This window comes from Equus quagga, chromosome 3 (assembly GCF_021613505.1).
Source record: "Equus quagga isolate Etosha38 chromosome 3, UCLA_HA_Equagga_1.0, whole genome shotgun sequence".
NCBI classification, from domain to species: Eukaryota; Metazoa; Chordata; class Mammalia; order Perissodactyla; family Equidae; genus Equus; species Equus quagga.
The window spans coordinates 67,319,449-67,463,627 of record NC_060269.1 but is presented as its reverse complement, the minus strand read 5'-3'; the positions used below and the strand labels follow the sequence as shown (position 1 = coordinate 67,463,627).

The following is a 144,179-nucleotide window of genomic DNA, read 5'->3' as shown; positions in this document are numbered from 1 at the left end:
CATTTACATTATGTATTTTCAATTTCCTGTCTATCTTCAAATAGTGTTACTCCAATTCACACGTAATTTGAGAACTTTGTAATAATATACTTTCATTCCGTCCATACTATTTTTGAATACAACTGATGTTTATAAGGAATACATATTTTTAAGGAATTTAGTAACTGAAAACAGTCATTTATATTTCCCACATATTTCTGAGACCCTTCATTCCTTTGTTTGGACACTATTAGAAAATAAAATGCAAGCCACAGACTGAATTAATTTATTTGCAATGTATAAATGTGACAAAGAAGTAGGATCCTTAATAGATAAAACTCTCATAAATTAATAATAATATTTAGAAAACAATAAAAATAGGCAAAATATTTGAATAGAAGCTTTACTAAAGAACTTGAATGAAGAAAAGTCTTGAATGGCTACATTGCATGTTGAAGGATGCTCAGCATATGTATTCACCAGGAAAATATCAAGATAAAACTATAATGAGCTACTACATACCCTCTAGAATGGCTATAACCAAAAAGACTAAAAATACCAAGTGTGGTTGAGTGTGCAGAAAAACTGTATCACTCATACATTGCGGGGGAAGTATGAAGTGGTAGTACTTGGAATACTTTCTGGGAATTTCTCATAAAATTAAATATTTTGAGAACAATCATAAAACTCAGCAATTTTACTGCTAGGTATTTACCCCAGATAAATAAAAGCGTGTGTCCATACTTGGTCTTGAACAGAAACGTTCACAGCAATTTTATCAATAATAGCTTCAAACTGAAAAGTCAAATATATATCAACAGGTAAATGGATAAACAAATTATGGCACATGCATACATTGCAATTCTACTTATCAATAAAAAAGGAATGATCTACAACACAGGCATTAACATGGATGAATATCAAAACATTCCACTAAGTGAAAAAAGACGGGCAGATACTATATACTGTGTGATTCCATTGATATGTTCTCTATCAAGCAAAACTGATCCATATCAACAGAAAGTAGATCACCAATTATCTAGATTGAGCTGGGGGGTTGCCTGTAAAGGGGCAGGGTGACTTCTTGGTGTAATGAAAACATTCTCTATCTTGATTGTGAGAGCGGCTACATGGGCATATACATCTTTCCAAACTCATTGATCTATTTGATTAAAGTAGTTATATTTTCTTAAATGTAAGTTATAACTCAATAATGTAGACCTGAAAAACAAAAAATGAAAGTTTGCTCTTTAAAGCATCACCAAGGGCTGATCATTTCTGGGAAGAGTGTGTTCTGACCACTTTTTAAATTTCTTCTTTGAAAATCAGTATGTTTCTATCTTCTCTGTCTTCTGGAGTCAGTTTGGGTATATTATGTATTTTTAAATTGCTTTCCATTTCATTCATATTTCGAATTCTCATAAAGAGCAAAGTTGTCTTCCATGTATCTATATTTTTCTCTTTTTTTGTGGTTGCTTTTCACCTTTTCTATTCTTCCTTGAGGCAATTTTGTGTTCTGCCTTTTTTCGCTACCACATTTAGATGGTTATTTATTTCCTTATGGAACCATTTTTTTTAATTCATTAATTTTACTCTGTCTTCTAGTTTATTTTTGCTGTTATCAATCAGCTTGATCTTTTGTTTTCCTGCAGCTGATTTTGTTTTTGCTTTGGTACTTCTGGATTTATATGTTTAATTCATTTATTTTCACTCTTTTCTTCTTTAGTGAGGCTATAGATTTTTTTTTCTGTGTTATACTTTAATTGCAGATTTTCATATATAATATCATCACATCATTATTGTTTGAAAATATGATTTTTTTATTTTATCATTGACCCACAAGTTATTTAAGATAGAAAAATTTCATTTCCAAGAGATAAGAGCTCTTTGTTTTCTGATTTTCTTAATAATTTCTAGTTTATTGCGAGGATTTTTTTTCCCTCTAGTATTTTTTGGAACAGAGTTTGCCATCTGCTTCTGGAAGAGGCTGGGGCAGTCTGTGGAAGCATGTTGAGAATGTCAGGGATGCTGCTAACGATATTCTGGCATTAATTTTAGGGTCCCATTTATTCTCATTCAGACTTTTTCAGAAAAAAAATAGGGCATGTGAAACTCATCATTTAAAAAATAAAATAATGTAAGGATCACTAAATGTAGTTACACAGGTTTTCCTTCTAAACTGGTTCTAAAGCCAATTAATTCCAAAAAATATTCTAAGATATTACCTAAGGCAATGAAGAATATCTTTAGAATAATTAAAGAAGATAACTTTTTTTAAAGGTGAATACTTTGAAGGTGATAACATTCACAAGGATTTGAAAACTGCATTGTTTTTAAAAAAATTATTCTCATTTTATCAGTTTAGTCTGGTTGAAAATATACCAAATTTGGAGTTGGGGAGCTGAGTTCACACCCTGCCTAGATTATTCACTAATTTGTGATCTTCAGCAAGTTCCATAACGTCACGGACACTCAGTTTTAAGCATATAACAACAATAAGGTCACTTAAAAGCATGATGTGAGGATCACAAATGAAATTAATTTGAAGAATAAAGCCTGCCACAATGAGGACATCCTCCAAATGGAGGTTATTTCTATTTTTACTGATTTCAAAAGTACCAAAGAGGAGAAATATAAGAATTCTCATCTCACTCCTATTATATTGTACTATTTTCAGTTTTGTGAATCGAAAGTTTGCAAGCTTTTCACGGAATAGGATTTATGCATATTCTGTAGAACCCAGATATACGATGAGTCTGGAAGGGTTATTCAATAAATTTGCTCATTCCCCACATTCTTATTGAGTTTACTATGCTCCTATAAACATAAAACTAAGAAACAATTTGGGAGTGCATAGATCTGTCCTGTCTTGGTGTTTCACAGAAAGATTTGATCACTAGGTGGCAGCAGTATATAAGGAAGGACACTGAAGCTGTGCCCTTTCTCAGAGGGTAGCTTTTCTACAGAAGCATGACTAGCTTGTGGGCTTCCAAGTTGCTGGTAAAGGCCTGAGTTACTTCCTAATTGTCAGCAGAAAACGCATTTCACAGCTGGTGCTAATGAAGCAAACCAGTGTTTCCCTCTTTAACCACCCCAACATGGTTCTCAGCATGATATTTGGGAATTTCAAATCTTTTTAGTGAAAAATATTACTGAATGAACATTATGTGTCAAAAGTGCTCCCGTTGTGCTTGGTGCTACCCTCTCTCTCAGCTCACATTGGCTTGTCCTCGACCTGTTTCTGTAGCTCTATCATGAGCCCCTGGCAAGGAGTTTTTTTTTTTTTACCTTTAGCATTTTTAAAATTTACATATTATCATCATTCTCCAAACTTAGTTATAATTATCTATAGAAGACATTTGTTTTAACCAATCAGAACACAGAGTGTAGAACTACCTAGAATTTTTTATTATTATTATTTTAAAAGTTTTTAGTTTGAAATAATTTCAGGTTTACAGAAAAGTTGTAAAGATAGTACAAAGAATTCCCATACACTCTCTTGGAATACGGGTTACCTCTCTTTGTAACCCTGATGGCCAGTACTGTTCTTCACACAGTCAAGAGAGTAAAGGATTCAATAATAATTACTGTAGGAAAGATATTACCTTCAAATGACAGTGTCGGGTGGTTTTAAGCATATACGGTGGTCCAAATGAAAGTTTCTGTGTCTAATCACTGTCCAGAGAAATCCAACATTTGAAGGTTTCTTTTGTTTGCATAAGGTTTTGAACCAAGTTGTTTCTTATCATCATTTCAAAATCCCTTTCATATCTGCTTATTTGCATTTTTATTCCCAATTCTCAAAGGATTTTCATATATTTACTATTTACTGTGATCTTTATAAATAGATGAAACAGGCATTATTTTGTCAATTTTACAGATTTTACAGATAATTAAGGTGACAATTAGAGAGATTAAGTAACTGCATGGGAACTAAATCAGGGTAGGAATTTATATCCGAAAAGTTTGACTCCTAGTTTGCCATTCTTTCTTCTTCTTTACCTGGTTCATTTTACCTCCATAGAAATATAATGGGTGTTCTCCTGAAAACACATTCTAATAAGAGGTGGGAATGAATCAGGCATTAAGGCTTTGAGCAGTGTTTAATCTGAAGGCCGGGGGCATCAGACAAGTTCTCCTACTTTATACTTTTGAGTAAAATGGCTCAAATTGTCCTCGAAGGGACTATCCCTTATAAATAACATTTTAGGGCTTAGAGATATAAAGAATTTGTTTTCATCCAACATTCATGCATACCCCTTGTAACAGTTAGGGCCCTTTGATCACAAATGGAAGAAAATCCAGCTCACCCTGTCTTATACATCAAAGGGATTATATTGATTTCTGAATAAAAGTACAAATGTGGATCTGGCTTCAGGAGAGACTTAAATCATGTTATTAAGAACTTGTTTTCTCTCTCTCTTTACCCTACTTTCTGCAGGGCCGCATCCTCCTAGGCCCCATGTTTCCTTACTCCTGTCCCATTCCACTTGCCCCAAGACAGCTCTAATCTCTTGCTTCATGGTAGAAAAATAGTTGCTGTGGTTCCAGATCCTAAACTTTGCACCACGCCATCTAAGGCTGGAGAAAGATTTTACTCTGGTAGATCCTGGAAGTCATCCACATCAAATCCTGGCACTCATCCTTTTACTTTGGCCTGAATAGGATATTATGACAATTCCTTAAACCACATAGAGCAGGAGATAGGATTTGCTGGCTGGCTTTAAGCCAGCTAGGGGCCATTCCTGCAGCTAGGAAGGAGCTGATCATTCCCAAGACCCCTGCAGGAGAAGGGTAGCAGGATGAATTCTCCAATGTCTTTTGGCAGAAGAAGAGGGAAATTGATATTGGGTGGCAATCAGCAAATTATACTCCCTTCTGTGCCCCTGTTTTTAGGCTTCTTCAACTTATTTTGTCAATTATTACTTCCTCATATTTACTCATAGTTTGTCTCCTCTCATTAAATTGGAATCTTTTGGGTGAGATTTATAATAACTGAGTTTTTATGTAGTATGAAGACCTTTTATCAGGAGTCATATCTGGTGTTGGCTCCTGGATACAACATTTACTAACCATGTGACTTAGCCATATCATAAATTCTGAGTCAGTTTCTTCAACAATAAAAATACTTAATTCCTGAGGGATTAAGATAGCAGAGGTTTAAGTACCTAGAAGAAAATTAATTCCTTTTTCTCTCATGAACTACCTGAATAGGCAGCTCAGATAGATATGGCTCAACTGGTCCCTCACCGACCTGAGTTCTAATAGGACTCGGTACTAATGTGACCAGGTAACCAGGCAAAGAAAGGGTTACTGAGGATCTAGTTGACCACTAACACAGTCTGCCAGTGGTTTTCAGTCATTAAGAAACTATGTGTTCTGTTTTGCAGAAATTGATGCCCCTGTTTTGCAGATGTTTCTGTTTTGCAGAGAAACTCACAGGTTTGCAGAAAGACCCCTGCAAATTGTTTCAGCACCAAGTCTCCTAAAGTTACCTTAACTCATTAGCATCTTACATTCTCCTCCTCAGGGAGGGTCCAAAGAGCCGTTTTTAGATCATGCAATGTATGTAATAACATGTTTATCTGCTATACATGTGCCCTAAAAAGAATACAGGCGTTACAAATTAACCTTGATCTTCCACTCTCTTGTGTACAAAGTCTCCACTGGCACTGAGCGTGGGGAGACACTGCTTTGGGAGCTATCCCTGGTGTTCTCCACTGCTTGTGTAAGCAGTAAACCTTTTCTTTACCTACTTCTGCCTTGGTTGTGCTTTTCCGCTCCGCAATTACCATGAGATGAACCCACTGAGTTTGGTTAACTAAAGTGTATTTTCCAGAAAGCTCTCTATCCACCTCAGCCATATGTCCCCAATAACTCTGTAAACTTGATATGGTCGTATCTGAGGTTATATTCTTCTCCACAGGAGCATTATGTAACTGGAGGGATGATGCCACAACCAACCGTCTCTCCAACAGACAGACCAGGAAGGAGGATGGCCTTTGGCTAAGAATTGAGTCCTAACAAGTGGTAATTTCAGTAGTTTCAATGTGCCTTTGTGTAGCTAAGAGAATTTCCACTAAAAGATTTTGGGTCTGTATTATATTTATTTCTTGTTATCTTTAAGCCTCAGGAGGGAAATTCTGAAAACTAGGATATGAAGAAAAATAACTGAAATTGCTATTCATAGTAAGGTAAGGTCTTAAACTAGAGCAGTGGTTCTCAATCAGGAACAAGTTCTCCCCTTAGAGACATTTGGCAAGGTTTGAAGTCATTTTTGATGGTCACAAATTGAGAGGGGCGGTGGTATTGGCATCTGGTGGTTAGAGCCAGAGGTGGTGCTAACCATACTGCAATGCCCCCGGAAGCCCTGGGCAACAAAGAATTCTCTATCTCTGTTCAAGAGCATCTTTGTAGATTATGGGACGGGGAAAAATATCTTCTCCCTTCTTAGTGATTCGTATTCTACAATCTGTGAGATTTGATGTGTGTCCTTCAGGCGGCGTGTGTGTGTCTGTGTCTGTGCTTGAGTGAACGCTTAACCTGCTGAATAATCAGGAGGATAAAGAGCTATGTATGTAAATCCCTGGGGCTGGATTTTGAAAGGATTTGAATTGGACTGTCACTGCCTTCCTGAGGCCCTTTTATAGAAAAAGTTGGAGATCTAAACCAACACTGACCCCGTGCTTTGCCACTCAAGAATTTCCAAATACAATTCAGACTATGAAAAATGTACTTCTTGAGAGAGGAACACATATTGTGGGTGAAACGTAATTCCCGAAATGAATGTGGAGAGTCACATAGCAGATTTGAGAGGAGGCAGTCGATTTCATGGGCAAGCTCAAACAGAAGGACGGTGGTTGAGAGGCCGTGCATCCCGGGTGCTCAGGAGAGTTCTGGCTACCCCTGTGTCCAGATAGCTATTAACAGCAGCCTCTTCCATCCTAACTATGGAGCAAGTTTAGACACCAGGTGAACACATATGGAGCCTGCTCAGGGGAGGGTTATATTCCTTGGGTGTTTTGTATTAGACTAAGATACAAGCACAATTTTAAGTGTTTATCTTTCTCGTATGTTGTAATTCTTTTTGTTTTCCCTAACCCTTCAGTAAAATCTGATATATTCACAAATCTGTGTCTGGAAAATAAAAAGATAGGCTTGCCTGTCTCACTTTCATTGGCAGCCAGCAGCTGAATTCAGAGTTCAGTGACAAAAGAGGTGGTCAGAGGCGGAGCTGGGCATACAGGCCAGTGGGGAGGAGCTACCTGGGCAAATAGGAAGGATTTAGTTCTGTTGATTGGAGACTTGAAAGCTAATTTAGTTATCAAAGATTTATTTGCACTTTTTTTTTTAGGAAGATTGGCCCTGAGCTAACATCTGTTGCCAATCTTCTTCTTTTTATTTTTTTTCTCCCCAAAGTCCCAGTACATAGTTGTATATCCCAGTTGTAAGTAATTCTTGGTCTTCTATGTGGGATGCTGCCATAGCATGGCTTGATGAGCAGTGCTAGGTCCATACCCAGGATCCGAACCAGCGAACCCAGGGCTGCCAAAGTGGATTGCACAAACTTAACCACTCGGGCCCTTCTTTGCACCTGAATCTCGTTCTCTGCACATTGCTTGGCTCTGTTTTCATTTGTTTAATTAATTAATTAATTTATTTATTCCCTGCAAAACTCCTATTTATGCCTGCCTGAGTATTGGATGCTATGCCTCTCCCCTCAGGTGGATATGACTTCTTTGTTCTTGCCTGTCTACCTAGCATTTCATCCACTCTACATAGTTCTTGACTTTGGTTTTGTTTCATGGCCTGCCATTCTAGATTATTCATCTAGTTACTGCTCAAGTTTCTTCTTGAGACATAGGGAAAAATAAGAGCAGAGTCCTGCTTGCCTTGTGTGCTTGGTATAAGAGAGAAAGTAATAATTGCATTTCTGAATTGGTCCACAGTCTGAAAAGTGGAGTTGAGGATGGAGTTGGCCAGGTGTTAGGCAAGAGGAAATAGCACATATTTAAGTCCAAAGAACAAATTTGGGGTGGAATAGCTTAAGGCAGTCTGCTCTCATGCCTGGCTGGTCATCACATCACCTGTAGAAGTTTATAAAATACAGATGCCATGGCCCCACCATAGACCTACTCACTGAAAATCATTCAGATTGAGATCCAAGAACCTGTATGTTTGAAAACCATCCCAGGTGATTTTGATGATCAATCAGGTTTAAGAAACTGGGCTCTGGGGATTTCTGGTGCACAGCTGGCTTGTAGGTGTGACTAGGGATATGGGCTCTGCACATCTGGGGAAAGGCTTACAGAGTTTGTGAGATGCAAGACATACTGTTGGCCCCTGAGTTCTGCTTGGGCCTGGGCGAATTTGTATCCATGTGCCCTCCTGTGCTCCAGTCTGGAGCCAGGTCCTCATTGCCTAAGTTCCTGGCTTTAGACAGAGTGCTGGTCTAACGTATAGATCCCATCAGCTTGGGTTGGACATGACTCTATTTCCCTTGGCTTATACTAGTGGTATAAAAAGAGAAGGGGTTAATCTTTTAAACTTGCTGCACTCCCACATATTTTTTTTTCCCATAAAATCTGCACCACAAGGAAGGAGTGGTTTCCAAGCCTGGGGAGCTTCTAACAGCCATGTGTGCTTTGGTGCTGAACACCTCTCCTGAGGGGCTGGCTCATCCCATCACTCACTGTGGGAGGTTGTGAAGCTACAAGATATTTGTGATCTGATTTTCAGGGAATTGGCACAATTATACACTATTGGACTTCTGTTTAAAAGGATTTGCGCCCAACCCGTATATAGTGTGTCTCCTCATCGTCCATTCATGGTTTCTTTTAAAAATTTAAACATCTTTGTTTTCTGTTCATCACACTTTCCTGTTTTTTAAAAACTTTCCTGTTATTAAGAACACTTTCCTGTTATTAAAAAATCAATTATTACAGTTATGTATAACTTAAAAGTACACTTTTCCCACAGTCCCTTCTGGTTTAGATGTAATCAGTATTTTTAACTTGGGACCCTGCTGTGTATTAAATATAGTGAGTATGTATATTTAAATATAAACACAGAGGCTCATAATTTGAAAAAGTGAGAATAACAACTAACCTGGTAAAAAGTAGGCTGGGAGTGTATATCTTAAGTGGATTTTGAGATGACACTCATCCACTAACTATATGAGTCAATGAGCAAAATAATTAGCTTACCCACAGCATCTCCAGATCATATATCTGGGGTTTGGTATAAAAGATTAAGACTACATGGGGTTACAATGACACTCCAGGGATTACAATAGTATTCTGTACCTGGCGAATTAATGCCTTCATAAAAGAGGTCCCAGGGAGCTTGCCTCCCCCTTCTGCCATGCGAGGATACAACAAGTCTGCGACCTGGAACAGGGCCCTCACCCGACTGTGCTGGCTACCTGATCTCAGATTTTCAGCCTCCAGAACCGTAGGAAATAAACTTCTGTTGTCTACAAGCCACTCAGTCTGTTATCTTGTTATAGTAGTGCAAATAGTGTAAGACACTTGGTGTAGTACTGGGTACCTGTTGAATGTATCATATTATGTCCTTGCTCTAGTGTCCTCTTCAAGTACTCTTTATCTATGGACAAAAATTTAAATTATTAGTTTGGTATTCTCAGTAACTTTCACGATCTGGCTATAATCAATCTTTCAAGCCTCATTTTCATCCAGTCTGCTCTATGAAGCTTCTGCTCTACCCAGACTACACGCCTTCTCACTCCCAAGGAAAATACCTTTGCTCAGGATTTTCCACTCTTCAGAAAGGGCACGCAAACCCTTCATCGTATGTCTGAGTCCTATTTATAATCTAACACCCAGTTTACGTTGGACTTGAACCAAAAAGACTTTCTTGACCCTCAAGACCAAAATGTTCTTTCCTAGAATTTCTACAGCATTGATGGCCCATTTCTTCTTTCCTGTCTTTAACATACACTGTCTGCATTGTCAGATACCTATATCTATGCTATCTTGTTGTCTCAGCTATGTTGAAAGTCCCTAAGTGTAGAAATTTGGAGGTTTCCAAATTTGTGTGGTTGTATTCTCCCATAGCACACAAACAGTGCTTCTCATACCACACTAAAATATGTATTTACTTGATTAGTATACCTAACAGAAGTAGATATACTGTATATACAATTAAGTTTCTAACTGCTTATTTGTAACAGTGATTTTTTTCATATGAAGAAAAACATGTTCCAGCCAATTATTTTTTTCATTTTCATAATATTTTTAGATAACATCTGAGTTTTTCTTTCAGTTGGTTTAAATCCCCAATTTAAATGTTCAAGCACAATTTTTAAAGATGTTGAGTGGTAATTCTGGGTAAACATAGCCTTCATTGAATGGCTCTGTTTTTGGACTAAACTTTGGAAGGAAGAAAATCAATGTTTTTCCTAGAGCTTCTTGTTAAAAGCACAATACGCACTTCCAGAATGGTGAAGAAGTTGTAGCTCAGCTCAGCTTGTTTGCCCAGGAGCCAAAAATCCAAAGGAACATATGTTTGGCAAGTTGGTGAAAGGTCAGATGGTGGGTTTAAATGATCACAGGATAAATCTGTTGCTAGTTTTTCAGGATTTGGAAGTTTCCAGATGAATGTGACTGGGATCAAGGGACTGAAGGAATGAACAGAGCCTGTAATTGTGGTCATTTATTCCACATTTCTTTAGACTTGTCATGACTGTGTGCTCTTCTCCCACAGCAAATGGACGTCTGCTCTGTAATAGTCCATTACCCAACTGGAAAGCAAAAAGCTACACACTTCCAGGATTGTCTAGTACCGAACCATATTAGAGCCAATCACCCCGGCGTGTTCTGCCTTCAGAGTCGATTACAACCAGGAGGCCATTACCTACGTCTCTAGCTTAAGCCCCTGACAATTACTGCAGTGGTATTTTCCGACTGTTTGTAATTTACCTAAATATCCTGAGAGAACCAGACAGAGAAAGGGGACTTGGCTTTCCCACTCAGTCTTCAGAGAGTAATTTGGAATTTATTTAAGTTATTTCACTCTAAGAATTCTATTCTTTAAAAACAGAAAAACCTGCAAGGTTTTAACTAAAAATGGAATACAGACTTAGATAATTTGGAAGTAAAAAAATAAAACGGACAGGAGAAAAGAGCAGTAAAGAAAAGAAAGCTTTCTCATATTTCCATCCATCTGTAAGATGCCATGATTAATATTTTGTTGCATTTCTAGATTTTTCTTGGAATTTGTAACATTTTTTATACAATTTCAATCACACAATACTATTTTATATATTTTCAAATTTTACATTACAATGTGAATATTATAGTATGTTATATATTGCGTGTCTTTTATAATGCTGTTTAAATATTTTTGTGTATTTCATTATCTTTCTATTCTACATTTAACTAATCTTTTAATAATGAATATTTATGCTTCCATTTGTAACTATTATAAATATTTCTGCAGCCAATATCTGTGCCTACTCTTTGCTACATTCATGGTAATTTCCCATTATATTCATATTGCATTAGATAGATAAATTCTTTGTTCCCCTTTACTGTTGTTCTGTGCACTTTTCTTCTGAATTCAGGAGAATTTCTCATGCTTGCTTGCCAATTCCATCTAGTATCCAATCTATTGCATCCTGCCTCCTGTGCATTTAGTGGAGACTATATTTTTTATCCCTAGAATTTTCCTTATTTGAGCTTTTTTCACCCCTGAAAGGCTGGGCCTAATTTCAGGATGTAATATTTTCTCAGCTAACTTGATGAACAAAAATTTAATATTTGCTAACATTTCTTCTGTCTCACAATATATCAGTTTGCTGATGCCTCAGCTCAACTCCTTTCTTTGACTTGCTCAGTCTTTTCATGTGCAGCTAACCCTCCTCCAGCCAATTATCTCGTGTAAGAAGCCGTATATTGAGACATGAGGCTGGGAAAAATATTTAAAAGGTATACTCTAAATGTTAGAATTTCTGGGGTTTCTGGAAGATGTGGTTTTTAGGATGGAGAGTGTCTATCAAATAGTATTCTGATATCAATGTTTTTCTTCAAAAGTGTACAGGATTGAAATTGATTTATAGATGAGATCACCGAGGTTAACAAGAATAATTGTTAGTGCGTTACGTCAGCAAATTTTGTGAAGTCTGTTATTAAACAGCTTATAAACACAATATCAAAAATGTTTGCCAAGAAGCAGAGACTCCTTACAGAAGAAAGCAAGAAATCTATTCTATCTTGTTAAGAGAATTTTTTGCCAGTTTCAGGTCTGTCTTATTTTAATCTCAAGACAGTTTCTTTTGTTTTTTTAATTCTAACTTTAGATATAGGGTAAAAAATATCTCTGTTAATAATCATTTCTTATTAGTTATAAATTTCTGAAGTTTTTTTTCTGTTTTGTGGGGAGAGGGGTCAGGAGTGTGTGTGTGTGTGTGTGTGTGTGTGTGTGTGCTTGCGCACACATAGGAGGGAGCAGGAGGGAGAGAGAGAAAGAGAGGCATATAGGGGTTGTAGGAGAAGCTCTAGCAGTGAGGATCAATAGAAGACATATTTTTATATTGAAATCATCAGGAATGGTAGCGTCTAAATAAAGTGAGAGAACAAGAAGTGCCTTGGCTAGCAATTGTAAAAACCAATGGAGCAGTGAATACTCACCAAATTACAACCTTCGGGGGAAGGCAGGTTTGACGCAGAAAACTGAAGAGGCTTGTTATGCTTAAGCACTAGATGGCTAGTAATAGTTTCAACAAAGCTTTTCTTTTTTACATTTATTAAAACTCATTCAAGAAAAACTTATCTTACTTCTCTATCTTACGGCAATATCATGATATAATAAGAAACATATATCTTGATCTTTGTCATCAGCCCTAGCCAGAGCTCCTAAAATCCTTGTAATCTCCTAAGTGATAAGAGTAAAAGAAGCATCTCTAATTATAGCAGTTGTTTCTTTTGTCTCCAGTTCCTGAAATAATTTTGGAGCTATAAAGGTGAACTGAGCATCTCTTATTCTTAACAAGCCCCTTTTGACCACACCTGAGTTTATGTTAATGGAGTGAATTTGGAAAGCCCCTCAGGATGGGGGGCTGGTTGCCAGGAGAATCAATAGCATGGTTAGAGAGCTGGAACTTTCAGCCCCACCCCCTTGGTCTCTGGGGAAGGGAGAAGGGCTGCACATTGAGTTAATCACTAATGGCCAAAAAAATGGGCAAAGAACTTGAATAGACACTGTTCAAGAGACGACATGTAAATGGCCAACGGGTACATGAAAAAGTTCTCAACATCACTAATCATCAGAGAAATGCAAATTAAATCACAATGAGATGTCATCTCACACCTATTAGAATGACTCTCAATAAAAAGATAAGAAATAGCAAGTATTGGTGAGGGTGTGGAGAAAAGGGAATCCTTATACGCTGTTGGAGGGGATGGTACAGCCACTATGGAAAACAGTATGGAGATTCCTCAAGAAACTGAAAGTGGAACTACTGCATGATCCAGCAATCCCACTTCTGGATATACATCCAAAGGAAATGAAATAATCATCTTGAAGAGATATCTGTACTTTCATGTTCATTGCAGCGTTATCCACAGTAGCCAAGGTATGGATACAATCTAAGTGATCCTCAATGGATGATAATGGAAAAAACGTTTAGTGTGTATGTATATATATAACCCTATAACCCTATATATATATATATATGTACACACTAAAAAAGAATGAAATCCTATCATTTGTGACAACATGGATGAACCTGGAGGGCATTATGCTAAGTGAAATAAGCCAGACACAGAAAGACAAATGATACCTAGTATCATCTATATGTGGAATCTAAACCAGAAACACATCGAACTCATTAAAACGAAGAGTAGAAAAGTGGTTGCCATGGGCTGGGGGATGGGGTAAATAGGGAGAGGTTGGTATAACGGTACAAACTTTCAGTTACAAGATGAATAAGGTCTGAGGATCTAATGTATAACATGGTGACTATAGTTGATAACACTGCATTGTATAATTGAAGTTTGCTGAGAGAGTAGAATATAAATGTTTTCACACAGACAAAATTAAGTATGTAAGGTGATGGATATGTTAATCAACAGGATGAGGGAAATCCTTTCTCAATGTATAAATATACCAAATCATCATATTGTATACTTTAAATATCTTAAAATTTTATTTGTCAATTATACCTCAATAAAGCTGGAAGAAACCCCGCTAATGACCAACAATATCAATCGTGCCAATGTAATGAAGCTTCCATAAAAATCCAACCAAAGGAGTCCAGAAAGCTTCTGCATTGGTGAACACATCAAGGTCCCAGAAGGGTGACACACCCAGAGAGGCTGTGGAAGCTCTGGGCTCTTTCCTCTGATCTTGCCCTATGCAACTTTTCCATTTGGCTGTTCCTGAATTGTATCCTTTATAATAAACTAATAATAGGGAGTAAAGCACTTTCTTGAGTTCTGTGAGCCATTCCAGAAAATTATTGAAGCCAAGGAGTGGTTTAACCAACTCTAATGTTATAGGTGGCAGATGAAAGGTATGGGAGGCCTGGACTTGTGATTGGCATCTGAAATTAGAGCAGTCCTGTGGGGCTGAGCCCTTAACATGCGAGGTCAGAAGCTAACGCCTGGTGGATAATATCAAAATTGAATTGAATTGTAGGACATCCAGCTAGTGTCAGAGAATTGGGCGAAAACCCCACACATGTGTGTTAGAAATATTGAGTAGTGGAGAAGCAGTTTTTTTCCCTTTGCTTACGTATTGCTACCAAAATGAAATGTATAAGAAGTTTTTTCAATCATTGGAAAATAGAGCACATGTCTTTTCTCAGCAACTGAGAGAATCACCAAATAAAAGTTGCTTTATCAACCACCTCTGAGTGAGGTATTCATTTATTTATTCACTTAGTGACGAGTTATTCAACACACTTTGCAATAAAGAGTAGATACTGAGTTCAGTTCACAGGGTTCAGTTATCATGAATATGGCCTATGGCAAATTAAATTTTAAGGAATTAAAATTATCAACTAAGACATTTTGTTGAGAGTATTGACAATATACTCTAATTGGAGTTTAGAAAATGTTCACTGAAGTGCCAGAAGAAATAGTTTAATTTTCCATCCAAAAGTCAATAATTTGCCCTTAGAACCAAAATACCAGTGCCAATTATTACATTGATCTTAAAGGCAGCAAGGTGGCAATCAACACAAACCTTACATGAGGTGTTTTGTTCCTGTTTTTTCTTTTTTTAAGATTTTCTTTCTTTCTTGTTTTTCCTTTTTCCCCCCAAAGCCCCTCAGTACATAGTTGTCTATTTTAGTTGTGGGTCCTTCTAGTTGTGGCATGTGGGATGCCACCTCAGCATGGCTTGATGAGCGGTGCCATGTCTGCATCCAGGATTGAAACCAGCAAAACCCTGGGCTGCCAAAGGGGAGCGCGCGAACTTAACTACTCGGCCACAGGGCGGGCCCCTGTTCTTGCTTTGATAATAACTTAACATTTCTTAAATTGTAGACTGTGTTTGACTTTCCACAGTGCTATAAAGTCTCTCTTTTCCTCTACTGTCTGTGGGACAGGTAAATAACATATCACTATGCCCATTGTACAAAGAAGAAATGGCATCAGAGACTGTGAGTGAGTTGTCCAAATCACCCAGCAAGTCAGTGGTAATTCCTGGACTGAAATACTGGTAGCTTGACTTCATAGCTAATGCTTGCTCCACCTTTGTCCACTTCTTCAACACACACACACACACAATCACAGCACCAGCTCTCTATTACGCTCAGTCCCATTGCTGCTCTGAATGACTTTGTGGGCTTTAAGCGCACTGCTTGTTTCTCAAAGTTCAGTTTAAAGGGTATCTGAATCTTTTGGTGGACGCTGTTTAACACATAAACCCTATACTTAGGACACACTTAAGGTTTTCTCCCAATGTATGATTACATCTCATGAGGTTTTTACATTTTAACACTATGCTCTTCCTATTTTGATTTTTCCTTCATTTTTCCTCTTTTAGGTCATTAAACCATTTTGAAAAGCTAAAAGGGGAGATGGGCCAGGCGCAGGCAGAGAAGAATTTGCATTTACAATATGTGTTAGGTTTAATTTGTAATAAAAGAAAGAATTTGTTTTATGTGATGTGATTTTCTAAATGTATATTTAGTTATTGGTAGAAGTTTAATTTTGTTTTTTGATCCTAAACTGATGACAGCTGACAGAGCAACAGCTATAGCACCGTAGATCAACAAGTCATTCTACTCTAAGCTATCTGTATTAACCAAGGATATGTTGTGTCATCTGCTTATTACCCTTTTGTGTGGGTCCAGGTATTCTAGCCAGAGTTCAAGGTATATAAAATTTTAAATGTTGTCGGATATGTTGATTATAACTGGACTTTGATGAGAGACTACCATTCTCTTTGTGGCTAAGCCTCTCAAAGGAGTGCTTCTTTTGCACTAAAAATCACGTTTTTAAAATAAGGCAAATGCCTTAATCCTTCCTGGGCCCCCAGAAGCTGACGCATATTAAGCTTGACATATATCAGCTCATTGAATTTTTACAAGAAACTAGTGAGACAGGAATTACTACTACATCCATGAGGAAATTGAGGCAAAGATAAATTGTATAACTAGAACTATACGTGGCAAAGCTGGAATCAGACACGTACATGGAAAGATCATTGATGTTTAAAAAACAAATTGCACTAAATGCTGAATTAGTGTTGGAGGCAGTAAGTACTACAGGAATTCATTAGAGGAAGAAATCAGAGTGGGCTGTGTATGCGTCCTGTTAAGTACAGGATGTTGACAGATAAAACAATGTTTTTTAAGTATACTGTGTACTGAGGCATAGTTGGTGAAAACAATGTCAAGTTCCATTATTTTTATCTAACCGCACACTTGTGGTGTGAGTTCAAAGACGTGAGGGGCGCCAAGGGCTCCTGGTCACTGACTGTACTTCCTACCCATTCTGCTTTTCTAGAGGCAATCTTATGTTCTGTGGTTTTGATGATTTCAAAGGAAATGTAAAACATTTTAAATAGAAAGCAAGGCAAAATAGATTAGGTTTGAATATGAGAAAATGGTTTATAAGAATCAATTGAGTTTTGTTTCCTTCATTCTCTAAGCCTCTAAATAAATCTGAAATAGCTTCATCTGTGTCTTCTCTGATTACCTGCGGTTTCTCCATAAAGTGCTTAAGTCCTCTTCGGAATGCACATCATAAATGCCAAAGAAATACTTACTGTCTAGTAGACTGAGCTGTAATATTGGATCGTGATGCTGCAGACATAAAGCTGTTGCTTGTATATGTTGACATAATTGACATACAGCATTATATGTTTCAAGTGTAAAAGATAATGATATATATGTATAAATTGTGAAATAATAATATAATCACAAGTTTAGTTAACATCCATCACCATACAGTTACAATGTTTTTTCTTATGATGAATACTTTTAAGATCTACTCTCTTAGCAACTTTCAAACATACAGTGTAGTATTATCAACTCTAGTACCCATAGGGGACTCCCCAGGAATTATTTAAATAAATCCCCAGGAATTATTTCTTTTTTAAGTGAAATTTTGTACCTTTTGACCACCTTCACCCATTCCACACACAACCCATCCTCTGCCTCTAACAACAAACTAGCTGTTCTCTGTATCTATGGGTTTCTGCTTCAGATTCCACATATAAGTGAGATAATGAGCATTTGTCTTTTTCTGTCTGACTTATTACACTTAGCATAACACCCTCAAGGTCCATCCATGTTGTTGCAAATGGCAAGAGTTCCTTCTTCTTATGATTGAATAATATTCCAGTGTGTGTGTGTGTGTGTGTGTGTGTGTGTGTGTGTATACGCACACCAGGTTTTCTTTATTTACCCTTCGATGGACACTTATGCTGTTTCCATGTCTTGGAAGTTATAAATAATGCTGTAACAAACATGGAGGTATAGATATCTTTTCGAGTTAGTGTTTTTGTTTCCTCCAGATAAATACCCAAAAGTGGAATTGCTAGATCATATGGTAGTTCTATTTTTCACTTTTTGAGGAACTTCCATAGTGGCTGCACCAATTAGTATTCCCAACAACAGTGCACAAGATTTCTTCTCCTCCCCACATTCTCGCCAACACTTGTTATTTCTTGTCTTTTTGATAATAGTCATTATAACAGGTGTAAGGTGATATATCATTGTGGTTTTGATTTGTATTTCTCTGATGATTAGTGATATTGAGAACCTCTGAATGTCTTCTTTGGAAAAATGTCTATTCAAACCCTCTGCTCATTTTTTAATCAGATTGTTTGTTGCTATTGAGTTATGTGAGTTCTTTATATATTCTAGATATTAATCCCTTATCAGATGCATGATTTGCAAATATTTTCTCCCATTTGGTAGATTGCCTTTTCATTCTGCTGATGGTTTCCTTTGCTGTGCAGAAGCTTTCTAGATTGATGTGATCTCACTTGTTTATTTTTGGTTTTGTTGCCTTTGCTTTTCATGTCGAGTCCAAAAAATCATCAAAAGACCATGTCAAGGAGCTTACTGCCTATGTTTTCTTCTAGGAATTTCATGGTGTCAGGTCTTACATTCAAGTCTTTAACAGGTTGTTCTTTATCTACTTTAAACCTGAAGTTCTTACATTTTGGCTTTGAATTTCCAGTGGGTGTGTTTCTTGGACAAACAAAGAATAGGCTTTTTTATTTCAACATTTATCAAAAATGAGTCACTTCCTATTATAACACTCTTCAGCAATACCCAGGAAAGGAGTCACAATGGCAAGATAGTGAAATGAGAACAATTTATTCAAGGAGAAGGGAAATTTTACAAAGGGAAGTCGATAAGCAGAGAAGTAAGCCAACCATCCAAAAGGAAACCTCCTCTTTCCTTTACCTTGCTTTTTAACCAAACAGATTTATGGACCAAAAGGCTGAGATCCGTGGTTCCCAAGCCCTGCTGAGCATTAGAATCATCTGGGGAGGTTTTAACAAACACCAAAGTCTGGGCTTCGTCCGTGGATGATGTCTGGACATTGGTGTGTTTTAATAGCTCTCCAGGTGATTCTAATGTGCAGCCGGGGTTGAGAACCACTGATCTAGAAATTGTCTCAACTGCCTATATAAAATATACAGATAACATAATCAGAAGTGCACTTTATTGGCACTTCTACTCAAAGTATGGAGCTTAATTGATCTTTAACTTCTTTCAGTTTCAGGAAGCATTGTAGTTAGAAATTAAACACACAGGCACAATAAAACACCAGACTGAGTCAGATCTTTAGAGTAACACAGAAGTATCGGCCTTAACATCGTCTTTCAATTCTATTGCTCAAAATCTCCAAGTGACAATAGCTGTCACAGTAATAATCACTGGTCTTTAATACAAATAGAATTGCACAGTTTGTGCTTCTAAGATGAAACATTAACCAAAGCTTTTGACTATAGCAACATAGACATGAATTGGCAAATTCTTTGAAGGATCCGTCCAGTGTTCTTTTATTCACTCCCTCTTGGAGGTTAAAGTGATGACACACGGAGAGTGAAAATAGGAACATGAGGTGGGGTGCAGCCCCCATCAAAATTTTCCTTCACACTGAGAAACTGGTATAGTTTGAAGTGGTTAGGCTGTGGTGCTTGGAGACCCCTGGTAGTATATCCATAAGCTCCACAGTTGAAGAGCAAATTGGTCGGTAGGAATAGAGCCAGTACGATGAGGAAGGAGGCAGGGTCTCCCTACTCAAAACATCCAAATATTTCTTTTATTAACTCTTTATTCTTACTTTATTAGTTTCCACTATTAATTGAACATACTTTCAGGGATTAACTGGAAGTCAGCGCTGAATGAAAATGAACATTGACTAGGAAGCAGAGTCCAGGCAAAGACACTGCTCCCATCAATACATCGGAAGCCTTGTGGAGACCTACATCCAATTCTTTCCACATAGCTTTCTATCCCCCAGAGATCAACATGAGTGGACTCCCCAACCTCTTACTCCGCAGATCTGTTATTGTCCCCCAAGCTCGCAATCCTTCCCTCCTTCTCTCTCTGTACTGAGTTCCTCTCAGCAATTGTCAGAGTGCTAGCAAAAATCCCATTAAAATTCTGTCTCATCTGATTAATACTTATCTGATCTTTGTCAACCTCAGCATGTAAAATGGGAAAGATATTACTTGTCCTATGGTTTTTATTAGAGCAAAAATTAGATTAACTTATAAGAAAGTATACTATAAACTTTTACTGCTGGACTCTCACCAACTAGGAAAATTCCCATTGCTTACTTTCTTTGTTCTTACTGCCAAACATCACTGTGGGAATTGTTGCAAATATGCTAATCCGATTGAAATATTCAGTACTTCATTGCTGTCCCATAATTCTTTTATTTAACTTTTGTGGTCTCCCTGTCACATAATCTGAAACAGCTGTTTCATACCTTATCCACTTCCCTCAAGTCTCTATACTGCCCCCACCCCCCTTCGGCACCTGTGAGTAGATGGCCTTCTCTCTGTTAACAACGATTGGGTCCATCCAATGGGAGGTCCCTTTAACTTTTCTACACTTCATCTGGATATTTTCCTGGAATTTCATCTCCCCTATTTCTCTTCGCTTCTGCCAAAAATCTCTCCTCAAGATTAACTTGACTGAATCCCATCTTTTCTTGCTCCTTTGAAACCTGCTAAGTCATTGTACCCTCTCTGCCAAGCCTCTTCCTTCTCTTCTTATTCATTGACTTGTTGCCTTCATACATATTCAGGTCTTACCATCCTACAAACTCTCCTTCACCCTGCTTCTACCTTATATTACCATGATATGTCCCTTTTTCCTGGATCCCAAATTTCTTAAGTGAATAGTATTTCCTCATCTCCCTTTCAATATTTAACCTCTCATTATTTCTCTTCACCTCCTATTCTCAACTCTCGTTTCCTGTGACTTCTCAGTTGCATTTCCCATAATTCAATATTGCTATCATTATGCCACAGCGCCTTCTTTGGTGGCTGTGGCAATGGCCCTCATTCTTGTCTTACATCTCACACTCTTTGACTGACTCTTTTTATCTCTTGTCTTCCAAGTACAGTTTTACAGTAAATCCATTCCACAATCATCTTCTCTTTTTACAGTTTCTCCCTTGAGATTATCATCCATTCTCACAAATTCTAATACATACATAACTCTCAGATTTGTTCAACACCAGTCCTATTCTTGAGTTCTATTCTTGCATTTTCAATTGTTTGATGGTCACTCCCACCAAACTCATATTTAGGTCTGAACTCATGTTTTCCTCAAGCATTTTTCCAGTAATTCTGATTTATATTAATGGGTATTATTAGCTGTGTAATATTGGTACTTCAATCTCACTCAACCACTGACTCAACTATATTTAGTCTAAATGTAATTAGAATCACATTTTAAAAAAACATTTAGTCAATCTAGTTCATGCAGTAAAAAGATCTCCAAAATAGACACACATATATGTTTTCTTTATTGTCATTTATTTTTGTGAATAATATGAACATTTTGTAAACATTATTAGTGTGAAATGGGTTACTAGGAATAGTCCAATTTGATGGCACAGTATTTATTGGAAGAAAGAAATGGATTTATAGTAATCTGACATGGCTAAAAATCCATGGCTGGTGGGACAATTGCTGATAACACAGTAGAGATATTGCAAAAAACAATCTTTGCTTACTTATACAGTTTTTTCCCTAGGCCCCGACATAGTGGTGCCATCTTCAGCAAGAAACAAGAAAATTAATGTAAGAGGTACATACAGTTCTACCCTGTACTACTACCATGGGTTTTTTACATTCTCTCTCTTTTTCTCTGTAATTGACAAACCCTACACATTTATATTTAGCTTAACTGTTCATTCTGGGAGTTCTTCCAGAAATGTCAGGAGATTAGCTCACTTATGAAACTTGAGCAGTTTTGCTACATGACTATTACTAGTCATGGTAACAATTAGTTAACAAAGAGGAACATTGAGTCAGGACCAGCAGAGCTCTGTGGAATCATTCTCCCTGTGAAATGTGATTGGAGGTGGTGCATGGAGTTGCAGAGTTTAGACATTTTAAAGCAGTCTGAGCCAAGAATTATGGAAATGTAAACCTTAGGGCAACTAACTTTCAACTTTATAAATTTCTTCATAAAGTTTCAGAGTTTTTTTTTAATTTTCATAAAAATCCAGCACTTTTCCTTTTATTTTGAAACTGGATTGTCTTAGAATTAAGCTACAGTTCTTGTCTGACATTTTCCGCTGGTTTCATACTGTCTTCTCATTAGTTTTGCTAGCTCTGGCTCTAGTGCCATGCCTAAAAATGTGGGCATGTCCAGAAAACTGAGTTTTTTGTTTTTATTGCCAACATATTATAGATGCCCTGACAGAATGCTTAGCGGGTAAATCAATAGTCTTCATTTATTTTGGCAGTAGGAATTATTTTTCAATACAGTCTTTGCTGAAAATGAATGTGCTGGTGTGGGCTGCTGCTTCCACCAGCAGTGTGTAAAATTGGAAACATGCTATAAGAAACCTTAGAATATGAAGACATGATTTAAATCTTGAAGAATTTTTGAATTGATAGTTTGATATTTGATTTCTTAGACTGACATATCATGTATGGAATATTTGCCAGGGAAGAAATAAGAAAGAAAAAAAAGGAAAAGAAAAAAGAAAACAAAGCAGACAAAGCAAAGTTCAGAATTCACCATCAAACATTCATCCCGTGAGCTTAAGTCAAATTAAATGAAGACCTGTTGGTAATGACGTTTTGTAAAATTATAAATAGCTAAATAATTGGAAGTATTATTATTATATTGCAATATCATTTAAAGTAGTATTAGACAATATGGCTCAGTTCTGGAAACGTTTGACTTCTGTGGGAAGCTCTTCAATGCCAGGGAAGACGTTTTGCTTCGTTTTTACATCTGTTGAGTAAGATGGCATGTTTTAAGTGAAGATATGGATGTGAGTATATTAATATACAATTTTATATTTCTATGTAAGTATATGTAAATATGTGACTATATGAATATATAATTTTAATGTTTCTATGTAAATATTAAAATATGTGTGAATATATTAATGCATAATTTACATATAATATAGTTACATATGTATATAACATATATGTATGACTTACAAAGAAGTAGCACCACCTTAAGTTTATTTTTCATCACCTTTTAATAGTCACAATTGTGTGTTTTTATTGTTCTGTGGAAACAGAGTTGAATTCAGAAAAGTAGGAGAAAACAGGAGCCCAGAATTCTCTAGTATGACACACCGGGAACATTCCCACAAAACAGAAATGTCTGGATTGATGCATCTTACCTGAGAATATGGGCCTACAAAGATGATAGGAGGAAGAAAACATCTTAGTGACTCACCTATTTTCAATTTATTTTCTACAATGTCTTATAAATGGAAGGCCTTCCTGCTCCAAAATAACACACCCGAACTCTCCAGATAAAGTGAACTTCGTATGTCTGTTTTCCTCATAGAACCTTCTAAGGCCAGCTCCTAACACACTTTGGAGACTTAGCACAGCTTCACTGAAAGTGTAGAATCAGCTTTCTCCCCTGTCGATTCTTCCCACGAGACCCTCCACACCAGGTGGAGTCTCACCCTCGCCTGGAGGCAGCCACAGTGCAGAAAGGAAAAGTAAAAATCAGCTTATCTGGCCGTATTATTTCACAGATGAGAAAACGGAGATGTAGGGAGGTTAAGCAAGTTGCCTAAGGGCACACAGTCTGCTGCTCTGAGGCCAGAGCCCAAATCCTCAAGCCAAAGTCTACTCTTCTTTCCTGGCTTCCTCACCATCCCTAGTGAAATTTCAGGCTTTGAAAATTACCAAATAAATGCAATTTAGGAAGATAGTGTCCTAGAAAATGGGAGAAGAATTCCAGGCCCAGCTTCCTGGTCTTCGTCAGGAAGTGGGCCTTCCTGACACCGAAAATAAAGTAGGTGGCTGGTTAGGGGCAAGGGCTCGCCCTGTCTTGGCTGGTTAGTTTGAGTGGGTGATGATGGCAATTACAGCAGGGCTGAACCACCTCCTTCCCCACGTTATTTTAGCTTACTTTTGATATCAGGAATCAGTCTATGCTCTAAAACACTGATTTTGAAACCAGATCTATAAAGGGACTTCAGGGGGTCTGTAACCCCCACAGAAAATCTATGCAGAATTTTGTTTATTTGTTTTTTCAGATTTCTTTGAATTTTCTAAAGGTTCTATGAACCAAAGAAAGGTTAAAAATCACTGACGTAGACTTTCATAGAAAGTAAATCGCGCTACAAAACTGCAAAGTTTATCCTTTATCTTTGGTATTTCCAGCCTCTGCTTTCTGTAGCATTTTGCCTTCATTAACAATACTGTTTCCATCCTCCTCTCCCATTTCAGGTACTCAGTGCTCTCATGTCTTTTGCTCCCTCTTCAAAGCTTATCTTCAAGAAACAAAGTCCTCAGAACTCTTTGCTCCCACCTGAGATGCAGATGACCGATAAGGCAATCATCCATGTGCTCTCTTCTGTTTGGTTGAGCTGGAGGTTGAAGGGGCTGACCGCTTCCTGCTCTGTAATGAGAGGATGTCCTCAGCGTTCCTCGGCTCTTTGCCATCCTCCCTTTCAGGCCAACTTTAATGATTACAGGTGGAACATAGTTCTCTGCCTGTGTTTATCAATTTAACCTTCTAGAGAACCTAGCTTTGTCGGTAGGAGCTAGGCAATATTTCTATTATCCTTCAGTTCTAAGAATTCCCCAATTTCCCTTAAGATTTGTGTTTGTTTGATCTTCAGGTATTTAGAAGTCTGTTCTTAAATTTCCAGTCATAAGACATATTTACTTTCTTATTTCCTTGTTGATATCTGAATTGATAGTGCTTTGATCCGAAAACAGGATCTATACAAAACTACATTTTTGAAAATTTTAAATTCTTACTTTATTTGAATACATGGTCAATTTTTGTTAATGTTTAGTATGTGCTTGAAAAGAATTTGAAACCATTTGTTTTTCATATGACTGCCCTATATAAGTACTTTAGATAATTTTTCTATTTTTTTCAGTTTAAGTAATTTTCATACATAGCAATTTTTGTCTACTTCTATCAATTACTAAGAAAAGCATGCTAAATCTAATACGACTATGAATTTGTCAATTTCTTCTTGTTTTTTCAATTTGGGCTCTTTATATTTTGAAGCTGTTATTAGGTACATAAAATTTAAAACTTTTATATAGTCCTGGTAGATTGAAACTTTTATCAATATGTAGGGAATTTACTTATCTCTAAAAACATGTTTTGCCTCCAAGACTATTTGCCTGCTGTTAAACAGTGTCATCATTTGGTTTTGCATGTGTCTCATCCTTCTCTAGTTTCAATTTTTGTATTATAAGTTTGCCTTTTGTAAATATCATGTAGTTGGATTTAAAAATATGTATTGATCATTTATGACTTCCATCCAGACAGTTTGTTGTTTTACATTTTTGTGATGATTGACACATTTGTATATATTTCCACCTTAGTGTCTGTGCTTCCTTATTTGTTGTTTTTTTTCTGTTTGTTTATCTCCTTTCTTGATTTACTTTTGATTAGTTATGGTTGTTTTTTTTCCTAATTTAACGATTTTTTCTCTGTTAATTTGAGATATACTCATTCTAATTATATTCTGGCATGGGGATATCCCTGAAATTTTAATATGTTTATTTATGTATGCATGTATGTATGTAAGTATGTATGTATTTATTTTTTAAAGATTGGCACCTGAGCTAACATCTGCTGCCAATTTTTTTTTTATTTCTCCCCAAAACCCCCGGTACATAATTCCCCAAGGGCAGAGTTGCATATTCTACTGGTAGATCCTTCTAGCTCTGCTACGTGGAACAATGCCTCAGCATGGCTTGATGAGCAGTGCTAGGTCCACACCCAGGATCTGAGCCGGTGAAACCGTGGACTGCAGAAGCGGAGTGTGTGAATTTAACCACTTGGCCATGGAGACAGCCCCTTAATATGTATATTGATATTAAATTATAAAATTAGTCAATATCTTTATTCACCTCCCAATAATATGTGGGCCTTAGAATAGTTTAACTCTATGTATCCCATCCTGGACTAGATGTTCTTGTTTTCTAGGTTTTAGCTTTAGATTATTTTTTGGCTCCACCATTGAGATATTATTGTCAAAATTAATGGTCAATGGTTATTAGATTTACCTGCACTTTTATGACTTTCTATTCTTACCATTTCTTCCTTCTCTAAGATCTTCCTTAGGTAATTTTCTTTCTTCCTGAAACACATCCTTTCAGCTCCTGAAAGGAACTAATGTTCTAATGTTGTTAGAAAATTATCTTTCTCATTTGTTTTCTGACTATACCTTTATTGTACTTTCCTTCTTGAAAGATCATGTTTTGTTTATTCAATTCCAGATTGACAGCTATTTTCTTCTCAGCAACCTGAAGATACCATTTCACAATTTTTAAGCTTCTACTGTTGTTCTCTTTTCATTTATTTTGTTTTGTTTTTTAACTTTATGTTTTTCCAGCTGTATTGAGATATAATTGACACGAAACATTGTGTACGTTTAAGGTGTACAACATGATGATTTGATACACCTGTATATTGTGAAATGATTAACACGATAAGGTTAGTTAACCCATCCATCATCTCACATAATCACAATTCTTTTCTTTTGTGGTGAGAATATTTAAGATCCACTCAGCAATTTTCGAGTTTATAATACAACATTTTTTTTTTAGGAAGACTAGCCCTGAGCTAACATCCATGCCCATCTTCCTCTACTTTATATGTGAGACACCTACCACAGCATGGCTTGCCAAGTGGTGCCATGTCCGCACCTGGGTTCTGAACCGGCGAACCCTGGGCTGCCAAAGCCGAACATGAGAACATAACCGCTGCACCGCCGGGCAGCCCCTACAGCATTGTTAAGTATAATTGCTATGCTGTATATTAGATCCCAGAACTTATTCATCTTATAACTGGAAGTTTGTACCCTTTGACCAGAATCTCCCCATTTCCCCCAACCCCCATCCCCTGGCAATGACAAGTCTACTTTCTGTTTTTATGAGTTCAGTTTTTTTAAATTCCACATATAAGTGTGATCATAGAGGATTTGTCTTTCTCTATATGACTAATTTAACTTAGTTTAATGCCCTCACGGTCCATCTATGTTGTCACAATGGCAGGATTTCCTTCTTTTTTTGTGGCTGAATAATGTTCATTATATTTTTCTTGATCCATTCATCCATCAGTGGACACTTAGATTGTTTCCATATCTTGGCTATTTTGAATAATGCTGCAATGAACATGGGTGTGCAGAGGTCTCTTCAAGGTAGTGATTATATCCTTCAGATATATACCAAGAAGTGAGGTTTCTGGATTATATGATAGTTCTGTTTTTAAGTTTTTGAGGAATCTCTGTACTGTTTTCCATAGTGGTCATACCAATCTACATTCTTACCACCCACAGCGCACAGGGGTTCTCTTTTCTCCACATTCTCACCAACACTTGTTATCTTTTGTTTTTGTGCAATAGCCACCCTAAGGTGTGTGAAGTAATATCTCACTGTGGTTTTGATCTGCATGTCCCTGATGATTCATGACGCAGAGCACCTTTTTGCATACTTATTGGCCATTTGTATGTCTTCTTTGAAACAATGTTTGCTCAGGTTCTCTGCTCGTTTTTAATTGATGGTTTTTGCAATTGAGTTGTATAAATTCATTACGTATTTTGGAAATTAACCCTTTATCTATTAGATAGTTTGCAAATGTTTTCTCCCATTCTGTAGGTTGCCTCTTCATTTTGTTGATTGTTTCTTATGCTATGTGTGCAGAAGCTTTTTAGTCTGATGTAATCGCACATGTTTATTTTTACTTTTGTAGCTTGTGCTTTTGGGGTCACATCCAAAAAATGTCAAATAACAAGAACGATATGAAAAAGCTTTTTCCTTATGTTTTCTTCTAGAAGTTTTATAGTTTCAGGTCTTACATGTAAGTCTTTAATCTATTTAGAGTTAATTTTTTGAGTGGCATAAGATAGGGTTACAATTTCATTCTTTTGCGTATGAATATCCAGGTTCCCAACGTCATTTATTGAAAAGACTATCTTTTCACCATTGAGTATTCTTGGTGCCCTTGTCAAATATTAGTTTTCTGCATATGCATGGGTTTATTTCTGGGCTCTCTATTCTGTTCCATTGGTCTATGTGTCTGTTTTTATGCCAATATCGTACTGTTTCATTACTATAGCTTTGTAATATAGTTTGAAATTAGGAAGTGTGATGACTCCAGTGTTGTCCTTCTTTCTTAAGATTGCTTTGGCTATTCAGAGTCTTTTGTGATTCTATACAATTGTTAAGATTTTTTTTTTCTATTTCTGTGAAAAATTCTATTGGAGTGTTGATAGGGATGGCATTGAATCTATAGATGGCTGTGGGGAGTATGGTTATTTTTATAATATTAATCCTTCCAATTTATGAACACAAGATGTCTCTCCATTTATTTGTGACTTCTTCAATTTCTTTCGTTCATGTCTTATAGTTCTCAGTGTACTGATCTTTCACTTCCTTGATTAAATTTGTTCCTAAGTATTTTATTGTTTTTGATGCTATTGCAAATGAGATTAGTTTCTATTTCTCTTTCAGATATTTTATTGTAAGTGTATGGAAATGCAATTGAGTTTTGTATGTTGATGTTGGGTCATGCAACTTTGCTGCATTCATATATTAATTCTAACAGTTTTTTGGTGTAATCTTTAGGGTTTTCTATATATAAGATCATGTTTTCTGCAAACAGAGACAATTTTACTTTTTTCTTTCCTATTGGAATGCCTTCTATTTCTTTTGCTAGACTACTTGCTGTGGCTGGGATTTCCAGTACTATGCTGAGTAGCAGTAGTGAGAATCGGCACTCTTGTTCCTAATTTTAGAGGAAAAGTTTTCAGCTTTTCACCATTGATTATGACGTTAGGTTTGTCATATGTGGGTGTTATTATGTTGAGGTATGTTCCATCTGTACCCAATTTATTGAAAATGTGTTGAATTTTGTTAAAAGGTTTATCTGCATCAGTTGAGAGGATCGTATGATTTTATCCTTCATTCTATTAATGTGTTCTATCATGTGTATTGACTTACACATGTTGAAACATTCTTGCACCCTAAGAATGAATCCCACTTAATCATGTTGTATCTTTTTTTTTTTTTTTTTTTTTTGGTCAGGAAGATTGTCCCTGAGCTAACATCTGTGCGAATCTTCCTCTATTTTGTATGTAGGATGCTGCCACATCATGGCCTGATGAGTGGTGTGTTTGTCCGTGCCTGGGATCTGAACCCATGAACCTGGGGCTCTCCTATTCCATCATGTTACTGATGTCATCTCCTGTCCATTTATTTCAGGTTATATAGCTTGTTGGTGTAAAATTGTTTATAGTATTCTCTATAATACTTTTTATTTCTGTAAGGTTGATAGTAATGTCCCCACTTTCATTTCTAATTTTTGTTATTTCCATATTCTCTGTTTTTCTTTTCAGCCTCTGTAAAGTTTTGTCAGTTTATTTTTTATCTTTTTAAACAATGAAATTTTGGTTTCATTGATTTTCTCTATTATGTTTCAATTCTCTATTTTATTTTTACTCTGCTCTATTTTTTATAATTTTCTTCCTTCTGCTAGCTTTTTATTTTGTTTGCTCTTCTTTTCCTAGTTCCTTAAGGTGTAAAGTTAGGTAACTGATTTGAGATTTGTCTTCATTTTTTGCCACGGGCATTTAGAGGTATAAATTTCCCTCTGAGCACTGCTTTAGCTGTATCCCATAAGTGTTGATATACAGTGTTTTCATGTTCATTAATCTGTAAATACTTTATAATTTTGATTTTTATTTCTTCTTTGATACATTGATTAAGAGTATGTTGCTTAATTCCACATACTTGTGAATTTTCCAGTTTTCTTTCTGTTATTGATATCTAACTTCATTCTGTTGTGGTTAGAAAAGATACTTTGCATGTTGTTAATCTTTTAAAATCTATTGAGGCTTGTTTTGTGGCCTAATATGTAATGTATCCTCAGATATGTTCCATGGGTGCTAGAGAAGAACATGTCCTCTGCTGTTGCTGGGTAAAGTGTTCTGTACATGCCTGTTAGGTCTAGTTGGTTTATTGTGTTGTTCAAGTCCTCTACTTGCTTTTGTCTGATTTTTCTACGTATTGTTGAAAGTAAGATGTTGAATTCTCCAACTATTATTGTAGAACTGCTTATTTCTCCCTTGAATTCTGTCAATTTTTGCTTCATGTATCTGATAGTCTGTTATTAGGTGTGCAAATGTTTATAATTGTATCCTCTTGCGGTATTGACCATTTTATCAATATTTGATGTTCTTCTTTGTCTCTTGTAATAGTTTTTGATTTAACTTTTATTTTTTCTGTTTTTAGTATAGCCATTCCAGCTCTCTTTTGGCTATAACTCATATGGAATATATTTTTTATCCTTTTGCTTTCAACCTATTTGTTTCTTTAGACTTAAAGTATGTCCTTTTTTAGACCTCATATAATTGGATTATGTTTTGTTCTTGTTGTTGTGCCGATCTCTGTCTTTTGGTTAGACAGTTTAATCCATTTCCAGTAAAAATAATAATTTGTAAGGAAGAACTTACTTCTGCTACTTTGCTATTTGTTTTCTATGTGCCTTATAGCTCTTTTTGTCCTCATTTCCTCCCTTACTGCCTTCTTTTGTGTTTATTTGTTTTTTGTATTGGTATATTTTGATTCTCTTTTCATTTCCTTTGAATAAATTAAATATATATTTTCTCTTAGGTTGCCATGGGGATTGCATTTAATATTTAAAATTACAATAATTTTGATTTGAATTTATACCAATTAACATCAATGATATTTAAGAATACTGCTCCTAAATGACTCCAACCCCTCATTTCCGTTACTGATGTCAATGTTACATCTTTACATGCTGTTGGAAAACAAAATTTAACTGAGTAATTTGAAGATCTAGTTGGCTTTATTAAGTGATTCATGAATCAGGCAGGCAGAGAGATACTAGGAGTGGTTACACAACATGGAGAGCTTTTAAAGAAACGAGGGTGGGACAAGAACAGGAAACATCAGTAAGCTAAACATGAAAGTTCATTGGAGGAAAGTAAAAGTTCAGGTGAGGATGGCTTCTCACTGGCTGAGCTGTAGCATTTCCCACTGGGGGCTTGTTGCCGGGCAAAGAGAAATCTTTCTCCTGCTAAAGCAGTAAAGTAGTTGCACTTTTTGTTTGGGAGTGCAAAGAGGGTCTTCCTGTTGGGGTCTTTAACTGATGCTGTAAATAACTAACATTGTAATTGATGTCTTTCTGTTTGAGTTAATTGATGTCTTCCTATTTGAGGTAATTGATGACAAGTGGTGGGATGTGAGAACTCCCTCCACAGGCCTTCCCCACTCCAATCTTAGTTGAGGTTTTCTTTGTTATTTTTCACAACGTTATGTGCCCAATAATAGAGATTAACAATCATTTTTAATGCATTTGTCTTTTAAATCATGTAGAAAATAAAAAGTGGAATCACAAACCAAAATTACAATAGTACTAGCATTTCTAATTGTCCCTTTAAATTGTCTAATTTAAAGTAAATTTCATTTACCTTTACCAGAGATCTTTATTTTTTTGTACCCTTTTGGGGTAATCTCTGCTATCCTTTCATTTCAACCCGAAGCTTATCTTGCAGGCCATGTCTAATGGCAACTAACTCTCAGCTTTTGTTTATCTTGGAATGTCTTAATTTTACCCTCGTTTTTGAAGGACACTTTGCCAGATACAGACTTCTCAGTTGACAGTTTTTCCTTTCAGCAATTTAAATTTGTCTCCCCTCTGCCTTCCAGCCTACAATGTTTCTGTTGAGAAATATACTGATAATCTTATTAAAGATCACTTGTAACTTGATAAGTCACTTCTCTTTTGCTGCTTTCAAGATTCTCTCTTTGTCATTTGAGAGTTTGATTATAATATGTCTCAGCATGTATTTCTTTGAGCGTATTACACTTGGAGTTTGTTGAGCTTCTTGGATTTGTGGATTCTTGTCTTTCATTATATTTGGCAAATGTTCGACCTTTATTTCTCCAAACGTTCTTTCTGTGCTTTCTCTCTCTCTTCTCCTTCAGGGAGTCCCACAGTGCATGTGTTGGGCCATTTGATGGTTTCTCACAGATATCTTAGGCTCTGTTCACTTTTATTCATTATTTTTTCCTGCTCTTCAGAATAGATAATTTCAATTGTCGTATCTTCAACATCACTGATTCTTTCTTCTGTCTGCTCAAATATGCTTTATAGCCCTCTAATGAATATTTCATTTGTTATTGTACTTTTCAGCTCCAGAATTCTCTTTAGTTTCTTTTTATAATTTGTACCTCTTTATTCATATTCTCATTCTGTTCATACATCATTTTCTTGTCTATGTCCGTGTCTTACTTTAATTTTTTGAGCATTTTTAATACAGTTGTTTTAAAGTCTTTGTCTAGTAAGACTGATGTCTGGGCTTCCTCAGGGAAAGTTACTCTTGTTTATTTTGTTCCTTTGAATGAGCTATAGTTTTTGATTTCTGTATGCTTGTGAGTTTTGTTTGTTGAAAATTGGACATTTGAATCTTATACTGTGGTAAACTTGGAAATAAGATCTTCCCCCATTTTCCAGGATTTGTTGGTTTTTTGATTGTTGAAGGCTGTCACTGTACCAGGGATCAGCCTGAGCTAAAAGCTTAAGGTTTTCTCAGGTCTGTTTTTAGCTCACGTCTTTTCCTAGGCATGTCCAATGAGTTTCCAAATTCCCTCATATATGCAGTTGCTTTTGAATGCCTTAATCCTTAAATATTTGGCTCCCCAAAGGAGAAAAGAAAGAACAAATAAAGAAGTAAATAAATAAATAAATACAGGTGTGGCTCATTTAAATCCCCCAGAAGCCACTTCTGCCAAAGGGAGTTGGAACAATGGCACCCAGCCTCTGTGTCCACACCCTAGCCATCAAAAGCAGCAATCAGCATTCACAAGACAGAATTCCAATATTTAAAGAACAAGATCCTTGCTAGCCACTCTGGCTCCAGCAAGGCAAATGAGTAACATGGGCACCATTACCCCCCATGGAGCTGGGGTGGGGGATGGATATTTGCCACTGTATCACAGGCTTATATTGACCAAAATTAATTGCAATTGTACCAGCCACATTTTCGTCTAGAAGCTGCAAGGATTCAAATAGATTCCAGAGTTCCAAAATAGCTACTTTAAAAGGTTTCTGTCACAACAATGGTTGTCTAGGTGGAAAGACAGATCCCTGGCTCTCCCTCCTCTGCCGTCTTCCCTGGAGTCATTCTTTCCTGCCTACAAGAGTTCTATTGGAACACAGTCACTCTCAACTGTTTACATATCTATGGTCTGTAGATGCTGTCATGGTACTATAGCATAGCTGGTGAGTTGCAACAGAGACTATATGGCCTGCAAAGTCTAAAATATTTAACATCTGATACTTTACAGGAAAACTTTGCTGACCATGATCTAAAACTATGAACAGAAATTATGTAATTAACAAATATCTACCTATCATGATGGATGGAATAACCATTAAAAATTCAGAGACAAGGCACATACATAAAAGAGGATAATATTTTATAACCATACGGCTGGGTTTCCCCAGGACAGCCTTGACTTCCCTTTGTTGTCCTGGCATAAATATTTATGGTCATACTCTTTATTATAAAAACTGTCCCTGTTTAAATGATAAATTATATGATTAACTCAAGTAACCTCTTCACAATGTCCTCCTTTCACCCCAAATACAGTTTAAAATAACATGAAAATAAATGTAATTTGGAGCAGCCTGCATATACTGCTTATCCTGGTCTGGGACTAAAAAAATCAAAGGTAGACATTCATGTGCTAGTGTGTACTCTTTTGCCTACGTGGAACTTAATTGCAGTTTAAAATCCTAGAAAGCACAATAAAAAGTGGTCCCCCTTTAGTGCCCCAAAGTCTTGGATATAGAAAGACTCTTCTTCTCTGTAATCAAATCCATGCCTCAGCTGTGTCTGATTACCAAAGCTGCCACGGGCTACATGTGTTTGTCAAGATCCACTTGCAGCCTGCAGCAAGGGACTAAAGCTAATGGATGTAAAGTCCGAAGTTAAGCTGGAGCAAACTGCACACTGAAGCTTGCATCTATTACTTGCCAAGTATAACCACTCACTATTGGCTTGACTCTCTGCAATAACTTTTTTTGTAAAGACAGCTGCACAACTAGATAAAAACAGCCACTTACCCTTTGACTGTCATATTCCATAACGATCTGCCAGACTAAGAAACCTATGATGCCTAGCAGCTAAAATCTAAGGTCAAACGCTGGTTTCTCAGGCAATACTAATTAAACTCAAATTCAAAATGATAAAATTCAGTTGCATGTCACTGTTTAAGCCCTTTCAAACTACCAAAGCCAAAACATCTTGGCCACAATAAAGGTCTAAATTTCTGAGAATTGATTAGTTTCCCCAATTTTATCACTCAATGTTCCTTGCCCAATGTACCAGATCCCTTGGAATTAAACTTACTCTGTTCATCATCTCATTTCTCTTTTCTTGGCTGTGCCACAGGCTGTAAAACTTAATAACATGAAGAAGAAAACCAGAATGTATTATGGATAGTGGAAAAAAGTGTAAGAATAGAATAAAAAATAAGAATAAAGCTATTGAAAAAACAAATTTATGGCCATGATGTTAAAACATTTGTATCTTATTTACATGTAGATATAATAATAAAATGTTTTCTAGTCATTTCAATTATTTGTGTGAGATTTGTGTAGTTAGGGGGTTTAACATATAGAAAAGAATCTAATATATTGGTCATATGATTTTAATTTAGTGCTTATTAGGATAATTTAAGTACATATAGAATTTAATGTTTGAAAGTGATGTACTTTGTTAAACTTCATGTTTTGGTTTGTGAGTTGTATTAGCAGAGTTTAAAGTTTGATGAGATATTTTGTATCAGTTTAGAAAATTACTGAACTGAGCATTAAACTGAGGGAGAAAATTGTGTATGTTTCTCTAGGTTCAAAAGTCTCTTAGATATTAGAAATTGATCAGCATAGTGTTATGACTTTAGTATGCAGGGCACCTGACATGCGCTTTTGTGTAGGGAACACGTTTGGAGTAATTGTAGTCCATATCCTCCACCACGTCGGACTATAAGGGGAAGAAAATTACAAGTAAAAACTGTTATAAAATAAGACATACCTCAATCCTGGGGACTTAAGACTACCCCTATTTACCCATTAATGGGGAAGAATTTAGATAATTATGAATTAGCCTTTTATAAAGAATTCTCAATTCATCTTGTACTTCGACATATCATTATAGCTAATGACCAATGAAACTTACTGTAAGTCTTATTATAAGACTATGCTGTAATAATTACAATGATATGAAGCTGATGAAAATTTTTAAAAGTATGTCAATACAACAGAGTATGGAGCTTGAAAACAAGCTCAAGCATCTACGAAATGTAATGGGAGAGGAGTCCCAATAAATCAGCAGTAGAAAAGATGGACCATTCAATAAATGTTTGTATAACTATGCATTCTGTATAAATCAAATGTTAGTATGTTAATAAAAAAGCATATCTCTAAACTACTTGAAGAAAATATAGGAAAAACTGTATATGACATGAAAGATAAACCCTGCAAAAAGCAATCATGAAGTTGAAGACTGATAAACTTGAAAACCAAATGAGAAACTTCTACAAAATAAAAGACATTAGAAAGAAAAAAAAGGGGGGGCTGGCCCGGTGGCACAGCAGTTAAGTTCGCACATTCCACTTCTGCAGCCTTGGGTTTGCTGGTTCAGAGACTGGGTGCAGTCATGGCACCACTTGACAGGCCATGCTGTGGTAGGCGTCCCACATATAAAGTGGAGGAAGATGGGCATGGATGTTAGCTCAGGGCCAGTCTTCCTCAGCAAAAAGAGGAGGATTGGCAGTAGATGTTAGCTCAGGGCTAATCTTCCTCAAAAAACAAAAAAGAAAAAAAATTGGGGGAGGAGTCCTGAGCTATATATTTGAGAGTCTATATATTTTTTAATTGAGTTATAATTGACATACAACATTATATTAGCTTCAGATGTGATTATTCATAATGATTTAATGTTTGTATGTATTGTGAAAGGATCACCACAATGTCTATATAACATCCTTCACCATACATAGTTCCAGAGTGTTTTTTCTTCTGATGAGAACTTTTAAGATTTACTTTCTTAGGAACTTTTAAATACACAATACAGTATTATCGACTATAGTCACCATACTGTGCATTACATTCCCATGACTTATTTATTTTAAAACTGAAAGGTTGTACTTTCTGACTCCCTTCACTCATTTTGCCCACCTGCTACCCCCTACATCTGGCAGCCACTAATATGTTCTCTGTATCTATGAGCTTGGTTTTTTTCCTTTTTCTTCTCCCTAAAGTGCCCCAGTACCTAGTCGTATATTCTAGTTGTAGGTCCTTCCGGTTGTGCTATGTGGGATGCCATCTTAGCATGGCTTTATGAGCAGTACTAGGTCCATGTCTAGGATGTGAACTGTCAAAACCCTGGGCAGCCAAATTGGAGTGTGCAAATTTAACCACTCAGCCATGGGGCCAGCCCCTATGAGCTTGGTTTTAGTTTGTTTGATTTAGATTCCATATAAGTTAGATCATAAAATATTTGTCTTTCTCTCTCTGACTTATTTCACTTAGTATAAGGCCTTCAGGGTCCATCCATGTTGTTGCAAATGGCAAGATTTCCTTCTCTTTTATGGCTGAATAACATTTCACTGTGTGTGTGTGTGTGTGTGTGTGTGTATATATATATATGTACATATAAAATTTATATATATATCTTATTTATATTATTTATTATATATAATATATATTATAATATGAATATAATATATATTATTTATTATTATCTCTTGTCTTTTTGATAATAGCCATTCCAACAGGTGTAAAGTGATATCTCATCTTCAGATGTAAGGACACATACAGATTGAAAGTGAAGGATGGAAAAAGATATTCCACGCAAACTGGAACCAAACAAAAGCTGGCACAGCTATACTTATAACAGAAAAAATAGACTTTAAAACAAAGACTGTAGTAAGAGACAAAGAAGGCATTGCATGATGATAAAGAAGTCAATTCAACAAGAGGATATAACATTTGTAAATATTTATGCACCAAACATAACAGCACCTAATTATAAATAGCAAATATTAACAGACCTAAAGGGAGAAATAGACAGCAACACAGTAATATTAAGGGATTTAATACCTCACTTACATCAATGGATAGATCATCCAGACAGAAAATCAATAAGACACATTGGCCTTAAATGAGATGTTAGAACAGATGGACTTAACAGATATACACAGAAGATTCTATCCAAAATGAACAGAATACACATTCTTCTCAATTGCACATGAAACATTCTCCAGGACAGATCATATGTTAGTCCACAAAACAAGTCTTAACAAATTTAAGAAGATTGAAATCATGCAAGCAGCTTTTTAGCAACAATGGTATGAAACTAGAAATCAATTAAAAGAAGAAAACAGGAAAATACATAAAAATGTGGAGATTAGAAAGCATGCTACTGAACAACCAATGGGTCAAAGAAGAAATAAAAAAATTTCTTGAGACAAATGAAAATGGAAGTACAAACTTGTGGGATACAGCAAAAGCAATCCTAAAAGGGATGTTCATGGTGATAAATGCCTATCTTAAGAAATAATAAAAATCTCAAATACAACCCAGCTTTACCCTCAAGAAACTAGAAAAAGAAGAACAAAGCCCAAAGTAAGTAGAAGGAAAGAAATAGCAAAATTAGAACAGAAATAAATGAAATAGACATGAGAAAGACAATAGAAAAGATCAATGAAACCAAGAGCTAGTTCTTTGAAAACAGACAAAGAACCAAGCTGGATTCACCAAGATGAAAAGAGAGAGAACTCAAATAAATAAAATCAGAAATGAAAGAGGAGACATTACAATTGATACCACAAAAATACAAAGGATAAGAGACTACTACTAACAATTATACTCCAAAGAATTGGACAACCTGGAAGAAATAGATAAATTCTTTGAAACAGGCAAGCTTCCAAAACTGAATCATGCAGAAATAGAAAATCTGAATAGATTTATTAGTCGTAAAGAGATTGAATCAGTAATCAAAAACCTCCCAACAAATGAAAAGTCCAAGACCAGATGGCTTCACTGCCAAACATTCAAAGAAAATTTAATGCCAATTCTTCTCAAACTCTTCCAAAAAGTCAAAGAGGAGGGAACATTTCCAAACTTATTTTACAAGGCCAACATTGTCCTGATACCAAAACCAGACAAGGACACCACAGAAAAAGAAAATTACAAGCCAATATTCCTGAAGAACATAGAAACAAAAGTCCTAGACAAAATATTAAGAAATCAAATTCAATAATACATTAAAATGATCATACACCATTATCAAGTGGGATTTATTCCATGGATGCAAGGATTGCTCAATATCCACAAACCAATCAACATAATATACCACATTAACAAAATGAAGAGCCAAATCTTACCATTGTCTTAATAGACACAGGAAAAGCATTTGATAAAATTAACCAGCACTTAAAAACTCAACAAAGTGGGTATAGAGGGAACGTTCGTCAACATAATAAAGGCCATATATGACAAGCCCACAGCTAACATCATGCTTAATGGTGAAAAGCTGAAAGCTTTTCCTCTAAGATCAGGAATATGACAAGGATGCCCACTCTCCCCACTTTTATTCAACATGGTATTGGAAGTAGCCAGTGTAACTAATCAAGAAAAAGAAATAAAAGCCATCCAAATTGAAAAAGAAGTAAAACTGTCAGTATTTGCAGATGACATGGTATTATATATAGAAGAGTCTATAGAAGAGTTCTATATTATATATAAAAGAGTCTCTAAAGACTGCACCAAAAAGCTATTAGGATTGATAAATCAATTCGGTAAAGGTACAGGATATGAAATCAATATACAAAAATCTGTTGCCTTTCTGTATACTAAAAATAAGTATCAGGAAAAGAAATAAAGAAAATAACCTCATTTACAATTGCGTCAAAAAGAATAAAATACCTGGGAATAAATTTAACCCAGGAGATGAAAGATCTATACACTGAAAACTGCAAGACATTGATGAAAGAACTCAAAGAAAACACAAATAGAAAGATATTCCATATTCATTTATTGGAAGAATTACTATTGTTAAAATGTCCATACTACATAAAGAAATCTACAGATTCAATACAATCTCTATAAAAATTCCAGTGACACTTTTCAGAGAAATAGAATAAACAATCCTAAAGTTTTTATAGAACCAAAAAAGGCCCCAAACAGCCAAAGCAATCTTGAGAAAGAAGAACAAAGCTGGAGGCAGCACGTTCACTCCCTAATTTCAAACTATATTACGAAACTACAGTAATCAAAAGAGTATGGTTTTGCATAAAAACAGACACATACATCAATGGAACAGAATAGAAATCCCAGAAACAAACACACATAAATATGTTCAACTAATTTATGACAAGGGAGTCAAGAACATATGATGGGGAAGGACAGTCTCTTCAATAAACTGTGCTGGAAAAACTGGACAGCCACATGCAAAAGGATGAAACTGGACGAGTATCTTACACCATACACAAAAATTAACTCAAAATGGATTGTAGACTTGAATTTAAGACCAGAAGCCATAAAACTCCCAGAAGAAAACATAGGCAGTAAGCGCATTGACATCAATTTTGGCAATAACTTTTTTGAATTTGACACCTAAAACAAAGGCAACAAAAGCAAAAATAAGCAAATGGGACCACATCAAACTAAAGAGCTTCTGCACAGCAAAGGAAATCATCAACAAAATGAAAGAAAAACCTATCAAATGGGAGGAACCATTTGCAAATCATTTATCTGATAAGGGGTTAATATCCAAAATATATAAAGTTCTCATATATCTCTATAGCAAAAAAAAAAAAAAAAAATCAAATAACCCAATTAAAAAATGGCCAAAGGATCTAAATAGCCATTTTTCCAAAGAAGACATGCAGAGGGCCCACAGGTACTTGAAAAGATGTTCAACATCACTAATCATCAGGGAAAGGCGAATCAAAACCACAATGAAAAACAAAACTGAAGTGTAAGTGATAGGCTGGAAGAAAATATCTGCAATTTATTAGCAATATCCAGAATATATAAAGAAATTCTACAAATTAATAAAAGTTCAAATAATCCAATAGAAAAATGGATTTGTAATTATACCACAACTTATTTATCAATTACCCTATTAATGTATGCTACAATAGGCATCTTTGTTCATATTCATTTGGGCACATGTCTGAGAGTTTCCCAAGGGTATATATTTGAGTGGAATTTCTGGATCATAGAACACGCACATCTTCAATTTTACTATATATTTTGTTAATTGTTCAGCACAGTGCTTGGACCAGTTGCATTCTTACCAGCAATGTGGGAGAATAGCTGATTCACTACTTCATCAACTTTTGTTATTGTCAGACTTTTTAATATTTACCAATTTGATGTGTGTAAAATGATATCTTGTCATTTTTTAGTTAGCATTTCTCTATTAATAGGATCAATCATCTTTTTAAACAGAGAAGTGTTAATGATATCAAAGAGCTACAATCTGGCAAGAGATATTGAACAAATGCCAAATTTTTAGATGTGGGTGGAGTGATATTAGAACTGGAAAATAATCTAAGTTTTTGCTAAACCAACTCAGTTTTAGGAGTAGTGAGAAAAAAATGGAGGTAAAATAAAGGGAAAAAGTAAAGTGGTAGTGCCTATATAGGTTTCCTGGAGGTTTTCATGAACTTTTTCTTAAATTTGATTGGTTCCCTCCATGTTACGTCTCTCAGATATTACTCAGATTTGGAGCATGATGATATGCTAATGCATTTAGTACTTATCCTTTTCATTTCAGTCAGAATTTCAGAGGGGAAACTAAACACTTTCGATCAGGTCCATACATGATATCTGAGAGAGATGTTTTATTGATAATGAAACAGGTTCAAAAAGGTCAATGATTTCCAAAGCTCATGCCAGTAGGCAAATGGTAAAGTTTGTTCTGAAATCCTGGGATAAGTGGAATGAACCAAATCCTATATTCCAGAAAACAGTATACATTCTTTGAATTGTTTTCAATCCCTATTCATTTGGTTTCCCATTCCACATTTGAAATATAGATATCAGATCGACATCTGAGACCAAGTATTTTGTTTCCCTTCTATTTTGATTCTTGTTAATTGCGTGTGACATCTTCTAATTATGGCTTCCATTAGCATGCAGGAGGGATGTGAATGTCTGAAGCTCACACTCAGTTAAACCTGACAACACCTTGATTTCAGACTTGTAGCCTCCAGAACTGTGAAAGAATACATTTCTACTATTTTAAGCCACAGAGTTTGTGGTACTTTGTTACAGCAGTGCTAGAAAATGAATACAGTGATTTTTTAAAATGTTTAAAATTCTCAAATACATAAAGGAGGGAAGAGAATCAATAAAAGAGAAATAAAAGGTAATTTTAACATAACCAGCAGCTATGAGAAGGAACTAGGATGTTTGAAATAACGTGATTATGAAAAAGAATCAGTTAGAAATCTTAGTTATAAAATAATATCTTTGGGGGAAATTTCTGGAAGATAGGATCAATGGCAGAATAACATCTTAAAAGAGAATTATTGCAAGTCCAGGCTCCAGAAATCTCCCAGGATGTAAACCACATAAAAGAAGAGATGGATAGTATAAAGCCAACATAAGAAACATAAAGGGTTAACAGGGTTAACAGAGATCTTCCATATACATCTGATAGGAGTTTTGGAAAGAGAGAACAGGAATTTGGGTGCAATTTGAAGTGATAATGGGTGAGAACTTAACAAGAAATATATTAAAAGATGATTTCTCAGGCTGAAATAGCCATCAAGACACATTAAATTCTCACACAAACTCACAGACACACCTCAAAACTTCATGGTGGATCCACACAATCTTACAGATAAAGAATAAAAACCCTAAATTCTGCCAGAGAAAAGACACACAAATATAAAACAAGATAATCAGACTGCAAGGTTTCTTATCAACCTGAACTTAGGATGGAAAACTATGACATACTATCTTCCCAGTAAATGTTGAAAGAAAATATTGAATCTAAAATTCAAAGTTCCTGTTCAATATTTTATTGAATCTCTTATTCAAGATTGAGTGTGAAAAAAATATTTTGAGACAAAAGACTAAAAAACTTGACTACTTATAAGTTCTCATTAAAAGAGAACTAAAGTAGATAATTCAGCAGGAATAAAAAGGAGCTTAGAGGGAAGTAGAGGACAAGCAAGAAAAGACAGTGAGTATTAAAATGGGCAAAGAAAGTTGATGAATGCAAATAAGTATCAATTGTAGAAAATAATTTGAGTGTTTAAAACCAAACGAATTCTAAGGTGTCAAAAAGTAATGACATAAAATTGGAATGATGGGTTGAGAATTGTTGCTGAAATATCTCATTAGGGACTAAATTTATGTATTTATGTGCATTGCTATCTTTCTAATTTTGCCAAAACAGATGCTATGCAACTGAATAAAAGCTTTTCTCCAAGCCATCGAATGTCCTTTCTGATCCAGTAAAGATCTTCATTTCAAGAATGGGTTTGATAGAATCCAAGAGTGGCAGCACAGATTGTTAGGCTGGAATGGAAGAAAACTCAGGTTTCTGGGTAGCCTGACCTCAAATTATCTACCTGGATGTCTCCTGAGTGTCAAATTCTCATATAGAAGACCACATTTGCTCAAAATGCTGTCTAAAGTTTACCTGAGGTAAACACTAACAGGGTGAACAAAGCAGAAGCAACAGTAGAGAGCACAAAACTGTGATAACATGCACGAAGGACTTTTGGAGAAGACAGTGAGTGACATACTACTCACTCTGAGAGCAACCTTTAACAAGAAGTGAAAAAGAGAAGTATAAATTTGTTATGACTCACTTTGTAATCTGGTACAAACCACATCGCCTTGTGTGCAAACATGGCAAACTCTGTCCCTCTTTCCCAACCAGAAATGGAGGAACAGATGGCTTTGGAGAAATTTGTTTCGTAAGATGAACTTCAGAATTGTCTAGCATGCTTTTTCACACGAGCCTTGCTTCCAAACACAAGGTCCCCAAATTCTTTATTTATCACACTGTTGGGAGATGCTGACTTCTCTTGGACTACACTGACAAATCTCTTGCCCTGGCCCTGGTCCACTTTTGCCTAAATTAACAAATGAGAAACGCAATAACTAGAGCAAAGTTTTGTAGGAAAAAAGGTACTTGATTGAGAGACAGGAGAACTGAGTTTGTTTCCTGCTTTGGCATTAACTTCTAGTGGGATTTTTTAAGAAGTAACTTGGCCTTGCTGACCTCAGCTTTCTTATTAGGAAAATAAGTGAGTTTGGCTAGAAGGCCCACTAAGGATTCTTCCCACCTTACTAGTTATTCTGTAGCTCAGATCTCTGGTACATTCAGCAGCATCTCTTTTGGAGGTTAATAACAATTTATTGTGGAAAGCAAGTTTGATTTTTACAGCTCCATCTTTTGCTCTCTGGTTCTGTCTTCTCCTAATATCAGTTAATTTTGCCTCAAATAGCATCTCCAGACTTCCTGTCCCTTCTATCTTTCATTAGTTCTAAATTCTAAATCCTCATTGGCTCCTCTCTCTCAGCCTTCAATCTTGTACCCAAGTCATTAACAATCATTAGAACTGTTCTCTTTGTGTCTTCAGCCTGCTTCTTCCTCTCTAAGCATAGTTTATTCTTACAGGAAGTCATTCTTTCCTGAACAGAAGGACTGAACACAACATGCCCAATGAAAACATTACCTCTTCCCTTCTGTCATCTCCCACGTGCACTGTGATGGGTACTCTTTTGTTTTGTGATGTTCAGCTGGCCTGTTCTTGATGATAAATTCTCAGAGAAGGAGAATGTATGTATATGCTTATGTGAACTATTAACTTAAAAGATTTTCACAACAAATTTTTAAACGAAAGGGAATGCTATAAAGTTTAATACCATGATCTCACTTTGGAAAAAATAATACACATATAGATGTGTAGAAAAAATTTTTAAAAGAATATACCCTGGCAGGGCCGGCCTCATGGCTGAGTGCTTAAGTTTGCATGCTCTGCTTGGCGGCCCAGGGTTTCACCAGTTCAGATCCTGGGCGCAGACCTAGCACTGCTCATCAAGCCATGCTGAGGGGGCCTCCCACATAGCACAACTAGAAGGACTCACAACTAAAAATGTACAACTATCTACCAGGGGGCTTCGGGGAGAAGAAGGAAAAATAAAATCTTTAAAAAAAAAAAAAAAAGAATATACCCTGCAATGATAACTTGTCTCAGGTTTGCAAAAGTTAGAACCTTTAAGAGGATTTTTTTTTCTTACTTGCTTTTGGTACTTTCTCTTTTTCCACACTCAATATGAGTTAACATTACAATAAGGAGAAAACACTTTTAAGGAGGGTATTTTGCCATTTATATCTTAAAGCTCAAGAATCATCATGCCCTTGACATGAGAAAACTTTTATGCTTTGGAATATAACCCAAGACAATGATTAGCAACGTATACAACATGTGCAAAATATTGAACAAATTTCCCCTTCCTCCAGCAGTGGTACCATTGACAATATTAAGCATTATAATTTTTAAAATCTTTGCCAGTTTGATGAGTGAAAAATGTGTTTATTTATATTCAGATTTTATGTATTAATCTTTAAGTAATCTGGAATTAGTATATTGGACAGGAATTCTGTGTTAATATTTTCCTTTTCTATATGGCTAATTACTAGACTTACTATTTAGCAAACCTATTAAATTAATAGGTATTTATTGAGTACTCTAAGCTGATATGAAATTATAAATTTATTATACACTAAAGTTTTAGATATATTTTGGTCCATTTCTGGACTTTCTATTCTGTCTCATTTATCTGTCTATTACTTACCATGCTTGTACAAAATTTTTAAATCTTGTACCTTCATGACTGATTTTAACATAATCTAGCGAAAATTTACCCCCACCTTGTTCTAACTTAAATAAGCATTGTTAGCTAAAATAAGTGGGGGAGTATTCATCAAGGACGTGAAGAACATGAATAAGACTGTTCTGGGGCCCTTTACTAAGTTTTGACAGGTGACTGATGAAGTACTTCTCTAGGTCCCTGGGTCAGTAATTTCATCACAACTTGTTTACATACACAGACACATTTCATCTGCGGATCAGTGTTTCTTCTAATCTGCTTTTCTGCTCTAAATTTCCTTACTCCCTGCCACCTAACTTATTTCCTAGGAGCAAGCAATAACAATGTAGAACCTTCTTATAGCTCCTCAGGTTCCGTGGTTCATGTTTTGTTCTGTTTATCCTACTGTTTTGGCTCTGTTCACAAGGTATTGCTGTTCCTGATAAACACCTTTCCTACAGTAATCACATTCTAAGGTGTGTACCCAATAACTATGGAATGCCAAGCCACTCTGGCAGTGACTCATTAGGAAGTGCATGCTTTAGGCATTTGAGATTGCTTCTGCAAGTTTCTGTGATCTATGAAGCTCAAGACAATATTCGTACATGAAAACTCCCATTTTCCATTTCTGCATTCTTCTTATTCTTCCACATATTTTCTCTTAGAACTGTACCTTTGTTTCTTTCCAGTCCTGCCATCCTTGGTCATCTTTTGAAATGGAAACTACTTTGGTTAATTTTCTCCATACTCTTCTCTCAAAATTTCTCTGTGCCTCCTATGCCAATTTGTCACCGTACCATTTCTCTCTCTTCCAGGCTTTCCATTGTGCCTTCCAGAATGACTGTTTCATTATTTGCAAAACCTGAGTCACTTTTGACATCACTCCATCTCCTTCAGCTATCCCAAGGATGACACGTATCTGTAGCTTTTTAGTAGACAATCCTCATTCTATCACCTGCTAAGAATGCAGGAAGCAGTGTTTAGTTTCCTAAGTTTCCACTGCCATTTGCAGCCTTTACTCTGGCACATGTACCAGCACCTCTGTTCCCATGAGGCCAGGCAGCCCTCTACATTTGCTCAGCCTCCAAGCTACTTCTCCATATTCACCAAAAATTTAGCACACATTTCACAGGTTTTCCTCTTTCAAACCCTAATTCCTGCCATCATCCCAAGTGATTATAATGTTCATGTAATCTGATAGAGAATCTGAGTTTATCTCTTAGTTGCTTGACATTCAGTTGCATTTATCATCTGTCTACTTATGCCATTCTCAAAAACAGCTTCATTCTTGACCTGTTCATCAGTCTAAAATTCTTCAGCTTCAAAACATATTTTAAAAAGTTTTAGATTTCTTATTTATTTCATAAAATTGGTAATGTTCATTTTAGAAAAATTTTAAGAAACCATAAATATATGAAGGACATACAAATCACCAGAAAGCTCATGATATTGGTAATTTTTACATTGTCTATCTATCTATCTATTGTCTACCACATGTGTTATCTGTCTATCGTGCTATTGCTTAGCTATCTAGCTATATTTCTCCCTCTCCATACCCACAGCCCCACATTAACACTAATATACTAATATAGAGGTATATATACATATTGTATTTTTTTCTATGTCTGTGCGAAGTGGCAACTGGAACCCATTCTGGCCCAACCTACTAGAAATGAACATGTGGTCTGGAAAAATGGCTATGTAGATGAATTTTCAAAGTTGCAATGCCGTGGGATCCAAGCGATTTGGACAACAAGCACACAGGTTCAGCCATATTACCTCTCATAGTCTAAATAGAAGACCTCTTAAACTGCCTATAGTTCTTGAATAATCATCAACAGTGTGCCCAGCAGCAGTGCAGCAACTGTCCTGCAGGACATCCAAGTTACACTGTGTTCTGTCTATCTCCAGGGGACTTGGAGTGTCTGCGCCAGAAAGATTAGATCCCTATGCTTGCATTGCCATCTTACACAAGTGTTCTTTTACATGCTTTTCTTATTACAGGCAGGTCTCTTTGCACATTTAAGTGTGTTTCCTCCTCATGGCTTTCTCCTCCTGGTATAAAGAGATTTGAAAAATATCATTCGGGGCAACATATCCCTCTTAAAATGCTTTATGTATCTTTCATAAAATTGTTTTAATAAGCATAATTTTTTTTGAAACTTGAGAGTAATGTTTCATTTCCTCAGTTCTTCATATATTTTCATAGTCTCCAAGTTGGTTATTTTAGTTATATTTAACTTGAACGGAAAGATATCTTTCTGATTCTGGTGTTTTCTAATATACGTGTTTTATGGATGCCACAGTCCAACCTCAAACCCCTCACCCAGTCCCTATCTCTCACTCTTCACCGCTTTGCCCTTATTTCATGAAAAAATACTTTCCATAGCACGTGTACTTCTTCACTAGCCCCCCATTTCTTTTCAGATGTTCCTATATCTGTAACCATTTATAATCCATACTCTAGGGTAATCCTTTTGTAAACCCTCGCACAGTCAAGTAATATTTAACAAAAGAGCCATGAGTACTCAATGGGGAAACGGCAGCTCTTCATTAAACGGTGTTGGGAAAACTGGATAATCACACACAAAAGAATAAAGGGGGACTCCTATCTTAAAATATACACAAAAATTAACTCAAAATGGATTAAAGGCTTAAATATAAGACTTGAAACCGTAAAACCCCTAGAAGAAAATATAGGAAAAAGTCTCCTTGACATAGGCCCTGGCAATGGTTTTTTGGATGTGTCCTACAAAGGATCACTTCCAGGGCCTTGTTAGATATGCAAATGTAGGGCTAGCAGGCACACATATTTCTTGGATTAGTGCATTAGTGTATAAGTTCTTTTTTTTTTTAATGATTAAAAAGTTGCAAAAGCACCCTTACATTTGGTGTGCAAAGAAGAGCCCTGTGGAGAAAGTGACAATTTAAATAAAAAGCCCTGAGTTTCCTGAAAGGAAAGAGTCAAATCTTAACCTATGTGCCCTGTGATGATTAATTTTCTGTGTCAACATGTCTAAGCCTCAGCGCCCAGATATTTGGTCAAACAACATTCTACTTATGTGAAGGTGCTTTTCAGATGAGATTAATGTTTAAATAACTAGACTTTAGTAAATCAGATTACCCACCATAATATGTGGGGCCTCATCCAACTAATTAAAGGCCTTAATAGAAAAAAGACTGATCTCCCCTGAGAAAGAGGAAATTCTGCCAGTAAATTGCCTTAACTTCAGCTCTTCTGGGTTTCCAGCCTGCTGGCATACCCTGCAGATTTCGGACTTGCCAGCCTCCATAATTGTGTGAGGCCATTCAGAGAATACTTCAGGGTATGATGAGCAAAGACACAGCAACATGTGGGAACTAGGTAATATATGGGTAAAGGGAATTTAAGCTGGAGAACTGGCTTTAGACAGGGCCTTAAGCTTGGTTGAGAAGAGTAGTTTTGGAGCAGTATACAAGTGTGACGTCCTTTAGATCTAGAGACCCTGGTATGAACAAGTCAATATAAATAATAGCTAACTAGGTCAATGTGAAGTAAGAACCCAGGGCCCTATTCAGTGCCCCATCACTGCCTAGGGTGGGTCCAGAGCCTGTAAAAATACTTCTGTGTTATGGACCAGTTTCTATCCAGTGACAAAACAATAGCAATAAGAGACCCATCAGAATGCATTTCTCACTCTGCTTAATATCTTGAAAAGGCATGACATCCTTTCAGCTAGGTGAATCTATAAGAGTTATTGAATGATTTTGGGAGTGGAAGGGTATATAAAGAGGAATATGATGAGTTTCCTGCTAATAGTGTCTTAGAAGGGCTCAAGTGGGTTACTAAACACTTTTTTAAAGTTAAAAATATATATCAGAATTCTATGTTAATAAATAAAAGAATTCTTGCTACAAAAATTTTTAAAAATCTTTTATTTACATTCACTTATTTAATGAATATTTATTGGGCACTTACTCTGGAACATGCGTAGTCCTAAATGCTAGAGATAACTTCTTGAACAATTGCTTGGACTCATGGAAATTACTTTCAAGCGGGCAAGAGGCTGACTATAAAAGTGAATAAATAAACTAACAAATACATAATATAGAACGCCAGTATGTGATAAGTGCAACAGAGAAAAATAAAAGAGAAAGGGGATATGTTGTGCTAGAGAAGAGAAAAATGGAAACTTTGCATCAGGGTACATCTCATTCAGAAGGCAATTTTAGACCAACTGCCTGAAATAGCTAATCATTTAGGTAGATATCTGAGAGAAGAGCATTTCAGGCAGAAGGAAGAGTCAAAGCAAATGCTGAGGAAAGCATATGCCTGACATATTCAGAGAATAAGGAGTAATCTAGTGTGGCTAGGTTAGAGTAAGCAAGAAGACGAGCTCAGAGATGAGAAGGGACTGAGGGGTGAGCACAGAGTATTCGAGTGTAGATCCTGTACAACCTTGAAGGTCGTTGTAATGGATGGAATTGAGTTTAATTGAGATGGTGGGGATTTTTCAGTCAGTCTGCATTTCATGTGTAGGCAGACCATGAGAGTAAACATAGGAAACCTCTCTCTACTCCTGATTATGAATAAGAGGAAGGAGATTTCCCTACGGAAGTTTAACTGTGAAATCAAAACATAATGAATCAAAGCAGATATAAACAGAGTGCCTCCCGATGCCAGTGACGTGTAACTGCTACTGGAGGTGTATGTGCTAGGGCATCTTATTTGCCTCCTATTTGTCTTGTTGGTGAGGGAGAGATTCCTGACCTAGTATTATGGGGGTGGCTGAACACACAACACTGATACTGGAGAGATGAGATAGACAACAGTTTATGTCACATGTACTCACAGGCCAGGGTTAGAGGATGCACATGCCATGTATGCCATCCCCAAACACACAAGGGCTGCACTTGGGAACAGAGTGGACAATCAGGGGCTTTGGGAAGTAGCCCTAGTAGTACCAGGGGGATAAGGTGCCCCCTGGTTCCCATGGGAATATGTGACTGGCTTGTTTGAGTAACTCTGTAGGTTGGCGGGGAACTTAAGCCCACTACTCAGAGATAAGAAGGAACTGTGCCTGGGCCGTATGATAAGGATTGGTCTTTGACTAGGGCACCTTACCCTTGGAAATAGAGTAGGGAGGGAAGCTTGTGGTTAGGCCAATCCATATCCTTTTGTTTTTCCTCAGATGTCAAGGCACACATAATATTGGATCTTAATTTTGTTCTTATACCAAATGAAGGGTAGGGGAGAGCGTAGGTCAACAATGGAGCACAGAAAAGTAGAAGAATCACAGATGTAAAGATGGACAATGTCTATCCTCGTTCTACCTGGAAGACAGTGTTCTGCCAGCCCTTGTCACATGTTAAGTACATCAGATTATGCAAATAGTGCATCAGTTTGATTGAACCCAATAAACCTCTGCTGATTACGTACTGCTTCTTAATTTAGATATTGTATGGTGAAAGGAAAGCTCCTTCATGTTACAGAGAACCTAATGGAATGTAGCATGTCTTAAATACATAGCTAGTAATTCATGGCCAGATGGGTTATTGGCTGATTATAATATTAAAATCTGAGCAAGAAAGTAGAATCTTTCGTAAATATAATACCTGAAAGATGGTAACAAAATCTCTTGGCTTTCTTATGTAAAAATGTATTTACTAACCTTAAAAGGAAATAGCTTTCTTTCCTTTGTGTCACACTATCTACTTACCATGGATGGGACCATGACAAATTAGAAGAGGAACTTCTAAGGCTTTAAATTGGTTTTGGTTTTATAAAACTAACAACTCTTTTTCCTCTAAGACTCATGGCTTGTGATTAAGAGGGTCTGCTTGTTTTTTGAGAGTGATCCTGAGGCAAGCCCATGGCCTAGTGGTTAAGTTTAGCATGCTCTGCTCTGATTTGGCAGGCTGGGTTCAGTTCCTGGGCATGGACCATGCTGTGGCGGCAACCCATACACAAAATAGAGGAAGATTGGCACAGATGTTACCTTAGGGCGACTCTTCCTCAGCAAAAAGAAAAAAAGTGATCCTCCTTCAATCATTGATTCAGTGTGTAAACATACTCAGTAGCTACTATTTCCTAAGTACTATGTTGGGGTCTTGGGAATGCAAGAATGACTAACGCATATCTTAAAGGAGAGTTCAGTTTAGGGGAGGGAAGTCCTATCAATAATTTTGGGACAGATCTCATCAAGATGGCAGCGTAAGCAAATTCTGAACTCATCTCCTCCCACAAACACAGCCAGGTTATAACTATTTTTGGAAAAATTACCCTGGATAGAAAACTGAAAATTAGATAAAAAGAACCTCCACAACAAGGGACAGTCCTGACTAAGACAGAAGAGGCAGAAATTCCTTCTGGAGAGAAAAAAAAGCCACCTTCAGGATCAGCAGAGTTTCTCAGCTAGTCAGGCGGGAGCCACCCTAAGGTATGCAGCCCTCCCAGGAGGAGTGAGGTCTGGAGTGGGTCCAATACTGCTGTAAGCATTCTTCAGATTCAGCACAACTGAGACCAGGGTCTTACTATTTGGCTTTGCTGGCTATTAACTTCAGAAAAGCTATTGGACAAAAGCCAAAAAGACCCAGGTCTTAAAGGGCCCATGCACAAACTCACCCATCTCAGCAAGCTAAAATCACCACAGAGAAGGCTGGCAGTCCTTTGGTGAAAAGAGACTCAACTGGTGAGCTCTGAGTGCATCTCAGTGAGAGGAGAGAGGTCTCCAGAGACTGAGGCATTGGTGGTGGTCATTGTTGTGACCTAGTCCAGGTGTGCTGACACAGACCCTGGCAGACACCATTGAAATTCTTCCCCTGGCCTGTTAGCCCAGGGATCTTCCACACTCACTAGAGCACAGATTTAATCCAGTTCAGCCAGGGCAGGCAGCCTGCCCTAGGGACCAGCCCCACCCAACAGCAGGCCCTCAGGCTACATGTCCACCTGCATTGACTGGGTACCTTGATCCTCTACAGGCAGGTGAGTGTGTCCACCTCTGTGGGGCGGGGCCTGTGTGAGGACAAGGTGAACTGTAGGGGGCATTTGTGGAGAGTTGGGGGCCTCTGCAGTTGGGTGTTGGAGTATGCTCAAAGGTGTTAGGAAGTGTGCACACACAAGACTGTGTTGACGGTGTGTGTGGTCCTCTGGGGGGTGAGGCTTATCGGCAGCAGAAGACCTGTGCTTCACAAATAGCCATAAAAAGGATCAGCCCCACCTTCCAAAACCTGAAAATATTCAGTGCTCCCATACCTAGGGCCAGCCCCACTCAGCTGCACTCCTAAGAGAACTGACAACAGAATTGAAGGCCTGAGGCCTATAGCAAGTGTAAGCCCCTGAACCTAGCAACCAGCTACACTGGGTACCTACACAATTAACAGGAAAACTGCAACAGGAGTGTGCTGTTAAACCTTGTAGCCCATGGTGCTGAGGCTCCCCAAACCAGATTTACAAACAGCTGGCCAGGGAAGGAAAGACTAGACTCCCTGGGCACCTGCATTAAGAGCAACCCTGCCACAGCAAAAGGACACAAGTAGCCCACAAAGGGGTCACTCCTGGATCATTTGGACTGGTGACAAGAGGGAAGCACACTGCTGGGCCTCAAAAAGCATTTCTTACATAAGGCCACTTCTCCAAAATCAGGAGACATAGCTGACTCACCTAATACATACACATAAGCACAGAGAAAGAGGCATAATGAGGAAACAAAGGAATACCTTACAAGCAAAAGAACAGGACAAAACCACAGAAAAAGGACTAAATGAAATAGAAATGTGACATACCCAACAAAGAGTTCAAACAAAAACTCATACAGATGCTCACAGATATTGGGAGAAGATTGGATGAACACAGCTCATCAAAAAGAACTAAAACATATGAAAAAAGAACCCATCAGAAATGAAGAATACAATACTGGAGATGAAAAATTCACTAGAGGGACTCAGTAGCAGAGTAGATGTTACAGAAGAATAGATCAATGCATTATATGAAAGACTAGAGGAAATCACTGAAGCTGAACAGAAAAATGAAAAAAGAATTAGACAGAATGAGAACAGTCTAAGGGAACTCTGGGACAATATCAAGTGCAGTAACATTCATATTATAGGTGTCCCAGAAGGAGAAGAGAGAGACAAAGGGACAGAAAATTTATCTGAAGAAATAATAGCTGAAAATTTTTGTAACCTGAGGAAGGAAATAGACATCCAAGTACAGGAAGCACAGAGAGCTCCAAACAAGATAAGCCCACACCACGACACACAATTAAAATGTCCAAAATTACAGATAAAGAGAGAAAACTAAGAGAAGCAAGAGAAAGGCAACAAGTGACATAAAAAGGAAAGCCCATAAGGCTATCAGCGGACTTCTCAGCCAAAACCCTACAGGCAAGAAGAGAATGGCATGATGTATTTAAAGTGCTAAAAGGAAAAAACCTATAGCCAAGAATACTCTATCCATCAAGGTTTTCATTCAGAATGAAAGGAGAGATAAAGAGCTTCCCAGACAAGGAAAAATTAAGGGAGTTTATCACCAAGAAGCCAGTTCTACAAGAAATGCTCAAGGGACTTATTTAGGTGGGAAAGTGATGACTACAAATCGGGATAAAAAATTTTCAAAAAAAACCCCAAAAAGCTAGGCAACAAAATCACTGGTAAAGGTAAAAATATAGTAAATGTAGCAGATCAACCACTTGTAAAGATAATACAAAGCTTAAAAGACAAAAGTATTAAAATTATCTATTTCAATGATAAGAGGGTAATGGATAGACACACACAAAACAAGAGATTAGACATTATTTCAAAAACAAAAAATGTGGGAAGAGGAGAGTGAAAAAGTAGAGCTTTTAGAAAGAGGTCAAGCTAAAGAGCCTATCAACTCAATATAGACTGTTATGTACATAGAATATTATATAATATCCTCATGGTAATCACAAATCAGAAACTTACAATAAGTAAGCCAAAAGAAATCAAACATATTACTAAAGAAAGCCATCAAACCACAAGGGAAGAGAGCAAGAGAAAAAGAAAGGAACAGAGAAGAACTACTAAAACACTCAGAAAAAAAGTAACAGAATGGCAATAAATACATATTTATCAATAGCAACTTTAAATGTCAGTGGACTAAATGCTCCAATCAAAAGGCATAGGGTGGTCAATTGGATAAAAATAACAAGACCCATATATATGCTGCATACAAGAGACACACTTCAGACCTATAGACACTGACAAAGTGGAAGTGAAAGGATTGAAAAAGACATTCCATGCACATGGGAAAGAAAAGAAAGTGGGGGTAGCAACACTTCTATCAGACAAAGTAGACTTTAAAACAAAAACTGTAACAGGAGACAGAGAAGGACACTATATAATGATAAAGGGAACAATCCAACAAGAAGATATAATGCTTGTAAATATCGATGCACCCAATATAAGAGCACCTAAATATATAACGCAATGATTAATAGACATAAAAGGAGAAATAGACAGTAACACAATAATAGTAGGGGACTTTAACACTCCACTTACACCAATGGATAGATCATCCAAACAGAAGATCAATAAGGAAACACTGGTCTTAAGCGACACATTTGACCAGAAGGACTTAGTGGATATATATAGAACATTCCATCCCAAAACCACAGAATATACATTCTTTTCAAATGCACATGGAACATTCTCCAAGATTGATCACATATTAGGCCACAAAAAAAGTCTCAATAAATTTAAGAAGATCAAAATAAGACCATACATCTTTTCTGACCACAAAGGTATGAAACTAGAAATCAACTACAGGAAGAAAACCAGAAAAGCTACAAAACTGTGGAGGTTAAACAAAATGCTACTGAACAACGATTGGGTCAATGAAGAAATCAAAGGAGAAATTAAAAATTCCTGGAGACAAATGAAAATGAAAATACGACATGCCAAAATCTATGGGATACAGCAAAAGTGGTTATAAGAGGGAAGTTTCTAGCAATTCAGGCCTACCTCAACAAAGAAGAAAAATCTCAAATAAATAAGCTAACATCACATTTAAAGGTACCGGAAAAAGAAGAACAAACAAAGCCCCAAATCAACAGAAGAAAGGAAATAACAAAAATCAGAGCAGAAATAAATGAAGTAAACACTAAAAAAACAGTAGAAAAAACTAATGAAACCAAGAGCTGGTTCTTTGAAAAGATAAACAAATGTGACAAACACTTAGCTAGATTCCCCAAGAAAAAAAAGAGAGAAGGCTCAAATAAATAAAATCAGAAATGAAAGAGGAGAAATTACAATTGACACCTCAAAAATACAAAGATAATAAGAGAATACTTTGAAAAGCTATACACCAACAAATTGGATAATCTAGAAGAAATGGATAAATTTTTAGAAACATACAACCGTCCAAAACTGGACCAAGAAGAAGTAGAGAATTTGAATAGACCAATCACCAGTAAGGAGATCGAAACAGCAATCAAAAACCTCCCAAAAAATAAAAGTTCAGGACCAGATGGCTTCCCTGGTGAATTCTGCCAAACATTCAAAGAAGACTTAATACCTATCCTTCTCAAACTCTTCCAAAAAATTGAAGAGGAGGGGAGGCTTCCTAACTCATTCTACAAACAACAATATCCTAATAACAAAACCAGACAAGGACAACACAAAAAAAGAAAATTACAGACCAATATCACTAATGAACATCGATGCAAAAATCCTCAACAAAATACTAGCAAATTGAATACAATACATTAAATGATCATACATCATGATCAAGTGGGTTTCATTCCAGGGATGCAGGGATGGTTCAACATCCACAGATCTATCAACATGATAAACTACATTAACAAAATGAAGAATAAAAATCACGTGATCATCTCAATAGATGCAGAGAAAGCATTTGACAAGATACAGCATCCATTTATGAGGACAACTCTAAATAAAATGGGTATAGAAGGAAAATACCTCAACATAATAAAGGCCATATATGACAAACCCACAGCTAATATCATTTCAGCAGACAAAAACTGAAAGCTATCCCTCTAAGAAAAGGAACTAGACAAGGATGCCCACTTTTACCACTCTTATTTAACATAGTATTTGAAGTCCTAGCCAGAGCAATCAGGCAAGAAAAAGAAATAAAAGGGCTCCATATTGGAAAAGAAGAAGTGAAACTGTCATTTTTTACAGATGACATGATTTTATATACAGACAACCCTAAAGAATCCACTAAAAAACTTTTAGGTATAATAAATGAATACAGTCAAATCTCAGGATACAAAATCAACATACAAAAATCAGTTGTGTTTCTATACACTAACCATGAAGTAGCAGAAAGAGAAATTAAGAGTATAATCCCATTTACAACTGCAACAAAAAGAATAAAATACGTAGGAATAAACTTAACCAAAGAGGCAAAGAGCCCAGAAATTAACCCACACGTTTATGGACCGCTAAGATTCAACAAGGGAGACAAGAGCATACAATGGAGAAAGGAGAGTCTCTTCAATAAATGGTGTTGGGAAAACTGGACAGCCACATTCAAAAGAATGAAAGCAGATGATTACCTTACACCACGCACAAAAATCAACTCAAAATGGATTAAAGACTTGAATGTAAGACCTGAAACCATGAAACTTCTAGAAGAAAACATAGGTGGTACGCTCTTTGACATTGGTCTAAGCAGCATATTTTCAAGTACCATGTCTGACTGGGCAAGGGAAACAAAAGAAAAAATGAACAAATGGGACTACATCAAACTGAAAATCTTCTGCACGGCAAAGGAAACCATCAACAAAGTGAAAAGACAACCTAACAATTGAGAGAAGATATTTGCAAACCACATATCAGATAAGGGGTTAATATCCAAAATATACAAAGAACTCATACATCTCAATGACAAAAAATCCAACAACCCAATTAAAAAATGGGCAAAAGATTCAAACAGAGATTTCTCCAAAGAAGATATACGGATGGCCAACAGGCATATGAAAAGATGTTCAACATCATTAGCTATCAGGGAAATGCAAATCAAAACTACAATGAGGTATCACCTCACTACGGTCAGAATGGCTATAATTAAGAAGACAGGAAACAACAAATGTTGGAGAGGATGTGGAGAGAAGGGAACCCTGGTACACTGCTGGTGGGAGTGCAAACTGGTACAGCCACTATGGAAAGCAGTATGGAGTATCCTCAGAAAATTAAGAATAGATATACCGTATGATCCAGCTATTCCACTGCTGAGTGTTTATCCAAAGAACATGAAAACACAAAGGCATAAAGATACATGCACCCTATGTTCATTGCAGCATTATTCACAATAGCCAAGACTTGGAAGCAACCTAGGTTTGAATGGATAGAGAAGGGACGAATGGATAAAGAAGATGTGGTATATATACACAATGGAACACTACTCAGCCATAAGAAATGATGAAATCTGGCCATTTGTGATAACATGGATGGACCTTGAGGGTATTATGCTGAGTGAAATAAGTCAGAGGGAGAAAGTCAAATACCCTATGATCTCACTCATAAGTAGAAGATAAAAACAACGACAAACAAACACATAGCAACAGAGATTGGATTGATGGTTAACACAGGGGAAGAGGGGAGGGGGGAGGGCAAAAGGGGTGATTAGGGTTACATGTGAGGTGACTATAATTAGTGATGGACAATAATTAGTTTTTGGGTGGTGAGCACGATGTAAACTACACAGAATTCAAAATATATTATGATGAGCATCTGAAAGCTATATAATGTTATAATCCAATGTTACTTTGCATCCCCTTGGCCTGAGGGGGTCATGTAGGTGGTGACTGAATTATCCTTTTCTCCCAGTTCCAGTGCTAACACCATTTGCCCTTCTTTCTACATGACATTCTTTGAAATAATCCAAATGGAAAGCAGAAAGAATAATGAGAATTCTTGGCTGAAAAGGGATTTTGTGCAGTTATTTTGAGGAAAGATGTAATCTTCCACATGTGCAATTCCTCTTCTGCCCTAGTGAATAGAGCCCCGGAGGAGAGCTATCGTGGCCCTGGGGTTGGGGGGAGGGGTTGTGAAACAGAGCTACACTGAGGTCCTCCTGATGCTTTAGCTTGGGAAGAGTTCAAGATATGATCTCTTATTTATATAATTTGATGGTTATATGTAATTATTTTTGAAGATATTTTGAAGCCCTTGAATGAAATAAATGTAAAGAGAACATAGTAGAATGACTATAGTTACTTAATCAGATCCAATCTATGAGCCATAGGAAATCACCCATAATTGGGTCCTCTTTCCCATCCTCTCACTCCCAAGTTTTAGGTCCATCCACTCCTAAGAAGGAGGGGGCTTCTACCATAAAGATAAACTGTGTTAAACCTTGAGAACCTCCCCTCCTCATTTATCTCTGTCTGTTTTTTCAGCAATTTTTCTTTTTTGAGGTGTGCACAAGGAAGGAAAGTAGAGAAGGAGGTATCATACCACACTACACATATGCTGCTCCAAGAAAAGCTTCCCAAAGCGCCAATAAAAAGATGGTGCTCAATCCTGAGAAACAAGAACAAGGCTCGTGATATTGCAATCCCTGACTTCAAAATATATGGCAAAGCTATAGTAATCAAAACAGCATGGTACTGGTACAAGAGCAGACACACAGATCAATGGAACAGAATTGAAAGCCCAGAAATAAAACCAGACATCTATGGACAGCTAATCTTCGACAAGGGAGCCAAGAACATACAATGGAGAAAGGGAAGTCTCTTCAATCAATGGTGCTGGGAAAACTGGACAGCCACCTGCAAAAGAATGAAAGTAGACCATTATCTTTCCCCATGCACAAAAGCAGACTTAAAATAGACCAAAGACTTGAAGGTAAGACCTGAAACCATAAAACTTCTGGAAGAAAATATAGGCAACACACTCTTTGACGTAAGACTTAAAAGGATATTTTCAAATACCATATCTACTCAGACAAGGGAAACAAAAGAAAAAATAAATAAGTGGGACTTCATCAGATAAAGAACTTCTGGAAGGCAAAGCAAACCAAGATCAAAATGAAAAAATAACTCACCAACTGGAAGAAAATACTTGCAAATCATATATACGATAAGAGGTTAATCTCCATAATATATAAAGAATTCACACAAATGAACTACAGAAAAACAAACAACCTAATCAAAAAGTGGGCAGAGGATATAAACAGACGTTTTTCCAAAGAAGGTATGCAGATGGCCAATAGCCACATGAAAGGCACATGAAAAGACATCACTAATCATCAGGGAAATGCAAATCAAAACTACACTTAGATATCATCTTACACCCGTTAGAATGGTTATAATCACCAAGACAAAAAACAACAAATGTTGGAGATGTTGTGGAGACAAAGGAACCCTCATCCACTGCTGGTGGGAATGCAAACTGGTGCAACCACTGTGGAAAACAGTATGGAGATTTCTCAAAAAATTAAAAACAGAAATTCCATATGACCCAGTTATCCCACTACTGGGTATTTACCCAAGGAACTTGAAATCAACGATTCAAAGAGATTTATGCACCCCTGTGTTCATTTGTTCATTGCAGCATTGTTCACAAAGGCTGAAATGTGGAAGCAACCCAAGTGCCCATCAACTGATGATTCAATAAAGAAGATGTGATGTATAAATAAATAAATAAATAAATGAATAAATAAATAAATACACAGTGGAATACTACTCAGCCATAAAAAAGATGAAAACGTCTCATTTGCAACCACATGGATGGACCTTGAGGGCATTATGTTAAGTGAAATAAGCCAGACAGAGAAAGACAAACACCATATGATTTCACTCATACGTGGAATATAAACAAACTTCTGGACAAAGAGAACAAATTAGTGGTTACCAGGGGAAGGGGGATGGAGGGTAGGTACAAGGGTGAAGGGGCACACTTATATGGTATATGACAAATAATAATGTACAACTGAAATTTGACTACGTTATAAGCTATTACAACCACAATAAAAAAGATAAAAAGAGACAGTGCTCAAGACGAGAAATTCCCCAGTATGGTAATCCTCATTATCCATCTCCTGCTTGGTGCTATAGGATCCTTTCATTATCAGTCTCTCCCCAGACAGCATACTAAAGAATTTTCTCTTTCTGACAATCATTCCCCAGTGAACTGTATCCCCAGAGGGTTGGAGCTGGGATTTGGGCAAACCCTGCTGGTGAATAAGCAATCCTTCATAATCTACACACTGCTGGAGTCCCTGAGACAACTCCCTTCATACTTCTGGGCATCAGTTTCCTCATATGTAACTTGGAGTTGACGATACCTACATTGAAAAGGTTTTATAAGAATTAGGGACACTGTATACAACAATGTACTTCAGATGGTATCAGGCATATATTAAAGGGAAGGGGCTTTCCCCAATATCTCATAAACTACAGTATGTGAGAACCACACAATTTGGAACACTGCCTCAAAGCAGCCATGCTCTTATCTGCATCTAGGTCACATTTCATCCTCTACTATTTTTAATCAGATGGTTAAAAGTGCATCATCTTGCTAGAATCTCTTTTTAGGTGATATTTAACTAAAAGAAGTTTGTGTAGAATAGAGACTAAAATATACATTTTTATAAATGCTTATCAAATAAATAGTATTGTTTGGTCCTTAAAACTCCAGTAAAGCAAAAGTTATTTATTATATGACTTTGGAACTTTATCCATGATCAGCTTTTAAGAGAAAATTGTATTCCCACTACGATATGGCAAGTGGCATAGTAAGGACTTGAACCTGTATTTTCCAACTCATGATCCTGTGCTCTTTCTCAGGATCCTACAGTTACATCTACTACTGTAATAGTCAGATTTTTGTAAGGAGTTCAATTGATCACATATTTAAAGCATTAGCCAGGTTTCTGGCAGTAGTAAGTGTTCAGAGAATTAGCTATTACCATTATTAGTGTTGTTGTTGTTAGTATTATTAAATGAGAAGGAATTAGCTATTACCATTATTAGTGTTGTTGTTGTTAGTATTATTAAATGAAAAGGTTTTCGTAGTGTAGTTCTCTAGTCTGATAACATCTTGAAATGTGAATTTGGAAAACCTAATTATTTTTCTGAACAAAACTACCCTATTATGCTATTAGAACAATGGTATTTCTGTGGATAGAAAATTAGGAATCCCTTGGAAGATGGCTGCAATCTTAATCTGGAGAATTGTTATAAATTCATGTGCACAGAGCAGTAACAATAAAGGAAGCTCTTTCTCTCTGAGTGTGGGGATAACACTATACTACCTGGCTCAATAGGAGTAAATGACCATGTCCCCAAATCACAGGCTGTGAGATATTCATGGTCCATGGAGTAGTTGCAGTGAGAGAATGTTTCATAAAAATAGATTAATAAAAATTCCTTAAGCATTTGGGATACAAGAGATTGTGGAGATCATAGCAAATACTGTAACGCGGTTGCTGATCCCAGAGATTTTAAAATCTAACTGGAGACGCTTTTTTATGAATAAAATAATAATACAAGATAGCACATATGTTTATTCATCCAAAGAAATTTATTGGAGATGAAGTTGTGCCAGGAATTTCTAAAGGCCCTGTAGAGACGGTGTGTAGGGGTCTAAATCTTGCTTCTTCGGCAGAATAACTGTATGATTTTACCTAACCTCTCTTTACCTCAGTATATTGTTCTTTAAAATGATGATAAAACTATTACCTAGTTCACAGGAATGTTGTGAGGATAAAGCCGTGTTAATTCACATATAAAAACTCAATACACGTTGGAAATAAATCTCTAGCCTGAGTTCCAGATCTATTTTTCTAGTTAATGAGCAGACATCCTGCCTATATGTAGCACATCCCAAACTAAACTTACATTTTATTCCTACCTGCTCTACTGCATGAGTCCACTCTCTCAGGCATCACTGCAATTGGATTGCCGTATAAAGATCAGGGAAGGCAAACCATTAGCATCTCTGCTTCCTAAACATGTCACTGAGCTGAGCTCCAACCTTGATTTTCACTGCCGCCACACTGGTCCTTTCTTTCTTAGGTAACGTGCCTCAGTAGCCTCCTAACTGGTCTTCTTCTGCTCCTGATCTCTTTCTGACTCTATTACTCTCTTTCTTGTGAGAATAATCTTTAGAAACATGAAACTATTTATTCTGCTCCCTGCTTAAGTTCCACCAAGGACGTCCCATTGCACTGCAATAAGATACTTAAAGGCCCAACATTACTTGGCCCTTTGCCCACATCCCCAACAGCCTCTTTTCTTCCCCTTCAGTTCCACCAGCCACTGCTTTTTGTTCTTGGCTTTGTCAAGTTTACTTCAACCTTAAACCTTTCACATTTTCTGTTCTCTCTGCCTGAAATACTCTTCCTTCACATTTTTCCATGTCTGCGTTCTCAACATTTAGAACCCAGCGTAAATGTTACCTCCTGATAGAGGCAGAAGTAACCCCAGCTCTACTCCCTTTCTTCATCTTTTGCTGGGCTTTAAAATAGATCAATCAAAAACATTCATCTTCCCCATCAGATCTCCGAGCCATCTGAGAAATAAGGCAAATTAAGGCAGTTAATGACTAAGGTAGCCTCTCTATAACTGGTAAAGCTGAGTGCAGGAAATGTAACTTATGACTGCGGGCAAGCGTGGTTGCTAACACTGATCCCAGAATGCAGTGGGCTCACCTGCCCGCCCCAGGAGGACCACAGGGCAGGCGTCCTCCGACCCATGTGAGGACAGGTCTCCACTGCCTCCCAGACACTGAAGGCCTGGAGAAGTAGAGCAGACATGTGCTCTCTCCCTGTGAACATCTAGCTCTCAAGAGAAGGGGGAGACGTGGGGGCCAGGCAGATGAGTCACTCCACTTCCCCTGGCAGAGCAAGGGAAGGGGCAGAAAGGGGCCACGAGGTTATGCTGCCAATATCCTTCCCAAAGAAGAAGCGTTAAGAGAGAGGAGTGGATGTCCCTTCAGAACTTATCACCTAGTTTTATTTTCTTCATAGCACCTATTTTGTCCACTCTCTCATTCCAACTAAACTCAGCTCCATGCATGTGTGAATTTTGGTCTCTTTTCACAGCTTAATCCCCAAAGCCTTAGTGCAGTAGTTGGCACGTAGTAGATACTAAATAAATATTTAATGAATAAATAAACCTTCTTAATTTGGGCACCCTTAAAAACTAAGTATTACTAGTAACTAATCAGTAACTAATTCTTGCCAATTCTGCTTCATAAATATTGCAAAATCTTCCCCCTTCTTTCTATCCCTATTGCTTCTGTTTAATCTTCTTTTGTTTTCACTTCCATCTGGTTCCTTTTCTCTGCTTTGACCTGGCTTCAACCATTCTCTCTATACCACTGCCAAACTAATTGTTCTAAAATTCAAATCCAGTTTTACACTATTGCACACTTCCCTTGTAACATTTACACCTTGTAATGTTATTTGTCTTTCTGAAGTAATATCCTAAGTGTGTGTATATATACAAATATAATATTATGTATGTACATATATGTACGTACAAACACATACATGTATATATGTACATATATGCTTAAATAATGTAATGAATAAATAATAATGATATGTGTATGTATACCTGTGTGTATGTAAGACACGTATATGTATGGATGTGTGTATATCTATATCTATATCTATATATCCTAAATATATATATCTCTACAGGTCATCATTGATAAATGTGTTTTATCACAGTCTGAGTGCTAGTTTATGCTTTTTCACATACTGCTGCAGTACTCTGTTTTACCATATTATGACATGTATCTTGTTTACTCATGTAGCTTTTCTTTCTGCTATTTATTTTCTGTTCTGACAGAGTTTGGCCAACGATAATGATAAAAGATATAAGTGATAACGCTGCACCTATCACAAAGAAACAATTTCTTTGGAAACAAAGAAACAAAATTAAGCTGGATGTCAAAATTAAACCTTTATGCTTGCTTGATATATCTTCAAAGAAATAACCAGAAAAGCAGAAAATAAAACTCACTTAGAGATTGGTATAAATTATTCGATATTAAAGGACGTTATAATATAACTCCAGGCTATGCAGACTGGCACAGACTTATGAGAATGAGAGCTAGAAGAAAATGTGGTTAAAGGCATAGCATGGCTACAGGAGATCCGAAGAGAAGTGAAGATCAATTGCCAATTTAAAATGCCACATTCATGGGCTGGCCCCACGGCCGAGTGGTTAAGTTCGCGCGCTCTGCTACAGGCAGCCCGATGTTTCGTTGGTTTGAATCCTGGGTGCGGACACAGCACTGCTCATCAAACCACGCTGAGGCAGCGTCCCACATGCTACAGCTAGGAGGATCCACAACGAAGAATATGCAACTATGTACCCGGGGGCCTTGGGGAGAAAAAGGAAAAAGTAAAACTTTTTTAGAAAAAGGTCAATACTCTAAAAAAATAAAAAGAAAAAAAATGCCACATTCACTGCTACGCAGACTGCGATTATTCCTCACTTCCAATGCACGTCCCACCCCAACAGGCAAGTGTGCACGTTACTGCCCTTATTGGAACCCATCAGTGGTGCCCATTCCCCACAGGGACAAAGCCAAACATGAACTTTTTTTATACTCAGTAGGATCTCTTCCTATTCCCTCAGGCACTTTTTGCTCCAACAGTACCAAAATACTACCAGCCATAAACTAGTGTGTTAAGATGTATCTTACTCATTTCTTCTTACAGTTAATTCTTCATTGACTTCATTGTTCCTGCCTCCAGGAAGCTTTCCTTGCCCTTCTAGGGGTAGCCTTTGACCTCTATACCTAAATCTATCATAGCACTAAACACAGAATATTACGAGATACAGGTAGGACTCACTTTGCACAACTTCATGGTAACTGTTCTTGCCTATCTCCCTCACCAGACTGTGGGCATCTCAAAGGAAATGACCGTATTTTCAACTGTGATCTCAGTGTCTTACATATAACATGTACTAATGAATGTATTAGAGTTAATGGAGGAACATCATGCAATAGTTTAAAAAGTGAATGTGTCCTTTCTGTTCCCTGAAAAAGACAAAACAGTAGAGCCTGGATTGAAGAAACAAGAAACCTGTGAGGTTCTCAATTCTGATGGATGAAATGCTCAATAATTAGATTCTAAAATTCTCTTCTGGTTGTTAGTCAATGCCTGTGTGTTCATTATAGAAATCTCTTTTCACTGAGATCATTCTATTATAAGAATGTGCTTCAGAATCCACAAAATGATGCATAATTTTAGTGGACCAGGAATAGGTTTTGTAGTAACAACCCCAGGGTTATTTCATAGGAATTATATGTATACATGTATATATATATATGTATGTATGTATACACACACATATATTGCATGTATATTTCTCAACTGAAAGAAGACTCAGTGTATAAATTAGCTATGTAAGTGGGAAGGATTAAAGGATGTGACTAGGAGCTCAGATAACACTGAGATTAAATTCCACTCCTGCCACTTTCTTGATAAGTGACTTTGGGCAAGCTGCTTAATCTTCTTATACTATAAAATGAGGACAACTGAGTGTTAATTTTTTGATTCTTTTATCTTTTTAAGCCTGGTTTTTTTCATCTACAAAGTGGGAGTAAGATGGTATCTATCACACCATAGTCGTAAGCGTCCTAAGAACTAGTATGATAATAAGTATAGAGGACCTGGAACTTGGTAAGCACTCAATTAATATTAGCTATTTTATTACTCATACAGTCTGATATTGGGACATGCCAAGTTAGCCTAACTACCGACCAGTGACAGCTCCTGAAGTTTCCTGGAAATTACATCCTTTGGGTTTTGAAGGTTTTCACCTCCTGCTGGTTGTTGGTGCTGATACAAATACCCTTGGGGATCTGAAAAACCTTGAGCTTGTATTATCATACATTCTTAGTTCAGGATACACAGTTCAAGCTCCCTGAGAGTACCATTGTGTGAGAGCAGAACACAAAATTATTGCAAAAGAGAAGTTTATGTAATAATGGGAGTGGATTAGAAATTATTCCACTGAACCACACATGTATGCAAGGGAAGAATAACATTCTCAATAAATTTTTGTCAACATAGCAAATATATACATTTATATTTATATACATTTATTATATACATAATAAAACATGTTTATCAAGGTACATTGAAACCGTTATCTCTTGGTAGCTTGTTGGGCTATAAGATATTGGAAATGTACTACTTTTGAGTGGGGAATGTGGAGAAGAAGGAAAGAGAAACAATAATCTATGATGAAGGAACCTTAGAGCCAGGAGGCAGCCAGAACTTCCGCCTGCTGTGCCATTGTCGCAGGACCAGGGCTTCAAGGTTGTGCAACACCTTTAGTAAACACTTCCTGAAGCAGAGACAAGAATGAACCTGGGAGTTTCATTCTGTCTCACTTGAGAGGAGGCAGGGACAGACAAAGCAGCGCACGTCTGTGGTCTGTTTGAGCAAGAAGGGTGGCGCCATGCTCCTGGGATCACCCAGCACGTTACAAGGGCTACTTCTGACGGCCGCTTTCCTCCTTTCTCCAGTTCCAGGTAGGTGTCTAACCTCCTTCAGGTTCTGTTAAATACATCAGTGAGCTGCTTGCTTTTCATCTTCTCCCAGTAGTTTTGTTCTTTTCTTTTTTTTTCAACCAATGTTACTAACCAGTTGGGCTGGTTTTGATCTGTTTTTGGGGGCTGTGGCTGATGTAAACACTCAGTGTAGGGAAAGGCAGGGAAACATCGTGAATCAGTATTTACATGTCTGATCTTAGAATAGATAAAAATCAAATGGAGGATTTAATACTGCATTATTTAAATAATCAATATGACCTTTGAGTCAAAAAGTTGAATTCATCAAACCTCACTTTGTCATTTTTCGAGCAGTAGAGATGCAGCTGATCTGACTGGTTATCGCTGGGTAAAATGCTTCGGGAAACAGCTGCCATTATTATTGGGACCAGCTCAGCTCATTCTCTTCCTTTAGAAGGTTCATTTTTATATTTAGTGCTTTTATTACTGGTGATAATAAATATAATTAATTGGAAGCAAATAATTGACCAATTTCACATTTATAAATCATTGTGGTATTACTTGACCAAAACAATGTTGTTATTGGCTTAAGTTGATAATTTACTTCCATTTTGCTGGTTATATCAAACATTTAGGAATTCAAAAGCAGAGGAACTCTACTTCCTAAACATAAATCCCATCTAGCATGTGACGTTTCTGGTAAATTCTCCAATTAGATTTTGGTTAAATTAGATCGGTTAACACATGTCCTTAGCTTATTTCTGTTTCTAGAGCTTATTTAAGTCAGCACGTTAGCTTCAGTGCCTGGGAATCCTTTCCTGGTAAACCTTTCCGTGGGTTTTAGAATGCTTGCTGGGTCTTAGGAAGGGGAGCAAGCTATCCACAAGAAGTACGGGGTTAGGGAGGGACAGATTCCCTTCCCTTGCACTCACTCAGTCCCTTGTCACTATAAATGATTTGCCTTGCTCCTGGTTTCTGATTTGTTTTCCAGACTTGTGAAAGTTTTACTTAATATCTTTAAGTATAGAACTGTGCTAGGCATTTAAGTTATTGATTTAAAATACCTATTCTTTGAGTCAAACTTAATATAAATCTTTTCTCCCTACATCCTTTAAAAATACCATCACCCAGACTCTTTGAGACCCTTCGCTTAGTTGAAACATAGGTTTGCTTGGGTACTTAGTTGCCATCCAACTAAGCTTGGGTACTGGCTTTATGCAATAGAGTGAAGATCAGGCTGGATCCATTAATAGAATCATGTAGCTAACACTGGAATCCACCCACATTACAGCCCTTTTAGTGAAACGGGGCATGCAAACTGATTCTGCTCCCCTCGTCTTTGCATTCACAACATGGCACCAAGAAATACAACTTCCTTGGAAGTCATGCCTAAAACTGTGACATCTCTAGGTACGTGGTGGTGGGAACAGAGGTTCTGAGGTGGCTCTTGTGAGAACGGAGGTGACAGACAGAAAGCTGCCATCCTTATCTTCCATCTTGAAGAAAGCTGCTCCCTCTTTCTATCTTCCATCTTGCATTTTCAAGTGTCTCCTTGGTCATTGAAATGCCCCTGATATTATTCCCACATGACTTTATTTCCGAGCCAGAACGTAAAAAGTAAAGCAATTTTCATTTTCCTATCCTTCCTTTTTTGTTTCTTTGCCCCCATCATCCAAAAAATAAATATGCACCCCTTGGAGCATGACTTTTACCCAGTCCCCATCTACCTGAAATAAAAGAATATGGTAAAATCAGGCCAACAGTTTGTAATAAGCCTCGCAATCCCCTGAGAAAAGTTTCTTAGGGGAGTTCATCATAGGAAAAGAAGAAAAATAAATATTAAAAGGATGCCACAGGTGTTCAGGGGTGAGGAAGTGAGTGCAGTGACAAAGGAGAAAGGTCTTAACAACGTTCCAGCAGAATATCCAGAGGGGGCAGTACTTTTTGAAATTATTTTATTTCAATTAGTAATTCTTACATGCCTTCGTAAGGTGAGCAGAAGACCCTAATAGTATATGTAATTTAATCTTAATAGTGAACATCATAGACTTAATTAGTCTGTGTTTTTTCCTCAGTATTTGTGCTTACTTTTACTACATGAAGTTTAAAATCTCCAGATAGTCTGAGGGGCAACAGAGAATCCCAGAAGTTAAGTCAGTGTTGTTGCATAAATTCTGATTCAGGGCTTACTGTCATGTGCCATGTGTTCAGTTTGGAAAGACCTTGCTTTAAATAGTTTTGAGAAGATTTGAGCAAAAATGAAAATGTCAATACTATCTAAAAACTTGCTAACCTCCAAAATGGCCCCAACACATTAAAAAATAAGCAGCAATCCGGGCCAGCGCCTGTTATATTAATCTTGTCAATGACCTTTTACTTTTCTAAAACTAACAAACAGTAAAAAAAAATGATCTAATCCAAACCAAAATAACAGTTTTCTTTTTCCGCATCCAGTTTTGCTGGTCAAAACTAATGCGACGTGAGTTCTGTGGCAGAGAGGAAACAGGGATTAAAATGAATGAGTGGAAACGTTGTGTCACAGCTCGCGTTTGGTAGCCCCACATGGCAGCTAGTTCAGTCTGTCCCACAGGCTTCAAAATAATTAGCCCGATGTTATTCAGCTGGGAGGAGGCTGCATCCTTTCCATCAAAATTAAGGATAAATGAGCCCAATAATATTTAGGTCTGCTGCATCTCTCTAACTGAGATTTGTTATAGCTCAAATCTCTTTCTTTCAGGGGACTTCTTGGTTTCAGAAAAATAAGGGCCATTAAGGGAAATTCTATCTGTTTTCCTTAGAGAATGTACTGTGTTGCAAGAGTTTGTGGAGCTGGAAATGCATTCTTTTCAAACTCAAGAAAGTGAGAGGTTGCCAGAGGCTTTAAAAAAAATATTCCAGTTTATTTTATTTATCGATTTCCTTTTGTTGCCATTTGGAAGTGCTTGGCCATCTAACAGAGAGTTGGAAATAAATTTCGTCAATAATTTACATATTTCAACTCCATATTTAAGAGTCAGTTGGTAACTTCCAATTTCATGAAACAGAATTCAGATCCTGAAGAGAGGAGTGGAGACAAGTGTGTCTATCAGAGAAAATTTATGTTGGATGCACTGGCCTGTTCCCTTCTCCCCACTTCTAAATGGGGTCTGTGTATGTATTTGTTATCACTTTCTGCTTTTATAAAAGGAGTCAGTTGGGTAGTTATTATTTTGTAACCTGAGGGCAGCCTGAAGGAATACTTCCTGTCAGAATAATGTGTGTTATGGATGCAAACCGTTCTTCAACAGCATTTTTGTAAGTTACTCTCGATGCCACCTTAATGCATGCAGGCCTCCTGTGCTCCATAAAAATGGGACTAATCGCACTGATTTGACATAATCCACCCCATGGCATGTGGGGCCTGGTGATTCGTTTGCTTGGAGTCACAGAGTTACAGGAGGCCTCAGGGAATTGTGTCAGTACCATCCGTTAATTTCCAGCAAGAGTAATTTCTTACATCTTGGCATCTTATTATTTTGAAATAATTACAATCATTATGAAAATGTTAACTTGATAGAAAACAATGATTGATTTAGTATTACTTTAGGCTTTTGAACTTATGTTATAAATTGTTCTATAACTAATGTTATTATTTTTCTTTACCAAAAATTAATTAAATAGAAATAAAAGATGCCCAACAATTATCTCTGTAACAGCTAGAAGTAACTGAGGGACCTGTAATGTAGTTCTTGAGATGTGACTACGTAATGGGACTTATTTAATCACAACTCATTAGAACTTTATCCAAATGATCACCCCCCTTTCAAAGAGGTTATGGGGAATTCTGCATTCGTTTGCAGAAAATTGTAAACCGCTTAAACTGGCCTTAGAGATCACTTAATCTGCTCCCTTTTTTCAAACAATTAAAAAGCTCAAACTAAACCCAAAGTTAAGGTATTCTAGTGTTGATGCCATGGCTTTAAGTGTTTTTGAAATGTTTTTTAAAAGTAAATGTCAAGCCACTGAAAGAAAAGTTGTTTTTTCATTTTAACACCTCATTTTTGACCCAATGAGTTTTTAGCCAATTCAGCCACTTTCTATTCTTCAAAGTTAGATGTAAATGGCTCTTGACCAGCCAAATGAATTAAAGCCATCTACAAAAATAAAAGAAAATTATCATCACCAACAATTTTCGAAAGTTTCTGCAGAAAACTTTTAAAAAAACAGTGTTTCGTTCTCTGGAGCATCATTGGGATGAGTGTACAGTCATCCAAAGCGACTAAGAAAAATTACTGCTTTTTTTGTTAAAAGATCAGGGGCTAGACTATGTGGACCAATAAAAAAGAAAATAGAAAATTCAGTATTTAGCTTTGGGAAAACTCTAAATTTGTCTCAGAAATAACTTCTAGAAGCAATGTTGGGATGAGAATTCAAAATGCAGATAAAAGGTTGGATGAGATAATTGTCCAGTTCTCTTTCAATATGACTACAGGTTCAAAAATTTCCCTTCCAGGCCAGTAATAAAATTCAAATTATCTGCTTCTCTAAGTTTTATTTTTTCCAGGCTTTGTATGCAAAGTGAAGGTTTACCTGTACGGCAAAAGCCAGCCCATTCTATACAGCTAGTATTGGAGCCTTGTCTTACTGTGTCTTAGTTTCTTGCATGAGTGTAAAACATTGCTATTGGAAAAATCCAAGAAAAATATATTAGAATCAGAAATGGCATACACTGGTTATTTCATTTTTTATAACACTGTAGTTTTCAGAGTGCTTTAATTCAATTATTCTGACACCGATAAGCTTCTTAGAGGATTAGTTTGGCCTCTGCCTTCCTGTTCCGGCTTTTACCTGTAGTGCTTGCTGTTCTGCAGGGGAGTCAAGATAGCAAAGAGAAGTCGGAAAATTCAAAAGAAATATTCTCACCAATTAAAGAGGCACTCGCAAACTTTCAGGGTGGAAATAAGTGAAGATATAGGTTAAAGTAAAGATTTGAGAGGAAGAGTAGGTTCCAGATTTTGTCACTCTCTCCTGGAATCTATACTTTAATAACTTTCTGGCATAACTCAGTTAAAGCCCCTGTGTGTGGCATCTCTCATCAGAATGCAATAAGGAGGATCATTACTGAACAGCCTGTAATAGTTCAGCTCAGCAAAATCTTCTGTTACTTTTTTTTCCTCAGTAAATGCAATAAAAGAACTCCCTGGAGAAAAGTATGAAGTGGTTTATCCCAGAAGACTTCATCCTCTACACAAAAGAGACGTCAAGGAGCCGGATCAACAGGTACAGCTTTGGATTTAACAAAGAATTTTGAAAATATATATATGTATGATATACATATAAATACATAACTCTATTTTATGTAGAAATATTTATACATATTTATATTTATACATATATACACACATTTGTGGTTGTTTTTTGACCTATCTTATCTTTATTAATCTTCACAATAACCGAACATTCTACTATTACCCTCATTTTGACGATTAAGCTTCTGACAGTTGAAATAAACTGTCCAAGGTCACACAGACAGTAAACTTTAATATTTTTATGGTAATTCATAATTTATTCTGTGTACTTCCAAGGAAATTTGATATAACTTATTTTATCTATGTGTGTATCTATCTAATCTGTCTACACATACACACATGCAAACAAAACCATTACCATTGAAACTGAAGTAGGAAATAAAATATTGTAGAGGAATGCATGCGTACCTGCATATTAAATCAGGATGGATTACTGTAATTGAACATGAAATCTACCTCTCTCTTTTCTAAATAGGCAGCTATTAAAGTTTATATAATTCTTACTACTTAATGAAACAACACATTCTCAATCAAAAGAGGAAAGCTAAAACATGAGGATTCATTCAATGACAATTTATTAATTACCCTCACCCAGAAGTCTTCTGCTGGGAGCCAGAAAAATACAGATAAATGAGATATAAATAACAGCTTACAGAAACCTTGTAAGAAGCAACTCACTGGGAGCACATATGTTCCTGCTGAATAAGGTTCCACATGGATTATTTCTTCTAATACAAACACATTTGTAACAGTAGAATCTGTAATGGACTCTGTTTCCCAAAATAATTACCATTCAACAAAACGTTTCTGCTAAATTTAAATGGGATCCAAACGCATTGGATTCCCCAACTATAGGCTTGCCTCAAATGCTTTAGTAGCTGGCAGTCTCTTGAAAATGCCAGTTACCTTTTTTCACTGAATATTTTCAGGAAAATTTGAATACAGGTCCAGTGTTTTTAATCACAATTATGCAGCGATTTCATCACAACTGTAAAAATAAATTTAAGCTTTTGAATAATTTATTTTTATGAAAATCCACACAGTAGTTACTAGTTCATACTAGATGATCAGCCTTAATTACTGGAATGATTGAGTAGCTGGATGCAGTTGATACAATGTGCTTGATATTATAGCAAATACATTATTTATCACTACTCGGTTAACTGGCTGGTATGATCCTTGTGTTTTCCTGATCCACAGTCAAAGTGTAAAGGATCTGAATTCAGGGAGCTTGTTTGTATTGACATCTTAGCTTTGTTAATTCTCCCTGTGTAAATTTAGATGCACATAAACTTCAAATTCTGTCTTAAAATTGAGATAATAGTTGTAATGCTTATCTTAATTGGCTGTTTTGAGATAACTTATGTGAAAAGCAATGCAGGATGCAATTACTAACTCACTGTTCAAATTTACGCTACAACACTATCCTATATAACCCATCATGTTCCTCTTCTCACAACTAACTTTCCAGGCTCTTCGTGCTTAACATGATGGTTTATTAAGCCGTTCTGTTTTCTTTCTGTTTCTCAGCATAACCTCCTTTTTGGTCAGCCTTAGTATTCTCAAATCCTTTCTTAATAATAAGCTTGTTTCTCCCTCGATGTCCTTTCTTCTGGATCTCTTGCTACTTAAAAAGTTCTCTTTGTATGCAACACCCAGCCTGTCTTACATTCTTTGTGACACCAAGTCAGAATATTCGTATATGTACTGGTAGATCCTTTTCCTGAAGTCGTGCTTCAGTCACGGTCAGTGTTACACTGTTTGGCTCTTGATATATATGTATTTTTTGAATATTGATTTTACCATAGTGATGTTGTGTATACGTGGGTGTGTATGTGTGTGTGTGTCTATAGGAGTGAATATAATCTTCTCTTCTGGCTTGAAACTCCCAGGATGAATAAAGAAAGTGTTTTCTAAGTCTTAAACATGTCTCTGCCATTCCTTCACCCTCATCTCTCAACCCCTGTCCTGTGGAAGGCGTTCCATGAATTCTCATCGATTCAAAGGAATCCTTGCAAAACTCATCAATTTTATCTTTTAAAGGAAATGAAAACATTAAACCAAATCCCACAGAGGATTAAAGAAAAATTTGCCTAAATAATTTGGTTATTTTAATGCTTTTTTATATGATGAATCTTATTCTTATTTTTGTGGTTTTATCTAGTGTATTTGCAAGTTTCCCATTGCTCCCTTTAGCTGTGGAGGGTAGACGATAACATGTTATTGGGCGTGATAAGTAATACGAGATGAGCACTGAATGCTTCCACATTGTCTCACAAGCACATATAGTTCAATCATGTTTACTTTTTTAGCATTCAAGTGACTTTGATGTCCTCTGGTGCTGGCTGTTTCCTTTGAAGTAGCCCATAGCAAATATGAGATTGAACCGTTAGAAGTAACTCCTGGCTAAAGAGACGTTCTGAAAGAATTCATCTGTTTTTCCCAGCTTGTGGTTCCCATGCTGTGCTATCTCAGAATCTCACCTCCTTTCTCGAGTCATTGATGCCTAGTTTCCATCCTTTCTTGTATCTCATGGACTCTACCGTATGTAGAATATCCAGATTTAGCAAATAAAAATACAAGGTACCCACTTAAATTTGAATGTCAGGTGAACGGTGAATGTTTTTTAGTATAGGTATTCTCAAATATTGTATGGGACATGCTTATATTTAAAAAATTGTTCCTTGTTTATAGGACTCCTAATTTAACTGGTGTTCTGTACTTTATCAGGCTATCCCACTATGTGGCTTTTTGTTGTCTCCCTGTGAGCATCTCAAATTCCAGCCCTTGGCCCATCTACACGTATAAGGCCCCATGCTGCTGCATATCTGATATTTCCGTCCTGCCCTGTCAGGGTTACTGAGTTCTGCCATATGACACTTGTCCTACAAGCATAGACTAGAAAAGCTAGTGACATGCTTGTCTGCCACGCAGCAGGCACATTCTTTCTCCTAATATGGAGTCTTCTCTTTGGGCTCAGGCACAGCTTATGACGAACAAGAACGCTGTCTTATAGGTATCAGCCAAGTTCTTAGAAGTTATCCTTGTGGTTTCTCTGTTGAGTCTATTGTTCTTCCTTGTGCTAATAACTGATTAGCAATTACTTGAAACACCAGAATTTATAATGTGGGTGACCAAGGGGATCTCTGTATCTCCATAGGCCTCAGTCTAGATTAATCATTTCTCAAGGTGAGGACGAGAAGGAGGACTCTTGTACTCATCATTATGCAACTGTGCCCTCTACTGGACCAGAGAACTGAGGCAATGGCATTACCTGGCAGCTGTGCCAGGAGCACGGCCACATCTTTTGACTTCATCGTGCCTAGCCACATTACATAAGATTTAAACTGGAATAAAATAACTCTTTGAAAAATTTTCTGGAGGGGGCACTAAAAGCTAGGGTAGAACCTTGAATGTTTTATTCTTGATTGTATTCCTAATTGTATTTTATATGCATGGCATAAAGGGAACTGAATAAATGTTTGTTGAATAAGTGAGCAAATGAAGAAGTGAACAAATTGACAAATGCATGAATGAATATAATTGGAGTACATTACCCATATATCTGCATAAATATGTCTTCAACTAATACTTAATCAAGGTCTCCATGTTGGGAGCTTATGTTCTAGAGGCAGTCACTATTCTTCCTAGGATTTGGCCTCAAGATCACTCACTTCCTTAGAGGCCAAAACTGTCCTGCTCTTGGCCCATGCCATAAGATACAACATCTGGCAGCACGATGCCTCCCCTACATTGGGAGCAATTTCAGGCCTTAGCTAGGTCCACCAGGATTTCTAGAGGCTTCAGATTACTCTATATTATGGTAACAGTTCTACTACTATAATCGAGAACCTCCCTGGGACTTCTAGGGTATCCTTTGCTATTTCCTGTGTGCCCATGAGCATCATCTTTACTTTACAGATCTGATCCCTTCATAAGACCATCTGGAACTGTGGCCTTCCCAATTCACCCACTAAACCTTTACCCGTGGTGCTTTTTTCTGGAGGAAAATTTTATTTATATATCCCTGTGACCAGACAATCTTATTCAATGGACTCCAAATCATTTCTTTCTAATGGATAGTCTCCAAAGCAAGGTGTATCTTTCCTCTGCTAACCCAGAGTTCAGAACACAAATAGAGTACAAATAGTGCACACTTCTTCTTAGTAGGCATTGCTCTCTTGAGCAGTACTTGAGCAGTACAGTTATAACATCACCCAGTGCACTATCTTTCATAGAGACTCTGGTTTTCTTCCTCGCTGTTTCCTTTCATCCGTAACCTCTATGCTAGGGTCAGCTAAATCTCCCCCTCCAAAAACAAAGATCTTTTCTAAAATAACCTCCAAACAATGTTTTAGGTGAAGATCCACTGAAAATCCATTGCTGACAGGAAACAGATGACTGGAAGTCTCTTCTGGTTAGAAGGTCCTATCTAGTATCCTCCTCACATTTCCATTCTGTCTGGCCTTTCTTAAATCTGAACAAGAAGTGGTTACAGTGATTCCCTGTGACTTTATTGTCAACCCTCAAGGTTTTTGCAGCTCTGTTATTCGTGACAATGAGCTGAATTGCAGCAGCCTCTCCTCATGTAAGCCATAGTATAGGATATTTAGAGCCTGGGATTTTTGACACCATAGAAAACTCCAATAACTGATAAGTTAAAGAGAAATGGACCAAAATGACTGACCTTGGAGATGGCAAGTCCCTGAACAATGCCTGTGACTCAGTGACTCAAACTTGCTGTTGTCCTTCAATGAGCTCAGGTACTGTTCTGGCCAGGGGAGGGAGGAGAGATGGAAAGTTTGGCCTTAGGTGCAACACAGCAGAGGAAAGAGCACTCAGTCCATGAGATGTGGGTCTCACTCACGTTTGTTTTGCTATCTTCAGATCTCTTTAGTAACAACATCTGGCACTTCCCAGTGAATTTCTGGATGTTGGGTATAATCATGGCTAACAACATTGTTTTCTAGAACAGGTCAGAACTCAGTGCCCAGTAACATCCTCTTTAAAGTACTTCTGTGTAGTCCTCTCTATCTCTTCCTGTATATGTAAATGTAAACTTTAAATGGTTGGTTCTCCTTTTCCACGTGGTTTACTTCAAGTGATATTTTCTCTTTCTGAACACCTGAGACTATGTTTTCTTCCTGATGACTGCTCCCTGCCTTAGGGTACATATTTCTGTTATTTTTCTCATATTCTGATCTCCTCTTAGACTTGAGAAGAACTCCAGACCAAAAACCATCAAGTGAGAGTTTCAGAGGCCTTTGAATTTGTGAGCATACTAATCCTTCTTCTCAAACAACTTCCCCACCCAGCTTCACCTGGCTATTCATACTTTAGCTTACACATTACTTCCTCAAGAAAGCCTTTCATGTCCTTAAGATGTCAGAAATCCTATATTGCTTCCATCTTTATATCCTTTATCATACAATATAACTAACTTTTACTGTCTTTCCGCAAGATTGTAAGCGTTCTGACAACAGGTACCATTTTTTCTTGCTTAGATTCAAATTTCTAGAACCAAGTGCTGTCTTGCATATAACCAGCACTCAGATAATACTAGTAGAATGTATGTGTGTATGGATGGCTAGAAAGGTCTCAGATAATTTGTCTATTCAGTTGGCAGAGTTGTCTAATTTGTTAAAAGTGGTGGAAACAGACATTTGGTATTGTGCAAACTATTGTTAAAGAAAAACAAGCATTACTTGCTAGTGATTAAACAGATCTACATAGCCAACTGAATATTTGTGTGTGTGTTTTTAATTATCAGTAAATGTGCATTTTTGCAGGGAAAATTTGAAACTGAATTGAAGTATGAAATGACAGTTAATGGAAAAATCGCAGTGCTTTATTTGAAAAAGAACAAGTAAGTGTCTTTACTTCTGATTTTATCCTCATCAACAGCTAGTTAGCATGTGGAAAGTGGGCTAACTGAGTATGTTACTACTTGTGGCTCTCACAAACCTTGGTTAATCAGCTTTTGCTCTCAAGTGACCCATGGGGTTGAGCTAAAATCTGTTTTCTACTGACGTAGTAGAAACACATGGGATAAAACAACAGTTTACTAGTGTTTGGATACTTCTAGGAATAAAACACAGTGATTGAGGTGCACGCAGATGTACATTTTATCAAATTCTATGAAATAGCAGGTAGATTTTTAAATCTTCCCCCACATTGTTGTATTTTATTATTCTAACACTGAAAGATTAGATTTTAAAACAATTTGCAACTATGCCCATCAGATAAAAACCAGACATATATAGGTTAAATAAACCCTAGAACCAAAGAACAGGGCAGTGGTAAAAGCAGAATTGGGTTCTCCTGATTCAACACCACTGCTTTTTACCCAGCTATCCACTAACCTGTCCGTTTTTCTCATACGTTACACTGTCCTCTTATTCCTTCATTCTCTTTGTTCAGCTCGTCTAAATTCAACATTTCTTTTCAGATTTCACTGCCTCAGCTCTCTCAGGTCTTGATCATCCCATATCTAGACTACTTCAAAAGCAGTTTGTCCTAAGTCCGTGCTTTCAAGCTCTTTCAATCCCTGAATCATTCTATACCGGACAGTAGGATTTGTTTCACTCAAATAGACTATCACCTTTGTGAAAATTCACAATTAGCTGGAGTGTGGAAACAGTGTGCCTTAGTGGAAATCGTAAAGGCTTTGGATTCAGGCAGACCAAGATATGATTCTTTACCACTTGAACTATTTAATCTCATGTGAAAAAATAAGGAGAGTAATATTTACCTTGTAGGATTGTTGAAAGGATTAAATTAAATGATTCATGTTACATGTCTAACCCAGGCTAAAATAGAGATGGCATTTAATACATATTAGCGATTTCCTTTCTCGTTGCCCTGCCTCTTTTAAAAGCATACTCAGATTCCTATATTTCTAGTAGGTAATTGAAAGAATTTTAAGAGCTCAGTGAAAATGCTGAAGGACCCTAACTACCAAATGCAAGTCAATTGCATTTGACTGCTATGGTTGTTAACAGTCACTGGTAACTGAAAAGTACTAGGTGCAAATGCAGTTACCCTAAACTGGTGAGGAGCATTGCTCTTTCAAGTCATTTTTATCAACTTTGACCTTCTCAGTTCCATTTCTTCCTCAAATCTCTCCTTAGACGAGTATGAAAGCCTGATGACAAAGCAGACATTGTTCCACGCTACTCAAGAATGTCCCTGCCCCTCCCAGTGTTTCCATTTTAAACATCCGTTTCACGCTTGGACTTGTCTTGAGAGGTTAGCAGGAGGCGCTCAGGAGTTAAAACTTTTCTGCATCCCCAGTGCAAGCTCTCCCTTTGATCACTGGACTTTGCCATTAGCATGAATAACCATGATATTTTTTTTCCCCAGGGATCTCCTTGCACCAGGCTACACTGAAACACATTATAATTCCACTGGAAAGGAGGTCACCACAAGCCCACAGATCATGGTAAAACAGAGTATCCTAGACTCGTTAATTAAGGGGTGACTCACGCACCCAAACGCCGTGTCATTGCCAGACAAATAGTGAAAGTAAAAGAGCATTTTTGGCATTGGCACTTTTTTCAGCCGGAGTAATTTCTTAATTGATCCTCCAACATTCTTGCAATTTGACGAGAACAAAGGCTTTTCTTGGCAACTGTGGTCACACTTTCCAGGCTTTAAGGGCTCCCTATAGGAGAGTGGTTAGAAAGAGCTTTTTATTTTCATAAGAAAAGTGAAGAATTAAATAGTCTTAGTCATTGCTTATCAATTCTTATGTAGTCTCTCAAACTCAAGACTATTTCATCAATGGTAGAATTGTAGAATGCGATGTTTTCCTTAAGTAATTTCCATTCAAGTTTTATTCAGAGAAGGTGACAGTGTGAAGTAGCACGAGAGGTATTTTCTCTTTGCCGTCTTTTATGAGCTCTATTTTCTATTGGAAGGCCTTCTTTCACGACACAGAGATTTACATGGGCCAATACCTCATCTGTCCCAAAGTAGAAAACTGCGCTTGACTGAAGTACATCCACATGGAAAAGCATTAGGATTGAGCATTTTGCTCCAAGTGGAGGCAGGGATGTTGTACTAATGCTGTTGGTCTGGTGGAACTCTTTGGATAAATCAAACAATAACAACACACTCTGAATAACCCATTCATTGGAAAGAGCTTGTAGATGGTAGAAAAAAATTAATAAGCAGTCAGTCAAGGGAAAGAATGCATGTCTGATGTTTTGGGGGCTCAAGTTTTAAACTTACACATGTAAGCATGTTTCTTCCACATTGTTTTCACCCCTGTTCTCCTTCTGCAACACCAACATTTGCACCAACATTTAGCTGACACTCTTTAAGCCTTTGGGATCATTAACCAGATATTGAAGATTTTAACCCTAAAAAGCTTCTTTAAAATTCTTTTTTTTACATCTCTAAGTTGACTGTTATTCAACATAAAATCATTTAAAAACATTATAGATCCTGTTTCAAGATTTCAAATTCAAATTTAGCAGTGAGTCCAAGAAACATACATACTTTCCTTTACAAAACCCCTTTACCCTTTTCTTTAGGATGACTGTTATTACCAAGGACGCATCATGAGTGAAAAAGTTTCTGATGCTAGCATCAGCACATGTAGGGGTCTAAGGTAAGACTCGATGAATGGTTTGGATATACCTATAATGATGGGGTATGTGTGTGCGTTTTAATAAACCTGAAGAATCTCAAATATAATTAATTGTACTATAGTAGAATACGAATCCTAAGGGCTCAAAATTTTTGAAATTTGAAGGAAACATGGCTTCTCTTCATAGTGGTTGATAAATTGCACATGTGAATTCCTTGAAGAATTATTTTCTTTGGTTCGCTTACTTTCAAACTATAGGTTTTTGAGTCCCAATTTTAGGGCAAGGATCTTTAGGGACTGGAAGCTCCCCTCCACCTTCTTTCTCCACTCTAAACTCCCTCTCTAGCTTGTCTTATCCTTGCCTATGACATCCCTTCCTTTCTGTTTGTTAATGACTACCCATGCATCTATCTACAGTAAAATATCTCTTCTGATGCCCAGACTTGATTGTCTAATTTTCTCTTGCATGTCTCCATATCTCTTCTGTATCTGGATATCTTAATGAAATCTCAGTCTTTATATGCCCCACATCAAACTAATGATATTCTCTCAAATTTATTGTTTTTCTGGCACTCCCTATCTTAATAAATGATATAATCAACCAACCACTTGCCAAATCCAGAAACCTAGATTCCTTCATGACTTCTTGTCTCTCAATTACTCATTTTCAATCCATGATCAAGTTCTATTGCTCTTATGTTCTACATAACATTTCCTGAGATTATTCACTACGTTCTCTCTCTTCTGCAACATCTTAGTCCAAACCATCCTAATACTTCATGCAGACCGTTTCAATAAACCACCTGAGTTATCTTCTCACATCCATCCTTGCTGTCTTCTAATTCTATGTATACTTAATCCAGCCTCCCTATTATATGCTCTTGTTTTTTTCTTCCTAGCAATTATCTGTTGTGATTGTTTATTATGAATATGTTATACAATTTTATATATTTGTGAATCAAATGTGATTATTTGATCCAAATCCATCTTCCCCATTTTAATACAAGCTCCATGAGAGGAGAGATCATGATTCTTTTCTTTTTTACTGTCTGCCCTTAGTCCAAAGCCTAATGAATAATGGGTGCTCCCTAAATATTCATTTAATGAATCTCAGTTCAGAGCTGCAGCAGAGAGAATTGAGAAGAAATTGATAATATTCACTGATCATGTGCTTTACATATTATCTTCTTCAATCTTTACAACCATCCTATTAGATAGGTATTATTATTCCTATTTTATAGATGGAGAAACTGAGGCCAGGTTTATTTAATAATTTTAATAGTTTAATTATTTTAAATATTTTAAAATAATTTTCCCATGGTATTAGAGCTAATAGGTGAGAGACTCAGAATTTTAACCCTTATCTCTAAGACTCTGAAGTTTCTTTCATTTTCAGTCTACCTTCAGAGCATACCTGGCATGGAAATTGGAAGAACCCTGAATGGAGAGTCAGGAAACTTCCATTCTAGTGCCAACTCTGACATAGTTTAACTACATGATATTACAGTCCTCACTTCTCCCCAGTAGCTCCCATTTCCTCATAGAGAAAATAAATTCAGGTAATCCCTAAGAGTGTCTTCAGCTATAACGTTACACTATATTGCACCGCAGTGAGTGGCATGTTTCGGCATTGGTACCGTTTTGGAGTCTGTAGGTCTACAGAACTAAAATGCTGGAACATTTTTAAGCCTGAATCCTCATGTTTTTCAGGGGCTACTTCAGTCAGGGAGATCAAGGTTACTTCATTGAACCTTTAGGCCCCACAAATCAGGATGAACAGGAGCATGCACTCTTCAAGCATGATCCCCACGAAAAGAAAGCTAATAGTACCTGTGAGATGGATGACATATTGTGGGCACGTGGATCTCGGCAGAATATGGCCCCACCTGCACGCCGGCTGGTTGTATTCATATCTTTACTTTTTATTTGCAATGCTCTCATGTATCCTACTGTGGTTGCCCTGGATTCGTCTTAGCAGCTGTGGTTGACTGAAGCTTTATACTAACTGTTGAAATTAGTAGGCTATCAAGTCACTAAAACCTTGTTGTACATTGATGATTGTTTAATAAGTACTTATAGATCAACTATTATCAACAGCAATGTGTAAAGTTAAAAAAAGAAGTAGAAGATATAATACTTGCTCTCTAGGAGCTGGCAACTTTCACAGTACTATAACATATGACAAAGGTATTATTATTATTTTGAGATAAAATATTCTGCTGTCATGATGAATAAACTCATTCAAGAAATCTTTCTTAGGGGCCAGCCTGGTGGCGCAGCAGTAAAGTTCGCATGTTCCACTTCGGTGGCCTGGTGTTGGTGGATTCAAATCCCAGGTGCAGACCTCTGCACCACTTGTCAAGCCATGCTGTTGCAGGTGTCCCACATAAAATAGAGGAAGATGGGCATGGATCTTAGCTCAGGGCCAGTCTTCCTCAGAAAAAAGAGGAGGATTGGCCACAGATGTCAGCTCAGGGCTAATCTTTCTAGAAAAAAAAATCTTAAAATCTTAAAATCTTGCCAAAAGTACTGGAAATGTAGCAGTGAGCAAAAAATGTATAGGATATGCCCATGGAAACTTGGGATATTCTTTCATATATGGAATTTGACTTCCAGTCGCAGAAGAAAAACGAATATGGCTTGTGCTGAAACTGTAAAGTGTATATGAAAATATCTTTGTCATTATTACTCCCATTTCCTTCAGAATCCACTTCATATCAAATCATCTCTTCTAAATGTTCTCAGAATCCGCAAGCACTGGGCAGAATTGATCTGAATGAAATCTCTGGTGTGTTCAATTTGTTGTGGGTTTAAATTCTACCAGTGCTATGTTTTCTAAGAACCCAGAAGAACCACTTAGCTATATGTCCCTGTGGGTGTTGACCTCTTGGTTTAGCTTGGTACAGGCCTCTTGTTCCTGTCTCAACTCCTTGGCAGCCATGTGTGAATAGCCTCGCTTTCATGACATCCCGTTGTTTTGGTTTTCCTCCTACCTCGCTAGTGCTCCTTCTCAGTTCCTCTCACTCTTATCCCTGCCCTGGTTGACCACTAAGTCTTAGAGGCCTTCTTATAGCTCAATACTGGGTGCCATTATCTACACATTCTTCCCAGGCAACCTCACCCTGTGCCTTACGTAAATAGGAACCGTGCACTAATTACTATCCAATGTAATCTCCAGCCTTGGCCTCCCCACCAAAGGCCAGACTGTTATGACAACTACCTACTTCATGAATCCATTCACTGTCTAATATCACAAAGTTAACGTGGCCAAAATAGAACCACTGATTTCCAGACCCCAAACAAAACCTGCTTCTCCCTCAGTCTCTCCCATCTGAGTTAACAGTACCACCATTCCTCATTTGCTCAGACCCAAATCTAGAAATTATCCTTGATTCCACTTTCCTGCATTCCTCCTCATATGGTACTGGTCAGCAAGTGCCTCCACACATGCCAGACCACACAGTACCATCCATCTCACAATAATTATCACAGCAGCCTCTACCTGACTTGACTTTTCCACTCTCATTCCTGTCCCTGCCTCAGTAGAATCTGCTCTCCATACAACATGTGGAATGATTCTTTTATTGTAAATCACATCATATCATTTTTCTGTTTAATACTGTCTAATGCCTTCTCACTACGTTTAATACAAAATCTAAAATATTGACCATGGGTTACAAATCTCTGTATGATTGGCCCCCATCTACTTCTCTAATATCCTCCTATCTTCCACTCCTCACTTACTGATGACTTACGCTATTATGTTCTGACAAACAGAAACTTTTTTCTGTGCTTTAAACATGCCAATATCAATTCGCCTGAGAATCTTTTTGCTCATTTTTTTCTTTGCTAGAATTATCTTCCAATTTATCTCCCTTGCCTGGCTTCTCATTTTCATTAATATGTCTGCTTCAGGGCCAAACTCTTTAGCACTTTCCCTAACCATCTATTCTGAAATAACTACCTTGTCACTCAATATCACATCTCTCCATTTAACCCTCTGCATAGCACTAATTACCGCCTGATGTATCTATGTTTGGTTGTCTCTCGTGAGCTCCTTAAGCACATGGATCATGTCTATTTTACTGCTGTACCCAGGTACCCAGAGCACTGCTGGTATAGATTAAGTGCTAGTAAAGGTGTTGCTCTTGTGGAGGGTGAGAGGTAATTACACATCTCATTAGATGACATCTGAAAGTCCACCTTCAGTAATTTGCTCCTGTTAGTGGAAGCTTATTCACCTGTCAAAAGACAAGCACTTCCAAAAATACAACATCATAAACTCTGGTGGCTTATTATTTAGTACAAATAATGTGTCTGCTATTTTTCAATGGGACAATCCACGATGAAATGTGAAGTGTTTTTGATTTTGTTTGGAAACAAAGGAACAGAAAATAGGAAGCTTGGAATGTGGGAAAGAGATCCAGCTCTGCCTGAGGAGAAGAGAGCAGACAAGGTGCCACGGTGGCTGGTTGTTGTGCCATTTGTAAAGGGGGATATTCGCTGGGATAGGAACAAAAGGTTACTTAAAAAACACTGGAACAGTGCTGAAGGGAGTTTCTCTGTTTCATGGCAGGCTAGTGAGGAAAGGCCACTGCTCCAGAAATGTGAAGACTTCAGTTTTAGTTGCAGCATTTCTGTTAATTAGTTGTGCAATTATTTAAACTCTTCAGTAATTCGAAGCAGTCACACTGGAATATTACAGATGACTCCTCCAGCTCTAACATTCTGAGTCTTGTCTACAGATAATCCTGGCTGATTAGTCGGAGTTAAAATGGTAATATTGTTTTCTTTTATTTCCAGATATCAACCAATCTCTTATAAAATCACAAGTTTCGCATGAAGGATGCCTCTTGCAGAGAAAGATGCTGTCTTAGTAATTTTGCTTTTTATATTTGTTACAGAAATTGAAAGACCAGAAGGCTTGGGAACGTAAGAAATATATAGAATATTATTTGGTCGTGGATAATGGTGAGGTAATTATATCAGACAAATGTGTCTTTTAAAATCCCTTCTACCTAAATTCATTAATTACGTAAGATATTAAAAATATGGTTCAGTTTTGAAAAATCATGAATACGAGAAATTTTTTTAAACAAGTTTTTCTGAACCTAGGAAATCTGACATATAATTAGACTGAGATGATTTCTCCTTTCCAGGAATGTGCACCTGATATGATATTCACAAACCAAATTTTTGGCACTATAACACTCCTTTCTTATTGTCTTAAGAGCTCTAAACCTAGTTTACAACTAAATTCCTTTGTCATTTTTCTTCTATTAAGTAGTTAAATCATTGGAAAATTAGAACTTGTGCTCATTGGGAAGTGGTAAATAAAAAAGTCTAATGAATGGAATCTTCTGAAAAAGGCAACTCTTTTTGGTAATATTCATTGTTTATCTTCTTTTATGAGAATGCATTTTTATATATTGGGTGTTTCAAGCCTGAGGTCCGTATATATAATCTCAAAAGGAAAACTTTTGCACTTTGATAATATGAGTAAATTAATTAGTTCAGGCCCTAAAGCTATGGCCTCCCTTATTATAATAAGTTCACTTATTGTTCATATATTTTTTTAATGAATAAGCTACCCCTTGCATTGATTCTGTACGGCTTAGGAAACCATGGTATTTAACTGAAAATACATGTGGAATGACTCCTTAGGGCTTTACATAGAGCAAGTACTTCAGGGGACAAAACCTCGTCTCTACTCCCACGTTGCTTTAATTCAGCTAAAGAAATAAGGAAGCAATTTTTTTCTAACTTTTAAGTGTTAACTTTTATAACCGATTCTTAATTATAACCACTGATACACAATATAAACTGAGGTTACCTTTTTTACCTTCCAGTTATACTAATTTCTGTTAATGCTTATATTTTGTCTCGGTTGTTTTTTAGTTTAAAAAGTACAATCAAGATCCAGAGGAAATAAGGAAGAGGGTGTTTGAGATGACCAACTACATCAACATGGTATGAGACATTTTGTTAAATGTAGTTTTAAGCACTTGCTATGGGGTGTCCTTGGGTGTTTCTATGAATGCTCACGAAGCAGGGAAGGGGGGTCAGTGCTCCTGAGACTAGTGTTGCTGACCGGTTCTTGAAAGGTGACCACGGCTTTTGCCATTTAATTGAATATTAACATTACATGATAAAGACTTTTCTCACTTACTTGCCACACTGTTTTCAGGTCTATGAAGATATAAAAAGTGGTTTTGTTTGAATGGTTTTTGTTTTTCTAAAGTCCAGCAAGGAAATACTGAAAAAAAAATACCAGTGGAAAGCCAATCGTGGAAGAAAACTGAAAAAAAAAAGAACAAAATCCTCACACAAAATAAGCTAAGTTCCGGCACAATGACATCTTTCATATACATTATCTCATTTCATCTTCAAAACAGCCCTAAGATATTAGTAAGCCTAATTTGTAGTTAAGGAATTAGATGCTGAGAAGTGAGTTAACTTGCTTAAGATCACAAAGTTATCAAATGGTGAAGATAAGATTTAAACTTAGGTCTGTCAGATTTCAAAGTCCATTTTGATGGCACAACTGTTGGATTTATTCTTTGAACATGATTTTATCATCTAATTTCCAAAATCTTTTCTAAAAATGATTTCTTTATTCCTCCTAATTAAATCGTAATTGTTAGTGTTTTGGTACATAGTTAGCATACTTAGCTGAAATGGGAGAGTCACTTTGTGGTGTCCTGCAAATCCTACAGGATAGAAAGAAAATGAGGGTGGATTCCATGACCAAGGTCATAGCTTGTCTTCTCATCACAAAAATCACACCACTCCTCTTCAGGAATCCCAAGAACTGGCCATATTTATTGAGCATCTACTTCGTGCCAAGTGCTTTTCTAGATTACAGAAATGAAGAGGGAAATCAAACTGGGAAATATTTCTTACTTCAAGAAGTTATCCTTTCCTTCGAGGAGTTTACATTCTTGTTCAGAGAGCCAAATGTAAACAAATCAAATAAATATGTAAGATGGTGATAAATGCTATAAAGAAAAATAAAGCAGGGTAAAAAAGTTTTAAAACAGAGAGAGAGAGAGAGGTTCATCTTGGATGCTATGATAAATAGGGAAGACCTCTCCAACAGGATGACATTTGAGCAGAGACTTGAAGGAAGGGAGAGAAGTGTCTGACTCTAGGGGAGGGTATGAAGGCAGAGCAAAGGACCTGAGGGCAGAACCTAGACTGTCATGTTTGAGGAACACTAAGGAGACCATCGTGCCTGGAATGTAGGAAGCCAGGGCAAGGATGGGAGGAGATGACATCTCACAGGGAGCAGTGGCTGGAACCTGAAGGCCCTCGTGGGCCTGTGTTAGGACTTTGTTATTCTTCCTGAGTGAGGAAGACAGTGGAGAACCTGAACTGAGGGGTGACGTGTTCAAATGTGTATTCTTAAGAGATTATCTTGGCCATTATGTTGAAAATAAACTGGAGGAAAGCACGGGCAGAAACAAGATGAGATAGGGAAATTGCACCATAAATCAGGGCAAGAAATGGTGATGGCTTGGAAAAGCAGTGATAGTAGATCTATTGAGAATAGCTGATCTTTGGAGAGAGTCAACAGTTTACGAGGTGAGTAGGAGAAGAAAAGTATAAGAAAACGAGAAGAGTAGGGTAACATCAAGAGTTTCGACCTGAGCAACTTCAAGAACGGGGAATAGGGGCTGGCCTGGTGGCATAGTGGTTAAGTTTGTGCACTCTGCTTCTGCTGTCCAGGGTTCACAGGTTTGGATCCCAGGCACAGACCTGCACACCGCTCATCAAGTCATGCTGAGGTGGCATCCCACATACAAAATAGAGAAAGATGGGCACAGACATTAGCCCAGTGACAATATTCCTCAAGCAAAAAGAGGAGGACTGGCAATGGATGTTAGCTCAGGGCCAATCTTCCTTACCAAAAAGAAAAAAGAAGAAGAAGAATGGTGAACAATGATGGGGGATGGTGACTCAGAGGAAAGATCAGAATCTCCTGTTTTGATATATTAACTTTGACATATCTTTTTATATAAAGATTCCCAGGTAGAAATGCTAGATATACAAGATTGGAGTTCAGGAGCAAGGTCTATAAATCTAGGTCTTCGGTACATATAGATGGCAGAAGACATGACTCAGCAAACTGTAGCCTGTGGGCCAACTCTGGCTTGCTGCCTTTCTGTACAATAAAGTTTTATTGAAGCACAGGCCCTACCATTTGTTCACACATTGCCTATGACTGCTTTCCTGCCACAATGCCAGAGGTGGTGAGTAGTTGCAACCGAGACCACAGGGCTTCAAACCCTAAAATATTTTCTATCTGGATATTTACAGAAAAGTTTGCCAACCCTGGTGTAAGATCACAATGGGAGTGGGTGTAGATAAGCAGAGAAGAGATCCAAGGACAGATCCTTGAAGTACTTCTTTGAGGAGAGGTCAGACTGGAGGAGAAACTGACAAAGACACCAAGAAGGAGTAGACAGTGAGGGAGGAAGAAAACCAGGGGAGACTCTTGCTCTAGAAGCTACTTGAAACAAAAATCTATCAAGGGAAAGAATGATCAATGATGTTAAATGCTTTTGAGCCCTGGGAATTGGCCGCTGGATTTAACAAAGCAGAAGTTGTTGGACATGTGGATGAAGCCAGTTTCTGTGGAGTGTAGGAGTGAAAGCATGATTAGAGTGAGTCCAAGAGAAAATGAGAGAAGTGGAGTTGGAGACAGCTAATTCAGAAAATTCCTTCCAGAAGTGTTTCTATAAATGGGAGCAGGGAAATGGGGTATAAGTTAGAGGGGGAAGGGTCATAAAGAGAAATTCATCCCTCACCATGGTGGGTCATCCTTTTTATTCTCATGGGAACAATTCCATAGAAGAGTAAGCATTGACGATGCAAAGAATATGGAAGAATTGCTGGAATACTCTCCTCGATCTGGGGAGAGATGAGAGATCTAGGGTGTAAATGGAGAAGTTGGCCTTCAGCCCACAGACCATTCATTCGTATAGTAATGAAGGGGAGCTCAGGGTTTGAACAGGTGTAGCCCATTGGGTAGGCTGGTGGTGGGAGCTCATGGAAGTTCTCTTCTTATTGCTTCTATATTCCTGGCGAATTTGGAAGGGGGGGCAACTGCTCAAAGTGAGAATTTAAAAGAAAGTGTCAGAATTTCTAAGAAAGAAAAGTGAGTGTGAAAAAAATGTGCAGAAGGCTATGAGGGTGAATGGATCTTGGAAATGCAGCAGGTTTGCTGGAGAGTTGTTAAGACCACTTGAGGTTAGCAATCACGGCTTCAAAGTGCAAGCAGTCAGTATGGTGTGCTTTCCCCGTCCGTCTTCCAGGGAGTGGTGCAGGAGAGGCAGAGTGGGGCAGTTAGTCTTACCGGGACTGGAGTTTTGTCAGGTGAGTAAAATAAAGCAGGAAAGCAGAGGGAATTATCAAGGGGAAGATTTTAGTCTGGTTAGATTTTACTTCTCTTTTGATGATAACTGCATTCCTCAATGCTTTTATTATTTTCCAAACTACTTTCAAAAAAAAAATTTCTTCAGGTTTCTCAATAGACAGTTGCCCCATGAGAAAGCCTGTCACTGTGCAGTTTTTTCCCCAGGTTTATTGGGATATAATTAGCATATAACATCGTATAAGTTTACAGTGTTCAGTGTGTCGATTTGATACACTTATATATTGCAAAATGGTTACCACCATAGGTTAACTAACACTTTCGACCTGTCACATAATTACCATTTCTCTTTTGTGGTGAGGACACTTAAGATCTACTCTCTTAGCAATTTTCAAGTATATAATACAGTGTTATTAATTATAATCACCATGCTGTACATTAGGTCCCAGAACTTATTCATCTTATAGCTGGAAATGTGTACTCTTTGACCAATACTGTGCAGTTTTATAAACTATAGTAGCAACTTAACCTTTTATCTTTAAAGGAAGTGTATTGTCTCATAAACTTAACATGTTATTTCTAAATGTGATCTTGTATGCATTGTAGATTATTTGGTTCAGTCCAGGTTTTAGAATTAGAGGAACACTTAGTTTATTGTGACTCCCAGGTGCAGAACTTGTTCATGTAGCAGGTTCCTTTCCTAGTGTCCAAACCAGCACTGAGTCAACCTGGTTAATTCTGAAATATTATGACTCTGAGAATGCTACAAAGCATTGAGTAAATACACTTGAAGTAAAGTTGTAGAAATGAACTACTAACAGACAATTAGATTTCTTGAGCTTGCAAGCAGAAAAAGTTTGTTTCAATAGGATCTTTGCTCCCAAAAAAGGAGTTCACAGACCTGAAATATCTGAGGCTGTCTGCCTTGCCTAAGAATGAAGATGCTGGCCTATGCAAAAAGGGATGGTAACTTCCATTTCACAAGTATGTTTGGAAAGAAGGTTTTTACAGTGCTATTATAAATAAGTGTGAAAATCTAAAGTATCTGAAAATGATAAAAGATAATATCACCATTATGAATTGTCACTTTGCCATTTATTCTCTTTGGGCAGCTTTATAGAAAGCTCAATACTCACGTGGCCTTAGTTGGGATAGAAATCTGGAATGATGAGGATAAGATAAAGATAACCCCAAATGCAAGCTCTACCTTGGAAAATTTTTCTAACTGGAGGGGGAGTGTCCTCCCAAGGAGAAAGCATCACGATGTTGCTCAGTTAATCACGTATGTACAGATTTTCTCCTTTGTATGTTGAGTGGTTTTTAACATAGAAACTTTTCAGAGTCTTGGCAAAGCAAGTGGTATTTTGGGGTATAGGGTAAGAGGAAGTGGTTTATACATAGGGGGATTAAAAGTTTAAAAAGTACTCATTTGGATCTTATGTTGAATATGCTCTTACTTTTGATTCAAGTTTTTCTTTTTTTTTTTTAAAGAGAAGCTGATAATTAGCAGTGAGGCATAAGAAGTTTGTCTGTTTTGATTGGGTATACAGGAAGGAAAGACAGGTTTAGGTAACGGCAAGAGGAATTTAGATTCAATATTTTAAAAGAACTAATTAGCTTTAAGGGCTAGTCGGGACAAAATTCAAGGATAGAAGGAAAATGGATTACTATATTCTAATCTCACACCTCTACCACGCTGCTGACATGACTAATTAAAAAGAAAAAACCATGGAAAATAAATCAAAGCACTGTACATTCCACAAGACTGCTGAGCGTATACCCCAAAGGAATCGGGAAAATTCTGCCAGATAGTTTGCAGCTGGAATCAGATGGAAGGAAGCAGCTACTTGAGTTTCACTCAATAAGTGGACTACGTCCTGCCAGAATTAATTAATACTCGGTGCTGGTTGTCCATTACCGCAGAACACATCAGCCAACAACTTACTGGCTTAAAATAAGTCTTCTTCACTTATATGTCTGGTGCCTTGCCTGGTTTGACTAGAGCAGGGGGTCTGGTTGGTCATCTCTCTGTATATACAGCTTTTCATGCAGCTAACATGAACTTCCTCCAACATGGCAGTCTCAGGGTTTTGGACATCTTACAAGATGACTAGCTTTCCCCAGAAAAGCATTCTAAAAAGCTCAGGAGAAAGCTTCAAGGCTTGTTATGACCCAACCTCCAAAATCACAGTGTCACTTCTGATATATTCTGTTGCTCAAGAGCAAGTCATAGATCTAACCAGATTCAAGGGAAGGCACTACACAGGATGTGAATACCGCAAGGCTCATTGGAGGTTATCTTTGAACAGTAGCAGCCAAGGTTCCTTAATTTGGAAAGGTGAGTTCCAGACTCAAGGGCCCACCACAGAACAGAGCTCATTTTTTGGAGAGATTTAGTGATTTTCCAAGGTCTCACAGCTAGCAAGAAGTAAGGGAATTCAACTCTTACCAAACTGGCTCCAGAGCCATGCGCAAATTGCAGTGTATTCCCGTATTGTGAAGTAAGAGGGTAGAGGCATAACAATCATAGACAAGATGACAGATGTATAGATAAAAAATGGCAATCCAATATCAAGAGTAGAGTTCCTGAACAGATCAGAATAAGCGGGTACAAGCACTAAAAAGATCTGATGGAAGGAAATAATTGTGCTTTCACTTGTAAACTGAAAGTCTTACCATTTACCTGACAAACATGGACAAAAGATTCCTATACATAGACACACCAAGGTAGGAAACTTTGAGTCCAAATATTCTCTCTCTGCTAAGAAAAGGAACCAAAAAAGACAGCTCCACGGGGAGGGGGGAGATTGTATTCTTTATAAATGAGCTAGTATTCAGTATTGAACCCACGCAAATGTAGACTCGGGTATAAGTAATTTTACAATGCATGTTTAAAAGAGAATATAAATGCCATACATTTTCAAAATATCACATATGATGCAAAATGTCATTTCAAGATAGCAGGTATCTGAAAACTCCACAGGAAGTGGAAAGTAGAAGGAAGTTCTTTAATTTCCTGATTTTGCACGACAAAATCAACACTCTCCATTCTTGATGATGATAAGTGGGAAAAAGATAGGTTCAACTTTTTATGTCAAAGCATCTACTAAGGAAGTTTTAAAAATGATGCCTACTTTGCAAATTTCTAGAGACAAACCAGGGCCAGGATATTGAACAGATAGCAGAAGAATAATAAAGAAAGTACATGGAATCATTACAAATTGAAAGAATAACAAAATGAAACAGAACTCAAAAAAGGAAATTAAAATTGCTAAAGACCAAACATATCATCTATGTAAATAAATGCAAGTGGGTCGAATCCCTCTTCAAGTAGGACAACTCCTTCAATAATATAAATGCCTTAATAACACACATACTCTCAGAATGGGCCCAAACTCCAGATACTACAATAACTAAAGCCGTGCTAAGGGAAAACAAAAGTAAATGGATATAAAAATATATGAGGAAAATATTAATTAAAACAAAGCCTATGTGACAATACTAATATCAAAATAAGTATATATATAACAAAAATATTTATTAGGACAAAAACATTCCCCTTTATTTTCTGACAAGAAATGAATTCCACAATAAAAAGTGTAATAACTACGAATGAGAGATAAAATATTACAAGTGATTACATCCAGGTGCTCAGATTTAGGTGATATGACAATCACTGTATAAAAAAACAATGGCTTTATGCAAATTCAAAAATTGAAGAAAATCTTTAAGAGTGATGATTCACACTGTGAGTTTCTCTGTTAATCATTTAGATTCTGGGTGAATTGTCTATAGAAGATGTAGGTTAGAATCGTAGTTGTTATGTCAATTTATTTCTTTCTTGCAGGGCAACAGAACTTTCTGGAACAACTGTGGGCCTTGCTTTCATGTCTACAATGTGCTCTCCATATCATTCTGTTGGCATTGTTCAGGTTTGTTTGAAGATAAACAATTCGTTCTATAGTTCGTCTGTCAAATGCTGTTTTTTCTCTATCTGTTGAGAAGATCATGTAGTTTTTCTCCTTTAGTCTGTCGGCATGGTAATAACATTGACTGAATTTCAAATGTTGAATCAGTCTTGTATATCCAGTAGAAACCCAGCATGGTCATAATGTATTACGTTTTTCATAGATTGCTGGATTCACCATGCTAGCATGTCTTGAGGATTTTTGCATCTGTATTCATGAGGATTATTAGCCTGCAGTTGTTTTTCCTATAAGGCGTTTTTCAGATTTGGTTATTAGGGCAAATGTCAGGGTAAACTTGGCCACATAAAATGATGTGTGAGTGTATTGCAATAATTTCTGTTATTGATATTTCAGTCGAATTCTGTTATGTGTGTGTGTGTGTTTGCTAGGGCAGCCATAACAAAATACCACAGGCTGTGTGGTTGAAACAAAAGAAATTTATTTTCTCACAGTTCTGGAGGCTGGAAACCCAAGATCAAAGTGTCTGTAGGTTTAGATTCTCCTGAGGCCTCTCTCCTTGGCTTGAAGATGACTACCTTTTAAAAACAATTTTATTGAGGTCACAATGGTTTATAACATTATATAAATTTCAGGTGTACGTCATTATGTTTCGACTTCTGTAGACTGCATCATGTTCACCAACGAAAGCCTAGTTTTGTCACCATACACATGTGCCCTTTTACTCCCTTTGCCCTCCCCCTGCCCCCTTCCCCTTTGGTAACCACCAGTCTGTTCTCTGAATCTATGTGTTTGTTTGTTTATCTTCCACAAATGAGTGAAGTCATATGGTAATTGTCTTTCTCTGTCTGACTTATTTTGCTTAGCATAGTACCCTCAAGGTCCATCCATGTTGTCACCAATTGCACGATTTCATCTTTTTTATGGCTGAGTAGTATTCCATTGTATTCCACATCTTTTTTATCCATTTATCCATTGATGGGCACTTAGGGTGTTTCCAAGTCTTGGCTATTGTGAATAATGCTGCAATGAACATAGGGATGCATATATCTTTTCGAATTAGTGTTTTCATGTCCTTTGGATAAACACGCAGAAGTAGAATAGCTGGATCCTATGATAGCTCTACTTTTAATTTTTTAAGAAATCTCCATACTGTTTTCCAGGGTGGCTGCACCAGTTTGCATTCACACCAGCAGTATATGAGGGTTTCCTTTTCTCCACATTCTCTCTAACACTTGCTATTTCTTGTCTTTTTAATCATAGCCATGCTAACAGATGTGAGGTGATATCTCACTGTAGTTTTGATGTACATTTCCCTAATAATTAGTGATGCTGAACATCTTTTTTGTGTGCCTGTTGGCCCTTTGTGTATCTTCTTTGGAAAAATGTCTGTTCATACCCTCTGCCCATTTTTTGATTGGGTTGTTTGTTTCTTTGTTGTTGAGTTATATGAGTTCTTTATGTATTCTGTACATTAACCTCTTATCAGATATATGATTTGCAAAAGTTTTCTCCCAGGTGGGTCGTCTTTTTGTTTTGTTTCCTTTGCCATGCAGAAGTTTTTTAGTCTGATGTAGCCCCATTTGTTTATTTTTTCTTTTGTTTCTCTTGCCTAAGGAGACATGGTATTCAGAAAGATACTCCTAAGAGCCCACTGTCTTTGTTTACTTCTAGGATTTTTATGATTTCAGGTCTTACATTGAACTCTTTAATACGTTTTAATTTTTGTGTATGATCTAAGATAATGGTCTACTTTCATTTTTTTGCACATAGCTGTCCAGTTTTCCCAGCGCTGTTTACTGAAGAGTTTTCCTGTCTCCATTGTATATTCTTGGTTCCTTTGTTGAAAATTAGCTGTCCACAAATGTGTGGGTTTATTTCCTGGATCTCCAATCTGTTCCATTGATCTTTGTGTCTGTTTTTCTGTCAGTACCATGCTGTTTTAATTACAATAGCTTTTGAGTATATTTTGAAATCAGGGAGTGTGATACTTCCAGCTTTGTTCTTTTTTTTCTCAGGATTCCTTTGGTTATTTGGGGTCTTTTGTAGTTCCATACAAATTTTAGGATACTTTGTTTTATTTCTGTGAAAAATGTTGTTGAAATTCTGATTGGAATGGCACTGCATCTGTAGATTGCTTTAAATAATATGGACATTGTAACTATGTTTATTCTTCCAATCCAAGAGCATGAAATATCTTTCCATTTCTTTATATCTTCTTTAATTTCTTTCAAAAAATGTCTTATAATTTGGGGCCAGCCAGGTGGCACAGCAGTTAAGTTCGCACGTTCCACTTTGGCAGCCCAGGGTGCGCCAATTCAGATCCCATGTGTGGACGTAGCACGGCTCATCAAGCTGTGCTGTGGCAGGCGTCCCACATATAAAATAAAGGAAGATGGGCATGGATGTTAGCTCAGGGCTAATCTTCCTCAAAAAGAAAAAGAGAAAAAAATATCTTATAGTTTTCAGGTACAATGTACCTGTACACTGAATTAAATTTATTCCTAGATATTTTATTCTTTTTGTTGCTATTGTAAATGGGATTGCATTCTTGATTTCTCTTTCTGCTTGCTTGCTGTTAGTGTATAGAAAAGCAACTGATTTTTGAATGTTGATGTTGTACCCTACAACTTTTATGCATTCATTAATTATTTCTAATAGTTTTTTGGTGGATTCTTTAGGATTTTCTATATATGGAATTATGTCATCCACAAATAGTGACAGTTTTACTTCTTCCTTTCCAGTTTGGATCCCTTTTATTTCTTTTTCTTACATGATTGCTCTGCTTATGACTTCCAATACTATGTTGAATAAGAGTGGTGAGAGTGGGCATCCTAGTCTTGTTCCCATTCTTAGAGGGATAGCTTGCAATCTTTCACCATTGAGTATGATTTTGGCTGTGGATTTGTCATATATAGCCTTTATTATATATAGGTACTTTTATTCTATATCCGTTTCATTCAGAGTTTTTATCATAAATCAGTGTTGAATCTTGTCAAATGCTTTTTCTGCATCTACTGAGGTGATCCTGTGATTTTTATTCTTCATTTTGTTAATGTAGTGTATCACATTGATGGATTTGCAGATGTTGAATCATCCCTGCATCCCTGGAATAAATCCCACTTGATTGTGATGTATGATCCTTATTGTTGTATTCGATTTGCTAATATTTTCTTGAAGACTTTTGCATCTATATTCACCAGCAATGTAGTAATTTTCCTTCTCTGTGTTGTCCTATTCCAGTTTTGGTATTAGGCTGATGCCGGCCTTGTAAAACAAGCTGGGAAGCATTCTGTCCTCTTCAGCGTTTTGGAAGAGTTTGAGAAGGATAGGTATTAAATACTTGAATATTTGGCAGAACTTACCAGAGAAGCCGTCTGCTCCTGGACTTTTGTTTTTGGGAGTCTTTTTGATTACTGTTCTAATCTTGTTACTTGTGAATGGTCTATTCAGAGTCTCTATTTCTTCTTGATTCAGTTTTGGGAGGTTGTATAATTCTAAGACTTTATTGATTTCTTCTAGGTTATCCAGTTTGTTGGCATATAGCTTTCCATAACATTCTCTTACAATCCTTCATATATCTGTAGTATCTTTTGTAATTTCTCCTCCTTCATTTCTGATTTTATTTGAGCTTTCTTTTTTTTTCTTATTTAGTCTAGCTAAAGATTTGTCAATTTTGTTTACCTTTTCAAAGAACCAGCTCTTAGTTTCATTGATCCTTTCTATTCTCTTTTAATCTCTATTTCATTTATTTCCACTCTCTTTTTTATTATTTCTTTCCTTTTATTGACTTTGGGCTTCACTTGGTCTTCTTTTTCTAGTTCTTTTAGGTATAGTGTTGTATTGTTCATTTTAGATTTTCTTGCTTTCTGAGGTAAGCATGTATTGCTATATACTTTCCTCTTAATACTGCTTTTGCTGCATCCTGTAAGTTTTCATATGTTGTGTTTTCATTTTCATTTGTCTGTAGGTAGTTTTCTATTTCTCCTTAGATTTTTTTCATTCTTCTAATAGTTTTTCAGAAGCATGTTGTTTAGTCTGCACATATTTGTGACTTTTCTAGCTTTCTGCTTGTTGTTTACTTCTAGTTTCATACCATTGTGGACAGAAAATATGCTTCTGAGGATTTCAGTCTTCTTAAATTTATTGAGACTTGTTTTGTTTCCCAGCATATGGTCTGTCTTTGAGAAAGTCCCATGTGCACTTGAAAAGAATCCACATTCCAGTGCTTTTGGGTGGACTGTTCTATATATATCTATTAAATCCATCAGGTCCAGTGTTTTATTTAAGGTCAATGTTTCCTTGTTGACTCTGTCTAAATGATCTATCCACTGATGTTAGTGGAGTAGTAAAGTTCCCTACTGTTATTTTATTTCTGTCAATTTCTCCCTTTAGGTCTATTAGTAGTTGCTTTGGGCTTCTATGTTAGGTGCATATGTGTTATGCATAAGTGTTATGTCTTCTTTGTGGAATGTCCCTTTTATCATTATATAATCTCCATCTTTGTTATCTTTTTTGGTTTGAAGTCCATTTTGTCTAATATAAGTATATCCACACCCACTTTCTTTTGGTTGCAATTTGCTTGGAATATCATCTTCCATCCCTTCAGTCTGAGCCCACATTTGTCTTTAGAGCTGAGATGGGTCTCACGGTGGCTGCATATTGTTGGGTCTTATTTTTTAATCCCTATAGCCACTCTGTGTTTTTTGATTGGTGAACTCATTCCATTTACTTTCAGAGTGATTATTGATATTTGAAAGCTTAATACTTCCATTTTATCTTTTGTTTTCTGGTTGTTCTATGTTTCCATTGTTTCTTTTTCCTAGTATTTCTGTCTGCCATTTCAGTTTGATAGGTTCTGTGATGTTTTTCACAATTTCCTCTTTTTTTATGTTTCACAACTTTGCTCTGAATTTTTACTTTGTGGTTACCACAAGGTTTGTATAAAAGATCTCATGGATGTGATAGTCCTTTTTCTGCTGATAGTTTCTTATCTCCATTAGCCTATGCAAGTTCCATCCTTTTCCTCTTCCCCTTCTCTGTTTTTGTTGTCACAGATTATCCTTTTTTGTATTGTGAGTTTGTTACCAATTTGATGAGTTTATAGTGATTTTTTATGCTTTCTTTCCCTTTAGCCTTTATGTTATAATTAAGCATTTGCTAACCTATTCTGATCTAAAGCTGCAATTTTCTGATTCTGTCTATTTATCACCTTGCTCAAAGCTTTGTAAGCCTGTGCCTTTTTGTTTCAGGTACGAGGGCTCCTTTCAACATTTCTTGTAAGACAGGGCTAGTGATGATGAACTCCTTCAGCTTTTGTTTGTCTGGGAAAGCCTTTATGTCTCCATCATATCTGAAGGATAACTTAACTGGATAGAGTATTCTTGTTTTTGTCTTTCAATACCTTGAATGTATTGTTCTGCTCTCTCTTAGCCTGTAGAGTTTTTGCTGAGAAATCTTCGGACTGTCTCACGGGGTTCCTTTGTAAGTTATTTTCCTCTCTGTGGCTTCCCTTAATATTCTTTCTGTTATTGACTTTTGACAGTTTTAATATAATGCGCCTTGGAGGTGGTCATTTTGCATTGAGACAATTAGGAGTTCTGTTAGCTTCAGGTACTTGTATATCCAGTTCCTTACCCAGGTTTGGGAAGTTCCCAGTTATTATTTCCTTCACAAGCTCTCTGCTCCTTTCTCCCTTCTCTTTTCCTTCTGGGATATCCATTATCCTTAAGTTATTTTTCCTGATTGAGTCAGATATTTCTCATATAATTTATTTATTTTTAAAAAAATCTTAGTTCTCTCTCCTCTTCCACCTGAATCATTTCTAGATTTCTATCTTCAAGCTTGCTAATTCTCTCTTCCATATGGTCTGCTCTATTTCCAATGCTTTCTACTTTATTTTTTTTTGTCTCATTAATTTTGTTCTTCATTTCCAGAATTTCTGTTTGTTTTTTTTTCTTAGAGTTTCAGTCTCTTTGTTGAAGTGCTCCTTTACTCATTAATTTTATTCTTGAGCTCATTGAACTGTCTTTCTGAGTTTTCTTGTAACTCACTGAGTTTCTTCATGAGAGCTTTTTTGAATTCTCTGTTAGATCACAACCTTCTGTGACTTCAAGTTTGGTTTCTGGAGAGCTGTCACTTTTCTTTCTATTCTACCATGTTACCGTAGTTCTTCATGGTGCTTGATCAGTTATTCCTCTGGCAGCACATCTGTGGTAGCAAACACCTTTCTCCCTTGGGTAAGGCTTTCGTTACTTTGATTCTGAGCTATTTCTGGTTGTATTGGACAGCCTGCACTTTCCACCCTTCACTGCTTCTGTCAGAGGTGTCATTAGTGCCCTCCTTGTGCTAGTTGTGCCTCCAAGGTTGCTGGTGCCTTGCTACTTATGATGTCACTGCAGTCTCAGGTGTCACTACCAGGGCCACCAAGCTGTGAGCACTTCTGCTGCTTCCAGGGTTGTCTGGGTCTCATGTTCCCCCACTGGCTTTCCATGGCATCTAGTGATGCTACATTGCTGCTTTTGGGTTATCTGGGGGTGCTAGCAGCACTAATCCTGGGGGCATTAGGTTCATGAGTGTTGTGGCCACTGCTAGGGGCCAGGGGCTTGTATGCAGCCCCCACTGCTGTTAGGACAGATGTCAGGGGTGCCACCACTAGGGACTGGGTCATGGTACTGCTGTGGGTCCTAAAATCTCATGTCCCAAGTGCACTTGCCCCTGCTGGGGGAGGTGTAGGGACTGAGCTGTGAACACCATTGTTGCTCTTGTAGCCTCTGGTCTCCAGCTGCAATGCACTTTTTGAAACTTCAGGTGAGGGCACCACTACCACTGCCAGGGTATCTGCCTTTGGATCACCTCTACTGGAGGAGTGTGAGGGTGCTGCTCCACTGGTTCCACTGCCTCCTGGATGTCCTGTCTGCACATGTTCAGATGTGTAGACGTATGAGTCTCTCAGGTGTTCTGGTGTGCTGCACAGGGAGTCCTTTGTTGGAGGATAACCACCTTTTTTGCCTCACATGGCCTCTCATGACCTTTTTTCTGTGCATACCTATTCCTAGTGACACTTCCTCTTCTCATAAGGACACCAGTCTTATTGGATTAGGGCCTCACTTCTTGAACTCATTTAACCCCAAATACCCCTTTAGAGGCCCTGTCTCCAAATACAGTCACATTGGGGGTTAGGGCTTCAACATATGAAGGGAGGGTGGCACAATTCAGTTCACAACAGTCTGTGAACATACTTTGTAGAATTTTGATATTTTTAATTTCTTTGAGGTTTATTCTTGATCAGTACTCTATTTGAACTTGAAAAGGAATGTCTCCTGCTGTTGTTGAATGGAGTGTTCCGTAATGTCAATTATGTCAAGTTGACTTACAAAGTTGTTCAGTTCTTTTGAATCATTTATGGAGAGAGTTTAAGTATCAAGTGTAATGGCACATTTGTCTTTCTTCTTTCCATTCTATAAGTTTTCGCTTCACATGTTTTGAAACTCCGTTGCTGGGCAAATACACAAATAAAGTTGTTTTGTCTTCTTGGAGAATTGATCCATTTACCATCTCATGTTCCTTTTTCTCCTTGAAATGTTCCTGCTCTGAAGTCTAGTTAGTCTGATATCGATATAGTTACTCCAACATTTTGAGGCTAAAATTTGATTGATGCAACTTTTTCCTTATTTTCATTTCTAGCATATGTATCTCTTTACATTTAAATAAGGTTTCTGGTAGACAGTATGTACTTGAGTTTTACTTTTTATCCAATATGACAGTCTCTGTCTTTTTTTGGTATATTTAAATCATGTGTATGTCATATAATTATTGATATTGTGGGACTAAAATCTACCATCTTGCTGGAATTGTCTATTCCATCTATTTTATTTCTTTCTGCCTTCTTTAGGATTAATTATTTTAAAAAATAATTTCATTTATCTCCATTTTTAGCTTTTTATTGATATCTCTGTTTGTGGGTTTATTTTATTTTTTTGCTGAGGAAGATTAGCCCTTAGCTAAATCTGCCACGAATCTTCTTCTTTCTGTACATGAGTTGCTGCCACAGCATATCCACTGACAGACAAGTGGTATAGGTCTGCACCCAGGAATAGAACTCAGACTGCTGAAGCAGAGCACACCTAAAGATTGTTGCTAATTTTTCTTTAGACAGTCCTCTTTCAGTGCAATATAAATAAGAAAAAATTAGTTTTATGTTTATCTTATCCTTCCCTTTGCTTACTTTTACTGTGTTCCCAACATTCTCCATTTTTTTTCCTATAGATACAAGTTTCTGTTTGGTCTAATATTTTTTTCTTCCAGAGGAATTTTTTTTAACATTTCTTATAATACAGGTCTTCTGTCAATGAAATTCAGGTTTCTTTTTTTCAGAAAATGACTTGGTCTCTCTTTCACTTTTGTATATATTTTCACTGGGTTTATAATTCTGAGTTGACAGTGTGTTTCTTTCAACATTTTTAATAATTTCACTCCATTATCTGCTGGTTTGCCAAGTTCCCTGATGAGAAGTCAGCTGTAAACTTCATCTTTGTTCTTCTGTAATGAGCCTTTTTTTCCTACTTCAAGATTTTCCCTTTGTCTTTAATTTTTCTCGCTTTTATTATAATGGTATAATGATGTGATTTTTTAAGTGAGGGGTAATTTATCCTGCTTAGTGTTCCTTGAGCTTCTTGGGCTTGGACTTGTTATCTCTGATTAATTTTGGAAAATTCTGAGCCACTATTTTTGTTCCTATTTCTTCTATTCCATTCTCTTTCTGGGATTCCAGTTACACATATGTATGACCATTCTATACTGCCCTAAAAACTTGTATGCTCTGTTCTGTTTGTTTGAGCTTTTTTTATTTTTATCTATTTTTCATTTATGTTTCCATTTGGATACTTTCTGTTGAACTATTAAGTCCACTGATTCTTCTCAGACATTCTGGATTTACTGTTAAGCCTGTTGAAGGCATTATTCATCTGTTACTGTCTTTTTCATTTCTAGCATTTCCATTTGATTGTCTATTATGATGTCCAGCTCTCTGCTGAAATTTCCCATCCAGCCTTGCATGCTAGTCATGTTTTCCACTGAAGCTTTTAATGTCTTAATAGTAGTTATTATACATCACCTGTCTGATAATTCTGACATCTGTGTCATATATGAGCCTGATTCTGTTGATTGGCAAGGCATTATTTTCCCTCTCCTTTTGGACGCCTCATTGTTTTTTGAAAGCCAGACATCTTGTGAAAGATAGAAGTCTGAGATAATTTTTTTTTCTTTCCTGGAAATGCTCACTTCTTTCCCTCTACTGGGCCTTTAGTGTGAAGGTTTGAGTCAATCTAGCAGGAGTTTATGGTTGGATTTAGGATATTTTTGTTGTTGCTATGGCTACCCTCAGTACATCACAGGTTTTAAATTTCTCTCCCATTATTTTGTGTTTAGGGTGAAGCTTGGTTTGCCAGAGAGTTCTCAATGTGTGCTCCACACTCATGTTTAGGTCTTTACTGCACCTCACAGAAAGTCTCTTTATACCCTTCTGCTTCTTCCACCAATAGGTTGTTACTTTTTACTGGATTATTGTTAGACTTTTGGGTGGAGGAGAGCATTCTCTTTTGTTCTCATTAAGCCTCAGTCTTAGGCAAGGCCAGTGTCCTTTAGTGTCTGGGGTCCTTCTGGTGATCCTGCTCCACTACCAGATGGTAGAGACCTCTAATGATGTGGCCCAGCATGGGTTCCTGTCCTTCCTGGAGGAGGTCCCTGGAGAAGGGCCTGTGAGTGTGTGCAAAGCACGCTTGTTTCTGAGGTCCTGTGGATTCCAGACTCTTGCACTGACCTATAAGAAGTTAACTGAATTACTCTTCCCCACCTGCAGGATTCCTGGCACCTCCTCCTCCACACTCTGCCATAGGTAAGCCAGTGCTCATGTCCCACCTGGCCTTGGGAGGGCCTGTCTCTTCTGATTTTTCAGGTTCTTTTGATGTCCTGCAACCCCAACTGACTTATGAATTTAAAAAAATTATAATTTTTCAAGTTAAACTGGCTTTTCCTTATTGTTAGTGCAAGAATAATGCTCTTTCCACCTTTCTACATCCTAGGTAAAAGTAGAATGATTTATATAATACATTTATATCTGATGTGTCTTATGAGTCTGGGTTTGTGATAAGTTTCATGGGATGAACAAAAGAAGTAAAATGTATATTTTCTACCTTGAAAGAACTTACCATAAAATTGGAAGAACAACTTGCTTACTTAAAGCAATACTTAATATTAATAGCTAATAATATAAGAAAATCATAGTTAAAATATAAAAGAAGAGCGAATGGAGGTCATTCCAGGGGAAAAAAACATTTAAGTTAGGAAAATAGTTATTTAAAGGAAGATACCCTAAATTTGAAGGAATCTCAGATAAGGCAATCTGGAAAATCTCTATTTAAACACATTTCCATTTTTCTGAAATTTTTTAGTTTGTTTTTGTCCTCGTTTGAAGAACTCCATCTTACTAGGTAGCAAGATTTATGAGGTTCATCTTAAAAGGATGAAACAATATCATGAATGGTAGGTACTGACTTCCCATCTTACACAGGTGTTTCTTGTTTGCCAGTCTTACACTATTCCTTATGGAACTCTTTATTTGGTTCTTTGAAATGAAGTGGATAAGGGAATCTAGCATCTGTGGATGGGTGTTATCGGCAGATTTCTGTTTCCCCAGTGGGAAATTACAACCAACACATATTCTCTTACATTGTTTCATTGCTCCTGGGACACTCGGAGCCCCCAGTCCAGCACCTCTAGTCAGAAACAGTCTGCTAATGAAGTTGGCTGCTGGCTGGACCTCATGCAAGGGGGCAAGTCTAGAATTGACCAATGTTTAGTCTTAGCAGTAATGGAATTGAAAAAGATACCAATGGTACTAAAGTTCTAGGTTAATAAGCACTTTAGATCTCTATTAGGTAAACACATCAAAGACCTCCAATTAAATTAGAAGGCATTGAAAAGCAAGCCATGGGGGAGGGAGGTAAATCAGTTTAAAAAAAATCTGATTCCTTATCATTGTTGAAGAAAGTTTGCCATTATCTCTAATGACAATAAACCACAAAAATTTTCCTCATTATAGGGATCCATTCACAATAACAAAGAGCAGGCAATATGCCCTGTGATGGTCATTCAATACCAAAAGGGGTGTGTATGTGTGTGTGAGAGAGAGAGAGAGAGAGACAAGACAGACAGACAGAGAAAGGCAGGGGAGAGGAAGGGGGAAAGGGTAGGATAAGAAGGCTGAAACTAAAATCAGTCTCTACTCCACTTGACTGAAGTAAAAATATTTAATTACACCCTGAGTGATAATTCAGTTTGCAAATCAGAGGCTCTGTTTCCCTATTCTCATCCTTAGGACCACAGTAACAACGTGCTTAGAGTTGCAGGCACAATGGCACATGAAATGGGCCATAACCTTGGAATGTTCCATGACTCCTACGTTTGCAAGTGCCCTTCTACAGTATGTGTGATGGACAAAGCACTAAGGTGAGGCTTCCTGAGAAGATGCTATTTATCCCTGTTTTTGGTTCACTCTGGGGTGTGCTACTCTACTTTATATCATTTTGTACTTATCTTTTCTACACAAGGCCTGGTTTCAGAAAATCATTAGCATTTATCAAATTTTCAATGAATTCAGATTGGCTCGTGGTAGGGAAAAAGTTCTAGGAGAAAAATCTAATTAAAGAAGAAAGTTCTCACAGAAGCATGAAGAGAGAGTCTGTGAAAAGAGATTATACATTCCCGCCTTGCCTTAGGCAAAATTGCCAGGGAATTTTATCTTTAAAAACTCCACAATCCTTTTTATAGATTCATTTCCTCTTTTCTATTTCTCTCTCCCAGCTCACTCAAGCTGGGGTTAGTCTCCCATGCCCTTCCACAAATAGCATATGGCTGCGCGCCAGTCACATATCTTACGTCACCTCTCCCTGGTATTACTGCAGTTTTAAACCTCATCGTTGTTTGTAGAATTAAGAAATTCTGTCAATAGGAATTCCTCTGCAGGAAAATTAATTCTTAGGCGTATGAATAAATATGATTTTATTGCCTTTAGGACATTACAATCAAAATGACCTAAGGCTGACAAAGATGATCTGGATAAATCAGGAACATTCTGTTTCATTAACAGCAGCCTGCACACTTCACTTTGAGATGCGACTGTATTTGCACGTTAAGCTGGAGGTGTTTGTGTCCGCTCACACAGGCTGATCCAAGCACACACTCGAGCTCAGAATTCAGCAGTTGCTCAGTGGAGTGGATTTGATCCTTGGGCTCAGGGTTTGGGTGTGTGCCTGATATCGCCCCTACGTGCTCAGCGTAACTGTGTTCCATTTTCTTTTTTCTTATCTTTCCAGTTTCCACATACCGACAGACTTTAGTTCCTGCAGCCGTGTCAGCTACGACAAGTTCTTCCAAGATAAATTATCCAAGTGCCTCTTTAACACTCCATTGCCCACAGATATCATATCCAGCCCGATCTGTGGGAACCAGTTGGTGGAGACGGGAGAGGACTGTGACTGTGGGAGCCCCGAGGTACTACATGTCCTTTCTAAAATGACCTAGTCTGTTTTTCAATTGCTAAGAAGATAAACCATTAAACTACACAGTGCGCTTTACTATAAAATTGCATGTTTGTTGTAACTTTGTATATGTTCATTTGTAGAGATTTGTCAGGCCAGCCTTTCTAACAACAAACACTACATTTTTTAACAGACGAGCCTGATTTCCTTCTTGGGGTTGCTTCCTCACTCCCTGTTTGTTGAGTGCCATTCACCAGCTTGGGCTTTCTTTCCTCATCTTTTCTTTCTGGCAGAAATACTTCAGGTTTCTTATGTGCCTATGACATTAAGCAGTCACTCAGGCACAGCGCTGTGATAGTGCTCAGGGCATAAGTAGCTTGCCCAAGGTCACCACGCTGATATGGAGGAGCCAAGCTGCGGGTTCAGTTGTGTTTGTTTCAGGGATCCCAGACCCATCCTGCACCATCTTTGCGACTCAGGAGTCGTTACTATCGGAAGTGTCTGCCCTGATCCCACCGGTTCACAGGGCAGCCAGGATTCTGAGTGAGACCTTTGCCTCCCTCCTAGTAACACTAAATATAAGTATTACCTCAAGCTCTCAGAGGGTCAGCTTTTCAGTAACTTCAAAATAGGATTATGAAGTTATTCATTCCCTGAGAAAGAGTAATCTTTCCCAAATGATGTTTATACTTGAGATAAGGGCAAGAGTTTTAACCATAAAAAGTTGTAACTTCAAATATATCATTCCTTTAGGAATCTAGCCAGCTGAGGGGGAAGCTTCTGAGGGAGGGAACTGTCCACGGCCTGGGCCAGTGGCTGATTTCTCAGAAAGAAGGCGGAGAGAACAAGACAAAGTGTACTGCTTTACACGGAGCTGAATTAAATGTCAAAATTAGATAAATTATTATATTTTGAGATTTTCATTACATGTTCTAGAGATTAAAATTATTGCTGAATGGGTTCAAACCTGATGAGTTGAAGTAATTACATTCTTTAACTATTTAGATGAATTTTATTTCTTTAAAAAACTATTCTTTTGCTTTTTTTCTCTTCTATTTTTACCAAAAAGAGATAATTCTCCTTATTGCTATACGTGACTGGGGAAATTAGAAAAGATATTTAAATTAAAAAAAATGTAAGTAGAATTCAGATAACCAGTAAACCACCAGGTGCTCCAAAATCTTCATTTTTCTGGTGTTACGCTTTGTTATCATTTATTTTTTTGAAAGTTACTTTCAGACTGTACCAAAGCACAGTCTATGTGATGAATGAATTGTATTACGAATTGTGCTGAAATAGGATCAAAAGTCATCCAACCTCTGCGTTTGTTTGTGCTGTTTCTTAGGAATGTGCCAACATTTGCTGCGATGCTAAAACGTGTAAAATCAAAGCAAGTTCTCAATGTGCATTAGGCGAATGCTGTGAAAAATGTCAGGTGAGATTGTTATTTTGTTCTATATTAATAATTATGATTACTCTTTATTTTTTCTATGTTAAAATATCAGGGATTACGTTAAATGAAATAAGCAAAGTAATATTTTTCTGTCTATGAAATAATGTTACCTACCATTTAGGAAGGCCTCTTTACAAACATGGGTTATTTGATCCTCCAACAACCCTAAGAAGTAGATATTACTATCTCATTTTGCTTTTGAGGGAGCTCAGAAGAGACAATGTGCAAAATAACAGAGCCGCTGTAGGCAAACTGCAGACACGCCAGGCTCCAGAGCCGGTGCTGGTTGCTTCTGTCTGCTGCTGCTTCAGATGCCACACGGCGTTCTTGGACCAAATCTCATAGCTGTTTGCATACTTCTTTAACCATGGGTTTGGTGGAAAAGCTTTTATTTTAAATAACGTGAGGGCTTCCCTATCATCAACCTTTGAAGTCACTTAGGGTGAAATTCTTAGAAAAAAGACATAAAATGAGACTGCCGTGTCATTTCCTCTGTAGGGCTCTTTTGCGTTCCCCTTCAAGTTAGAATTCAGCATTTTACATTCTCTTGTTGCATAGAGTTCTACATTGTGATTGTTTATTTTTGTGTCTGTCTCCTTAGATTGACATCTAAGGGCAGGGCACTGATTCATCCTCACCTAGCACAGAATGTCCTACATTTTAAATAGTCAATAACCATTTGTAGAATGAACTTGTGGATTATTTACCAGGTTAAAGGTAGTGTTTGGAATAGATTTTTTTTCTTAATGTCACAGGGAGAATAAAGAAATAAAGGAGGCCAAAAGGAAGAAAATTTGAGAACTTAGGTAGTATTCAATAAGTGTTGCAAGTGCTATTTGCTAGAGATTATGGGAGATAAAAAGAAAGGAGACTTGACATCAAAGAACTTTCGATTTCCTTAGGGCAGTGATATGCACACCTGAAACAGATGCAAATATAATGCATAATTAAAAGCCCAGGTAGATATTATAATGATATATGCCCTTTGTGCAATACTTTCCACATATATTTTTACTTAATTTTCATAATGACCTTGTAAAGTAGATATTACATGGATAAATGGATTTTCAGAGAGATTAAATCTATTTTCTATGCTTACACATCCAGCCACAGGTAGAGCCAAGATGCAGACCCATATCTTCCAAATGTGAATTCGGAGATCTTTCCCCACCACAGGTGGAAAACAGGATCAGCGACTTGCACTGAAGAAGCCAGAGGAGGCTTTGCGGAAGTTGAGGCTCTCCCAGTCTAGAGAGTAATGTGTGGATTTTAGATAAGCAGACAGAAAGAGAAAGCTTTTCCCAATGAGGAGGCTGACAGAAAGAACAGACAGAACAGAAGGTATAATAAGCATGTTTCGTGTGACAGCTGGAAAGAAAGCTAGTCTGGCTGGAGCAGTAGGGGTTGAATTTGGAGGGTCTCATATGCCCCAATTAAAATTAGGACTGTATTCTGTTGCCAGCATTAAGATAGTGAAAGTTTTTTGATGATATGAGAGCATACTTGCTCACTTCAACTAGGAAAATATATGCTTCCAGTGTCCACACAGGCCTCTTTAGATTCACGTGAATGGCAGAATTCGTTTTAGTAAGGTTTCTCTGAGGTAGTAAGAGCAAGATTTACAGTAAAAGATTGCAATGGAATTAATGCATCTAGTAAATATTTTGCTATTTCTCCCTCATAGATAGATCAATCCATAACAAGAAGTGAGTTGAAAAGAAATATCTGAAAGTACACTAAAAGGAATTAAGGATTAGGAAATGTGATGCCTGGGAAAGCCTCAGAGCATGCTGCTTTTGTGCTTGTGCACTTCTTCTTTATACACAAGACTCACTTCACCAGCAAATCTCCGAAGTAGAAGATTTAAATCTCCTTGAAAATCTTGACAAAGAAGCATTCAACAAAGGGCGAAATAACTTCCTTCTTTGCATTCTAAGACGTTGCTTGTTTTCTTCTGTAGTCTTCTTTTTGATATTTCTACAATGTTTGCACTACAAATTCAGAAATATTATTTACTTAAAGACTTAGGGCATTGGTCAAACTCAATAGCAGTAATATAATAGGAGATGGCTTTAGCTTATAAAATGCAAACGTAGACTAGAATAGAATGATGCCTGTAACTACCGTGCCAGAAGAAAGCCAAAGGAAAAATGAATTTTGCATTAATTTGAGATATTAGGATAAGTCAGGTGGAAAAAAGCCTTCTCTCCATTTTTATTTTCCTACAGTTTAAAAAGGCTGGCGTAGTGTGCAGACCAGCAAAAGATGAGTGTGACCTGCCGGAAATGTGTGACGGCAAATCTGGTACTTGCCCTGATGATAGATTCCGAGTCAATGGCTTCCCTTGTCAAAATGGGAAGGGCTACTGCTTGATGGGCATGTGCCCCACACTGCAGGAGCAGTGCACCGATCTGTGGGGACCAGGTAGGAGACACACCCCAGTGTTGCTTGCCTTCCTGCCTCTCTATGCACTTGCACAGAAGAATCATATTATTCCATGTGACAGTTTAATAATGACCAAAGTAGCACTCTGTCCTATTCCTTTTTCTTAGAAACTGTGCTGCTGCTCAAAATCCTGGATAAGTACATTTTAGGACTTAAAATCAATTTGGTGGCTGCTAGATACAGCCAATAAAAATGAGGATGGCCTAGTTAAATTTTAATTTCAGATTGATAGCTTTTTTTAGTATCAGTATGTGTCATGCAATATTTGAGGTAGACTTGTACTAAACAACTTTTTGTTTATCTGAAATTCAAATGTGACTGGGTGTCCTGTACCTTATCTGGCAACTAACCAAGATCCTATTCAGATAAGTAAACCCTTGGAAGTCTGTGTGTGTGTGTGTGTGTGTGTGTGTGTGTGTAGGGGTGGCAGGGGTGGCAGGGGTGACAGGGATGCTGGGAGTTAGGCAGAGAGCAAGGTACACCATAAAAAAAGAAATTAAAAATGAAATCATAACTTAAAAATCTCCAAAAACTTTAAGCCAAAATCTAAATTGTGCTAAATAGCTTAATCAGAAAGGTGATTTTAAAAATATCAAGTCTTTGCCTTCCTGGATATAATGTTTATTGTGTACATGTGATTAATTTTCATATTCTTTTCTGCCGCACTTCCAGATTCCCACTTAAAAGGCTGAAGGAATATTTTTTTTCAATAGGGAAAATACATATTCCTAGGAGTAGTTGAAGAGGGTTATCACATGCCAGAAACTTTTCATTATTCCTGAAAATACGCATAAAACAAGATTAGAGAAAGCCCCCAAAATCACTGATTCACAACACAGCCAGAGAAAAGAAACCTAGCAAACAAATGGACAAGAACCCAGAAAGATTCCTGAATAAAACCATTTGTGTCATCCAAGGGTGGACCGAGACACAGTGTGAGGAGCTAGCTTGACACATCAGAGCGTGAGGAAGTGCCCTGTCTCCCTGGGAGCGGTCTCAGCCTTCCTGCTGACTGTGGAAGTCTAGGGATGGACACACTGAGTTACAGTTGGAGACAAAGATGGCTCTGCCGGTAAAGAGCCCCTGCCTCCTTGGTCAACCTCAGAATAGGGCAGAGCCCTGGGAAAAGGAATCTTCAGCATAGGGGCGAAGCTCTGAGCATCCCCTCTATTATTTGGTAATAAATCACTGCAATAAATACTATTCCCTTCTCCTTGTGCCTGACCCTTCAATATCTGACTCCCTGACAAACCTGTAAATCTCCTAGCACCTAGAAACTGTCTGCTTTGTTCACAGTTGTATTCCCAGTGCGTCCTAGCACAGTGTCTGACTTTGGTAAAATTATCTATTGAATTAATGTTGAACATATCCATCTGATATTAAAATAGGGAAGCCCTTTTAAATCATACATTTAAAGGAAGCCCTTATAAAGGCCAAAGAAATAGGTTTGCCTAAAAAACTTCCAATTTTTACAATTCATAAGGGATCACATATTTAAATTAACCTTCAAAGCATGAAAAGTCTTATATATAAGGGGGAAAAATCACTTTCTTTAACATCAAATCATTTCTTTAATCAATTGGAATTCCAAATATTGAAAAATGTGACCAAGGCATGAACAGGCAATTCATCATAAACAAAAAGAACAATGTCTAATAGACTTTGCAAGCATTGTAACTCAAGAGCAGGATGTGCGAAATACCAGTAACGCATCAGGAGTGTGACATAGAGGAAGAAAGATGAATGAAAGTTAATCTTCTATGCTTGTTAAATTGGCAAAGCTTTGTTACAATTCCTGCTCGGAGTCAGTGCAGATGTGAAGAAACACTTAGTTGCACACACGCTGGTAAGAATATAAATTAGCATGTTCTTTTCAGGGAGAATTTGGAAAAATGTATGTACAATCTAAAAAGAAAATGTACTGCTTTCCCTAGCAATTGTAGCCAGGAATATTTATTTATAAAGAATTTTCAGCCAACATTTTTTTAAATGGTAGTGGATAATTAGGAAACATCTCAAAGTCTAGGAATAAGAATTAGTCAAATAAATTATAGTGTATCTATCCAATGCAAGTATTACAGCTATGATATTGTAGAGTATTTAATGCCTGGGGAAAGGACAGGTATATTGTTAACAGAGAAAAATGTTCATGCCGTCTGAAGCAGCGTGATACCTGGCACATGAAGGATACTTCAATATTACACAATATTAGCAGCAATAACTCTGAAGTTTGGGATTATGAATATGCTTTTTCCTAATTATTCAGCTAATTATTCAAGTTTTCGATGAAGATCTTTTATTATAATGATAAAGAAATTATAAATGTTAGTGAGATCAAATAATCAAGAAAATATGGTAATAAAACTCATTTTATCATCTTGGGCATTGAAACATGGAATTCATTTAAAATGGTTTGAGTTTATAAATCACCATTATAGGTTTAGTAATTTTTCTTGAAACCAGTGCAGTATCTTCATAGGTTTGTGATTATTTTTAACCAAGTTGTTGTTTTTTCAAAGACTGTATTCAAATTTTCCTGGTCTTGTTTATTGATCTTTAAGGGGACATCCCAGGACAGAGAAGGAGCATACGTCTTAGAGTCACATAGAACTGGGGGTGAAGTCTGGTTTTTCATCTCTTTCTGTGACTTTAATCGATGTGATCCTTCATTTCCTTGTTGATAAAATGAGAAGGATAACAAGAATAGCTAATATGTATTAACGATGTACTACTAACCAGGCACCATTCCCAGTGACTCACATCTTTTACCTCTTTTAATGCTCACCACAACCCTATGAGGTAGGTACTATTATACAGATCCTCATTTTACAGCAGAGCAAAAGGAGAGGTAAGTCACTTGCCCAACGTCACACAGGTGCTCAGTCTTACTGAACGCCTGAGCTCTTCAACACTTTGTTCTGTTGCCCATCTGGTGGGGATCTGAGGAAACGTACATGAGAAATTAAATATATGATGCTTATCACTGTCCTGGTACAGAGTAGAAGTTTGACTAAGCATAGCCTGGAATTGCCTCCATAGCACATATCAGCAGAATAGCTTTCCGATATCTGCCCATGGGCTGGTAACATGATGACTGTGGCTTTCCTGGCTAAGTCTTCATATTTAGATGAATTTTTTTAACCTTCAGCAAATCATCCACATGTTTCCAAATATTTAGATAGCCGTTATTCAAAAGTAGAATATTTAAAGACTATTTGTAATTCCAGCCAGCTCTCTTGATATCAAATTGTTGCAGTTTATATTTCTGAGAATGATCAATGAGATTATGCTAAAATACTACTTCTCATGCTATGTATTTCATTAATTTTATATTTCATTAATCCTTTGTAGCATTGAACTTCTTCTCTCTTTTCAAATATGTCGCTGCTGATCGTGCCCGGTCCCAGAAACCAAGGTTGCAGATGAGTCGTGTTACAGCAGGAATGAAGGTGGCTCAAAGTACGGGTACTGTCACAAAGTGGACGACAAACACATTCCTTGTAAAGCAGAGTAAGTGGCATTGTGGTTTGAACCTTCCTGCTCCAAACCCTAGGGAAATTGCTCACTTCCAGGCACACCTTCTGACTTATTTCATGTAAAGAGGAAGTGAATTTGGACATCGTTCACTTGATAAACATTCATGGAGTGACTGTTATGTGACGTGTTTTAGGCTAGGCACTGAGTTAAAAGACAAATAAGAAATGAGCACTTTTTTCTAGTCCCTTATGGATGCTTCAGCTGACACCAAGTACAGTCATTGTTCAATAGAATAAATATTTGAGATGGAACGTGCAACGGTGAATGGGCCTGGTTGGAAATTTGTACACGGATTTTCTAGGATACTTTAGGTGCTTTTCCATCTAGTGTCTTTCATTACGATTCTAGGGGTAGAAATATTTATCTACTCAGAGGAATAATCAATACAATTTTTGTACAGTTTTCTTTAAACTTACCATGGCATTACATAAAGAAAAAAATACAGTAGTAAGAGGAAAGATTGACAATTCACCTAAAGAATTTGTTTTATTTTTTGTATTGATATTTGGGAAAAAATTATAGATGATCATCAGTGAACTTGAGATTTTTCTATAAGGTTTTTGATTCTACAATTTTAAGATGACTTTTAAAATTCAAATTATAATGGATTAAACTTTGTACCTGCTTCAAATTTTACACATACAAAGTAATATATAAGAAGAGATTGAACAAGATCAGCATTTTCGAAGCTTTTTCAATGAATAATAATTTTTCAAGATGATAGATATTACCAAACAAACTATATTTTAGGCATAGGGTCATCTCTTGGGGAGTCTGGGCCTAAAAGACAATCATATCCTGTGGTCTCTCCATTACAGGAAATCAGGGCAGATTCAAAAGGGAAAAAACTATGTAAAAAGCAATGTGTGTGTGTTACGGGGAGGGGGTTTTGTAGTTTGAGATAGAGTGAGCGGGGAAAGAGAGAAGAGTAGCTTCGGCCTTCCTCTGTAGCATATGCACATACCGTTGTCCTGTATAACTGTTTGTATGAGTGCTGGATAATTTCTGTGACTGGAGGCACAAACGTTTCATTCTTCTCACAGGCTGACTTCCCAGTCACTTCTCAATAGTCATTGGCTACAATAGAGAGAAAGCCTGTCATTTCCTGTGCCCTAGAGCCTTCCTTATAAAGCTCTACCTAATGATTTTAAGAAACGCCCTCAAGTTTAGAAGAATGCATGCCTTTCTCCACTCCTCCATCATATTTTCTAATAGCCACCAGAGACATCATAAGAATCTGATTCCATCTCTCCCAGAATAGTTTTTCACAGCCCTCCTCTGAATTCTGTATAAAGCTCCAATTTTATTGGCATTGGTTTTATTCACCTTGGCAGTAAATGAATGGCTTTATTGAGTCCTGAGCAGTTTGATCTGTGTTTGCAGGGAGATAGTCTTCTTTCCATAACCCTGCGTGTGTCTTGGAGTGTCAACCAGGGCTCACTCAGCCTTATATTAACAGAACTATGGTTGAATTATTCTCCTGCAATTCATGAAAATAAATAAGTAAGCTTAGCTAAAATAAGAAAGAAACTGATTTCCAAGGGGTTTTACAGGATGTGAGAATTCCATCTTCCTTATATCTTCTAGCTCCATCCTGCATATGACCCCATTCCCAGGTGTTTCTCTTGGTCTATGGTGGCTTCTCCAGCTCCAGCCATCACATTCCAACAAGCAAAAGGGGAAAAAAATTAAGGAGTAGGACATACTCCCTCCCATAAGGCCACCTTCAAGAATTTGCATTTAAGATTCTGCTTTCTTCCCATTGATCAGAACTTAGACAATTGACCAAAATTAGCTGCACAGGAATCTGGGAAATGCGGGTTTTTTTGAGCAAGGATGTGCCTTGTTACAGCTAATATTCAAGGGTTCTATTACTGAAGAATAAAGGGAAAATTGATATAAAGGAGAAGTAGCAGTCTCTTCTATACGGAGAAATACCATTAGTTAAATATTGATAGGGAGCTGATTTACATTTGTATAAAACAGCAGTTTGGATCCTGGTATTTCAACTGCAGCAAATTCTGGCTTTTTCTCAGTGATGCCATGTGTGGGAAGTTGTTCTGTCAAGGTGGCTCAGATAATTTGCCCTGGAAAGGACGTATAATAACTTTCCTGACATGCAAAACATTTGAACCTGAAGACTTCAGTGAAGAAATAGGCATGGTAGCCAATGGAACTAAGTGTGGAAACAAGAAGGTAAGTTGAAATTGTAGTTTTTACTCAAATGTCCTTTTTTTTTTAATTTTGTTTGTTTGCTTCTCAAGGCCTCCTTGTGTTTCACGGAGCACACTTTTCAAAGCAATGCTTATGCCATTCATTTATGCATGCCTGCATTCACTCCTTCAATATTATTTAATATGTGCTTAGCACTAGTTTGTTAAACTTAGGTAGATTTTATTGACCCCAAATCAGTAGGTTCTCAATAAATGATAGCAACTCTGATAATTATAAAGAGAATAATATCAATACTATTTATTCTTAAATAAATGATTATTTTAATATTGCAGATGATGGGATAGTAGCGTGTTTTCCATAATATTTTTTGGAATGGGTAACTTGTCTCATGTGCAATGCTTAGTTCAGTGGTAAATGTCAGTCTTAAGAGTTGGACTGACGAGGAGGAGTAAGAGAATGACCCGGGAAGAATGAAGTGAAGTTAGAGAATCTTCTTTAAAAGAGGACTTTCTAAATATTTTATTATAAAAATTATCCAGAGCCCATCTTCCTATGTTCAAAAGAGTGCTGTGATTTCTCTAATAAAAAGGTAAGTTTGATAACAATCGTGATGACTAATAATGCAAGACTGAATTCCAAAGAGTCACCAATTTGCAGAGCTGAAGCCGCTGGGCACTGATGTCAGCCTGGTGTTTTTCACATCCCTTTCAGGTCTGCATCAATGCAGAATGTGTGCACATTGAAAGAGCCTACAAAGCCACCAATTGCTCCTCTAAGTGCAAAGGACACGCTGTAAGTTTTGAAAATGTTTTCCCAAGCTTGCTGAATCAATGTAATATTAGGTCAGTTTTGATGGTGTTAAAGTAATGTTTCAGCATTAAATGATTAAAATTAGTAATTTTGTCTAACCTCTCAGTAGTTTGGTTCCATGAGAACTTTCTTCTAAGAACCTGGGACTGAAATTCCAGTTGTGGACTCGTACATTCTGTAGCCAGGTGCCAGGCTGCAGAGCAGGTTGTTTCTTCTTCAGAACTGACTTCAGCACTGATGAATAGGCACTTGGGGTTGGTGGCCAGCCTGTGTGGAAACTAACAGGGTCACTGCTCCCCTAGGTGTGTGACCACGAGCTCCAGTGTCAGTGTAAAGAAGGATGGGCGCCCCCTGACTGCGATGACTCCTCGGTGGTCTTCCGTAGGTTACATTACATGTCTAACCTGATAAAATTGCTTTCCTCCTTCAAGCTTTTATTTCGTATTACACAACATTTCATTGCCTTTTTCCTCTCCTCTTGGAATTCCTGTTCTGTAGATATTGAATCCACAATATTAATCTTCGAAGTCTTTTTAACAACTTTTTAATCATGTTTTCCACATCCTTACGTTTTTACTCTACATACAAAAAGATTTCCTCAAATTTTATATTTGTAATCTTATTTTAATTTCCCAAATTTTCTCGCTTTATGATCGTTCCATTTTCATAGCAGCCTTTATTTAATGTGTAGCTATAAGATCCTCATAAAACTTTTTAAGAATATGACTTAGATTTTTAATTATTTTTTTAATCTTCAACTATTATTTTATTTTCTGTTCTTAATTGTGGTAACAGTTGTTTATAACATTTTACAAATTTCAGGTATGCATCATTATATGTTTCTATTTCTGTGTAGATTACATGTTCACCACCCAAAGACTGATTACAATCCATCACCACACACATGAGCCTAATCACCCCTTTTGCCCTCCTCCCTTCCCCCTTCCCCTCTGGTAACTACCAATCCACTTAGATTATTATTATTATTATTATTATTTAAGATTTTATTTTTTCCTTTTTCTCCCCAAAGCCCCCCAGTACATAGTTGTATATTCTTCGTTGTGGGTCCTTCCAGTTGTGGCATGTAGGACGCTGCCTCAGTGTGGTTTGATGAGCAGTGCCATGTCCGCACCCAGGACTCGAACCAACGAAACACTGGGCCGCCTGTAGCGGAGCGCGTGAACTTAACCACTCGGCCAAGGGGCCAGCCCCAATCCACTTAGATTATTTTTAAGTTCATTTCTGTTCCCTGAATCATCTCTACCTCTTTTGGGTTTGATTGTTTTTCTTTTTTCAGCCTGTCTCGTATTTCCTTGTGTTTTTTCCATCAGGATATGTGATGCTTAGTTCAACGTGGAATTAGATTGACTTGAATTAGCTCACATGGGTTTTCTTTACATGTTTCTGTGCTTGTTGTACCTACCGATACCTCTCCTGATGGAAGATCTAGCTATGAGCTGTATCAGTAGATAACAGATCTTCCTACAGGCCACCAAGGTGAGAAGTAGGAAGTGTGGGGATCCTCACCTCTAATCGCCATGGTGAGGAGTGCTTTGCTCTGAGGAGAGAGTTCATTCCATTTACCTACTGGGAGAGCTGCTTTTCTTCAGTGCTCTCTCCTTTATTCCCCCTTCTCTGTCTCTGATATAGTATGGGTATGTACAGTTAGCCTCTGTTCTGCTTCTCAGGCTCTTGCATCCCCCATTGCTTCTGGAGAGAGATTCTCAGGGCGTTCTCCTGAAGCATGAACCACTCTTGCTCTATGTACACAAGGGATGTGGGTGGGGATACAGATGAGGATGGGTTTGAATGAACCATCTGTCCCAAATTCAGATTCTCTGTTGACTTTCCCCCTCAAAATAACATCTACTTCTGATGTTTGGGTTATTTTGTTAAATTTTTTTTCATTTTCTTTGTTAGACTTCCCAAGAAAGAATAACATTTAATTCTGATGTTTAGAGCTATAATTTATTATTTCTGCCCACCTAAATTCCTTTACTTCCGATCTTTCTGCAATTTCCAAAAATTCTTTACTATTTTTTCTACTGTTGTATGATTTTATTAAATAAACATATACATACACACATATGCATATACAACCACTATCAAGCATTTGTCATCTAGGATTTGGATAGGGTAGGGGGATAGATGGAGGAACATAATCAACTACTTTAATTAGAAAGCTCTTTGTTTCAATACTTACTAAAAATCCTTTTATAGTTTGACTTCCCTCTTCTTGAACTCTTAATTTTGACTCATCTATTGAAATCATCTCCATGAGTAATTTCTTCTTTCTTTCTACATTGAACTTTCTAAGTTGCATTTATGAGAATTTATTTCTGTGGCTAAATAGAAAACGTGAAGAGCAGGTAGGATTGGATTGGATTTTTTGAATCACAGCTTTAATTTCATGACTCTCTTGAAGCAGATACTGATGTGTAATGTTAAACAACTGAGGCTACACTGATTTTGTCGTTGTTAAATAACCACTTTAAAAATCATTAGCTTTATTTTTTTAATGCTTTTAGAATTGCTACTTAATGAAAACTAATCACCATGCTATGGCTGAGCGTTGCCCTCTTTCCATTATCTTGATTGTTAGCCAGCGAGGCCTCTCAAATTGAGGATGTGGTTCTTTCTTCAGTTCAAGGAATGTTTCTATTATTACAAGTTTTAAAATTGATTCTGTTCCACTTCTCTGGTTTCTAATTCAGAAACATAAATTATTTGTATGACATATCTCTACTGTGTGGCTTCATGTCATCTTTTTTCTCATTGTCCTTTTCTGCTTGTTCTGGAAAGTCTTTCAAGATGGTTCTCTATAACGCAGAGTGAATTTTTGAAAATGTTAACACCTCTATTTGTTATAGTGACATTTAATAATATTCAGTGGCATTTTTGTGTTTCCTTGAAATGTTTTCATTCCAGCCTATTGTTTTCTCTTATTTCATATCTTTTTTAAAAAAATAATGTTTTAATTTTATTGAGAGTACCAAGTAGATGCCATCATAAATTTACTTTGAATCTTTTATAATTTTTTCTAAAATATATATTTTAATATATGTTCTGTTTCTACTTATTATTTTACATCTAATCTTTTCATACTTTTTATGATTTTCTTCTCCATAATTACTTATCCAATAAAGTAGAATCAATTCTGACACACACTGTTAAAGTATTTCCTAAAAATGTTCACTTGGGAGGACTGGAGATGCATTCTATTACATTAAATTTATGTCCTTAGGGCTTCAGGGAGGCAGCTGGAGTGTTTCACAGAATAAGTGGGGGAGGTTTTTCTCTGAATAGTTCATTCTGTTTGTTGAAACTATTGTTTCGACAGGATTCAACTTTATCCCTCAGGTTTTCTTTTTGTTTTGGGGCACTGTATTGCTGAATTTGGTTCCATTTCTGGTGCTACTTCTGATCTAAACACCAAGGAAAGCCTCCACCAACTGAGGAAAGTCCCTAGTTCATCAAACTGTCTTGTCACCAAAAGGACGGATCCCTGAGGCTAGTTTTCACAATAGCCTGGTTTCTAAATCTAAACTTGAATGAGAAAAATTACATCTCTATTTACATTCGATTCTAACTAAAATTTAGAATTTTCTGCAATTACAGGAATGTAAGGCAGCGAACCACAGAAGTAACAGCAATATTAGTAGTTCTCATGACTTTGTAATGATCATGACTTTCTCATGATTTGTAATAGGAATTACAAATATTTTTACATCACATTGCAGTTGCTACATATGTCTCCAAATATCATACATGCGTATCTCTGGTTTGAAATTATGGTAGTGATTAATTCATTAGTAGATTTGATAACTTAAGGGGTTAATAAAGAAGCACATATTTAACTATATCCCAAATTGTTTTATAGTATTTGACGACTGTATTCCAACGTAACTAGCTTTATTTTTAATCCTATGCATTTTATTAACAAATTTAAAAACATTCAGAGAAGGAATTTATAGGCTTTATCAGATTTCCAAAGTGATCTGTGCCACAAAAAATGGTCAAAATTCCTGCTCCACAGCATGGCCGTGCACAGCCATGGGCTTTCAAGCTTATTTATTTTAATTAAAACCAGTTTTTGTGAGATATAACATATACAGAAAAACATATAAATACACATAATATAGCATGTGTTATTATTTATACATATTTATAATATGTAGCATACGTTCATTTATATGTAAATATAAATGAAATATAAATTTTATAAAATGAGCATTCATACAATACACTGTGGGCGGAGGAACAGAACATTGCCCGGCATCCTCTCCCGCAGCCTCGTCCCAGTGCTGGTGTCCTCTCTCCCTCTAAAGGGTAATCATTAACTTGTCTTTTATTATGAACATTTTCTTACTTTCTTCATAGTCTTCCTTCCTAAATACATATTCCTAAACAATGTATTCTGTTTTTTGCTGTTTCTCAAGTTCATATTTATGTCATTATTGGTACTCATGGTCTTCTTTCCTCTACATTATGTTTTCATAATCCATGTTCTTAACAGGTCGCCCGAGTGAATTCATTTTTGCCGTTGTGCATAATATGACAATATTGTCATGTTTTGGTGTAAATATCATATAGATATATGACAGTTTCTTTCCCTTTTTTACTGCTTTTATGGATATTTCAGGGCTGTGATGAAAAAAAGTTCCTACAAATGCTATCATTCAAATCTATTTAACTTCACTAGATCACATCAAACTGTGTCCACAGTGGTTGCACAAATTCACACTCCTAGCAGCAGAGAATAAAAGTTCCTATTGTTCTACAGCCTTTAAGCCATTTGGCATCAGCAGAATTATTAAATTTTAGCCATTCTGGTGGGTTAGTAGTAACAGCATATCGGGCTTTTAATTTGCTTTCTATAGTTATAATTTTCTTTCTATATAACTAACAATAAGAAAAAAAGGAACTTTTCTTATTTTTCGGGTATTTGTATTTCCTCTTTTGTGAAGTATTTCTTCAAACCTCTTGGTTCATTTTTCTTTTGGGTTGTCTCCTCTGGCTGCTTTATTAGCTTGTGTAAGTTTTAATGTATTCTTGATATAATCTATTTTTCAGTTATACATGTTGTAAATAACTTCCCTCATTCTGTGTTTTCTCACTCTTAGTGGTGTCATGTGATTAACAGAAGTTTTTAATTGTAATGTAGTCAATCTGTTAATTACTTCATTGATGGTTAGGTTTTTTTCTTTGTGTGTCCTTTTTAAGAAAATTTTCCCTATCCTGGAGATATGAATATATATCCATATATTACATTCTAAAAAAGATTATTGTATTGCCTTTTCAAATTTAACTCTATAATCTATCTGGAATTGTTTGTGTATGATGCATGTATTCAATTTCATTTTTATCTTGAATGGATGCCCAGTTGTCACTGCATCAATCACATAATAGGTCGTCTTTCATTAATGCTCTATAGGGCCACCTCTCTAATAAAGCACGTGTACATAGATGTGTGTCTTTCTGGGATATCTATTCTTTTCTGGTGGTCCTATTTGTGTGCCAGTATAACACTCTTTTATTATTGTATCTTTAAGATAATTTTGATATCTTTTAAGTGGTCCTTTATCTTTGTTCTTTAAGAATGTCTTGGGGGGTGAGGTGGTGCTGGCCCCATGGCCTAGTGGTCAAAATTTGGCGTGCTCCACTTTGGTGTCTCGGGTTCGCAGGCCCAGACCCCAGGTGCAGACCTACACCACTCATCAAGCCATGCTATGGTGTCGACCCACATACAAAATAGAGGAAGACTGGTACAGATGTTAGCTCAGGGCAAATCTTCCTCAGCAAAAAAAAAAGAAAGAAAGAATGTCTTGGCTATTGGCTATTTGTACTTTCATATATGTTTTACAATCAGGTTCTCAAGTTACACACACAATTCCCACTGGGATTTTCATTTAGTGTATACCACATCTATAGAACTACTTGGGGGAATGAATTTTCATCTTTTGATAAAAGCATTTTTCAATTATTAATACAATATAGAAATTCAACTAATTTTTGTGTATTTATTTATTTTATTTATTTTTTTTAAGATTTTATTTTTCCTTTTTCTCCCAAAGCCCCCTGGTACATAGTTGTGTATTTTTAGTTGTGGGTCCTTCTAGTTGTGGCATGTGGGACACCGCCTCAGCGTGGCTTGATGAGTGGTGCCATGTCCGTGCCCAGGATTCAAACTGGCAAAACCCTGAGCCACCGAAGTGCAGCTCGTGAACTTAACCACTCGGCCATGGGGCCAGCCCCAAATTTTTGTGTATTTATTTTTGTATTAAATACCTCTGGCAACCTATCTTAGTAATTCTAGTAATTTATCTGTAGATTCTTTTAGATTTTCTACATATTCAATCATATTGTTTCAGAAAAGTGAAAATTTTTTTTCTTCCTCTCTAATCTTCTTTACAATTTTAATTTCCTGTACTTGTTTTCCTTCACTGAGTGGTACTTCCTGTACTATGCAGAATAGAAATAGTGATAACCACCTCTTTGTTTCTTTCCCAATCTCAAAGGAAAGGCTTTGAGTTTTGCCTTGTTATCTGAAGGTATTGTGTACATATTTAGATCCTCTTCATAGGATTAAGGAAGTTCAATTCTATTCCTAGTTTGCTGAAAATTTTATCAAATGCTTTCTCTTTATTTATTGATTCAAATGTTTTGCCCCTTTGCTTTACTCTGTTGGTATTGCAAAATAAATTGATTGATATTTGAACATTTATCTAACTCTGCATTCGTTTGATAAACTCAACATGGAAATAGCATCTTACATAATTGATGGATGATGTCTGCTATTATTTTATCTTCATGAGTGATATTGGCCTGTAATTTTCTCATACTTTACTTGCTTATTTTGGGTATCAGAGTTATGCTAGTCATATAAAATGAAATGGGGAGTGTTCACTTATTTATATTCTCTGGAAGAATTTGTATAAGAATGGAAGGTCCTTCCCTAAATATCTGGTAGAACTCGTCAGTAAGCCATGTAAACCTAGAGTTCTGAGGACTATTCTAAATTAGCGATTCAATTTCTTTAGAAGTTATAAGACCCTTCAGATTTTTTATTTCTTCTTATGTAAGTTTTAATATGTTCTGTTTTTCTAGACATTTTCCTACTTCATCTAAATTTAAAATTTTGAGTTTAAAATTATTAATAATACTTAACTTTTTAATATCAATGGAATCTATGGGATTGTGTTTTCTCTTTTTTTAATATCATCCGAACAGAATTTTAAAATTTGTATTATTTTTTATGCTTTTTATTTTTTCACATTTGTTTGCTATTTTAATTTCTGCTTTATACTATTCCATTCCCTATCCTTAAATTTTTTTCATCTTTTAAAAAATATCTTGAAATGGATGCTTGGCTCATTAATTTTCAGGCTTCTTTTTAAATACATCCTCTTCGGATTACAAATCTATAAATTTTCCTCTAAGAATTCCTTTGATTGTAGCCCACATGGTAAATGACATTTTCATTAGCATTTGGTTAAAATTATTCTCTATTTTCCATTTGCTTTCTTCTTAGACCCTTGAAATGTCTAGACATGTATTTCTCTAAATACATGCACATGCAGATTTTCTAGCTATTGTTAAAGTAGTGCTTAGAATAATTACACAGGGATCAGAGAACCTACTGTGTTGAGGATATGTTGAAATTTGTTGAGACTTGCTTTATGGCTCAGCATATGCCCATATTTGTAAGTATTCTGTTATGCATACAGAAACATGTATTCTGAAGTTATGTGCAGTGTGCAAACAAAAAACTGTACATGTTTTTCATACCACATTTGTTAGTTGTGTGTACATATATTAATCCCTACTGATAACTTGTTTGTTCTACCAATTATTGAGCCAGGAGTGTTAAAATCCCCCATTATAATTGTGAATTAGCTGTGATTTCTGATTCTATCAGTGCTTATATATATTTTGAGGTCATGCTACTATCTATGTAAAAGTTTAGAATTAATATGTCATCACAGTAAATTAACACTTTCATCATTATGAAATACTTCTGTGTATCTCTAGTCTTCTTGCCTTTTAAAGTCTATAGTTCCTGGAGGCTAATAGAGCTGTTCCATCTTTCTTTTGGTCTCTTTTGCGCTGGCATAACATTTTTATGTCCTTTTACTTCCATTCTTTCTGAATCCTCATGTTTTATATCTGTCTCTTATTTTTAAAAAGCATACTCATTTTTGCAGAGTTCTCGTCAAGATGGTGCTGTGAGCAGATGTTGAACTCGCCTCCTCCCACAAACACAACCAGGTTACAACAATTTTAGGAAGAATCACCCTGGATTGAAAACTGCAAACTGGATAAAAAGAACCCCCACGACAAGGGACAGTCCTGACGAAAGCAGAAGAGGCAGTAACTCTGGCCAGAGAGAAAAAAAGCCACCTTTGGGAGCAGCGGAGCTTCTCAGCTGGCCAGGCGGGAGCCAAACTAAGGATATCCAGATAGCATCTCAAGACGCCTAAGAGTCTAGTACTACTATACATCGGAAGGTGGACGGACTTCCCCCTGGGAGGAGGTGGAAATAGGTGAAAACTCTCCGACTCCTGACCCCCGACCCCCGGCCAGCCTAGTTCCTGCAGGAGGCTCTCTTCCAGCAGACTCCCCCATAGCATCGCCACATACCAAGGGTAGGAGTGTGCACTCACCAGTGGAGCGACGGTGGAAACAGGTGACAACAGCCCTACCCAAGTCCCCGTGATCACACCTAAGCCCAGGGGGAGTTCCCCAGGGTCCTGCACCCACCAGTAGGGAAGGCCTCTGCTTGCCATTAGCAGGGAGGCCCTTCCCAGAAGCCAGAACAAAGAGAAGCTCCTGGCGGGCCCGGCATGGCACCAGACCGCAAGCTGCCACTGGGCTCATGGTCTCTGGCACAGGGGGTGCCCGGACTTCCCATAGACATGCTTGGGGACAGGGTTGGAGCTCCAGTGCCCTGCTCTGCGGCCTGGGGGGAGGCTCCAGGGTCCCACAACCCCCCGGCAGGGAAAGCCTCTGCTCGCCATTAGCTGGGAGGCCCTGCCCAGAATCCAGAGCAAAAGGAAGCTCCCGGCGGGCAGATTCCCTGGCACTGCACCAGACCACCAGCTGCTGCTGTGCCCACGGTCTCTGGCACAGGGGGTGCCCGGACTTCCTGTGGACGTGCTTGGGGACTGGGTGGAGCTCCAACACCTGGCTCTGCCACCCAGGGGGATGCTCCAGGGTCCCGCACCCCCTCAGGAGGGAGGGCCTCTGCTCGCCATTGGCAGGGAGGCCCCGTCCAGCATTTGGAGCACCAGGAAGCTCCCTAGAGCAGAATTCCCCACAAGGCAGCAGCTTACAAGCCACCACCAGGCCCACGGACACTGGCCATGTCCCAGACGAGGCAAGGGGCTCCCAGAGATCCTGTGAGAGTGGAGTGGGGCAGAGTGGAGCTCCGGTGAAATGGCTACGTAGCCCAGAGGGGAACTCCAGGTTCCTACAGCAGCCTCAGCGAAAGCCTCTGCACTGCACTAGTGGAGAGGTCCCAACTGACAACCGCAAGGCGGGAAGGCCCTGGGGCAAAAGTAGCACAGCTAGGTGAGCTAACGACAGACTGCAGAAGATACCCATAGCTCTGCTGGGACCTATAGTGGACAAGTGTGATCTTGTGGGCTCTGTTAGGGACAAAGCAGCGATTATAGGTGATCCTGCTCCTGGCTGCTGGGAAAGCCCACAACACCACTGCAGACCACAAGGAGGGAGCATGTCTAAGTGGGCTGCAACAGTAGGCACCAGCAGCCTGAGGCCCCCTTGAGATTGCCTCCACAACCAATGAGGGACCCCACAGGACCACTGTGACTATGAGGAGGGGTCCAGGTCCAGTAAGTAACAGCTGACAGGGTTCCTGGTTGGTGCAGTCTAAACAGCTGCCCCCCCCCACACACACACACCAGTCACAACAAGTGGAAGCAGCGACTAAACTCTATCTCTATGCGGAGGCACAAATCCACGCCATCAAGCAGCATGAAAAAATATATTAAATCTCCAGAACAGAAGGAAAATGATAAGCACTCAGAAAACAACCTCAAAGACAATGAAATCTATAACCTAAATGACAATGATTTCAAAACTGCCATTATTAAAAAACTCAACGAGTTAAAAGAGAATTCAGATAGACAACTCAATGAGTTCAGGAGCTATGTCACAAAAGAGCTTGACACTATAAAGAAGAAGCAATTAGAAATACTGGAGATGAAGAACACAATGCAGGAGATTAAGAAAAATCTGGACTCTCTGAACAGTAGGGTCGATAATATGGAGGACAGAATTAGCAATTTGGAGGATAGGAATATAGAAATGCTGCAGACAGAGGAGGAGAGAGAACTAAGACTAAAAAGAAATGAAGAAACTCTCCAAGAATTATCCAACTTAATTAGGAGATGCAACATAAGGATTACAGGTATACCAGAGGGAGAAGAGAAGGAGAAGGGGGCAGAAGGCCTGTTCAAAGAAATAATAGCTGAGAACTTTCCAAACTTGGGAAGAGAGATGGAACTTCATGTGACAGAAGCCATTAGATCTCCAAACTTTATTAACACAAGAAGACCAACCCCAAGGCATGTAGTAGTGAAACTAGCAAAAGTCAACGACAAAGAGAAAATACTAAGGGCAGCCAGGCAGAAGAAAATAACTTACAAAGGAAATCCCATAAGGCTATCAGCAGATTTCTCAGGAGAGACCTTACAGGCTAGAAGAGATTGGAATGAAATATTCAAAACTCTGAAGGACAAAAACCTGCAGCCAAGAATACTCTACCCAGAGAAAATATCCTTCAAATATCATGGAGAAATAAAAACTTTCCCAGATAAACAAAAGTTAAGGGAGTTCATCACCACAAAACCTCCTCTTCAAGAAATGCTCGGGAAGAACCTCATTCCTGAAAAATCAAAAAAAGGAAAGGGGCTACTAAATGCAGAACAAAGGAGATAAGCAGAAGGACAATAACACAAAGTAACAGCTCTCCATCAGGACAAAATGCAAAAGAACCAGAAAACAAGTGATAAAATGGCAACAGTAGGCCCCCACGTTTCAATAATCACTCTAAACGTGAATGGATTGAACTATCCAATCAAAAGGCACAGAGTGGCAGGATGGATCAAAGAATAAGATCCAACAATATGCTGCCTTCAGGAAACACACCTCAGCCCCAAAGACAAACACAGACTCAAAGTGAAGGGGTGGAAGACAATACTCCAAGCTAATAATGAACAAAAGAAAGCAGGTGTTGCCATACTTATATCAGACAAAGTAGACTTCAAAGCAAAACAGATAAAGAAAGACAAAGAGGCTAAGTATATAATGATAAAAGGGACGCTCCACCAAGATGACAGAACACTTATAAATGTATACGCACCTAACACAGGAGCACCAAAATTCGTAAAGAAACTATTAACAAAACTAAAAGGAGACATCAACAGCAATACAATAATAGTAGGGGACCTCAACACCCCATTAACACCAATGGACAGATCATCCAGACAGAAAATCAACAAGGAAATTACAGAATTAAATGAAAAATTAGATCAGATGGACCTAACAGATATATATAGGACACTTCATCCAAAAACAGCAGGTTACACATTCTTCTCAAGCGCGCATGAAACATTCTCAAGGATAGACCATATCTTGGGAAACAAAGCAAGCATCAATAAGTTCAAGAGGGTTGAAATAATACCAAGCATCTTCTCTGATCACAATGCTATGAAACTAGAAATCAACTACAAAAATAAAGCTGGGAAAGGGCCAAAAATGTGGAGACTAAACAACATGCTACTGAACAAGCAATGGATTATTGAAGAAATTAAAGGAGAAATCAAATATTATCAGGAGACAAATGAAAATGAAAACACACTGTACCAAATGATTTGGCATGCAGCAAAGGCAGTCCTAACAGGGAAATTCATTGCAATTCAGGCTCACCTCAATAAGCAAGAAAAATCTTACATAAACAACCTCAAATGACACCTAACAGAATTAGAAAAAGAAGAACAAACAAAGCCCAAAGTCAGTAGAAGGAGGGAAATAATAAGAATTAGAGCAGAAATAAATGATATTGAAACAAAAAAGACAGTAGAAAGGATCAATGAAACAAAGAGTTGGTTCTTCAAAAGAATTAACAAAATCGACAAACCCTTAGCCAGACTCACTTAAAAAAAAAGAAAGAAGTCTCAAATAAATAAAATTAGAAATGAGAGAGGAGAAATTACAACAGATACTGAAGAAATACAAAGGATCATAAGAGAATACTATGAAAAACTATATGCCAACAAATTGAACAACCTAGAAGAAATGGATAAATTCCTAGACTCATACAACCTCCCCAAACTGAATCAGGAAGAAATAGAGAATCTGAATAGACCAATCACAAATAAAGAAATAGAAACAGTAATCAAAAACCTCCCCAAAAATAAGAGTCCAGGATCAGACGGCTTCTCTGGAGAATTCTACCAAACATTCAAAGAAGATTTAATACCTATCCTTCTCAAACTATTCCAGAAAATAGAGGAAGATGGAGCACTCCCTAATACATTCTATGAAGCCAACATCACCCTGATCCCCAAACCTGACAAGGACAACACAAAGAAGGAAAACTACAGGCCAATATCACTGATGAATATAGATGCAAAAATCCTCAACAAAATTTTGGCAAACCGAATACAGCAATATATCAAAAAGATTATACACCATGATCAAGTGGGATTTATACCAGGGACACAGGGATGGTTCAAGATCCACAAGTCAATCAACGTGATTCACTACATTAACAAAATGAGAAACAAAAACCACATGATCATCTCAACAGATGCAGAGAAAGCATTCGACAAGATCCAACATCCATTTATGATAAAACCCTCAATAAAATAGGTATAGAAGGAAAGTACCTCAACATAATAAAGGCCATATATGACAAACCCACAGCCAACATCATACTCAACGGACAAAAACTGAAACCCGTCCCTCTCAGAACAGGAACAAGACAAGGGTGCCCACTTTCACCAGTCTTATTCAACATAGTACCGGAGGTGTTGGCCAGAGCAATTCAGCAGGAAAAAGAAATAAAAGGAATTCAAATAGGCAACGAAGAAGTAAAACTCTCGCTGTTTGCAGATGACATGATCTTATATATAGAAAACCCCAAAGAATCCATAGAAAAACTATTAGAAACAATCAACAACCACAGCAAAGTTGCAGGGTATAAAATCAACATACATAAATCAGTAGCATTTCTATATGCTAACAATGAACTAACAGAAAAACATCTCAAGAACTCAATCCCACTCACGATCACTACAAAAAGAATAAAATACCTTGGGATAAATTTAACCAAGGAAGTGAAACATCTATACAACGAAAACTACAAGACCTTCTTGAAAGAAATCAACAACAACATAAAGAGATGGAAAGACATTCTATGCACGTGGATTGGAAGAATAAACATAGTTAAAATGTCCATACTACCTAAAGCAATCTACAGATTCAACGCTATCCCAATCAGAATTCCAATGTCATTCTTTATAGAAATCGAACAAAGAATCCTAAACTTCATATGGGGCAACAAAAGACCCCGAATTGCTAAAGCAATCCTGAGAAAGAAGAACAAAGCTGGAGGCATCACAATCCCTGACTTCAAAACATACTACAAAGCTACAGTAATCAAAACAGCATGGTACTGGTACAAAAACAGATGCACAGATCAATGGAACAGAATTGAAAGCCCAGAAATAAAACCACACATCTGTGGACAGCTAATCTTTGACAAAGGAGCTGAGGGCCTACAATGGAGGAAAGAAAGTCTCTTCAACAAATGGTGCTGGGAAAACTGGACAGCCACATGTAAAAGAAAGAAAATCAACCATTCTTTTTCACCGTTTACTAAAATAAACTCAAAATGGATCAAAGACCTAAAGATTAGGCCTGAAACAATAAGTCTTCTAGAAGAGAATATCGGCAGTACACTCTTTAACATCAGCTTCAAAAGAATCTTTTTGGACACCATAACCCCTCACATGAGGGAAACAATAGAAAGAATAAACAAATGGGACTTCATCAGACTAAAGAGCTTCTTCAAGGCAAGGGAAAACAGGATTGAAACTAAAAACAGCCTACTAATTTAGAAAAAATATTCACAAGTTATTTATCCAACAAAGGGTTAATCTCCATAATTTACAAAGAACTCAAACAACTCAACAATAAAAAATCAAACAACCCAATTACAAAATGGGCAGGGGACATGAACTGACATTTCTCCAAAGAAGATATACGGATGGCCAACAGACACCTGAAAAGATGCTCATCATTACTAATCATCAGGGAAATGCAAATCAAAACTACACTAAGATATCACCTTACACATGTTAGAATGGCAAAAATATCCAAAACCAAGAGTGACAAATGTAGGAGAGGCTGTGGAGAAAAGGGAACACTCATACACTGTTTGGTGGGAATGCAAACTGGTGCAGCCACTATGGAAAACAGTATGGAGATTCCTCAAAAAGTTAAGAATAGAAATACCTTATGACCCAGCCATCCCACTACTGGGTATCTATCCTAAGAACCTGAAATCAGCAATTCCAATAGTTCCATGCACCCCTATCTTCATTGCAGCAATATTCACAATAGCCAAGTCATGGAACCCACCTAAGTGCCCAGCAACTGATGATTGGATAAAGAAGATGTGGTGTATATATATACAATGGAATACTACTCAGCCATAAAAAGGACAAAGTTGTCCCATTCACAACAACATGGATAGACCTTGAGGGTATTATGTTGAGTGAAATAAGCCAGGCAGAGAAAGACGAACTCTGTATGACTCCACTCATAGGTGGTAGTTAGCATACGGACAAAGAGAACTGATCGGTAGTTGCCAGGGGAAATGGGGTGGGGAGACGGCACTAGGGGTGAAGTGGTGTACCTACAACAAGACTAATACTCATGTACAACTGTAATTTCACAAGGATGTTAACTTTCATAACCTTAATTAAAAAAAAAGCATACACATTTTTAAAACATTTTAGTCTCATGATCTTTATGGTTTTTACTTCTCCTGCCTGTTCTATGATCTTTTTTCTCTTCTTTCTTGTTTTCTTAGGGACTTATTGAGGATTTTAATCAATCCATTTTTCTTTTTATTAATTTGGAGACTATGTATTTATTTTATATTCTTTTAGCGGCCATCATAAAAATTATTACTTTAGTTTTTTTTTATAGACTTTACTTTGTAGATCAGTTTTAGGTTCACAGCAAAATTGAGAAAAGAGTATAGAGATTTCCCATGTACCCCTGACCCCCACATACGCAGCCTCCCTCACAATCAACATCCTCCACCAGAATGGTACATTTGTTACAACTGATGAACCTACATGGACACATGATTTTTCCCCCTAAGTTCATAGTTTACATTAGGGTTCACTCTTGGTTTATTTACTTTTTATACCTTTCTGTATTTCTGAACTTTCATCTGGAATCATTTTCCTTTCTTTCTAGGTTCCTGCCCTCTCACTAATCTCTCCAAAGTAATTTTCTCCTATTTTTTTCTTAGTATTTCCATGCTTGTAGAAAGTTGGGGTTTTTTTCAGTAAAAATTTTAGTTGTTTTTAGTGGAAGACTTGGTTTCAATTTCCTCAACCACAATTACCAGAAACAAAAGAGGCTGTACTTTCTCTTCGCTTATTTCCACCTTCAGCTGCAAACCTGCTTCCTGTTATAATGCTCTCCATCTGTCTTATACCCCAGCTTCACCTCTAGGTCACATCCCTTCAGATGAGGGGTGTTTGTGAAGTACTGCCAAGTTCCTCTTTATTCCCCCAGGTACCATGATGCTCTTCTGAAAGTCGTTACAATTCTGACGTTAGTGCAAGTACATTGTTTTCATTCTGAAAACATTCTATACTATATCTAACAGAAATGCCTCAGACTTCATTTCCTTTGACTGTTTGGATAGGAATTTTTATGGAGGGTGAGGAGTATTAGATATTTGAGCTGTTATTATCTTACCTAGAATTCTGCTTCTGCTGTATCTACCTCTGTCTGCATGTATGTGCACTTGTGAACTTTTCTTGCATTTATGAAAAATTAGTCTTATTTTTTTTAAGATTTTATTTTTTTCCTTTTTCGCCCCAAAGCCCCCCAGTACATAGTTGTATATTCTTCGTTGTGGGTCCTTCTAGTTGTGGCATGTGGGACACCGCCTCAACCTGGTTCGATGAGCAGTGCCATGTCCGCTCCCAGGATTCGAACCAACGAAACACTGGGCCGCCTGCAGCAGAGCGCACGAACTTAATCACTCCACCACGGGGCCAGCCCCTAGCCTTATTATTGATTTGCTGATCTCTGTAATAAGAGAGCAGTAGCTGTTTGCATGGCTCTTCAAACTTGTACCTCCTGGTGTCTGGGGTTTCAGATTATTATATGAGAAATGAGTATTTGAGATAGGAAATGATCAAAGTTATATTCATTACTTAGATTAGTAGGTAAAAGAGAAAACACCATATAGACCCAGGAAATTTGTTCAAACTATTTCCAAATTCACAGGGCCACATAATTACTTTTCTTTCTACAATAATTCCAATATAGAGCAAATATCAGTAGGGCACTCACTAACGTCTCCATCATTTCTCTTATTCACATCTCAGCTCCTTATTTGCTGCTGACAGGAATATGATTTTAAGGCTTCAATTTCTTTTTCTCTGTTTTACTCTGAGGCTGAATTTTAAAAATGTTCCACTCCTTTTCTGCCATCTTCCTTACTTCATATTATCTCTGATCTCCCAGCCCTTCATTTTCCTATTATTACAAACATCAACCCTTCTAAGGATTCTCAGTTGTATGATGCTTTACCTAAATTATATGAAATGTTTTATATAGATTTCTCCTTTTTTTCCTCTAAGTAATATTGCAATGATCACGACCAAAATACATTTTTATTTTATTGGCTATGAAAGGTTTTCCAGGGAATGCATGTTCTTTGGGGAGAGGGTAAATGGAATTAGTAATAAATAAAGAAATAAGGACTAGTGTGATGTATACTTGTGAATTTCTCATCTCTTCTTTGTTGCAGACTTCTCCATTGTGGTTGGGGTGTTGTTCCCTGTGGCTGTCATATTTGTGGTGGTTGTTATAGTAATCCGGCATCAAAGCACCAGAGGAATGCAGAAGAAACTCCAGAGGTAGGTTTTTGTCTGGCTTTGGGGACTTTTTGGCCTTTAATTTACTTTAAATTTAAGGATTTGATCAAATTCTTAAGTTTCATTTTGATTTACTTCAAATATTTAGAAATAAGTCTAGATGCATTTTTCTTGGACCAGAGGCTGGGTATCCTTTTACTGAAAATCCTTCACAGCAAAGTGTATCTTTTTCTGTCATTAATCACTGCAGTTATAATTAATAACAAGTAATCATAACTTTCATTATTAAAGATTTTTACACTCATTATAAGAATACAATTTCTAACATTATTGATCACTATCTTTACGACAAGCCCCAGGCTAAGTCCTTTTACATACGTTATTTCATTTACTCTTCACAAGAACTTCATGAGGTAGTAACTGTTACTTCCATTGTATAGATGAAAAGGTGCTGTATGCTAACCTTTACAACAATGCCGCCAGGTCGGGCACTTCATACTTTTAAAGACGTGGAAACACAAACTCAGAGAGGTTAACAAACATGTTCAAAGTCCTACAAAGTGAGTGATGGAGTCCTGCTTTGCACCTACATGGGTCAGTCTTTCAGACATGGTCCTGACACTACAGTATCTTTCTAGCATTTTTAAAAGACTGATTTATTCACTCATAGTGGACTTTTAATAAATATTGAATGAATAAAGTGAATCGCTAATTAAATGACGTAATTAGATAAAAGTTGGACTCGACACCATCTTGTTAGGAATCAGGGCCTCCGTGGAGAATCAGGAAGAAAATCAGTGGTGGTAATGAGGGAATACAGGACAAGGGAACCCGAGGAGCGTCCTAAGAGCAGAGGAAAACCAAGTCAATAACCAAGATGACACAGTGGGCAGAGGAAATTGGCTAACTCATGGTGGAGGAACTGCTGAGTCGATCTGTATGATATACTTTCACACACAGGCCACTGTCTACCGCTGGCACCAGGCCAGGCAAACAGAAGAGGAAACCACAGATGAGGAAGGCTGTTCGACCCCCAGAGGTGAACCACAGTCTGTACCATGTTTGCCGTGGGCCCCAGTTTGTGATTCTCTTGCTCTTTTTTCCTGACCACTCAGCTATCATTTCTACTCAGCACTGTGTTACAAATCTGCCTCACCAGTTAGTATGTAGCAAGGATTGTGGGCTGTGTAACTACACATTCAGAAAGTTCTCCTTTGCCTTTTGTTAAATGCAAAAGAGTCCCCTTAAAATGCAGCAGCTGCTTTGCTGCGGTTCACAAAATGCAAAGAGAATAAAAAGAACAAGGAGGGCAGATGCCAGCTGGCTCTTTCTCTCTCTCTTACTCTAGGATGATTCTTTATTCTTTTTGCAAATGTCCCAATAAAGACAGTAATCTGTATATTTATTTGACAACATATGTAACACGTATAATCCTTAACAGCCTGATTGTGTCTTGCAAGTTTAGAAAGTTTAGCAGAAGCTGATTAATGATAATGACGCTTGTAATAATGTTCATGGAAAACTTATCCATCTCTAATAGCTCTGGAATGTAGCAGCTGGGCCACTGTGATTTCCCCTCCGATCTCTTGGTGTCATCTTAGTCCTGATCTCTCATGTCTTGAAAGGCCTGCTTATTTGGAAGATGAACTTAGGAAACTGATAATTTCATTTTAAAATATTATCTTTTCTTTTTAGATGAGTCAAATGAAACTTCATGCACCTGACCTGCCAGTAGAGGGCAATGATCCTCCAGCTTCTTTTGTGAGTTAGCAATTTCTCTTAAATATCATTTCCAAACTAACCTCTGGGAAATACTAGTGAAAGACATAACCCATAAAGCCCAGTTATTGCTTCAGAAGAATGTTGAAATCTGTGTAAATATTAAATATAGACTCTTTTGAAAAACTTTTTAAAAATACAAAATGTGAGGATGTGTGCCTCTCCATTATACTCCTAAGTTTAACACCTAAACCTGAGTTACCCAGTCTGAAAAGCTGAGAACTCATCATAGGAAGAGTCCCAATCTGCTTCATAGAGTGCTATCTTCGTCACACGTCTGTTGGCATTGGACTTATTTCTGAAGTGTACATGTACACTAAATGAAAGCAACTGAAGTTACAGGTTTAGACTGTTCTCATAGGTGGGGTCATAAGTTCTCCATTTCTGAAAATGATTTCAGCCTTTCCATTAAGCATGCCTATTTTCAAGGCCCCATTTGGAATTAAAATTTTTTACCTTCTTACCAGCTAATTACAAAACCAGATTTTCCACCACCACCGATTCCTACAGCTGTATCATCTTCCTCTTTCCTTGTAAGTATCAGATGGTCACTGGTGATTTTTTTCAATCTTTTGTGCCCAATGAGAATAGTGTCTCCGAATCTGTGGGTTCTTTATCAGGATAGGTGCTCCCTAGGCTAAGCTGAGATATCAGAACAGATAGGGATCTCTGAGGAAGAAAGCCCTACTTACTGTCTATAAATTAGTATGGGTATTAACTTTTTATTATTAGAAAATTGTTTTACTGTTATATAATTGTTAAGAAATGATAAATAGTTCTGTAGTAGGGGGTAAACTGTCCCTTTCAAGGAATAGGTTTTATATGCTTATTTTTGAGGTTATAAAATTCTATTATAAATGATATTTTATTTTCTTATTATAGATAGAATAAGGCCTATATTAGTCACAGTTTTCTACATATTTTCATGTAGGGTATGAAAAACAGATCACATCTAGGCAAACCTGGAATAGTAGTCAGGTGCTCATGAAGTAAAAGGAAGAATTCATTCACTCAAGTAGTTACTGAGCGTATCTCCTCAGAGTTGGTACTCTGTTGTGAGTAAATGAGAAAGAACTAAAGTTTAAGGTCTTTGTTTCAAGAATTTTTACATTTTTAGTGGGAAAACTAGTCATATACATATGGAACACTTAATTCCTCACCTATTATTTGTGCCAAAGCAGGTGACACTGATGAGAAGAATGTGGTGAGAGGAAAATGAATGGGGATGGAGTGGTTAAAGTAAGAGTAAGTTTCATTTGCTAAGTAGCTGGAACTTGAACTGAACCCTGAGAGTTAGATAGAATTTAAATGCGTGGCAAGGAGATAAGGAATGATTTAAATAAAGAAATGAGTGTAGCTAAGATGGAAAGTGAGTAGTGTTTCTAATGACCTATCATTATTTTTGTCCCTAATATAGTATAAAGACACAAAAGTACTTCCGTCTACCTTGTTCAAGGATAAGCCAGTGTCTACACCTCAGGTAAGAAATCTATAGCCCAACTGTGAATATCTGGTAGCACCCCTAGGATCAAGGAGAGAAGTTCTGAACATGTCTTCCTAGAAGATATTCCCTAAGAACAGTATCTGTATGATGGCAGGATGGGTGCTAACACATGTCTTTCTTCTGAGTTTGGCTAATAAGCAAGAGGAAGAAGATGGAAAGGTCTTAGTAAAAAGTGATGATGATCCCCATATTCTTTATTTTCTCAGAAATATTCCCCAGGGTTAGTGAGGTGGAGGAAACTTCCCATAGAATAATCACTCAGTGTCTCATGACTCTTCTCTTGATCCCTTACCCTTTACACAGCAAGCTAATTAGCCAGACAGATATTTGAATCCCAGCGTGGTATTTTCCTCACCTTCTTTTCGTATCCTCTCACGTTTCCACTCCTTCACTGTGATAGATCAAATAATCTATAAAATAGAAAATGTGACTACAGAGAATTGATTTAAATTTCTTAATAGTTCAAAGTTATAGAATATCTAACTTTTTAGGAAAAATTGATAATTTAAGACTTTTGTCTTTTTTAGGGCTCCAACCCAAAAGTCTGAAGCAACAGCTAAGCTAGGATTGGTGGGTAAATAATCAACTTGGAAGACTGGACAATCTGGCTAGAAGAAAAATGTACTTACTTTCTCACTATTATTTGTTCTTGAAACCCAAGGAGGTTAACATTTCTTGATTCATGTTATGCTTTGAAGAGATTAAGCAAAATTTTTCAAGAGAGATATACTCTTGAGGATGTTAGTATGAATTTAAAATTTCTATTCTTTATGCTAATGGAAAGGAAGATGACTAAAGAAACAGCTGGGAAACTGAGATCTCTAATTAGATTACTTTCTTAGTCATTCCTCCCCTCTTTTCTTTACTGTGATGTTAACTAATATTTTGAACACGTTGATATTATCATTTGGTAGAAATTAATTCATCCTCTAATGAAAACAAAACCAAGGAATCGCAGGAAACTGGAAGGGATAGAAAATTGTACATTCATCATTAGATGACTAGTAACATCTTGAATCTTTTAACCATTATCTTGTCAAATTAGAACCTTCTGTTAAGAAGAACATTATATAAACATTCTCTGATTTATATAATATCTCTTTCCTACATGTCCTTCTGTAATCCTTATTAGCTATGTCATTTGAGGTTTAATACAATTGAATAAAGTTTATTAATTAAATTTTTTTCATAGAAATTTGTATAATTCAGTTAATGGCAAGGTTAAAGTAAACTTCATTTTCTAATTAGAGAAGGTTTTAGTTAAATAAATTAATAGCATAAACCAGAGGTTGGAAACTGGTGGCCTGCATGACATATCTAGACTGCAGATTTATTTTACTTGGCCTGAATGATTTTGGCTACAAAGCATTTTAAAATGTTTTGAATTTATTGCCAATATTTAAAAATTTGGAGATATTGCATAAACACCCAGATTTCCAGCTTTTTGAAAGTAATCAGTATGTCAACAGTGGAATCACATTGCCCTTAGCAACCACCAGCTTAGTTGACTGGTGCGGGAACAAACATTCTTGGTTGTCTACCAAACAATTCCCTTTTTCCCTGCCTTCAGAACCCCAATTTTGTTCACCTTTCCATGTTTTAGAAAAGACAATCCTGACTCCATTTTGTGGATAAATCTCTATCACTCTGTCAGTCATCATACTCTTGTTTCCCCACCACTGGTTGATTTGGAAGTGAGTGTACAGCCCCAGGATCCACCATTTTTTTTGCCAATGAGACAAGATAAGAAATATGCTGGGGAATTTCTAGGAAAGATAGCCTTGTCTCTTCTTCTGGATGTTGGCATCCGGATATTCTATCTGGTATTATTGCAGCCATGTTGTGATTATGAGGGCAGGGCTGATATTCTGAATGAGATGGAGCAGAAAGGCATGAAAGAATAAACCCTGGCCTTTTAATGATGTCATTGAACTGGTAGATTAATAACTGCTGGAGCCACCCCGCACTTTTTTGGAACTTCCTGTTGAGGATGAATAAAATTTCCTTGTTGTTTAAACTGTTTCGAGTTGGATTTTCTCTTGTTTGCAACAGAAATCATCCTATCTGATAAAGTAGTCGCTTCTATTATATCACATGCTTCCCACTCCATCCTTGCTGCTATGTATACTTTCAATACTTGGCCTGCTTTACCCATTTCCAGCACAGACCTAGCTCTTGTAAGCCTTCCTTTCCATGAGGGACTTTGCCCACAAGAAGCTGATTTGTCCTTGCAGTGTGGTTTTCTAGATAAGCTTGTTCTGGCCTCAGAAGGGGAGCTCAATCCCCAGCTAGCCCAGATTCCACCTATCAGATCAGTCGCATTATAACAGCCTTTCCGTCCATATGGGAGTTTACTCAAGAACACATTAAAAAGTATAGCTTTTCTGCAGTGTGAGGTTTCAGGAGACCCTACCCTAACCCAGAAATAAATCCTTGTTTCCCATAAAGCCATAATCTTACTTGTGATGGATCTATGAATTTGCTGTTTTTGTGTTTTGTTTTAATTCCTGTCCCTATCTCATTTTTTTAAATGCTGGTAAAATGGAAATCATGAACCTGTGAAGCCTCAACTAGCCACCTATATAACCCGAGCCAGAAATAAAACATATGCTCTCAAGAAGTGGAATCTGAACATTCCTGTAGATTCTGAAACAATGGTACTAGTTTCCTAATGCAGAGGTATCATAGGTCCCTTATGGAGATAGACAGTTGGAGGACAGTGACAGGAAAACCATTCTCTTAACCTAAGACTTTGCACCCAAGTTCTACAAAGTGTCCTGTTGAGCTGAATTGTAAAGCAATTTAGTTTAAAGAAAAGACTTTGATTTCACAATCCTGTTTCCAAACCAGACCTGTTACTTCCTAAACTTAAGGGAATTCCACTGATAAGGCATTAACCACCTCAGGTCTGCCACTAAGCCTGCTTTATTGTCTCTACTTTTTTTAAAAGAACAGATTAAATTATGGTCTTTCCCAGGTACTCTACAACTGGTATACCATAGGGTTTCTCTAAATATGTCTTAGCATCTCACCCAGTTACTGCTGTTTACGAGTTTGGGGAATGCTTTTAACTTTGTATGAAATGAGGAAGTATGCATGGAAAAGAAAGCAAGTTTTAGTTGCAATCAGAAATCATGGAAAGGGTGGAGCTATGTTATTATTTAAGTTGGTAATAATGACTTCTGTGTCGTAAGGAGTTGAGGGTGGCCTCTGGGCAACAGCCAGCAAGGAACTGAGCCATTAGTCCAACAACCCTCAAGGAGCTAATTCTGCCAACAACCATTGAATGAGCTTGGAAGCGGCTCCCATCTCAGCTGCATCTCGGCTGCCACCTTGTGAGAGAAACTGAAGACTCAGCTAAGTTTTGCCCAGATTCCACAAACACAGAAACTGTGACATAATAAATATGTATTCTTTTAAGCTGCTATAGTTTGAGGAAATTTGTTATGCAGCAATAGATAATTACTATAAGGGGGGTAGAGACCAAATATTTTGGACAGCTTTAGAAAGAATTAACCACTGTATTTAACAGGACTTCCATCAGCTTAACACTTTTCTTTTTCTCTATATCCTCTTTCATTTATTCTTCTCTCTTTTATAGGAGTGCTGATTATCTGCTTGAGATCTCTGATAGCCAGTTTTCTCATATATCGTGTTCTCCCTCACTTTTCTTTGCCTATTTCCTCAGTGTTTTTGAAGAATTCCTTAAGCGTATCTTCCAAATTTTTGATTTTATGTTCCATACTGTCAATCCTCCTTTTTAATTTTAAGACATTTTACAATTGTTTCTCATATTTGCTTAATAACATTCTCTTCTGTCTCACTTTAGTTTGATAAAAACCTACCAATTAACTGTTTTTGCCTTTTGTTTCCAGAATTTTACTTTTAAAATTAAATTAACAAAGCCAATTTTGTCTAAACATTATTAGTGTTTCTCAAGGTAAGTAGTTTTCAAAAGTACATCCTTCTTCAGCCACTTGAGAACTATGTTCCTGACCTTTCGCAAACACCATAATTTCCTAAGTGTTAGATGACCATTACATTACCCTTGTGTTTTTTAAAAGTCCCATCTGGACCTGTAATATTCTCAGCTTTTATATCTTTGATGATAGAATCCATCGCTTGAGCTGAAGAATTTTGGTACACTAGCATTCTGGGTGTGATATGGAAATAGATGGGGCCATGAGTAAATCTTGCATATTCCTCTCTGCCCAGATTCTTTTTTCTCCTTAGCTAAAGCTGTCTACCAGGGCCAGAGCAGGAGTGGCGCAGCCTCATTGGTGATACTGAGATCCACCTCACCAGAAAAGATCCTGACTCATTAGGGAAAAGCCTCTACCAACAAAATCTGCAGCCATCTTGGTACACCTGCTCTTGAATTTGTCTAGTCCTTGCTGCTGCTTCCAGAAAAAAGCCTTCCCTTGCCAATGGCAACTTTAGACATTACTTAGCAACTAGCCTTGGATGGTCTGCTTTGCTGCCCAACACTAATACAATACTACTATTATCATTATGCTAAGTAAGTAATAGTGTAATGGAAACTAAATCCCTAAGCAAAAGAAAATTGTGGTATGCAGTTTATTGTGAAGGCATCTCCTTGTTAAAATTTAATTCTTTTCTCTCTCATGCCTAATGTTGAAGTCCATACCTTTTTCTTTTTTAAATACATTTTTAAAAAATGTATTGTGATGAGAACATTTGACATGAGACCCACCCCTTCAACAGATTTTTAAGCATATGGTAAAATATTGTTACCTATAGGCACAATATTGTGTGACCGATCTCTAGATCTTATTCATCTAATTCAATTTCATCATAATTGAAATTTTACACCCATTAATTAGCAACTTGCCATTTCCCCCTCCTAGCCCCTAGCAATCACAATTCTATGCTTTGCTTCCATGAGTTTAACTGTTTTAGATACCTCATATAAATGGAATCACGCAATATTTGTCCTTTTGTGACTGGCTTATTTCACTTACCATAATGTCCTTCAGGTTCACCCAAGTTATGGCATATGACAAGATTTCCTTTCTTTTGTAATACTGAATAATATTCTGCTATATGTATACACCACATTTTTTAAAATCCATTCATCTGTCATTGGACATTTACATTGTTTCCACATTTTGGGTATTGTGAATAGTGCTGCAACGATGATGGGACTGCAGATTAACTCTTTCAGATTCTGATTTCAATTTGTTTGGATAAATATCCAGAAGTGGAATTGTTGGATCATATGGTAGTTCTGTTTTTAATTTTTTTGGAGAAATCTCCATACTGTTTTTCATAGTGGCTGTAGCAATTTACATTCCCACCAACAGTGCAGAAGGGTTTCCTTTTCTCCATACCCTTGCCAACTCTTCTTATCTCTGGTCTTTTTGATAATAGCCATCCTAACAGGCGTGAGGTGATATTTCGTTGTGGTTTTGATTTACATTTTCTTGATGCTTAGTGAAATTAAGCATCTTTTCACATACCTGTTAGTCATTTGTATGTCTTCTTTGAAAAAATGTCTATTCAGGTCCTTTGGCCGTTTTTTAATTTGGTTATTTATTTTTTTTGAAAATTTACATAACAAAAAATTTACCATTTTAATCAATTTCAAGTTTACAGTTCAATGGCATTAAGTACATCCACAATGCTGTGCAACCACATCACCATCCATTTTCAAAACTTGTTCCTCATCTCAAACAGAAACTCTGTACACATTAAATAACTTCCTGTTACTACTAACCCCAGCTATTCTACTTTCTGTCCATATAAATTTGCCTATTCTAGGTATTTGATATAAGTGGGATTATACAGTATTTTTTTTCTTTTATGTAACTGGTTTATTTCACTTAGCATAATGTTTTCAAGATTCATCCATGTTATAGAATGTGTCAGAATTTCATTCCTTTTTAAGGCCAAATAGCCTACTATCATTTTAATACATTTATTTTCTGCTTGGAACAACTGGAGACAATTTCTGGATCTCTACATCCTCATTCACATTAACATTGTTTTGATTATTCCTCATTTTCTAGTGAAATAATGCTTTTTACACTTTGTTTTAATTTGTACTTCTTTGATGGTGTTTTTTAACACTGTTTTTGTAAACACTTTTACAAATAGTTGTAAACTATTTGTAACAATCGTAAAACAACTATTACAAATAGTTGTAAACACTATTTACAACTATTTTTAAGTTGACAATTACTCACATTATTCCTAGTATTTTAGAACCATGTTTTAAGTCAGGGTTATTGCTATTCTCTTAGGAAGAACCATGTTTAAGGCTGCTCTCTTAGCCTTATCAAGCATCTGCATCAGTTCAGTGTTGAAATCCTTGGTGTGCAACCCTGATGGGAATAATAATTTAAGGAAGTTCAGAAATGTATCGAAATGGAAGTGAAGTGATGACAACATGACTATAGATAATAGTCTCCTCCGGACATCCCGTAACTTCTGATAAAGAGGGTCTCATCCTCAAAGCTGCAAAAATTGTTGCATTTCTTGTTGAGAAAGCCCCTGATTCACAGGCCAAGTGTTAAAACTCAACGCATAGCATTTTTCCCTTGTAAGTCAATGCATGTCACCAATTTGGCTTTCTAAATTCTTTAACTGCTGTGAAATAGCTCACTGAGATTTGTGTGTCTTTTGGCATATGTTGTGACTATAATTGGAACAGAGACGACAGGAGTCAATTCTAAGCAGAGACTCCTTTAGTCCTATTTGCCAATGGTGGGGCCCAGCAGATCCAGTGGAGAGCTGGAGTGTCAAATGGGAAACAAGGGAAAATCACGAGAAATTTTGATGGAAATGTACAAGAGACATTAAGAAAAAGTAAAAACAAAATGTTATGTTGGGTAGGTAGACAACACACAGGCATAAGAGCAGAGACAGTTACCCTGGTTCTGCCAACAGCTAGCTTTTTAGACTTAGCAAATAATTTAAACTCTTTGGGCATCTTTAAATTTCCTCATCTATGAAATGGAATTAACAATTCATGACTTGCCAATTTCCAAGGAGGGTTTTCTAAGAAATGTGTAAAGGCAGTATGAAAATATAAAAAGACAAACAGAAAAGAAGAGAGATGTCCATGGTCTAG

At 37.2% G+C, this 144,179-nt stretch overlaps 1 protein-coding gene across 2 annotated transcripts; it reads left to right on the top strand.

The window, feature by feature from the left end:
- The first annotated feature begins 66,383 nt into the window (after positions 1-66,383).
- Positions 66,384-138,266, top strand: ADAM28 (ADAM metallopeptidase domain 28). 2 transcript variants are annotated; one of them, XM_046655605.1, is made up of 24 exons: positions 66,384-66,523; positions 71,661-71,761; positions 77,580-77,656; positions 79,153-79,231; positions 80,328-80,404; positions 82,094-82,283; positions 85,288-85,359; positions 86,282-86,353; positions 90,872-91,041; positions 93,607-93,691; positions 105,063-105,193; positions 106,060-106,237; positions 107,570-107,659; positions 109,906-110,101; positions 113,530-113,632; positions 115,696-115,855; positions 116,546-116,626; positions 116,947-117,025; positions 133,737-133,845; positions 134,764-134,842; positions 135,499-135,564; positions 136,050-136,115; positions 137,000-137,062; positions 137,614-138,266. In XM_046655605.1, exons 1-24 carry the CDS (start codon positions 66,451-66,453, stop codon positions 137,632-137,634), a joined length of 2,418 nt encoding a protein of 805 aa, XP_046511561.1. In that variant the 5' UTR covers positions 66,384-66,450; the 3' UTR covers positions 137,635-138,266. The 2 variants fall into 2 exon arrangements, with proteins under 2 accessions (XP_046511561.1, XP_046511563.1); XM_046655607.1 differs by lacking the exons at positions 66,384-66,523; positions 79,153-79,231 and having other exon boundaries at positions 71,702-71,761.
- The last annotated feature ends 5,913 nt before the right edge of the window (positions 138,267-144,179 follow it).

Coding starts and splice junctions, on each gene's coding strand:
- ADAM28 (XM_046655605.1), top strand. CDS start 66,451: ATGCTCCTGGGATCACCCAGCACGTTACAAGGGCTACTTCTGACGGCC. Junction 107,660..109,905: donor AATGCTGTGAAAAATGTCAG/GTGAGATTGTTA, acceptor ATTTTCCTACAG/TTTAAAAAGGCTGGCGTAGT. Junction 135,565..136,049: donor ATGATCCTCCAGCTTCTTTT/GTGAGTTAGCAA, acceptor CCTTCTTACCAG/CTAATTACAAAACCAGATTT.